The sequence below is a fragment of the Brassica napus genome, chromosome C6 (assembly GCF_020379485.1).
Source record: "Brassica napus cultivar Da-Ae chromosome C6, Da-Ae, whole genome shotgun sequence".
In the NCBI taxonomy this organism is placed as follows: Eukaryota; Viridiplantae; Streptophyta; class Magnoliopsida; order Brassicales; family Brassicaceae; genus Brassica; species Brassica napus.
The window spans coordinates 40,026,346-40,142,864 of NC_063449.1; the positions used below are offsets into that span (position 1 = coordinate 40,026,346).

Here is a 116,519-nt window from a genome sequence, read left to right on the forward strand (position 1 = left end):
AAAGTTTGACGAAATTATCACATTGTCAATCAGAACATATGTCGTTAGTAACTTATACATACATATATAATTTACTTCGATGTATTGTTCTATTGAAGGTGTGGTTCAACACGCATTTTCTGCTATAGTTAGCTGTTTTGAAAAACAAAAATTAGAAGAGATTAGCTGAGCTAAAGTTACAATGTTCATATATAGCTATTGTGTTTTGTTGGAACACATATCATTTTTAGCATAAAAAGTCGTTTTCAAATTATTTTATTATATATATATGTATCTTATTTATAAAGCTAAATATTGGAATCCCTAATATATAAAAACGATCAAAATACTAATCAAATCTTGCATTCTCTTGAAATATTTCTTATAGAACGAGAAAACATACACATTTCCTATATCTTTGATTTTTCTTTTGTCAAGTATATGAATTTATTCCAGAAAAAATGCCAAGGAGATACAAGAAACTTGAATCTAAATCTGCTAAAAAAACAAATTCCCATGTAAGGATCCCAAAAAGATAAAAAAAAATCTTACGATGCAACTAAGTTTAATCTAAACCAAGAGAATTAGAGTAAGGCTAAAAATTTAAGATCTAGATGGCAGCTATTAGTCTCCTTTAGACTAAGAAGGAGCAGATTTGCTGAACCTGCAGCACAAAAGAAACGAAGGGGTGGTGACCGGCACGGCGAAGAGATGCTGGCCACCGCAAAAGCAACCTAGATCTGGCTTAGAGAGAGAGAAGCAGATTTAAAATTGTGATGATACTGCGGCAGCATAGTATACTAGCTAATAAACTATATATAATTCTTAAAGCTAACTTGATTTTCAAATGGGTTGTGGTCAGATTTTATTATAGAGGTGAATAGCGTTTGCAGTTTCCCGATTAGATTCTAAACTACAATTAAAGTTGAAATGAATATCTGGGATGGTACATGTTCACAAAATTTTGAAGCAATAAGCGACTTAATAAAGATCGTTGTCAAAAAGTGACTTAAACAGATCACTTTAGAACATTGAACTTTCATTTGGTAACTACTGATATAAAGAGTCTTTTATATCTTTAGTCAAATAAGTTTAACCAAACAAGTCCTATAATAATTCATACTCGAAAATGTAGAACTTAACAATCCTCTTTTCCCTAAAACAAAAAAAAAGTTTAAACGCCACTAAAAACCAGTTAATATATACCTTCAAAATGCAAAAGCATATAAATCACTGCAAAAGATCCTTATCTAACCAAAAGAATAGATATTATTCCGTGGCGGAGCCAGCCGCAAAGTTTAACGGGGTCACTATAACTAAAACATGGGTCAAGTTAGTTTTGAGTAAATATTTTAGCCGGGTCAATACACTGGTTTTATAACATTTCACTAGTTATTTTATAGAAAATACATGTAACTTTTTTTGCAATGATATTTCATGGGGGTCAACTGACCCCCCTCCCTAAGCCTTGCCTCCGCCAGTGTCATATACATCAATAGACAAAAATATCAAAGCTAAGAAGATCTATCCTCCACATATTTGGCTGGCCAAATCATATACAAAGACACGCTTCCACAGTTCACACACACTAGTGATAGATAAGTTTCGTTTCAATTTGCAATGCAGCTTAATCAAACTTTACATGTGTGTGTAGGGATATAAACTTGTACAAGTGATCCTTCAATATTTATCATCATGCATGTGTTATTATGTGGGTCCTAATGGAAACTAGGGTTTGAGGAATCAAACCTAACATAGAGCTGCATGTGAAACGTTGTAATGTAAAGTGGTTAGTCTAACAAATTGTTGTGTGTAGTACCTAATCGAATTATGAGTGTATGACTGGATTGGGTTTGGTCAAATATATAAATCATTTTCTGGTTCATCTTCAAATTACTTTAAATTAAGGTTACAATACCACTTTAGCTAATAAACGTGAAGGTTGACAAACTGAATCTTAAAAAGGAAATCTTGATCAATCTCACATAAATCAAATAACATGTCTCCAGAACACAGATAACTAAAGATTTAATATATAATATATATACAAGAGGAACACACGATTATTTTGCCTTACATGTTTAAATTTGATGCTTACTGCTCCGAAAATAACAAGATTTATGGAAACCCTGCCAGATAAAAACAAGAAAAGGAATTATATCATGGAATGCGAAGACATGTGAATGATAATTTAGGCTAGATCAGAGACTTGAATCAAAACTTTACCCCTGGGGAAATTCGTCTTGGTGACTGCACAAAAGGGTTGATCAATAAAAGGGTTTTGATCATAATAAAAATCCAAGTTTTGAGGCAGAATATTATTGTAATTGCTGCTAGAACCCTGATCTTTCAACATAAACGTCCCATAATGCTGGTTGTAACTTTGATCCATATTGGTGGGAAGATTGACCTTGGCCTTGCTTAAGGTACATTCTTGACTATCAAACTCTTGGGTTGCTTCCTTGTAGAGTGAATGTGTCATGTCTTCTCCTTCATTGAAGATAGTAGACCTCTTGAGCGGGTCCATGGTTTCAGTTTGTGTGATCTCGGAGATGGTTTCTGGATGATCATAGGTCATTTCTCTTGTTATCTCCTTTGCCTTTCTTCTAGCTTTGGCTCTTGATCCCTTTGAGGATATGTTTCTCAATTCAATCTTCTTCTTTCTCTTCTGTGCCTTCTTGACCTCACATACCATTTCTTCTTCTAAAGAATCAGGGCTTGAACCATACACAAAGCTCTTATCTCCATCATCCTCTTCCTCTTCAACTTCACCTCCTATGTTTGCAAAATCTTCATCAGTGTTGACCTTTTTTTCTTGGACAAGCTCTTTGATGGCCCTTCTTGATTTCTTGAGTAGCCAGTCTAATGTTTTACTGGCTTTATCAAACCCCAACATATCCTGGAGATCGAAGAATTGGCGAGCAATACCAATAGAAAGCCTTACCCTCCTGTCTCTAAGACCTTGTCCCGTCTGAATCTTGCTATGCCTATCTTTCTTCACTACCTTCTTGATTTCTCTAGACACCTCAGGAATCTCGAACCCTTGCTGATTCACAGCACGGTTTGAGCTAAACGACATGTAGTTGATCAGAGACTCAGGCACTGCTGATACCATTTGGCCTGGAGATGGTGTTGGCTGATGATTATAGGGATTACGGATGATGTCTTGATGGCCAGCTAGTGGAGAAAGGTAAAGAGAAAAAGGGTACACTCCATTGTTACCATTATTGTAATCATTGTTGGAAGAAGACATCACCGAGCTTAAGCAGCTTCACAAATCTAAAACAAGAATCAAGAATCAATAATTTTAGTTTTCTTTCAGAAACAACTTTCACACCATCAAAAGAGAGAATCAGCTAAAAAGAGGAAAGAGAAAGAAAAAAAGATAGAGGGAGAGAGAGAGTAAGCGTACAATTCTCATACCGAGACAAGAAAATCTATAGAGATATTAATGGTGGATGTATAAGAGAGATGTGTAACAAGAAACTGGTTAACTGCAGAGTGACCAAGACATGAGTTTTTGTCCATTAACTGATCTGCTTGCAAAAGATGATTTGGGATCTGATTTAGATATATCGTTTCAATTACACTTTGATTTCTTTAGCCTAGGATTTAAATTTTATTTAGGGTTTCCGATTCCTGATCCTATACTGGTTAATGCGATTATATACTGGAAATTAACCTCAAACTCAACCAATTTTAGTATCATCTTAGAATCTATTTTTACTATGTATATATACACATACAAGTAGGTATTTTCGTATGTAGTCTTGGCAATGGCAATATCTGACATGGCCAATAAATTGAGAAGTGGTCCTGAAATATAAATTCAACAACAGAAAACGACCTGTGAAGGGATTTGTTTCCATTCGATGATAAGACCAGTCTTTTAAGACTCAGGATACAACGAAAGTTCTTGAATGTAAAGTATTTTGTATTGTTGTTCTCTTATAATCTGCTTTTCTTTCGACTTGTTTTGATATATAGATCTGCTATTCTTTTGTCCAGCGGTGCTCTTTATCTAATGGTTACTAATTCTACCTACTTGCTATGAAAATGAAAATGAAAATTCAATTGTTATTTTGGGTGATTTTTTATTTAATGAAGGAAAATAATTTTTTGTTTTGTGAAAGTTTTTGATCAGGAATATATGTATATATAACATAAACATTATCCTTTTTTCTAGGGTTTTGTCAAAAAGAAGCTTTAATGACCTGAGTTGGTTCCCCCGTACGATCCCATAAAGATTGTGAAAAGATTTGTCGTTTCAAAATTTTCATTTTGACGTCCCTAGCTATTAGTCAAGGGTTGTTCGTATATCAGTGGGCACCAACACAGTTACATACTTCCTATCTATTCCTGAAAGTAAGATTTTTTAAAATATACACGTTTATTTTGTTTATAATTTAATTTATTTTTTATTTTATTATACACTTTTCAATAATTTTCCACCAATGCAATTTAATCAATTCAAATATTCTCAATTAATGTTTTTCAAAAGTATAAAAAAGTACCTTAACAATATAGAAAATCTATTTTTGTGGAACAAGAAAAAAGTCTAAAACATTTTACTTTCAGGAACGGAAGTAGTATTTATCTGTAAAACCAAACAAAATATCATGTTTAAGCAAATTGTATCATTTTAAAAACAATTAGAAGGAGTTACATATTTATCATATTTGAACTAATCTATATACATAGATTTTATGGTTATTAATATTTGAGAACTTTCTTTAAAATTTTTAAAAAGACAATTTGAATTTTTAAAATTTAGAAATGTATCTTTTTAAGGGTTAGGAAGTTAGGTTTTAGGAGGAGTTTTGGATTTTAGTTTTTAAATGTAGGCTTTAGAATTTAGTTTTTGGATTTATATTTTAAATTTATTATTATTTTGGGTTTAGGGTTTTGTTTGATATTTTTAATTGCTAGAAACGTAGACTGTTTCCCTAGTACTATTTGAGTTTATGAAAGAAATACTTGTTAGGATAAGGAGAGATGAAACGATTTCATGCAAATTTTGGACACATTTTATGATATTCCAATTTAACATAGCTGAAATAATCATCAGCATAAAAAAAACATAGTCACACCAGATTTTCATCCGAGTAGGAACGTAATCTTTTGTTATTTAAAATTCAAATATTTACATTTTAAATGAGAAATAATGTAAGTGTCAGTTTCAAATTTAATATATAGGTGAAGAGGTTTAGATTTTTGATTGTAAATTTATATATAGAACCTCAAATCTTATTTTGGGATTTCAGATATACTCAACACTTGACTCACTTAAAAGTAATTTTCAATACAAGCTCCAGAGCAGTGCCGTCCCAATAGATTTGTGGCCTAAAGAATAATTATAAATAGTGGCATATGCTATTTAAAGATATTTTTATCAACATACTATATATTATATACAATATTTTATTTTTAAGAGAAACATATTTTTGTTTAGTCCTGCATAAAAAAATTGAATGAATAGTAGACTATTAATTGATATTGTACCTATAATGTTTAGTGTTTTTAACAAAAAATAAATCACATTTTAGTAGTTTCTTGAACCATTATTTTTTTTTTGTTAAAAAGTTTTAGAGAAAAATATTTTGAACCATTATATTCTAACATTAGTTTCTTTCCACATACACCTTCAATCACATTACATTCTTCTTTACTTTCTATAATTTCATATGCAATGATGGAGATTAGAAAACCCCCAATGATAACAAATGGTTATAAATAGCAAAGATAATAGAAACAAAAGAAATAACAAATTAGGTGTCCAAAACAAAAGATAAATACAATGTGAACATAAAATAAAAACAAAGACATTTAATAGTTTAAGAAAAATCACAATACAGATTAATATTTTAAACCATTCAGTTATATTAATATTTTGAAAATGTGGCCTCAAAAATTATAATTTTTTTTTGTGTGGCCTAAAGATCTTGCTTCATCAGCCAGCCTTATGGAAGGCACGTGCCTACTCCAGAGTTTGCTGGATATAATAATTTAAAACTAATTTATTGTTAGAAATATGAGAGAAGTGTTATTGTGAAAGTTGTGTCTTTCTCATTAGCTCTCACTATCAATATATAGTGGAGGTTTCAAGGGTTTACAACAAAAGAGAGAATCTACACATTTATTACATATTGACCACAAAGATATAGTCTTGGTCAAAGCTCATAAATGCTCCGGTTGAATGAGTCTTCATCTTGACTAGTCTTGGTCGGATGAGACGGACCGGAGACGGGTGTAGACGGACCGGATAGTCTGGTCGGATGTAAACCTCCTTGATGGTTAATGGCAATCCACATATCCATATCATGGATTTATAACACTCCCCCTTGGATGCCATAACCATATGGGGCTTGTAATGTGCTAACATTGCCTCATTAAAACCTCTCCCGGAAAACCCAAAACCCAATGTGGTAAAAAGGGAAACCAAGGACAGGAAAAAGAGTACAACACACATTACTCCCCCTGATTTGGACATCACTGAAGGTCCTTGAGTCTTCGCATGCCAATCTGCTGCGTAAGCTTCCTGAATGTGCTGGTGGGAAGTGACTTGGTGAAGAGGTCGGCTGAGTTCTCACTTGACCGGATTTGAGTGACGCTGACCTCCTTGGCTTTCTGCAACTCATGTGTGAAGAAGAACTTGGGTAGTACATGTTTGGTTCGGTCACCTTTGATATACCCATCTTTGAGTTGAGCAATGCAGGCTGCATTATCCTCATATATGATGGTCGGACCATTGTCCTCGACCATTCCACTATCTGATCGGATGTGTTGAGTCATAGACCTCAACCATACACACTCACGACTTGCCTCATGCATGGCTAAGATTTCTGAGTGATTAGATGATGTGGCTGCTATAGTTTGTTTCATGGAACGCCATGATATTGCAGTACCACCATGAGTGAACACATATCCGGTTTGGGACCGAGCATGGTGTGGATCAGATAAGTAGCCTGCATCAGCAAAGCCTACTAAACCATCTTTGGTTTCATTGGTATAAAATAGACCCAAATCCTTAGTTCCTTGAAGGTAACGTAGGATATGTTTAATTCCATTCCAGTGCCTCTGGGTCGGACATGAACTAAAACGGGCTAGGAGACTCACGGCAAAACATATATCTGGTCTAGTGTGGCTAGCCAAATACAGTAACGCTCCTATGGCACTGAGGTAAGGCACTTCTGGACCCAGGACATTCTCATTCTCGTCCTTAGGACGGAATGGGTCAGTGTCCACTCCAAGGGACCTCACGACCATTGGGCTGGTCAATGGGTGAGCCTGGTCCATGTTAAATCTCTTGAGTACTTTTTCAGTATATGCCTTTTGATGCACAAGGATTCCTCTTTTATGTACTCAAGTTGTAACCCCAAACAGACTTTAGTTTTACCTAGGTCTTTCATTTCAAACTCTTTCTTGAGATATTCAACTGTTTGGGCGATTTCCCCAGGGGTTCCAATGATGTTCAAATCATCAACATACACTGCTATGATAACAAATCCTTTGTTTGCAAACTTCTTTATAAAGATACATGGACTGATAGGGTCGTTCTTATAGCCAACTTTGGCAAGGTATTCGCTTAAGCGATTATACCACATTCGACCACTTTGCTTAAGTCCATATAAGGATTTGTTCAGCCTTATGCAGTGTTCTTCTCGAGAACCTTTATTAGCTTTGAGCTCAACACCCTCTGGTAATCTCATATATATTTCGTTATCCAGTGGACCATAAAGGTATGCGGTTACAACATCCATTAACCGCATATCCAAATTTTCTTTGATGGCCAGACTTATTAAAAATCGAAATGTAGTTGCATCCACCACAGGGGAGTATGTCTCCTCATAATCGATGCCTGGTATTTGTGAGAATCCTTGTGCAACAAGCCGTGCTTTGTATCTTACAATTTCACCATATTCATTTCTTTTCCTCACAAATACCCACTTATATCCCACTGGTTTAACATTATAAGGTGTCCGGATAATCGATCCAAAGACATTCCTTTTCTTAAATGATTCTAACTCCACGTTTATGGCTTCTTTCCATTTGAGCCAATCTGATCTTTGAGTGCACTCTAGTATAGACGTGGGTTCATGATCCTCATCTAAGTCCATAACATCAAGGGCTACTTGGTATGCAAATATATCATTGATGTCGACATCTTTCCGGTTCCATCTTGTCCCAGACATTAAATAATTAATTGAGATCTCATCATTAGCACCTTCAGTACCATGAGGCTCGGCGTCCCGAGTCTCATTGGTTGGTACCTTAGGCATGGCCATTTCGGCCTTGTCTGGACAATCTATGACCTCGGTTTCTTTTGCACCTTTCTTTAGTTTCCGAGGTCTTTTATCTTTGGAACCAATTGGTCTACCACGCTTAAGACGTGCTTTAGACTCTGTAGCCACTTAATTGTGTCCATCTTGGACATCAATACTTATTGGTGCATTACAAGCTGGTATATAGGACTTAGTCACTCTTTTCGGGTCAGCAAAGGAATCAGGCAATTGATTAGCTAGCTTTTGCATATGAATTATTTTCTGGACCTCTAAATCACATGATTGAGTCCGAGGATCTTGCCATGATAAGGATGTTTGATTCCATACAATTTTTTTTCCCAGCTTGTTATTTTCTCCCCCTAATGTTGGGTACTCTGATTCATCAAAATGACAATCAGCATATCTGGCCTTAAATAAATCTCCAGTAGTAGGCTCAAGATATTTAATAATGGTTGGAGAATCAAAACCAACATATATTCCCATCCTCCTTTGAGGTCCCATTTTTGTTCTCTGTGGTGATGCAATAGGGACGTACACAGAACATCCAAATGTTTTGATATGGGATACGTCTGGCTCATGACCCGAGAGTAATTAGGATGGAGAATATTTATGTTCACTGGATGGCCTTATGCGTATTAATTCAGCAGCATGTAATACCGCATGTCCCCAAGCTGATACTGGTAGCTTCGACCTCATGAGTAATGGTCGAGCAATCAACTGGATTCTTTTAATGAAGGATTCGGCCAATCCATTCTGTGTATGTACATGTGCCACGGAGTGTTCCACACTTACCCCCATGGACATACAGTAATCATTAAAAGCTTGGGAACTGAATTCACTTGCATTGTCAAGACGTATAGTCTTTAGTGGAAAATCTGGAAAATGGGCTCGCAGTCTTATGATCTGTGCCAATAGTCTTGCCAATGCTAAGTTTCTAGATGATAATAGACAAACATGCGACCATCTGGTCGATGCGTCAATGAGGACCATAAAATATCGAAATGTCCCACAAGGTGGGTGTATTGGTCCACATATATCACCATGTATTCTTTCCAGAAAGTTTAATGTTTCCTTACTCACCTTTCCAGGTGATGGCCTTATTATTAATTTTCCTTGTGAGCATGGAATACATGTAATGCTCATAGGGATAGTTATCCTATCTTTCAAGGAATGGCCAGTTGAGCTCGAGATTATTTTGCGCATCATGGATCTGCCAGGATGGCCAAGCCTTTCATGCCATTGTTTAAAGGCTTCTCTGAACTCATTAGGAATTGAAGTGTTAGCCTCACTCGATTTTTTATTGGCACAATAGAGGCCTATTGATATAGCAGGGATAGTCTCTAGGACTTTCTTATGGCCTTGGGCATTTTCATAAATCAAGAGGAATTCTTTCTTTCCCTCGCCCCTAGTTTCAACATGTAGATCATTCATGCGAATGTCTTTGAAACTTAACAGATTTCTCTTTGATTTAGGAGAATACAATGCATTAGAAATTTCTAAATGCGTGCCTTTAGGCATCACTAAGTGAGCCGGGCCATGGCCTTCAATAAGGCTGGCCGTGCCTGCTATAGTATTGATATTGGCATTCTTTAAAATGAGGTTAACAAAATATCTTTTGTCTTTTAATATAGTGTGACTTGATCCACTATCCACTACTAGCTGGTTCTTGTCTGCTTTCATTTCTGAAAATAGACAAGAGTCAACACCTTAGATATTACTTAAGGTTTAAAGTATGTTTTAATGGCTTTGTTTTATGTTCTTAATAATTTCGACTTTGTATAAGGCATATATGTAAAGCAAAAACTTTATTTCATAAATAGAATTGCCAAAGTCATAGAACATAAAGCCAAATCAAGAATTCAAAATGCAAAGACAAAAGCAATATGATGTCGAAATCTTCATATTCAGCCACTTGTAAGGAGGTCTGAAGTCTCAAAGTCCTCATGATCATCTTTGTCATGGGCTTGATCATCCTCATGGTCCAGATCATTCTCATTATCATAATGGACCAAATTTGCCTCAGAGTTCTTGCCTTTTATGCTCTCCTGGTAGAGCTTAACAAGGTGTTGGGGAGTTTTGCATTTATTAGCCCAATGATTGGTCATCCCACAATGATAGCAAGCAGATTTGGTCGAGCTCGAGCCATGGGTTTTGAAGTCGGACTTATACCCACGGTTAGCTTGATGACCTCGGCTGTAGCCTCGGCCTCGGCTGCGACCAAGATGGTCTCGTGGTTGAAATCCACGGCCACGTGATTGAAACCCACGGTTACGACCTTGTCATCTACCACGGCCTCTCATGCGACCACAGTATGACTCTCTTGGAGTCTCATCTTTTGGCTCTACGGCCGCATGTGCCTCAGGCAATGCTTTAGCACCAGGAGGCCTTAGCTCACTGTTCATCATGAGCAACTCATTGTTTTGCTCAGCTAGCAACAAACAAGAGATTAAGGCAGCATAAGTGGAGAAACCCTTCTCTCGGTACTGTTGCTGAAGCACAACATTGCTGGTGTGGAATGTGGAGAATGTTTTCTCCAACATATCAGCATCAGTAATAGTCTCACCACAAAGTTTCAACTTTGAGACTATTTTGAACAAAGCCGAGTTATACTCTTCCACAGACTTATAGTCTTGGATTCTCAGGTTTCTCCAATCATAAAGGGCTTTTGGCAATATCACAGTTTTCTGATGATTAAATCTGGTTTTCAACTCTGTCCAAAGTTCCAGAGGATTCTCAATTGTGAGATACTGGTCCTTGAGACCTTCAGCAAGGTGATGGCGAATGACAACAAGTGCCTTGTAATTATCCTTGTCTGATGGCTCAGTGCCTTCAGTGATAGTATCACCAAGGTTTCTGGACCTTAAGAGGATTTTGGTATCAAGCTCCCATTGGAGGTAATTATCTCCGGAGAGATTGAGGGAAGCATATTCAAGGTTGTTGATTTTCGACATCTGAATCAAATATCCATAAAGGAGTAAGGATTCATAATATAATTCCGGATTTGAATTTATATGCCAAGGAGATTGATGGTTTATTATGCATTTTATTTCCAGAAAATATTTTATATGCATTAAGATAAATTTTTTGTCAATCAATATGGATGGATTAAAATGCATCATGGACAAGACAAATAACTTTATAAATGGAAATCGATTTTGTCTAACTATATGCAAACAGTGTGAATCATTTAGTTGCAAACAGCATGAACCACTTCAGACGCACTAGTATCATCATTGCTAAAGCTATGCGAACATGTATGTTTGGTTTCAATTATGTGATACATATGTCCAGTTTTAACAATATGATAGTTGGATGCATGCAAAGGCCAGTTCATGGATGATTCAAGTTCGATCTAATGATTTACTAAATGATGCTATCAGGTATGCAAATGATCAGTACATAATTTAATCATAGAATCAAGTTCAAGGATGAAACTAGATCAAGTTTTATTTTAACTAGCAAACTATGTGATCAAAATTCAGTATGATATAAAATCAGTTCATGGTTGGTTTAATTAACAATATGATCAAATGATTTCAACCAGATTTTATTCTACCTTATGACATATCAAGACTATGGCTTATAAAACTTTAGAAATAATTTTCAGTCAAAGATATGCACTTAATAAAATCAAACAAGCATTTATAAAATCGATTATGCATTTATAAAAATCATAAAAGGTTTTTAAAACTTTGATAGTTACAAAATAAATATTAATAGTCAAGGATATGCAATGAATGATTTTAATTTCGATTTTATTGATGGGTTGACTGATTTTAGGAGATCTGGCCGAAAATGGCACAGCAAGGGATTGATGGAATTTTGTTTTGGCCAGATTATACACTTATGTTTATCACATCTGGTAAAATGGCCAAACAAAAGGATTGAATCAAAAGGTTTAAGCTTTCTCTAATAATTTTATGATTCATAAGTTTTTATAAACAAGATTCATGTAGATCTTTAGGTATTTTGATAAGTTTATAAGTTTTTAGAGAAACATAAAACCTTTAGAGAATTTAAAGTTTTATGGATTCAAGATACTTTTAGAATCAAGTTTCATATGGATCATATGGATCATAGAAACAAGATCAATATTTTAAATCCATAGATTGTTTATAAGTTATGGATTCATATAGATCCTAGATTTGTTTCAGATATAATGGTGTTCTTTAGATTTCAAGGTTTTGATTTGTTTACCTTTTTCACCACAAGAATCTGAGAGGACCACCGTGAGAGTTGGCCGGAATTTGAGAGAGAGAGGAGTTTTCCGGCGGAGAGAGAGAGCTGGCCTGGTGGAGAAGAGGCTGAGCGCCGGTGGAGCAAAGGCTGAGCACCGGAGGAGCTGGCCGGAAAGGGAATCGCCGGCAGAGAGAGATTTCTTAGGTGGAGAGCACAATCGTGCTGATAACGTGTTAGAAATATGAGAGAAGTGTTGTTGTGAAAGTTGTGTCTTTCTCATTAGCTCTCACTATCAATATATAGTGGAGGTTCCAAGGGTTTACAACAAAGGAGAGAATCTACACATTTATTACATATTGACCACAAAGATATAGTCTTGGTCAAAGCTCATAAATGCTCCGGTTGAATGAGTCTTCATCTTGACTAGTCTTGGTCGGATGAGACGGACCGGAGACGGGTGTAGACGGACCGGATAGTCTGGTCGGATGTAAACCTCCTTGATGGTTAATGGCAATCCACATATCCATATCATGGATTTATAACATTTATACTATTCTAACTTTAATCAAAAGAGTTGTAAGAATTATGTGATGTATGTTCAACTTTTCTACTGCTTGGCTTAAATTTATATTTTTATAAACGACAAATATGTTTTAATTTTCTGATATTATGTAACTTAAATGATTCATCTTTTTTTGAGGAAATTCAGTTAATATTTTTTAATTAACACATAATATATCTTAAATTCAAACGCTGTTCCATCTAATTAAGGGTCTTGATTGGCAGAGCTGATGATAAAACATTAGCAATATGCTATAGAAACAGTATGTTGCAGAAGTTGTTTGTTCTCATTAAACTATTTAATAAAATAATTGATAGAGCAGTAAGAACATGTTATTTAAAATTATTATTAAAATTAGTATGTAATATATAATATATTTATTTTAAATTATATATTTCTTTCTTTATTGAATATATTTCTAATATATATTAATATATAAAATTGAGAAAACTATATAATCAATTTATTTTATTTAATAATATCAAAATTATGTTTACATCCAAAAATAAATTTTATAAGTAATTTTGTTTTAAATAAAATAATATTTCACATTTAAAATATAATTTTAATATATATAATTAAGAAAAAATAAGTTTATATTTAATAATATCATAAAATTACGTTTATCTCCACAAAATAAAAATTTATATTTTTAGAATATTTTTACAATAATTTTACAATTATTTGTTTTTTTTTTAGTTTAAAAGAAATATTTCATATTTTTTAAAAAGTAATATATCACATTTAAAATATAATTTAATTTAAAATGTGAAATATATATATATATATTAAATATTTTAATTGTAAATTTATTTTAAATATATAAAATTTATTTTTTGGATATAAATATTTTTAAAATATTATTAAGTAAAATAAATTAATTTTAAATTTCTTCTTAATTTTATAAATTATGAATGAAAATGCTCTAGTAAAAGTTTCATATTGAAGCATTGAGCAAATAGCATTTAGAAAATACTAGCATTTAGTAAATTGTTTTTTAAATGCTTTTCTAACAAATAGTGATTGAATAATAAAGGACATGAAGCTTATTGTAATGATTTGCCAATCAAGAAGTAAGACATAACATACCAACTAACAATGAGGTTATATACTAACTTAAATTCAAAAACAGTATCATAATTTGTTTTATAAAAACTTCAAACTAGCTATTCATTAGAATTTTTTTTAAAAATTAATATATATACATATATAAAGATATACACATATATAATTAAAAAAATTAAACAAATAAACATATTATTATTATTAATCATATTATATTAATAATCATTATATTTTATCACAATAGTATGTTTTTATATTTTTATAATGTTAGAATATGTTTATATTGGTAATTTATTATTAAACCGCTGTAATATCTCATAATCAACCAATCACAAATATCCCGCGAACGCAACAATTTTCAAACGTTGTGTTAGTCATACAAAATGCTTAAAACGCTTGAAATCACAACCATTCGCATCCACAAACTCCCGCACTCGCAACCGCTGCGTTTGAACCATTCGGGCCCTCAGTTGAATACGACACCTGATTCACAAATTAAATATTAATTATATTTGGCAGACTTTTATGTAATATTTGATGATAAATGTAGCCCAAACACACATATACGTATATGAATATATATAAAAGAGTCATTTTTAATTTTGTGGATATTTTTATGAAAGTAACTGTTTTATCAAATAAGTCACTAATAAAACAACAACAGATTTTTCTATTATATGAGGCAATATAATTTTGTTTGTCAAATAGTAGAACTAGTCCTGCGATTTTGGATAGTTGGTTCGGTTCGGGTCGGATACTTCGGTTAGTCGGATAGTTCGGAATTGGATAATTTTGTCGAAAATAAAATTCGGTTCGGGTCGGTTCGGATTTCAGTTTTTTCGGTTATTGATTTTTGAACCGAAAATATCCGAATTTGATTTTAGAACCTGAAAACCGAAAAGTTATCGGATTTTTCGGTTATTTTCGGTTAGTCGGTTATTTCTGGGTTATCCCAATTTTCGATTTTCCCCTTAAACATGTACAATGACAAATATATAGCATAATAAACAGATAACATTTATCCTTTCTCAATCATCATAAACAAAAGATCATTCATCCTGAATCTACAACTCTTTGGAATGAACACATATCCAAAGAGGCATTGATTCACAGAAACATATAGTCCAAAAAAAAGATTGAGAATGTCCAAAATATTAAATGAGAGACCAAAAAGAGAGCACCATCATCTCCTCATTCTCGAACTTCAACATGTGTAAATTATAAGAATCAGAAAATTGTTAAAAAAAGGACACCAAATACATAAAAGACAGCAAAACAACAAAGTGGTAGAATGTAACCTCTAGTTGTTCGATTCCCCTCCTGAGGCTGGTAGTGGTAGAGTCTCTACATAATGAGAAAGAGTGAAAGACAGTCAGATGCCAAGTTTAAAACATGAGAAATATGCATGGAAGAGTAAAAATGCAGAAACAATTACCTAAAGCCTCATGGAATTCAAGTTCTTCAAACATTTGAGTCAAGCTTGCAAGCTTTTCTGCACTGATGGTATTCCGAAGCCATTGTTGTGTGCAGACCAGTGCTTCAATCATATATGGTGTGAGGCAACTACGGAAAGGATCCAAAATCCGACCACTAGTACTGAAAGCCGACTCAGAAGCAACCGAAGACACTTGAACCGCAAGAACATCCTTGGCTAGTTCTGATAATATTGGAAACTTGACAGATGCACGCCTCCACCATGATAGAACATTGAAGTCAAACCCCATACCATTTGAGGTTCTTGAGACAAGCCTTTCTATCAAATATATGTCAAGCTCACTACTAGCCTCTTCATTTGCGGCCTCAGAAACCATTTCAGAATATAAAGAATCCCTCCCTTCATACTCCTCCTCATCATCAGACATCTCAAACAATCCAACGGTGTCTCCATCTTCACTCATGTTTCCAGCACTATCACCTTGAGATGGTGGACCAATCTTCTGCGCATACTCCTCATACAACTGTTTGAGCAGTGCCCTAATTGAGGTTCTCAGATGCTCACTTTCCACACTGTCTTTGCCATAAAGCTTGTCGAAACAAATACCTACAAATTGCATCTTGTTTCTAGGATCGAAGACACTTCCAATAACCACCAGTGGATTCATGTTGATTAGGCCATCCCAATACTTCTCAAACTTGGTTCTCATCTCAGTTGCTTGAAGTCGTAGAAGGCCGTCTCTGCTGTTGCTCAAAGCAATCAAATTCCTCCCTATGATCACAATCTCATTGTAACAACTAGTGGAGGTCACTGTCTTTGATGCTGAAAATGCTAAAGTGCTTCCAAAAAATAATTTAAGGAACTTCACTAACCTATGCACTTCATCCCATCCCTGAGCAGTTGGAGGCCCAATCCTTTTATGCCCATTCTCTTCTGATTCCTTAAAATACTCATTGTACAACATATCTTCTGCCAATAGCTTTTCAAATGCTACTCTAAACTTCAAAGCAGCCGACAGCATTAGATAGGTAGAGTTCCAGCGTGTAATACAATCCAGAGACAAGCTTCCTCTACTAACCTTTCCAGTTAGAACCCTCAGCTGAAATGACTGAAGCCGTGAACCAGATGACCTGACATACTTGACAGCATTCCTAATAGCCACTACACTCTCTTTCACCTCAGCTAGACCATCCTTGAGTATCAAGTTCAGTATATGCGCACAACAATGCATATGCAGTAATGCACCATCCTTGATTAGAGCATTGGGTCCTAGTTGCCTACAAGCTTCAGTGAATAGACGCAATGCCTTGTCGTTCCCTTTTGCATTGTCCACTGTCACCGAGAACACCTTTTCAATACCCCAATCGGCTAGACACTCACTCAGATGCTCGGCAATGGTCTCTCCTTTGTGATCTGTCACAGGTTTAAAATTGATGATCCTCTTCTGCATATCCCAGTTTTTGTCTATCCAATGCGCTGTGACCACCATGTAGCTGTAAGATGTTGTAGGAGCTGTCCAAATGTCTGTGGTTAAGGAGACTCTCTTCTTCTCCGAGTTAAACAGCTCCTTCAAACTCGCTTTCTCTTTCATAAACATCCCAAAATATCTTCTGTAGCTGTTCTCCTGCAGTGAACCGTATACATGGGCAAGACATTGTGACAGAACCTCCTAAACCCCTATGATTCCACAAAAGCAAATGGCAGCTCATTCAACACAATCATCTCATTCACAGATCTTCTAAACAATCCAGCATCATACGTAACCGCAGTAATTACACCACTACTATCAGTTCCTAAACCCTGCTGCTTACCACTTTCCTCAAAAGCTTTGAATAACTTACAGCGGGAATTATGATTCTTCATTGCGCTAGTCCCACTCTTTTTGGTGTCACAGCCGATCTCTTGACCACAGTAGCGACAGTTGCAGAGGCTCAGGTTGTCTTCTTTTTGAATGAAATGTTGCCACACTTCTGCCCTGTGAGCTTGCCTTTTCTTTGGCATCGGAGGAAGGTCAGTACTTGATCTCTCTGTGGCCGATCTTTTCTTTCCAGTAGCTGGTGATGCGTGTGATTCCAAGCCATCTCCATTTTCATCATTCTCTTCAAAACCTGACATCTGAGAAAAAAAGCTCTTTTAATTTGAGTATCAAACTCTAATAAAAGAACTCATCATAAGACTGTAAAAGTTTAAAACTTTATAGCATTGGGATGGCCTATTCAACATGAATCCGCTGAGATGAGAACCTAAATCGTGTGCGTATTTAACTTGGTTCTCATCATAAAGTTTATACTTTAAACCCATCCATTTCTAGAGAAACTCTAAATCAGAATTTCACCTCCAATCTTAAACTAAAAATCGACATAGAACTTGATAAACAAGAGGAAGAACATACCTTATGGTCAAAATCAAACGAAGAAGATGATATTCCTAGGGTTTCAGAATCGACGAAGAAGATGGAGGCTCGGGTTTGAGAGAAAGAAAAAAGAGATTAGGTTAAGATAGTATGTTTAGCCGACAATTAGGTTAAAGATATATGTTAGGTTAATTTTCGGATAACCGATCGGAATTAGTGATCCGAACCGAACCGACGCAATAACCGAAGTTAATTTGAACATCTGCCGATCGGTTTCTCCGTCCTAACCAAACGGTAACCGAATTACACAATCCTCGGTTCGGTTCGGTTCGGACCATTCGGATCGGTTCGGAATCGCATGACTAAGTGGAACGATTGAAACTGTTATTATACTTTTGTTTGTTTAATTTTTTTATACAAAAATATTTATCATCGAAACTATTTAGAGTTTTGAGCGTTTACCTTATGTACAGATTTTTTTGTCCATGTAATTTAAAATAATAATCAGGCTAGTACAATTAACTTACAACTAAAAACTTCCTTAGGAGAATATGGAAAAAAGAAATAAAACAATGGAAGATGGGCTTTGTGGGTATAATGATGGGCTACTGAAATGCTTTTAATAAACAAAAAAATAACCCATAGAGGTTAATGCTTTAAATATATGGGACAAATTATTAAACGAATCTTTTGCAATCTAATTCAAAGTGAACAAATTATTTGGAAGATCCACTCGCACCGATTTTAGATCTCTTGATTACTTTTTAGAAAATATCCATGATCGTATATATGAGTGATCAACTGTTAGGATGAGTAATATAGTTAGGTTTGAGTAAACCTTCGTAGTCATCTCTTTGATTGGTTATTTCACGTTCTATCTACTAAATAAATAGGAAGAACGTAACAAGAGGCTACACTAGCATGTTCATCATTCTGTAAACCAGTGGCTACGAGTGATTGATATAACAGTCCGAGGTCTGGTAATAACGATAAGATATTTTGTAAGGCTGTAGCTGTAAGAACTTTTTGAAGATGTGAGTTTCAAGATAGATGTGATGAGTTCACATTGATAGTTAAAAGGAGAGATTGAAGATCGTATCGTTCACGAAATATTGCAGGGCATATTATAAGCGTGTTTCATGAAGGTGGAGATGTGAGTTTATGTATTGCGATGTCTATGGGTTATTTGATCTTGTAAAAAGGATATTATGTGACTGAAAACAAATAAACGTTTTACATTAAACATATATATATATATATATATATATATATATATATATATATCTATGTATCTTCTACAGTCATTTATTACAACATATACTCATTTAGTTAAAATAATTTTCGAAAGATCCGCCTACATGAAATTATGATCACAGACAACTCAACGCACATTTTGCTGTTATAGTTTTTAAATATATAAAACCTACATTGATAAGTGTCGGTTCAGTAGATCGGAACGCTTAAGGAATGTTTTATTGTTAACTGGAGGTGTTTAGACCAAAGTCCAACTAATTTTTCAGAAGAAAATATTGAAAGGAAAAGATTGACTATCAATCTAGGTACATGTTTTCTAATAAGATCTAAAACATATATCTAGGTCAAACAATATATTTATGGAAAAACTGAATAAAGAACTAACAAATTCCAGCCTTACCTCAAACCAAGTCTTACCACCAGATTATAACTAATTGATTAAGGAACGTTTTTTCAATAAAAAGTGTACGCCGACTTGTCAAATTGATCGCTATTCTTCAACTGCTCACACAAGTGATTAAAAGAATGAAAATATGATATTAGTAATATCATATTAGTTATGTATGCTGACTCTCTTATAACCGTCTTATCTTTAATCACCAAAACTCACAATCGCCAAAAGGTAATTACTAATCGGACTTCTTCATTTTTCAACCATGAGACCACAAAACGATCCTTAATGGTTCTTTGGGGTCTAAGACTAAAATGACACAAGGTGTGGGTCCTATTTATTGGAGATGATGTGGCGATCGGATCTGATGGTGTATGGGTCCTAAAACATTGGCCTTTGCCCGTGGGCAGACATAAAAGCTGTCATCACTATGAGTATGTATACTTTTACTCAGTCGCGGCACGTTCTCATTGGTAAGATTTGAATATCTTGTCAGTTCTTCTGAATATCAACCAAGTAATGCATTGTCTATTTCAATACATATCAATCAGTATATCTCCCAAACTCGGTAATAAGACACAGTGCAAAACAGTAGACACTGCGACTTTTTCTTTCTATTTTCCTTTACAAAATCATGTCTTGTTATTTTGATGAAATATCCTTTTCTCTCCAGCCACTGATAGATCTTGTTTTTATTTCTAAAACAATAAATGAAATTTTAAAAATTGTTAATGTAAATGTAAACAGTCGCATTTAATAATGTTGTTGAATTTAAGTCGGTAGGTTCAAACAAACACATGTGCTTGAATGTTCAAACTAGAGGCAAGGTATGAAAAGTTTGATATGATTGATACTGAATTTCATTTAATATTCGTAAATGTCAAATCACTTCTATTCACAATTTCTTAGACCGTCATTATTTATCAGGGTTTTTAGCTTCGGATAAGAGACGGTTCTTAACTTTTCTTAAATTTTGGGGTGATTGGTAGTTGTTTTAAGTGTTGTCCACAGCCTTATTTATTTCTACAGCACCAAATTTAGAGCAATCAAGCTTTCAATTTTTTTTTGAAACCACAGCTTTTGAAATAATCTACAGCTATACAAGTGTTCTGCAGAGCCAAATATCCAAAGCAAATTTTTAGTGTTTTCTATAAAATTCTACAGCAATAAAATTTAAAGCCAAAAAATAAAAATCGTCTCATAAATAAAAAATATAAAAATCGTCTCTTAGCTGAAAAATATAAAAAGTAAAAAAAATAAATAAAAAAATAAAAAAATATCAAATCATAAGTTAAGAATCTAGATTAATCACGCACTTTACGCCACCACCAGATTTTTTCTTCTTCTGAATATCCAATCACCGAAATAGTTTTTGCATATCACTTTTGAGTTTGATATCTGCGTGCGCATGTCTGATGGTACATGCTAAATGCTATATTTCTGTTTAAAGTGTTAAAATCATTTTCTGATGGAACTAAATCCAGTTTTAAGAGTAACTGACAAGTACAATTAAGCACAACAATAAAAATAGTAGTAATTGGCATCTTTGATTGTTAAATATCAAAACAATAAAGTTACAAAAAAAAAAAAATACCAAAACAATAATGAAGACTTGGCGGAGAGTCAGCGAGAAAAAAGATATTTCCCTAGAAAGTATTCTATAAGCGTCGACAAACTGGTGCTCATATTTTTCTCTCCTAACTTTATATCATAACACTAATATAAAAAGATGATCTAATTAATTATTCATTTCCATGCTAGCTAATTCAAGAAAAAGAAAAAAAAAACTATTATCTAAACTTATATTCGAGCAACACCTCGGAGATAACAGGATATATGTCATTAATGAATGCTTGAACTCCATCTCGTGAACTCATCTCGCATCGCTTATAGCCACAAAGATCCAACCCCTCTCTTCAATCATATATCAGTAGTACAATACAAATAGATATTGTGAGCACATATGCCGTCTAGTACTGATGTGTATATGTAGAGGAGCCGCAAATGTTTAGTCACTCCAACAAATGAGCATGACCACGCATCTTCTGATGATGTACAGCCGTCCCTTTTGCTCTCTCAAATATCCTCCAAGCTTCTTGCTGCATGGAATCTTCTTCTTGGTGTCTTTCATGATAACAAAATCTAACGAGAGAGAAACCCTTAGTCAAGAAAAAAACAAATAAAACTCTAACGAGAGTGTGTGAGAAAGCAGAGAGTACGTGTGAGTGACGGAGAGAAAGTGAGACCATAAAGATGTTGTGCAAAGAGAGCAAGACTTAACCTATATATACTCACATACACGTATACATCATACCCATTATAGATAATAAAAAGGAAAAAGAAACAACTAACAAGGGAACTGTATCCCATACTTTATCTCATCATACATGATGCATAATATATTCTTTTGTATATCAAGAAAAATGAGCCTGATATTTTTTTTATTTCGAAACTAAAAGAGTGTCTATTTCTCTCTCTCTTAGAGATAGTGCCATGTCAAATTTCTAAGAAGTAGTAAGATTTACAAAGGAATCTAAAGAAACCCCACGCGCATTGTGTTCTTTTCTCTTGTATGATACTGTGGAGTTTGGAAGCTGTCCTTGTCATCGTGTGTCGGATCAAGTATCATTGACATCTCTAACTTTTTTGCAAACCAATTAACCTAAGATCTGAATACTTTGGTTATTAAAATAACAACCGCTGATTCATTAGTAAGAGTTATTCCAAAGTTCAGAACTTTACACCAATTAATAGGGCTAACATCAGTAGACCTAATCCGCCCCAAAAGAAAAAAACTTTAACTTCATCACTAAACCTCCTAAACTTCGAATTTTAATTATTAAACTACCTAAACTATAATTCCACATATTCAATTAAAACTGTGAAATGTGATAAATTAATCGATATCAATCATCAGTTCTTTTCCACGTATGTTTCATATCTTTTACTTCTTTTACAAATATGTTTTGCATCTAGAATACTTACCATTATAATCTTTTGTCTATAATTTTTTTTCTAGCTAGTAAATACGTACCTCTTGAGCAATCAAAAAGCGGTAGAATCTTCAATAAGGATTTCCAATTGTCTTTGAAGTGAGAGTCACAATATATAACATGTTGTTGGCACACCGTAAGTTGCAGCTCTCGAAGAGATTAATCCTTTGGAAACCATTACTTTATCAACTAACAATCTTGTGACATTTTTATTAATTATAGAAATCGTTATAAATTAGCGGTTAAAGAGTGTTAAAGGACAACGATTAATTACAAGTAAAAAACAGTAGTAAAAATTGAATGCTAATACTCATAATTTTTCTCGCTTTTGTGAATGCTAACCATTAAAATGGTACAACGTACCCCTTAACATCAAACCCGATATTTTGTTTCAGCATCGGTAATTCTGATTATATATATTGATCAACTTATGATGTTGAATCACGAAGAATCCTAAATTTTGAGAAATAAAGTACGATTTCACTCATATATTTAATAAAAACGTCAAGAGATACAAATATTAAAACTATAATGTTATAACTCACATGGATATGATGGCCTGGGTTAAACGGTTAGCTTTTAACAAATGAAAAAGGAATGATATGCAAGATACTCTCTTAATACAGATACTGTAGTAAAAAATTGTTAAAGATACTATAGTAAAATCAATTACCCGTTTCGTGTATGAATGGGTAATAATAATTTGTAAATAAATTAGATACGGTGAACGTGATTAGCTAGTTGCACACGAAACCGGACGGGCCATGAAGATTGCCAAAGCTTTGTCAAGTTGATTATACTGTTGTTCTTAATTTAAAAGTTACATATTGTACTTTCTCTTGTCATTTTCAACTCATTGACCAGTTTGCCGTAGCAAATTTGAGAATGCTATAAGTTAATAATTGGGAAAATCGAATAAAAATTCTTTAGTGACACTCAATAACACTTCGAATCTCCAACGTCTTTCACTAACACTTTCAGTCCTCAACCTGAGATATGTATCACAAAAAATCTTCAACTTTATTTGTTCATCAAGTAAAAAAAGTGACCGAAACCATTCATTTACGAGTCAAAGTGTTGCGGTGTCAGTTTTTTTAATAAAAACTAACTAAAAATAAATACAATAAAAATAAAATAAAAATAAGAAAGCTGATTTTTTGAAAAAATGTAATTTAAAAAAAAACACATGTTCAAATAATTAATATTAATTTTTTTAAAAATAAAAGAATATTCAAACAATTTTATAAATTATCTAAAAATAAAGAAAATAAAAATTTTGAAGTGGCTGTAGTTATAAGTTTAGTTAAAAATTCAAATTCAAATTACTCGAAATTTTATAAGTTTAAAATTTATTAAGGTTTGATTTTTTTTTTGAGAATAATTTTACTTAATTTTTTTAGAAAGTCAAAATTTTTATTTTCTTAAATTTAGACAACTTATTAAAAATTTTGAATTTTTTTTAGTTTTAGAAAGTTTAAGATTAATTATTTGAACATGTAAAAAAATTTAAAAATTATTTCTAGTTATTTTTATTTAAAAACTAACAGCTTTCTCATGACTTTTGACGTTAAATGAATAACTTCGGTCACGTTCTTGACTTGATAAACAACTAAGTCAAGTTGAAGATTTTTTTTGTGATACAGATAGAAAATTGAAAGGTTAAAGTGGTAGTAAAAAATATAGGAAGTTTAAAATGCTAGTAAGTACCCATTTGAGGGTTTTTAATGCGATTTCCCGTTAATAATTTGAGAATGCTAGAGCCTACTCAACACATTACTATATTTTATTTGAACAAGACTTAGGTTCACCCCTAGGGTGAACTTTTAAATTCACCTCTCTTCTTATTACCAATCAAAATATCACCTATATTAATAATAAAATAGATTAATTTTATTTAAAAAAATCTGAAATAATTGAAAAAAAATAATAACGCCAATTTTAATGATACTAACGCCACAAACTAAACCCTAAACTTTAAATCTATACCCTAAACCCTAAATCCAAATCTTAAACCCTAAACCCAAACCCTATATCCTAAACCCAAATCCTAAACCCTAAACTCAAACCCTATATCCTAAACTCAAATCCTAAACCCAAATCCTAAACCCTAAACCCAAACCGTAAACCCTAAACCCAAACCCTATATCCTAAACTCAATTCATAGACTCTAAACTCAAACCATATATCCAAACCTAATCCCTACACCCTAAATTCAAATCGTAAACCCTGAACTCAAATCCTATATCCTAAAGGTTTGGGTTAATGTTGATGTTGTTTCTTTAGGGTTTAAGATTTGGGTTTAGAGTTTAGATTTGGGTTTAGGATCTAGGGTTTGAGTTTAAGGTCTAGGGTTTGGGTTTAGAGTGTACGGTTTGGGTTTATGGTGTAAGATTTGGGTTTAATATATAGGGTTTGGGTTTAGGGTTTAGAGTTTGAGTTTAGAATTTAGGGTTTAGGGTTTAGATTTAAGGTTTAGGGTTTAGAATTTAAGATTTAAGGTTTAATTAATGGCGTTAGCGTCATTAAAATGAGCTTCATTATTTTTTTTTCAATTATTTTAGATTTTTTTTTTGAAAAAATAATATATTTTATTATTAATTTATATAGCATTTTGATTGGTAATAAGAGAGAAGGTGAATTTAAGGGGTGAACCTCAGTTTTGTTCATTTTATTTCTAACCCATTATTTTAAAAACGCGTGGGCTTGGTTAGATTCCTTTGTAATCTTTGTTCAATAGCTAAAAACGAATTAAGTAGCAAATTTGTATGGTTTATAGCTATATATTATTAACTTTAACATTATAATATTTGTTTTTCGTTCTGCTGTGAATGACAAGATTAATCAGCATTATGTTTACGGTAATGGCCCTGTTTGTTTACCTATAGCGCGACTTGCGACCTGCGACATGCTGACATGCGATCGCAGGTCGCAGGCTATTGTTCGTTTTGCTGTCGCGTAACATGCGATCTGCGATTGGTCGCATATCGCAAGTCGCAGGTTGTTGTTCGTTTTGATATCGCGCGATTGATCGCACGACCAGTCGCGGATTCCCATCCAAATCTCCCGAAAAAACAGCGACTAAAAATAAAGAAAATTTTGATCGCGCGTCTGGTCGCAGGTCGTGCGACACGTAAACGAACATAGTTTTATTCGCAGGTTGCAAGTCGCAGGTCGCGCGACACATAAACGAACGTAATCTTAGTCATAGGTCGCAGGTCGCGCGACACGTAAACGAACATGGCCAAAGTTGTCGGAAAAAAATATTGTTCCTAATTTATTACTCGGCAATAAAGGAAAATAACAGTCTAAAATATCTGATCTATTAAATTAGGGTTATATTTTTATCTACCATTAACCAGTCATAGTAGGACCATTTAAAAATTTAGTTAATATGACATATTTGATTATTTACATTAATAATAACTCAACTATATATTTTATTTTTCTTTTAAAGTATAAGAAAATCTGTTGGGAAAGAATCTAACAAAATCTTACTTAAAATTTTAAATATTTGTATCAAATAACATATTAATTAATTTTATAATTAGTTATATAATATTGTTATAAATTAATGTTAACTAAAATTTTATTATAAAACAAGAAAATGGAAATTATATACGATTTCTTTTATAAATTCTTTAATTATATTATGTATTATATAAAAATAGAAGTGCTATATGAATTAAATATGATAAAATTTATTTTTAAGTTGTTTCTTTTAAATAAATTATCATTCATCGTTAAAATGGGTTAAAATTAAACTATATAATATTTTTATACAAAAATAAATTTACTAACATAGGTTAAAATTTTATATCTGCAGCTATATATTATCTTTTTATTTATTTTGAAAACTCTTAACAATATATTTTTTAAATGTTTATATACAAAAATATAATAGTATATGATAACTGTTAGTTCATATACTATTTAAAAATATGTTATTAGAAAACTATGAAATTTTAGTAATTCATTTAAAATATTAATAAAAAATTAAATTTTAATTATAATTTTTTTTCTAATTTTAACAAAATCTGTTGAAAAAATTAGAAAATATTATCAAAATTTAAAATATTTTTTTATAAAATAATGTATTAATATAGTAACAAAAACAAATTCAAAATTCATGTAATCTTCCAAACGTGGGAAGATTTACACAATAAATAATAACAAAATTCATGTAATTAATAATGCCGAATAAGAAATTAAAAAATAATATTATTGATTTACACAATATATAATAATAAAATGGAAATTATATATTTAAAATCTTTATAATAATATCAAATATATTTATAAAATGAAAAATGTGCGGGTTAAAATCTAGTTATAATCAAAATAACGTTTGATAAAAGAAATAATCGAAACAGTTCAAGAAAACATTCTTGAAATTATTTCTTTATAATATTTGAAAATAATGATTAGAGATGATTTTTTTTTACTAAATTTTTATCGGGGTCGTAAGTCGTAAACATGTTATGTGGGGACATAAATGCCCCACTGATATGACAAATACGAGACAATACCACTAAACTTATCGCATTACCTCGAACCCTCGGATCAAGAAATGAATCCGAAACTTTCTTGTATTTTTACTTGTTCATCTTTATCGTAGGGTCTATTGATTATTTATGGGATTAAATTAATCAAACTGGATAAAATATTTGTTTAATTATTAAGAAATAAAACGAGTGTTTTTTTCTAGAAACAAGAGGAGAGAAACACAAGTGTTGCACAGCGTCTAGTATAATAAAACATGTAATGTACGGATGAACACCGGTAGACATGTGATAATCCTGTGAAGAGCATGCTCTTTGCCTCTTCGAAGGTCGACAATGATGGACTTTACATGTCTTGTTAGATCATTTTTTATAATAATTATAAAGCTATATAAATAATGGAGTCGTAAGTCGTAACTAGTTGTTGGAAAGTAGTATAATTTATGCAATACATGTTCTTACTTCAATCAGTATACTACTTTTGTTAATGGCCGTATAGAAACATGTTTATTAATCGTTATGGCATGTATTTAAAATTCCTAGAAAAACAAACCCAAGGAGGGTTTTGAATTAAAATAAAACAAACCAGGTCGAATTTGTATCACATTAGGACATTTTGAAAACTCCGTATGGATCTGTAAAAAATTGGGGGAAGGCTGACTTGTTATCAGCGTGGGGATAGCTTCTTTTTATGAGAAGCGGGATAAGTCGAAGATTTAGGGAAGTAGATTATAAATACAATCTAAAGTATGTAGCTTCTATGAAAAGTTGGATCGACTTGAAGCTTCAGGGGAAGCTGAATGATTCAGTTGTGTAAAAATGCAAGTTACACGACTGGACAAACTTGTTATAAACTGATTTTAGAACTCAAACAAGAGAGAATGGCTAGACTTAAACGTAAAAGGCTCAACAAACTCAAACGATATCCCTAAGAAACAGGGATACTTATTCAACAAGAAACAAACGTAACTACCACGCAACTGAGTCCTTGATACTCTGAGACAGCGCAAGACTCGGTCTTTATTCTTCAAAACTGAGTAAACGGTCGAGCATTTGCACCTTTTATTCAAGTTTGTTATATTTCAAATTTGCGTTCATACAAATTTAGTTTTATAAATGATTCATAGTTGAATCTAATTTGTGTGTTTGTTCTCAAGAGAAAAAAATTGTGAACGATGAAATTTTTAGTTTTATAAATGATTACTAGATTTTGATCAACCCGCACTTAGGGTGGAGTCTTAAGGATCAAATGGGCTCAGGATTTTTCGGATTACGGGCGTGTCACAGGAGCCTCTCATCTTTGCACGCTGAGATGGAAGGCTTACTTTGGGCAGCCTCTTGTATGAGAGACAGAAAGATAACCTCGGTACGATTTGAGATAGACTGCTCGGACTTAGTGGAAATGACTACAAACCCGATGGATTGGCCAGCCTTCACGACAGAGATCGAGGCGTTCCAGAGGCTACAGGAGGACTTCGAGGATGTGAGTCTATCTCATATTCCTCGGAGTCGGAATGGCCGAGCAGGCGCGTTAGCAAAGGAGGCAAGGATCAAAGGCTATATTTTCTCCCATATAGATCAGACCCGGTTAGATGGAGATACTCCTCGGAGAATCGGCTCGTCTATTCTCCACTTGATCTAGTTTAGATGGATAGATGAAAAAAAAAAAAAAGATCAACCCACGCTTTTAATTTTTTTTTTATTATAAAAAAGTTTTATATGAATTAATGTTTTGAGATTGTTATACATTATTATTTCAGATTATATCTATACATTTTTATCAAACTTTTTCATACGATTGTACAGTTTGTTGGACCCGAAAAACTAAATCCGAAACCAACACGAAAATACATATGAAGTTCGGGTCTGAGTCATGGACAAAATACCTATTCAATATCTTTTTTAGACCGCGAATCTATGTTCCAGTTTGGATCCCTACCCGAGACTCGATCGGGTATCCAAAGTACCTCGAATGATTTGTGTATATTAGGTATGTTTGGTATTTCATATATGTTTTCGGCATTACAAATATTTTTAACTTTCTGGTTGGGGGTTTTCGGTTATAGTTTAGGGTTATGGGTAAAATTTCAATTTTAAAAAAAATATATTTTGGGTTGGTAAAATTTTGGGTGTTTTGGGTTCTCCGGATTAGGTTTACTGGTAAAATTTTGGATCTTTTGAGTATATGAATATTTATCAGGTATTTGTTTGGATTTCGAGTATTTTTGTGTTTCAAGTCTTTTTTGTGTTTTGGGTACTTCGTGTTTTTTTTTTGAATTCTAATATCCAAACTAATCCGAACATGTTATGTATTCAAAATTAAATTTATTTTACAGATATTTGAATTATGAGTTCGAACCAATCTTGAACAAGAAAAAACGGACCTAACTTAAACTATAGGTTTGAAAACATTTAGTTATGTCAAACGTTTAGGATCCCAAGAACCGAGACCCGCATATCCAAACATGAACCCTATGTTTCGAAACATTTTATCTTCTTTGATATAATGTAGAAATATTAAAGGATGTTGGTATAACTAAACTAACATATGAAACATCATATATATTTTAAATTAAATGTTTTAAAATTTAAGATATCTTGTACATTCGTGTGATTGACATAATGTGGGTTGCTAAAATGTAAAAGGATAACAATTGTCGTTATAATAATTGTTGGAAATCGTTGTTATTTATTAAAATGTAATAAGTTTTAAGTTGTTGCTATAATAAAAGGCATGTTATGATATTTAGTTTTATATTACAGGTTGGACTAATAAATGAAAGAGTCCAAACAATTTTCATAGATAGATTTTTTATGATTCATTATCTTTTAATAGTATTGACTAGATCGCGGTTGCGCGGGTGTTCGTTTTATTATATATATATAGAAATTTTGTTTTTATATTAGAGAAATTTTTACACTTTCTTGGTACCATTATTCATGTTTACCATCATTAAAGAGACATTTTCAAAATTATTTTCTATATGATAAATAATTATTTAAACAAATAAAAATTAAAAATAATTTTTTTATGTTTTCTAATTATACTTTTTCAAATTCAAACTTTTTTATAAACCCTTTTTGAATTTTTGGAATTTTTTTTTCAAAATTTCTTTTTGAAAATCGAAAACTATTTTCGAAACTAATTTAAAAAAATTAAATATTTTTTTTAAAGTATTTATTTATATATCCCTTATATACTAAAGCACAAGTCACTTGCCCACTAAAATTCTGACACATAGATAATGTTTTACCAAAAAGAAAAATGAAAAAAATCTTAACGTCAGTTTCATTTTTTGCAACTTCAAATATCTAAAGTCCTATATTTTCTCAAAGATCTCATCTAATCTCATCCCACGTTCAAATTAGTTTTCACCACTTCAAAAAGCTTTTTTCTTCCATAAATTTTGATCTACATTATATTTAATTAAAATTATATTGTGAAAACATAAGAGAAGAAATTGGCTTTGGCAAAAACATATTTTAGATTCTTAATCTCTAAATCTAGGGATAAACCAAACAAAAGGAATATGAATAGAGTACTCAAAACCCTATACTGATTTTTGTTGAATATTGAAAAGCTGGGAAACATTATCAAGAATAAGAAACGATAGAGAGAGAAATAAAGAAAAAAACTCAGTTATAGAAGATGAAAAAGTTACAAAAAATCACTATCAAATCGTCACTCTCTCAAATCATAACATGACTTCAAACTGTTTCATCTTCTATAACTGTTTTTTCTTTAATTTTTCATTTTCTCTATTTTCTGCTATTGCTACTTTTTCATATATTGCTCCATCATATTTCTCTGCAACAAATGAAATGAATTATGTGCAATACAATATATGAGGTATAGATTGTGAACCAAATCTGTTTGTTTTTAACCATTGACGCAAAAAAAATATAACACTAGCGCAAGTGAATTTTTCTGACGCAACACTAGACTAACTGGTGCAGTTGGTATGAGATAGTCAAAACTATGTCCACACAAGTACGAGTGAATTTTTCTGACGCAACACTAGACTAGATAATCCAAATCATTTTTAATGGATCAGATCCAACACAGTTTATCAGGAAGGAAATTTTGTTGAGGATCTCATCAGTTACATAAACTCAAGTTTCGTAAGATATGCGCAATATTAATTTTTGTGCCCGTACGTTAGTACGGGACATAACACTAGTTTATTATAATTCTAAATTTCACATTCCAAAAATTCACCGCACCGTTCAACTGTAAACTCTAATTCTAGATTAGTTAACCCTAAGGTTATAAACGTCTTTTACCATTCATTAAAAGTAAGGGTAAACGTGGTTAGTGTAGACATGAAAAATAATACTACAGTAAAACTTCTATAAATTAATAATGTTGAGACTTTAAAATTTTATTAATTTATAGAGATATTAATTTACAAAAGTTTCCCTATTTAAGTTTTTTCTATTTTAAATATTTTTATTTATAGATAAGATTTTATTTTACCATATGTACGTTATTTAAATTTTAGAAATTTTATTTTTATATTGTTTTATTATCTTATTTGGTGTATATTTTTATGTTTCATAGAATTATTACGTGGTTTTCGATATAATTTAACTAAATATTATCAAAATATATTGAAATGTTAAAAAAATGAAAATACTTTTCATTTTTTTTGTCAACAATAAAAGTATTTTCATTGTGAATATAAAACCAACAATATAATGTTTATCTTGTACTTAGATAAAATTATATATAGATAGATTAATAATTTATGGTTTTAATGGGACTATATATTTACATGGAAATTTTAAAAATATTATTATCTTATTATTTTATCGATTGACGTCATATTTTACCCCGACCCAAGTTGGGACCAGCAAAATTTATTAATTTATAGAGATTATTAATTTATCGAGTATTAATTTATAGAGGTTCTACTGTATGAATATGATATATTTCGGCAATTTCTCTTTATATTATTAGTAGTATACATTATAAACATTAACCATTATTTAAAATGAATATATATTATTTTCATTTTAAGAATGCTATAGTTTACATGTTTATCATCTTAAAACCAAATTTATAACATCATTTGTATTTGTAACTTTTTACTATATATTTATTCCCATAGATTTGTGTTTGAATATTAGATGATAAAAAAAATATTTGATTTAACAATGTAAATTATTTTGTATTTAACTCGTTATTGAATATTTTCATGTAAATAACCTCTTTCAGATTACGGGTAGTAAAAATAAATAATTATAAATTTGAGTAACATATTTGTATTTTAATGAAATGATTTCATATTCATATATATTAATATTTAAACACTTAGTATTAGTTATTTATAAATATGTAAAATAAACTATTGAATATTAAATAAATAATAGGGGTTTTTGCCAAAACTAACCCACAACTTGATTTTAACCCCAAACATATACCCAAACTTGAATCAAATGCAAAACTAACCTAAAAGCCTAGTGAAATTACAGCTCAGCCCCTTGTGACAAAACAAAAAAACAGAAGCCATTTTTACGAATATAGCCCTAGTAAATCGTCTGAGTCGTCTGAGATGTTGGAAGTCGTCTGGACGACTGAAGTGTAAGTCGTCTGGTACCGGTTTATTTTAAAAATAATTTATAAATCTTGTAAAAAAATATTTTGATGCGTGAAAAATAAAAATCAAGTAATTATAAACAGTTTTAAGTGATATAAATTAAGATATGATAAAATTGATTTGTTTTGAAGATAGATGAGTGGAAGTAGTGAATCATGAAATACTTTGGTTTAGGAGTTTGGCAAACATATGTTGTAGTATTGTCTGTATTGTTAGGGTTAGATTTTGGAAAACTAAAATGTTTTTTTCAAAAATTAGTTTTCACCTATATGTGTTTATTTATGTGTATAATAAACACTTTTCGAGTTTGATTTGATTTTATGAAGTCTTTAATTAGATAATTAAGTTTAGGGGTTATGTTTAGGGTGTGGATGACTTATATTTCAGTCGTCTGTTGAATAATTTACTCGGACGACGTATATTTCAGTCGTCCACATCGTACCGAACCTTTAATTTTACCAATGTACGTTTTAACCTAACCGTATCATTTTACTCGGAAGACTTACATTTCAGTCGTCTGGTGAAGAAATTAAAACAGACGACTTACATGTAAGTCGTCCAAATATTTCCGCCTAAAATTTTTTTAAAAAATTATTTTCCCGCTTAAATAATTTAAACCAGACGACTTACTTGTAAGTCGTCTAGAAAGTGTTCTATTTTAGTGTCCCGCTAAAAATATTTAATTTCCCGCTAAAAATATTAAACTCTTCTCGACGACTTACATGTAAGTCGTCTATTTTAATTTCTTCACCAGACGACTGAAATGTAAGTCGTCCAGGAAGTCGTCTGAGTCAAAAATATTTAACCTAATTGGATTTTTTGTCTCCCTATATAAAGAAAAATTTACATATTCTCTCTCCTCCTCTCAAATGGCTGCAACAAAAATGTAATGTTCATCATTCTAAAACTCTCCAACCTCTCTCTAATCTCTTTGACTTGAAAACACAAAACTTTATATGAATTTTTCAGTTTTGTCTCATGTATTTCTTAGTAATCTATCTCTTTCGCAGGTTTTTAATCAAATAGTACTCATCTTCCACTAATTTAAAGGTAAATCTATTAATTTTAGATATGTATTTTTGTTTGTTCTATAAATGTAGATTTATCTAATCTTCCACTCATTTTCTCTATTTTTAAGTCATTTGACGTTTTTGGATATGCAGGTTTTTCAGATCTGGATTTGATATGCAGGTTTTTCAGGTCTGGAAGACTTCATGGACGACTTACCTATTAGTCGTCTGGAAGTCGTCTGGAAGTCGTCTGGACTTCTTGGAAGTCTTCTGACAAAGTCGTCTCGACTTCCAGGAAGTCGTCTGAACTTCCAGGAAGTCGTCTGGACATCCACGAAGTCGTTTGGACTTCATGGAAGTCTTCTGACGAAGTCTCCCTTTCATAATAGATCTGAGCATTTTGGTAAGTTCTTATGTCTGATTTTTCTTCATTTGGTAACTTCTTGTTGTATAAAGTTCTTACTTTTTTCCCAAACTAAAACTCTCCAAACCCACTCTAATCTCTTTGACTTGAAAACACCAAACTTTATATGAATTTTCCAGTTTTGTCTCATGTCTTTCTTACTAATCTATATTTTTCAGGTTTTTAATTAGATGGTACTCATCTTCCACTAATTTAAAGGTAGATCTATTATTTTTAGATATGTATTTTTGTGTGTTCTGTAAAGGTAGATTTATATAATCTTTCACTCATTTTTTCTGTTTTTAAGCCATTTGAACGTTTTTGGATATGCAGGTTTTTCAGATCTGGATTTAATATGCAAGTTTTTCAAATCTGGAAGACTTCTGGGACGACTTACCTGTTAGTCGTCTGGAAGTCGTCTGGAAGTCGTCTGGACTTCTTGGAAGTCTTCTGACAAAGTCGTCTGGACTTCCTGTAAAGTCATCTGGACTTCCTGTAAAGTCGTCTGGACTTCCTGTAAAGTCGTCTGGAAGTCGTCTGAACTTCCTAAAAGTCTTCTGACAAAGTCGTCTGAACTTCCTGGAAGTCGTATGGACTTCTTAGAAGTCGTATGGACTTCTTAAAAGTCGTGTGGTCTTGTCTACTCAAGTGGAATCCAAGCTTGTCTTTGTAGAGGAATGATCTATAATAGTTTTGTTTGTGGTCTGTTTTGTGAATTGCATGTTTACTCTTTTAGTTGTGAACTTTTTGTAAAATCAATAATAATATTTTCCAAGATGTATTAAATGTGCTAACAATGTGTTTACACATTTACAAATCAATGAAATAATAGACTTGAGTAGTCTTTTTCTTATCTTTGGATCTCTCATATGCAATAATAAACTCCAATGGCCTTTTTCTCATTTTAATAAACAAGAATGTTGGTAGCTTTATATTGATACAACATTTTAAGAAGTATTTTAACCCTTCTTCCAACTCATAACAATAGTCATCATTATTGTCTATAACAATAATACTTAAGAGATAGAAACAAACAATAGTAACTAGTCAAAGCATATCATATTTTATTATAAGTTTGCGTTGAAAAACTTAGTCAAATTTAGTAAAACTAAGGGAGAGAACATATTTTGTAAATATGAGTTTTACATATCTTGAAGTTACTTATCACTCTTAAAAATACAAGTTATTCAAAAACTAACGTAGAAGACTTAAAAACTAGCGGAGAAAACGCGGACGACTTCAATCTAAGTTGTCCAGACGACTAAACTATACGTCGTCTGGTCAACGCAGAGGTTATTTTTGCAATTGACTTTGAAATCTGTTATTTCGGACGACTGAAAAATAAGTCGTCTACTATTGTTTGGCTAAAAAAAACTCCAAAAAAGCTAGACGACTTACATTTCAGTCGTCATAGTTTAGTTTTGCATTTGACTGGATTATTTCAGAAGTTTGACTTTTCTGGACGACTTACATTTCAGTCGTCTAGTGAAAATTAAAATAATAATATATTTTTTAAAGTAGACGACTTACAGTTAAGTCGTCATAGGTTAGTTTTGCAATTGAAAAAAAAAACTTCAAGATTTAATTATATACAGACGACTTATAATTCAGTCGTCCACAAGACGACTGAAATGTAAGTCGTCCAGGATTTACGAGGTTTGACCAGAATCTCGGAAAAAATCCTCGACGACTTACAAGTAAGTCGTCTCGTGGACGACTGAAGTATAAGTCGTCTGTGTATAATTAAATTTTGAAGTTTTTTTTTCAATTGCAAAACTAACCTATGACGACTTAACTGTAAGTCGTCTACTTTTTAAAAAAATATTATTATTTTAATATTCGCCAGACGACTGAAATGTAAGTCGTCTGGGGAAGTCAAACTTCTGAAATTATCCAGTCAAATGCAAAACTAACCTATGACGACTGAAATGTAAGTCGTCTAGGTTCTTTGGAAATTTTTTTGAAACAAAACAAAAACAGACGACTTAACTTTCAGTCGTCTCAGGTTACAGATTTCAAAGTCAATTGCAAAAATAACCTCTGCGTTGACCAGACGACTTCCAGGTAAGTTGTCTACAGCCAGACGACTTCCCAAGTAAGTCGTCTGACGAACAGATCTGGAAAAAAACTCGATGTCATACCTTAAATTGGTGAGATAAGTTCCTTAGCATACATAAGGCTTCTCCAAGCACACAGAATCACAAACGAAAGTAACCCACCCAGAATCGTTAGCTTCTATGACTCTATGAACCATAAAAAATTTAGAATCAAAATCTTGGGTTTTTTTAGCTCATTGTGGAGAGAAGGTGAGAGATATGTTGTGTTTAGTTCACAAGAATGGAAAAAGAGGAAGGGTAAATCGATTTTGGGAGCATTAAGAGCTTCAAATTGGTTGTTCATGGTGGTTGTGGTATTGATGACAACGGCAATCTTGTAATTACTTGAAGATGATGAGGGTGAGAGAGTAAAAATGTCATTTTCGAAAAACAAAAGAAAAAAAAAATTGATGGCATTTTCGTAAATTATATGAACTTGTGGGGTGAATAGGGCAAAACCAATTTTTTTTAAAAAAAAGAGGTTAGTTTTGTGTTTGACTTTAAGTTATAGGTCAATTCTGCAAAAAACCCTAAATAATATTGATATATGTTTTTAGTATGTTAGGTTTGAAAGTATATTATTAAAACATAAGTTTATATCATTTACCACCCGCAAACGCAAGTTTTGCGGTTGGTAGCGGTTGAAGGTATTTTGCAATAATCATAGAAAACATTACAAATTGCTATAAACCTCTAAAATTCAAAAGTTGGTTCCAGCTAACGTTTGCGGTTGCAGGATTATAAGTTTTTTTAAACACTTTCTAGGTATAAAAAATAAAATATTCAATCAAAATTTTAGATTGAAATAATATAAATTTTAAAATATAATTATTTTAATTTATATTATATTATAAAAAACTAAAAATATATTTTCTATATTTTATTAATATAATTTTAATATATGTTATAATAATATGATTTTAAATATTTTATAATTATATAAAAAAATATTATTAATTTATTATATAACCACGGCTCCATTTATTAGTGAACCAGTCATAAGTATCCCGCAAACGCACCAGTTTATAGTCGTACAAATCTCTTAATATTGTTTATAATCGTAACCATTCGTATCCGAAAACCCCCACAACCGAACAGAAGTCACCAGTCATGTCCTTGATTCAAACATCTATCTTATTAAAACTCAATTACAAATTATGTTTGTTTGGAAACATGTATAGCAATTTTTTAAAAAAGTTTGTTTGGAAACATAGATTGTATTTTTTTTTAAGTTTCTTTGGAAACATGGATTGCAGTTTTTTTTTAAATCGGTTTATTTGGAAACATAGATTGTAGTTTTAAAAAAATAGGTTTGTTTGAAAATATGGATACCAGTATATTAAGAGAAAAAAAGTAACGGACTTATATTTTTAAGAAAATTTGGAAGTCCATTATATTATGAGAAACTATATATCTGGTACCTAATCGGGTTCGGTTCAGGCCTGTTTGGGTTTCGGATTTCCGGGATCAAAGATTTCAGCCTCATTCTAATATTTCTAAATTTGAGTTCGGGTTCGCTTCGGATTTTTGCGGGTTCCGTTCGAGTTCGGATAATCTATTTAAATTATTTTTAAAATTTTAAAATTCATTATATATTTATATACTTTAAATTTTTCAAAAAACTATAAACAAAATAATATATTAAATATAAATTTGGATAACATATGTCAGAATACCTAAACTTAGCATATAAATTATTTTAGTTCAAATATTTGGATAGAGAATCAATAATTATTTTAAGTATTTTTGGTGTTTTAAGTATACATTTCCTTGAACTATAATTTTAGGTTTCTAATGCAATGAAATCACGTGATGAATATATAATATACGTACAAACGAATTTTTAAAAAATAAAAAGAAATCATAACGATATTTGCTTAGATTCAAAGATATTGTTTCGAAAGATATTGAGGATTTATTTCGAAAGATATGACTTATAATTAATTGACTTTTAAATGTAGGACATAAATTTTTTTAGGTAAATGAATATACCCGTATTTTGTGGCCAATAAATTACGATAATATATATATATATATATATCAATTTTACATATGATCTAATGTAGCAATTTGTCAATTGACAGAACAAATTACTGCACATCAGTGGTTAATGAATCGAGGCAGGTCATGGTGTAAATATGAACCTGACAATACATAGAAGAAACATGTCAAAGGCTAACAACCCAAGAAACTTTTTTTTACAACCCAAGAAACTTATGGATGCTGTAAATATTAATCGATGTTGTTTATGTTCATAGAAGTCTGTTTAACGCAGATGTGTGTAAAGCATGAAAATGACAAAGACATGAATTATGACACAAATCAAGTTTATAAAATAACAACTGACGTTGTGCAAATATGAAGTCTGTTCGTTTATTTTGTATTGACTAAAACATAATACACGATTTTTTGTGTATATGAATAAACACAATACATCTACTAACAATTGTTTATAATGTGGGGTTTAACGTAATAATAACATTAATGATACAATTAAATGTAACGAGACTCTAGTGATGGTCCATTTTTAAAAAAAATTCACACATAAATCAAGGTTGTGACTTATGTTTTAATATAATAGATAGATTTGAGAACATGAGTTAATCACTTGTTTATATACACAAGTTTTCAACGTAAGTAATAAAAGTGAACGATGAAATTTTTATCATAAAGACACAGTTGAATTTTATGTTACGAAACTCAGCATTGATTTTGTGGTTACAAAATTCAATTCAATGAGATATTTTTGTTACCCAATTAACAACAAAATTTCAGATAACTTTTTGGCTAAAAATTAATCTTTTAGACTGCAAACTTATTTGTTGTGAAGCCCAAAATTCAGATAAGGTCCGGATTTCTCATCTAAACTATTAAAAGTGAAATACAAATAATATTTAGCCCTAAGTTTTTCACAATATTTACCAACATATGCCACTGGTATTAAAACTTAGAGCTTTGATTATTTAATAAACCAAGTTTCACAAATAGTTAATTATTATACCGTAAATTTAATAAACCATTACTTAACCACATGCAACCACATTCCTATATATATATATAATAGTGTTTGCTTCTCTCTCATGCTACCACCTAAGATCGAGGTCAGAAATCATTTCTTGAGGAGGCGACACGTGTCCTATTCGGCCAAAACGCAACGTATCATTTATTCAGAGGCGTGAGGCAGAGAGGGTGGGGTCCTTCGCGGCGGAGATAAGGGATTCTTCGGCCCGCACTCGGATTTGGTTAGGGACTTTTGCTACGGCACGAGGAAGCTGTCGTTGCTTACGATCGAGCCGCTATTCGTCTCAAGGGTCACAACGTGCAGACGAATTTTCTGACTCTTCCTCCTCCTTCATCGAGGCCGGGAACGTCGGTTATCGATCTATAAACAGTTTACGGCTGTGATTCGGGGAACCGAAGCTTCTGTTCTCCGGCGTTTGTTCTTTGATTCAACGTCAAAGAGGAAACAGAGTATCGGACGAACCTGATAGGGAACCAATCGATCTGGTGGCTGAGGTAAACCAATGAATGTAAGTTTGTTTTCCAGAATCATAATCAATACATTAGATAGATACAGATATATGTCATATAAGAAGATCATAATTTATATCAATATTACTATAAATCATGTGATTCTAATTCGATACTAACTTACACAATTGATTTTAAGAAATTAAATCTAATAATTCAAAATCAAAACTACTCATTTAGTGGAAGCCCCCTTTGTCCAGTGGTTTGACTAAGGGTTCATTAATGCTTCTATACCAAGAGGTCTTAGGTTCAAATCCCAGAAAACGCAAATTATGCAGATTGTGGAGAAAATGGGTAACAATAGGTCTTCAGCATGGTGCATGGCGTATCATCGAACATGGATCTCATAGGACGGCTCGAAGTGATGCAGTCAGACGTGCATTCTCATATGATGGTAGAATTGTCGGCTGTAAAATCATCTATGTAATATTTCTAATCGTTGTAATAGCATAATTAATCAGACGTTAAAAAAAACTACTCATTTATTATTTTCCAAAAAAAAACTCATGATATCTATTCCTATATTTAAGCAAATACAATATCAATAAACTAACAAATAATCCTTTTTTTATTTCTAATCTCGCAAATCACGTTAAAATTATTATTAATCTCAAAATAATTACATTCCATAATATATTCCTATATTTAAGCAATCCTCTAACAATTCAATATCAATCAACAACCACAACATCCTTATTTGTTCCTATTCTTCCAGATCACGTAAGAAATCTACAATTTATAAACATTTATTCGATAAGCAACTAACAAACGGATCATTTAAGGAATAAAATCGTATAGTATATTCGCGATTTAATATTAAAATTCATGACTAACAAAATCTTAGCTATTGTTTCAACCCTTTCCTAACAAGCTATATATACCTCTTCCCCAATAGCTTAAACACCATACCATTCTACGAAAATTCACCAAAAATGTCGGCAATTACTACTTTTCATCCTCTCACAAAACTCAGCCTTTCAAGAATAACTGGTGAGTTCAAGTTAAGTGCTTACATTCCTGGAGGCAGAATACCCTTTTTGGAGATACCTTTGAGATGGTTTTAGCAGACCAATGGGTAAATCGATTTTCTAAACTTTTGTTTTGTTTTAACATGGTACTAAACTAATATTACCTCAGTTCTATTTTGGTAGGGAAAAAAATCCAGGCCTGTTGCAAAAGGACACACATGTACCATGTTCAAATCAGTAGATCTGTAGATTAGGAGAAACCTTCGCTTGCCATGATCTTCACAGTAATCAGTAGATCTATCTTCTGTAATACTTTTAGTGAAAAAACTAGAGGCGTTTAAGAATATATCGCCAGAACAACATACATGGCCGACGATTAGATCGGTGGAAGATACGGATGTGAAAGGGAAAGTAAAAAGACACCAAAAGCCAGTCGTTTTCTATTTTTTTTCCGGGAAAAAATATTATATGGGCATTGATTTGTGTTTCAGGTCTACTAATATTTGGGTTACAAATGATACTCATTTTAATATCATAACCAAAAGGACCCAATCAATTTATATAATTAGGCTTTGTTAATATAATTGCTATATATATATTTTTAATATATTTTGGAGTTACTTTTTCTATTGGTTTTATAGTTTCTATCGATTTTTTAACGCTATATAAACAAAAGAAATAATTTCCTTTTCCAATTTGTTAATATAAGTACTACAAAAAATTTATTTTTTTCTTTTTAACACTATATTTTTATTTTTAATTATATGTTTTCTTATTTAATAATACTAGTAAACCTAAACTACATGCTTTAATATTATACATTTTATGTTTAGTTTACCAAGCAAAAGAAAAAAAATACAATATAAAAAGAATAAAACCTCATAATTTATAAATGTACACTAAACCGAATAAACAAGATACACTAATGTCAGAACGCAATAACATATGAAACAATTAAATGAATGTTTTAAAAACTAGGAAAAACATATAATTACATCGAACATACGTCGGTCAAAAGCTAGTTTTCACTTGATATTTTAATATAAAACATTTTACACATGTGATATTTTAATCTTTAAAAACACTCATTTTAAAACTTCATTTTAATTAAAAAATGTCTGATTTTAACATGTAATTACGTTACTTTGTAGTGTTTATTTCATAATGTTCACGGTAAAATTACATCATGTCGAAGTTGCAGGACCGCAAAAATCATGATTGAAATTTTGGGTTCCAACAGAATTTCTGGTTATTCCGATAGACATCTCCATCCAAAAATTCATCAGAAAAATGTTTCATACCACTTTAAAAAGAACGAGTTCTAACAACTAGTTCAATCTGACGTCGGGATTTTTATATTCAAAAGTGATTTTGTTTTGGGGTCTAATTCTTGTCCAAATGCTTTCTTTTCCTGTTTTCCTTACGTTTAAACTGAGGTACATCAAAAAGTCTAGACACAACTATTAATCATCATAAACGCATAGATATAGGGGTTGGCAATAAAACGCGTAGATATAGGGTGGTGACGTGGTGTGGCCATGCCATTGTTTGTAACTGAGACGGAAGAAGTTAGGCTTAGGATCCAATTGGAGAATAACTGTAGTGCTGTTTTTTAATAGTAACAAAAACATACATGTATAATTTTTTGGTAAGTGTGGTGCAATACAGTTTTGTTTATCACCATTCGAAGCCTAAAATTATCAATCATCTCCGAGCCACCCCCATACACATTCCAGGCTATCATCTCCGAGCCACCGTAGCCCCTCCAGGTTTAGTAAATACGTAGAGCGGATTGCATAAACAAGACTAATCCACTTCCATAGTATTAATCACTTCACTATTTACCTAATCAAACTGACTGTTATTTTGACAAATTAATCTTGTACGAATAAATTAAGATTATAAGGAATAGCAAAACTAATATGTATTCATTCTGAAAGCGCTTTAAATTTTTCTTGTCAACATTTTCTATATAACCAAAGATGTTGACACAAAAATAACATACAAGATTGAGGTTTCCCCACTATAGTAAGAGTCTGAGGCATAGAACAAGCATATCATGCCCATATCATACAACAGAATTAAGCTGAACTGAACAAAAGAAGCCAAGATGACAAAAGAGAATATATGAGTTTAACTTTTCATAATACTGAAAGTTGAATGATGGCCAATTCTCGTTCTTTAATTGATTTCCACATTTGCATTCTTTTGTGCTAGCATCATTTTCATCCTACAAAATAGAAGCAAAAACTGATATTGTTTCATGCCCAAGATGATCATCTTTAACTTTACAAATCCGACTATTAACAAATAGCCTCTCCATGAGAATTAGCTTACCTATTGGCAGAGATATACTTTTCTATCTCTTGTTTCTGCTCAGGCTTGAAAGCTAACCATTTTTCATGTGGAGATAAATCATCAAAGGTTCCTCCTACATCTGTGCATGAATAAAAGAATGAGATTTGAAACACTTGCACAAAAACACAAACGAAGAGTTTCAGTAAGTTTCAAACCTTGAAGCAAAAACTTTGGTTCTTCTTCAAAGCACTTTAGTTTCCAGAGAGCAAGACCATCATCACTCAAAAGGATCGGGTCAGTTCTAACAGCATCACATCGTTGCCTCTCTGCAAAACAGGTTACATCAGTTTAAGCATGAAACACGACATTTGTAAGACCGTTGATGATAAATAGTTTTAAGGGCATTTAGATTTACTTCTAGATGTTGCCTTCAGCATCTCTCCATAAGCTTCTTTAGCTTCAGCTTTTATTTGAGCCAAAACTTTGTGGTGCTCTTCCATGGACAATGGAGCTCCTTTTTTTTCCATATGGGCTTTGACAAGATCACCTTGGATCTTCTGCCTCAGTTGTTTCTCCTACAAAGAAAAAAAAACAAAGTTTAGCATAATTAGTTTTGATTAAAATCATCTTGCAGATTATAGAAAATACCTTTTCCTTTGCAGCTGCAGCCTTTTCTTTTGCTTCTCTTTCCTTTGTGTCAGACTCCTTACTTTCGTTCTCAATGAAATTCCTCATTTTCCTATAATTTTTTTCACACAAGTGTATTAAGTCATAAGGGAGCATTAGTTACAAGTAAAGTGAATGTGAATACATACAATGTGCTAAGTGATTCATCACATAAGAAGTTGAGAAGCTTGAGCCTTGCTGATGCATCCATCTTTTTGTACTCAGAGACACCTGATTTGAAGGTTTCAGGTGGGAAAACGTCACTCAGAACTCCTGACTGCAATAGGCACTCTCCAAGAGAGCTGAACCAAGTGCTGTCAGTTGCACTTAGAGACAAAGACCTGTAAGAATCATTTAAACGCATCAGAAACAAGAACAGTCATATATATACATTGTCTGAGGGCAAAAGTAATAACACTCATACATATCTCTATCATGTGATATTAATTCCATCAACTGGATCATCATCGGTATAACAGAGCAATATTGTTGCCTCCTTGTGTTACGCCCACTTCCAAAAACCGCAGCAACAATAGACTTAGCATGCCCTTGCTTCAAATCGAGAGCCTGTCAGAAAAGTCCAAAATAAAACACAGATTAAGAGAGTAAGCAACACAAGGAATGATTACATATGATAAGTTAATTAACCAATAGTCCAATACCTTTCCAAAGGCTGAACAAAACTCAAGAAATTGCAACACATTTCCAGTTTCTTCAGTGGGTATGTCAATGCCTGAGACGTTAGTCAAGCTTATACCATTAGGAAGTTTAGCCTCAATCTGAATTTCCTCCTCTTTCATTTTGTTAGTGGTTTTGGCTTTCTTGATCTTGCCCGCCACTTTGTTGTTCTCCTTGGCAACAGCTGATTCATAACATTAAAACTGTTAGCCTTAGTCACGACGTATTTAGGCAGCTTCAAAGCAAAACAGACGCATATGTACCTTCAACCGAAGCAGCCTCCTACAGAAACAATACAATAACAAATAAGCATGATACAAAAATGAAGCTTAGATCGCAAAAGCCTTATATATAAAGAAATGAATACCGGTTTTGCCTTTGGAAAGCCATTTTTTGTCTTATTCAAAGCTTTCTTGAGCTTGCCTGTAACTTTGTTGTTCTCCTTGGCAACATCTGATTCGTAACATGAAAACAATTAGTCTTAGTATCTCCACATTAGGACAACTTTAAAGCAAACAGACACCACTTATACCTTCAATGGAAGCATCCTCCTGCAGAAACAATATACTCAAATAAGCATATAGTATATAAAAAATGAAGCTTAGATCACAAAAACCTTGGATACAAGATAGAGAAATGAATACCGATTTTGCCTTTGGAACCCCAGTTTTGGTCTTATTCAAGACTTTCTTGATCTTGCTTGTTGCTTTGTTGTTCTCCTTGGCAACAGCATCTGATTCAAAATATAAACTATTAGTCTCGGTATTAGGACAACTTCAAAGCAAACAGACGCCACTTGTACCTTCAACAAAAGCATCCTCCTGCAGAAACAATATAATCAAATAAGCATAATATAAAAATATTAAGCTTCATCTCAAATAAACTTTGAAGATAAGATAGAGAACTGAATACCAGCTTGGCCTTTGGAAAGCCGGTTTTGATTTTGTTCAAGGCTTTCTTGATCTTCCCCGCTGCTTTGTTGCTATCCTTGGCAACAACATCTGATTCATAACATAAAAACCGTTAGTCTTAGTCTCTCCTTCGTAAGACATTTTCAAAGCAAACAAATATAATCAGTCAGTGCTGCAACTTCTACCTCCATTGGAAACATTCTCCTGCATAAACAATACAACCAAATAAGCATAATAGTAAATTAAATCAAATGAAGCTTATATCACCAAAAAAAAAAAGAAAAAGAAACTTAAATTAGAGAGATGAATACCAGCTTTGGCTTTTTCTTCTGATAAGAAAAGGTATCATGACCCTCAACCTCTAGAAGCTCAGAGACTGATGACAGCCCACTTGCTTTAGCCTTGTGTGTTAATATCCCTGTTGGGCTTTGGCCTCGTTTCTTCCTACAAGATCATCATCATCAACAACACAAAGACTCTCTCTCTCTCTCTTAATAAGATCTGAAAATGTTACCTGCAGCAACTGCAGTTGCAGATGCCTCTGCACTTAGGACAACGCCAATCAATTAAGGCACCCACCTCCTCTGCCTTCTCCCCATACCTATTGAGTAAGCACTTATGACAATAGCTAATGGGACATTGCTTCTCCTTCTTCATGGCCTTGCAGGAAGCAACAAAGTCCATCGTCTTCTGTCGACACTGCAAAGAGAAACAAAACCAAATTCAATCCCCACACGTTCGATGATAATCGAAACAATTTGGGAATCTGGGGAGCTCAAATCAAAATGACTAACTGATCTAAGTTGAATCAATCAGAGAGTAAGAGCTGTTGTTCTTACCTGGTGACAGCATCTGCCGTTGCTAGAGTCGTAGATTTTTCCACCGATGACTCGAACGCCAGGATCCGATTTGCGCTTCGAGGCTTTCACGTCATCCAAAGCCATAGCAATAAGAAGTTAAACCCTAGAAATGTAATTCGAAAGAGAGAGAGAGAGAGAGAGAGAGAGAGAGAGAGAGAGAGAGAGAGAGAGAGAGAGACTTTTCAATTGGGTTAGTGGAGTACTCTCCAGATTCAGCAATTTAGGAGAAGGGATAACAGATTGGGGGGGGGAGGGAAAACGAAATTAGATTTCGAAATTTTGAGAGAGAGAGAGAGAGAGAGGGAAACCAAAATGTTGAGGAGGGAGAGTGAGTATTGGCGCTTGTATTTTCTTTTTTTTTTAACATTTGCAGGTTCCAATGTTTTTGGGGGTGGTGCGACTGTCCTTAATGAGATATTGCATCTTCCATTAGAGTTAATCAATTGGATCGGAAGTTGGTTTAGCTTGTAGAGGTGAAAACAAGATGCACGCTATGTCCAGCCACTTTAACCGAAAATTGAAACTGAAATCGAATGAGTATCCGAATATTAAAAATACAATTTACTAGCTAAAATTCACAAATATCCGAGGATTCTTATTTTGTTTACATCCAAAACACACAGAAACTGAAACAAGAATCTAACGAGTAACTGAGTATTCAAAATATGATTTACTAGCTAAAATATCTAATTACATTTTATTTTGAAATAAACAATTACCTAAAATAAAATATATAAAAAATATTTATATCCGTAAATATTTAATATATTCAAAAACTGAAATACAGGGAGAATCCACTTAATAATTTTTCTTGTCTGAAATACTTTATACTTTGTGTTGTGTCTTTACACCATGTTACAGATTTCTTACAAGTTTTCTTCATAATTTGTATAACTCCGGTTTTTCTAGTATTCAAAATTCAAATGACTCCGGTTTTTCTAGTATTCAAAATTCAAATCTTACGATATAAAAACATTGACCAATAGAGTTTCAATGAAGCAGGAAACATGCACAAACTAATTGGAGTCCAACTCGATCAAGACACGACACAAAACATAACCACCAAGTACTTTTTGTCAACCATCTATACAGTGTGCAAATACTCTTTTTTTTCTTTTGCCAAAGGTTTGGATACATATCTTTTGGTTCTTATTGATCATTCATATATCATCTTATTTCAGCGGTAATATGGTATAAGTAGATCTGAAAAACAAGACGCAACATGGGGCATCCTGTAGAATAACTACACTAGACTGAAAAAAATCATTCACTTCACTTTGAACAAACTAAACACTCCCACTCAAAGATAGATATATGAAACCCCGACTGATGTAAGACAAACAACGCATCCTCCGGTTTCCTTCATAGCTATGAAACTAGCCATTCTGGTGGTCTCCTTTCTCCTCTCACTCCAGCTCTTTCAGAAAGTCAACATTGTCCACAAACACCTGCAAAGCCCAAAAGGTTAAGCAACTCAAACACATTTAGTCAGAGCTATTTCCATGAAAATGATGAACCTCTCTCTCTCTCTCTCTCTCAGAACCAGAATCTTACCGACTTCCAGCCATCAGGATCCAAACAGGCGGTGATCTTTGTGCTTATACCTGGTAAGGGACCAGGTTCCCTCGTGATTTTCCCACCAAAGAGTTTTACAGCCTCTGCGGTTTTGTACACGTCATCCGTCCCTATCGCAATCTGACAATATTTTTTTTACAAGTTAGAAACTATAGCTACCTCTCTCTCTCTATATCGAAATTTACTCTTTACCTGAGCATAAGCATTTCCTTTATCATATTCAGTGACACCATAGTTATATGTCAGCTCTAGGACTGCAGTTTTGTCTTCTGGACCATATCCCATCATAGCTATTGTGTACTGCAAACAAACACTTATGGTAAGCGATTTATAGACATAAACCAAACCAAACGAACCAACAATAGTAGCAGGATTTGCAGGTAAAATTTGAACAGTAAAGACCATACGTATAGAAAGTGAAAGTTACAGTGACACAGGTAAGAATTAGATTCATGAGCCATGGCATGTTTACCTTGTACTCTGGGTTGTCTCTTGTGCGCAGAAGTTCCATTCCAAAAGCCTATAAAGAATGGAAGAAGCACCTATTATCAGAAGATAACAATGCATTCTGATAAAAGAAAGAAAGAAAGAAACAGAGATAATATATCAGATAAAACACATTGTTCAGTTCAGGCTAGCAAGCTCTCCTATCGCACAAGGATTTCATAGGACTCAACCTTCTCATAGAATTTGATGGACCTGTCAAGATCACCAACACGGAGCATAACTTGGCAAAGAGGTTCTGGTGTAGGACCTCTCTCCAAGAGTTCAAATTTGTAACCATCAGGATCTTCAATGAATGCGATAACAGTTTTACCACCTTTGACAGCACCAGGCTCCCTTGTTACTTTGCCCCCTTTCGCTTTTATAAGTTCTACCGTTTTCGCCACCTTTTTGGAAAGAAAAAAAAAAGAAAGTTCAATTCTTAGAAAAAGACACACAAAACAAGAAGGCAAAACACATTAAAACAAGAAGGCTCACATCGTCGACAGCAATACCAAAGTGACCAAAACCTGCTCCAATGTCATACTTGTCAACTCCATAATCTGGAAATAAAACAACACTTAACACATAAGCCAACCATAAAGCTAAACAAAGTACATCACTTTGGAGCTTGACACACTTACTATAAGTGAGCTCAATGACAAAATGTGAATCTTCGGGACCATAACCAAGAAAAGCATTTGTATACTTCTCTTCTGGTATATCACGCTTGCGTAGAAGCTTCATTCCAAGACATTCCGTATAGAACCTGCACCAATTAGATCGCTTCAGCTAATCTTAAATCTCTTTGGCATTAACAGAGAAAACCCGCTTATAAAAACGTACTTTATGGTCCGGTCTAAATCGCCAACACGGTAAACGACGTGAAGCATTCTCCTGTTATCATCTTTGACCCACTTGAGAAGATCCTCTTCAGTAGCGGCCGTGCTTGCGTTTCCAGATTCAGCTACTCCTAAGCAGCTTACGCTTCTTCTCAAAGTCAAAAGCTTTGACTGAGTAACATCTGTGGAAACACAAAACAAATCAATTGAAACTCCATCAAGACCATAGATGACAAATCAATTGAAACAAATGATTGATTTCAAAATTATTATCTCTAAAGGTGGAGGAGGAGGAGGATTACGGGAGAAAGAGAGGGTGGAGCGAGAGAGATTCCTGGAGACGACGGGGAAGCGAGGAGATGCAGAGACGCAGCCTAGCAAGGAAGGTCGGATGGTGGAGGCCATTGAGATTATCCTCATCCTCACAGTCTCCTCTCGAGTCTGTCTGTGATTGTGAACCAAGCAAGCGGTAGTAGTTACCTTTCCTCCCTCGAGTGAAGCCAACGGTGAAGATAAAAGCTCTATTTTTTATTTTTATTTTCTGTCGATTTATAAAAATAGAATAAAATGGACCAGGTTTATCGAACTTTAGCATTAGTACTTTTCTTTTTGATTTTTGTTAGCACATAATTAAATTATATTTTATCAGAATGTATAATTGAACGATTCTCATGAATCAAGATATCTGGAATCAAAATTCTAATTAATCAGATTATGACACGCATAATCAGGGCCAGCCCTGCCCATAAAGCTAAGGCTTAGGGCACCACAAATAATAGATAAGTTGTGAGTGCTGAAATTATAAACGTTGCTTCTAGTCTAGTGGTTGTAGAGTTCTCCCTATGCCCTTCACCTCACAGGTTCGATCTGTAACATTTCTAAACTTCTATACTCTTTTATTTATAGTGAGAACATTTTCCTTCTCTGAAGATAACTACAAAAGATTTCTTGATTTCTTTATTCAATGACATGAAATATTTGGTTACATGTTCCACGGACCCATATGTTATTAGATAAATAATTTAATCAACACAACTTAATTATATCTTTTATTTTTTTTAAACAATTATTCTTCTCTGTTTTTTTTTCTGTTTTGTTAATTATTAGACTAGATTTGTAATTAAAAAAAAACATAAAAGATAATATTAACTTAAAATATCAGTTGCTCATGTTTCACTCTTTCATTGTGATTGAATTTGAAATATCTCAATGGGAATCTCAAATAGGTCTTTTCTTTATTTTTTATTTTTTGCAAGTGTTTGTAATTTTGTTAGAAACTTTTGAATTTTTTTAAAAAAATCTTAACATCATAGGGTTTTATTATTATGTGAAAACAATAAAATTTGTGAAGTTGATGTTAGCATACTTTATTAAGTCTTTTTGCAAAATTGACCTACAACTTAAAGTCAAACACAAAACTAACCTTTTTTTTTTTTTGAAAATAGGTTTTGCCCTATTCACCTCACAAGTTCATATAATTTACGAAAATGCCATCAATTTTTTTTTTTTTCGAAAATGACATCTTTACTCTCTCACCCTCATCATCTTCAAGTAATTACAAGATTGCCATTGTCATCAATACCACAACCACCATGAACAACCAATTTGAAGCTCTTAAAGCTCCCAAAATCGATTTACCCTTCTTCTTTTTCCATTCTTGTGAACTAAACACAACATATCTTTCACTTTCTCTCCACAATGAGCTAAAAAAACCCAAGATTTTGATTCTAAAATTTTTATGGTTCATAGAGTCATAGAAGCTAACGATTCTAGGTGGGTGACTTTCGTTTGTGATTTTGTGTGCTTGGAGAAGCCTTATGTATGCTAAGGAACTTATCTCACCAATTTAAGGTATGACATCGAGTTTTTTTCCAGATCTGTTCGTCTGACGACTTACTTGGGAAGTCGTCTGGCTGTAGACGACTTACCTGGAAGTCGTCTGGTCAACGCAAAGGTTATTTTTGCAATTGACTTTGAAATCTGTAACCTGAGACGACTGAAAGTTAAGTCGTCTACTATTGTTTGGTTTCAAAAAAATTTCCAAAGAACCTAGACGACTTACATTTCAGTCGTCATAGGTTAGTTTTGCATTTGACTGGATTATTTCAGAAGTTTGACTTTTCTGGACGACTTACATTTCAGTCGTCTAGTGAAAATTAAAATAATAATATTTTTTTAAAAGTAGACGACTTATAGTTAAGTCGTCATAGGTTAGTTTTGCAATTGAAAAAAAAAATTCAAGATTTAATTATATACAGACGACTTATAATTCAGTCGTCCACGAGACGACTGAAATGTAAGTCGTCCAGGATTTACGAGGTTTGACCAGAATCTCGGAAAAACATCCTCGACGACTTACAAGTAAGTCGTCTGGTGGACGACTGAATTATAAGTCGTCTGGTGGACGACTGAATTATAAGTCGTCTGTGTATAATTAAATCTTGAAGTTTTTTTTTTCAATTGCAAAACTAACCTATGACTACTTAATTGTAAGTCGTTTACTTAAAAAAAAAATATTATTTTAATTTTCGACAGACGACTGAAATGTAAGTCGTCTGGGGAAGTCAAACTTCTGTAATTATCCAGTCAAATGCAAAACTAACCTATGACGACTGAAATGTAAGTCGTCTAGCTTTTTTGGAGTTTTTTTTTAACCAAACAATAGTAGACGACTTATTTTTCCGTCGTCCGAAATAACAGATTTCAAAGTCAATTGCAAAAATAACATCTGCGTTGACTAGACGACGTATAGTTTAGTCGTCTGGACAACTTAGATTGAAGTCGTCCGCGTCTTCTCCACTAGTTTTTAAGTCTTCTACGTTAGTTTTTGAATAACTTGTATTTTTAAGAGTGATAAGTAACTTCAAGATATGTAAAACTCATATTTACAAAATATGTTCTCTCCCTTAGTTTTACTAAATTTGACTAAGTTTTTCAACGCAAACTTATAAAAAAATATGATATGCTTTGACTAGTTACTATTGTTTGTTTCCATCTCTTAAGTATTATTGTTATAGACAATAATGATGACTATTGTTATGAGTTGGAAGAAGGGTTAAATGCTTCTTAAAATGTTGTATCAATATGAAGCTACCAACAATCTTGTTTATTAAGATGAGAAAAGGCCATTGGAGTTTATTATTGCATATGAGAGATCCAAAGATAAGAAAAAGGCTACTGAAGTCTATTATTTCATTGATTTGTAAATGTGTAAACACATTGTTAGCACATTTAATACATCTTGGAAAACATTATTACTGATTTTACAAAAAATTCACAACTAAAAGAGTAGACATGCAATTCACAAAATAGACCACAAACAAAACTATTATAGATCATTCCTCTACAAAGACAAGCTTGGATTCCACTTGAGTAGACAAGACCAGACGACTTTTAAGAAGTCCAGACGACTTCTAAGAAGTCCAGACGACTTCCAGGAAGTTCAGACGACTTCCAGACGACTTTACAGGAAGTCCAGACGACTTTCAGACGACTTTCAGACGACTTCCAGATGACTTCCAGACGACTAACAAGTAAGTCGTCCCAGAAGTCTTCCAGATCTGAAAAACCTGCATATTAAATCCAGATCTGAAAACCCCGCATATTCAAAAACGTTCAAATGACTTAAAAACAGAAAAAATGAGTAGAAGATTAGATAAATCTACCTTTACAGAACACACAAAAATACATATCTAAAAATAATAGATCTACCATTAAATTAGTGGAAGATGAGTACTATCTAATTAAAAACCTGCAAAAAGATAGATTAGTAAGAAAGACATGAGACAAAACTGAAAATTCCTATAAAGTTTGGTGTTTTCAAGTCAAACAGATTAGAGTGGGTTTGGAGAGTTTTAGTTTGAGAAAAAAAAGTAAGAACTTTATACAACAAGAAGTTACCAAATGAAGAAAAATCAGACATAAGAACTTAGCAAAACGCTCAGAAAAATCCAGACGACTTCCTGGAAGTCCAGACGACTTCCTGGAAGTCCAGACGACTTTGTCAGAAGATTTCCAAGAAGTCCAGACGACTTCCAGATGACTTCCAGACGACTAACAAGTAAGTCGTCTCAGAAGTCTTCCAGATCTGAAAAACCTGCATATCAAATCCAGATCTGAAAAACCTGCATATCCAAAAACGTTCAAATGACTTAAAAATAGAGAAAATGAGTGGAAGATTAGATAAATCTACATTTATAGAACACACAAAAATACATATCTAAAATTAATAGATCTACCTTTAAATTAGTGTAAGATGAGTACTATTTGATTAAAAACCTGCAAAAGAGATAGATTAGTAAGAAATACATGAGACAAAACTGAAAAATTCATATAAAGTTTGGTGTTTTCAAGTCAAAGAGATTAGAGAGAGGTTGGAGAGTTTTAAAATGATGAACATTACATTTTTGTTGCAGCCATTTGAGAGGAGGAGAGAGAATGTGTAAATTTTTCTTTATATAGGGAGACAAAAAATCCAATTACGTTAAATATTTTTGACTCAGACGACTTCCTAGACGACTTACATTTCAGTCATCTGTTGAAGAAATTAAAACAGACGACTTACATGTAAGTCGTCCAGAAGAGTTTAATATTTTTATTGGGAAATTAAATATTTTTAGCGGGAAACTAAAATAGAAGACTTTCCAGACGACTTACAAGTAAGTCGTCTGGTTTAAATTATTTAAGCGGGAAAATAATTTTTTAAAAAAAAAATTAGGCGGGAATATTTGGACGACTTACATGTAAGGCGTCTGTTTTAATTTCTTCACCAGACGACTGAAATGTAAGTCGTCCGAGTAAAATGATCCGGTTAGGTTAAAACGTACATTGGTAAAATTAAAGGTTCGGTACGATGTGGACGACTGAAATATACGTCGTCCGGGTAAATTATTCAACAGACGATTGAAATATAAGTCGTCCACACCCTAAACATAACCCCTAAACTTAATTATCTAATTAAACACTTCATAAAACCAAATCAAACTTGAAAAGTGTTTACTATACACAGAAATAAACACATATAGGTGAAAACTAATTTTTGAAAAAAACATTTTAGTTTTCCAAAATCTAACCCTAACAATACATACAATACTACAACATATGTTTGCCAAACTCCTAAACCAAAGTATTTCATGATTCACTACTTCCACTCATCTATCTTCAAAACAAATCAATTTTATCGTATCTTAATTTATATCACTTAAAAGTGTTTATAATTACTTGATTTTTATTTTTCACGCATCAAAATATTTTTTTACAAGATTTATAAATTATTTTTAAAATAAACTGGTACCAGACGACTTACACTTCAGTCGTCCAGATGACTTCCAACATCTCAGACGACTCATACGATTTACTGGGGCTATATTCGTAAAAATGGCTTCTGTTTTTTTGTTTGGTCACAAGGGGTTGAGCTGTAATTTCACTAGGCTTTTAGGTTAGTTTTGCATTTGATTCAAGTTTGGGTATAGGTTTGGGATTAAAATCAAGTTGTGGGTTAGTTTTGGCAAAAACCCCACTTTATTATATGTTTTATTTATCTATAAATTATATTTTTGTTCTTTTTGAATTTGTAAAAAATGCTGCTAAAATAATATTTAAAATTAACCAAATAATAAAAAACAGACTTGAAATTTTTTATTCAAAAATAAGGAAAAAACAGACAATATAAATTAAAAATAATGTTTTAATGTTTTAATGTTTTTTTTTTTGAAAATATCTCTAATTTTAACACTATCTAGCATTATTTTAATCATATACATAAAAGTATAATAAATCTAGTTATAATAAAGGGGCAACATTTTTTTGGTCCGCTTTAGGCGGCCGACAAGTCCGGACCGGCACTGCGCATAATATATTAAATTTGTAAGATTTTGAATGTGAGACTGAGATGTGTTAAAAAGATGATAATCTCATTTCAATTTCAGTTCTTCAAAAATACAATTAAAAATAATACGAAAAAACTAAATAAATGAATAATATTTTTTATTATTATATAATTATAAATCTGTGTACATAATTTCATATTTTAAAATGAACCAAAAACTAATTATGCGTTTCTAAAACGCAAATCAAAATTTAATTTTATTATTATATAGTGAGCTCTTAAAACTCTTTCATATGTATAGGGATTGATTGGCAAGTGATTTAGAAGTGTTTTAGGATCTTTCTACAACCCAAATTATTTTTAAAATATAATTATTTACTAATTATGCTTTGTAAAGATTTTTTAAAGTTACAAATTGTTTTTCTTTTTTGTTTATTTTTAACTGTGAAAAATAATAAATCTAGAACATTTATTTTTTACTTTAGAAAATTTATATATGAGTCACTAAATCTTTTCAAACCTACAATTACAATCCTACAGCAAAATTATTTACGAACACAACAAAAAAATCTATAATTTTATTTCTATAGCATAAAAATATAAAGGTACAACTACTTCCAATCATCCCCATACTTGTTGGATCAAATAAATGGTAATCAAAAGTTGGGTAATAAAACTCATACAACTAACACTTTGAGAAATGACTTAAAATAATATCACTTTTCATAAATACATTCGATCAAAAACAACTTAACATTTCATTAAAAAAATAGTATAAAATTTGAGGTAAAGTTAGAGTTACCATACTACTTTCTACAACCATATTCATGGCAACGTTTTTCTCATTTCTCTTATATAAATCAGAAAAACGTACAGTAATTATAACGTATCAAAAATTTATTATTCACAACAAGCAAAAAGATGGTTTTATTTTACATAAATTATGGGTGAGGGGTTCGTATCAAAAATATGGTCATTATTATTATCCTTGTAAGAAACCTAAAATTAGACGATTTGGATCCATTCTCCAACGCTCGGCACACCATTGTAAACAACAAAGAGAAGATAATAGCCAGGAGGAGCAACCTTTCCACTCGGAGGAGCAATGGCATGGATCTGATGAAGGTCGCGAACCTCTTTCTTGATATCAAAGATACCCAAAATGAGCAACCTCATGTTCATCGACACAGCATGTGTAGTAAACGGTGGTGCCAACATTGTAACCTTAACATTCTCCTTCGTCACATCTTTTTGGTTGAGGTGGATCCTTATGTTAAACCTCTCTCCGTACCTGATCTGTTTCGGTGTAGCGGTGTTCACAATAGTTGGTCTCAAATTAGCGAGAGCCGGGTCGAGGTAAGGCGGCGAGTATTTCTGGAGGCGGACCTCGGTTGGGAACATAACATCGTACTTGTAACCGTCGTTAGTGTTGCTTCCACCTACAAGAACTTTACCGTCGGGGAGAGCGAGTGCGATGGAGTGGTACACGCGCGCGATGGGGGAAGGAGCGAGCTCTTTGAAACGTTGGCCTAACGGTTTGTCTGGCGCGTACATGATCGGGGAGAAAAGTGGATCTCTGCCGTTACCCCATCCCGAGGTTCCACGTCTCACGCCGTTAATGATTATGACTTCACCGTTGGGAAGGAGGACAGCATCACTCATGACACGCGGCATTGGCATCGCCTCTGTGACCCATACAGGGTTCTTACTGTTGAGGCTGATCCTCTGGCAGTCTTTCAAGGCCGGTTCGTAGATCTTCTTGGTTTCAGCACGGTAGAATGCGTCTTGTCTGGCGCCACCGCAGATGAGGACATCAGCAGGGATGACGGCAGGGTTCTGGACGTCGAGGCGGATGGGGAGAAGTGCTGAGGAGGCGGAGCCAGGGTAGTTACGGGCACCGCCAGGGAGCTGAGGGAACTCTCTGATGACTCTATTTGTTTTCGGGTTAAGAAGGATGGAACGGTTGTTGGCGAACATGAAGAGGTTACCATCGGTGTTGAGCCAAACAAATGGGTACAGATTGTTTTCTGCTGGATCATCTGTTTCTCTAAGAAGCTGCGAGTCATAGAGTTTCTTGTTGTCGACCCCTTCTTGATAGATATACTCGTAGTTGAGAGCGTCTCGGCCTCCAACAACGATGAAACTGCCATCAGGGAGAGTGGCTTGTGTTGAGTACCATCTCCTTGCAGCTAATGCGGTTGGGTACTCCACCCAACCGCAGTTTTCGCAGGTCGAAAGGTATCTCGCCGTGTTTCCTCCTCCTTGGAACCCTCCTGTGCTTACCAATGTCCCATTTATGGTTAAGCCTCCTGAGGAACACCATGTGTCCGTCGAAAGCTGCCAATATTATTTCCATCAACTCCATCAAATCTTAAAATGTTTAATTATATTCAAATATGTATTTTAAGCATGTGGACAAGATTTGCAATAAATTACCAAACACTTTGGTGTATTTAGCCACCAAATATAACTTATAAAAAAAATTTAACATGTAATTTAGAGTCTATATTTCAAATATTCATACTGTTTGGCAGAACAATAGTAATGAGTAGTTTAATTTTTACCGCGAGAGGCCTGATGTTTCCGGTTTCGATATCGATGAGAACGGAGTGAGCCCAACAATCAATGGCATTTGTCTTTGTGTCATAAACATGGCAAGGTACACCAGGAGGGAGCTTGATCTTTGAAATTCTCCAAATGGTTGCATCATAAAACTGGACTTTGTTGATCTTTGGCATAAGAATGGCGTGCATAGCGGATACGCCAGAGTTCTTCAGGAATAACTCCCATTTTCCGGGCCAATTCATTTCAGGACCTTTGGGGGTGGGGTCGGTGTCGACACCATCAGCCCTAAGGTCTGGTGGTTTTAGCTCGGCGGCTTCGCGTCTGTTCCCAGTATCAGATGAACCAGCATCGGCAGGGCAGTTTTCTACCTCCGAAAAGGATGGCTGAGAATAGACTGCCAAGAAAACAATGACAGATAGTTTCCATAAGAGTCTTCTTGAGGCTCTCATTTTCTTTACTTTTTTACTTTAAAAAAAAATATTTTGGCTTAAACAATGAGAAACGATGTCTCAGGTTTTATTGGTTATGATTGCTTTTCGGAGAACAAGCTCATGTCTTTGGGAATTTATAAGCTTATTTTTGTTTGTTTTTGTCTCTTTTTTCTGAATGAGTGGTTAGCAAATTATTCCTCAGACTCACTGTCTATTTTTTGTACGGGTGTTATGTAAAATTAAAAATTATTGGCTTTATATTCGGCTATGTTTATGCATGTTAATTAGGTCTTTTGTATGGTTGGTCCTTTTTCTCTATCAGTTTATTATGTTCCGCTAGGTTTTTTCTCTTTTTTATATTTATATTTTGGAAAAATTGTTTTTAGAGCAAAAAAATGATATCTATGTCATTTTATACTGATCTCTATTTTGTGCCATTTTTTTCCTATAACACCCTTTAATATATTTGAAAATAAATTTAATAAATAGTTTTACAAACAAAAAAAAGTTGGAAAAATAGTAACTTTTGATAAAATACATATATGAACTTAGTGGTATTTTTTTAGTTATAAAAAGTTGAAATCATAAATTTCAGATTATGTTCTAAATAAAGTATAAATGACATTCTACAAAGTTGAAAATGAAATTTATTTTTTTCATTGAATCTACAATGTTTAGAATACATGATCTACGTAAATAGGAGTATTCTAAAAATATTTAGAATACACAGTATGCGCTTAACCTACCGTTCTAAAATCTTTAGAAATCAAAATCTACACATTAATATAAATCTAAAACACGTAGAAACCGACTTCTACAGATTTACTATAAATCTAAAACATGTAGAAATCAAAATCTACACATTACTATAATTCTAAAAAACTGTAGAAACCGATTTCTACAGATTAGATGTATTCTACGATAAAAAATCAGTTCCTAAAAATATGAAAACAAAATATTTGGGAATATTCACTTTTATATTTTGAAAAAAAAAATCGATTTAAAAAAACAAAACGAAAAAAGAACTAAAAAAAATGAAAAAAAAACCTTGGTAACCTTCTTCGCCGTCTTCTATATTCCATTGATTGTTCACAAAATTTCCACAACGATCCCTCAGAATTATAGCCCATTCTTCCGATTCTCTCTGCTTCTTCTTTATTTAAATGTTCGCAAAGGTTGCTGATGCACGTATACGACAACCTAAAATATTGAAACTTGGTCTTTTATCTCTAACACTGATAAGATAATTTATGTATTAACACAATTTGATTTTAACGTTACAAAGCTATTGGCTAAATTATGAAAGTCTATCTAGTTTTAGGTTGAATGTCAAAGAATATGAATTTTTGCATCAGGAAAATTAACTAATTAAGGTGATTAATTATCAGTTAGATTTTTGAAATAATTAAATCCCAATTTTGTTTTGAAGTAAAAAACTATGTTTAAAACTACCGTTTATATAAACGAATTCAATATTTTGTTTCTAAAGCACATGCATGCTATGCTGCATGTAATTTTTCAGTTTTGACAAGAAAATACAATTTCAGAGTTTTACCTAAAAAACATTTTTTAACAAGAAAATAAAATTCTGTAAGTTTGGTGAAAAATTAAATTTACGGGTTTAACAAAAAATATAATTTGCAGTTTTGGCAAAATGTGCGATTTTACATTCTAAAAAAAAAATATTTGTTTTATAAAATAATTGTAAAATGCATGTACGTTTTCTCATCTATAACGTACATTCAAATTGTCCATATAGATAATTGTATTATTAGTACTTTCTAATTTTGGTGGAACCATCTTCATCTAAAAGGTCCATTTTGGTTTAGCCAAATAAATTTGAACTTTGCAAATGTTAAAAAAATCATCTTAATAGTTCATCTGAATGTTTTCCATTTTTACACTAAACGAACTTTAGTTCTCATTTGTATCTAGATAGGATATCTGGATAAACTAACGAACAGCCCCCTATCAGCTGAGCTTTTTCTCTTTTATTTTTAAAAGTTCACTTAGGTTTTACTTATGCACATATACTTTAACAACCTAACGCTAATATTGATTTTAATTGAGAACCTTCTGAATGTTTCTTTCTGCATTCCTAATCTCATATTGAAACTTGGTCTCTTATCTGTAACATTGTAAGTTAAGATGGTTCATGTATTACGCAATTTGATTTTAACAGTGCAAAAGTTATAGGCCAAATTTCAAAAGTTATTTAATTTTAGGTTGAATGTCAAAGTATTATTAAGTTTTTTTGTCTAAATAATTAATTTAGGTGATTATTTCTGGTTATTTTTTACAAATGAAATAATAGTTTATATTTAGAAGTAAAAAATGATTAGAAGTATATTTGAGTATGTGATTTGACGAAAAATAACATTCACAATTTTGATAAAAATCAAATTTTATTAGCTTTTTTCGAAAAAAATAAATCTGCAATTTTACAGAAAATATAATTTTATGATTATAACAGAAATATAATTTGGGCAAATCTCCAAAATAGCACATTTCTAAGTTTATATCACAAAAATAGCACTCAAAAACTAAAATGACCAAAATAGCACATTTCTAAGTTTATCCTTTGAAAATTTTAATTTTTTTATTTTTCAAAATTTGAAATCTTATCCCCAAAACCTCATTTCTCAACTCTAAACCCTAAACCCTAAACTTTAAACCCTAAACCTTAAACCCCAAACCATAAACCTTAAACCCTAAACTCTAAACCCTAAACTCTAAACCCTAAACCCTAAACCCTAAAATCTAAACCCTAAACCCTAAACCCTAAATCCTAAACCTCACCTTTTAACTCTAAACCCTAAACCCTAAACCCTAAATCCTAAACCTCACCCTTTAACTCTAAACCTTAAGTTTGTGACTTTTGATAAAACATTAAGTGTTATTTTTGTGACTTTTGACCTTGAATGCTAGTTTAGGAACATCAACTTGATTTAGTGCTATTTTTGTCTTTTTTCTCATATAATTTTACAGTTTTAACAGATTTCACGGTTTTGATGAGAATGTAAAATTTATTTTTGTAAGATAATTGTAAAGTTTCATTGCAGTCATGTATGTTTGCTCATCTAACATTTTTTTTTTTTGGGTCAAAGCTCATCTAACATTTACATTCAAATAGGTCATCAAGATAGGGTATTTTAACAAACGCTACCGGAAAGCAGAATCGTATTTTATTTTTTAGAGCATATTTTGATCTACAACCTCAAACAGTGGACAATACAGAGTGAAGGAATAGGTAAGGGAAACGGATACACACATTCATGGTTTGGCTAGCAGAGAAATCTCAATCTCTTGAAGTGTTTTTCCTTTGGTCTCGATCACGTTCCTCTTCACGAACATCACCGCCATTAAACAGAACGTTGAGAACATCGAGTATAGTAGCCGAGGACCAAGCTGCTCAAGCAACTTCAGAAATAGTAAACCCACGAAGAAATTTATGACCTGCACACATTGTTAAGCAACGTTATGAACACAATCCATGAGATACTTAAAAACGACAAGTTTGTTATTATTATTACCCAATGCACAGACAAGCAGAGAGCCAAAGCTTTTGCTCTGATTCGGCTTGGGAAGATTTCAGGCAGGAGTAAACCTGGCACTGGACCAGCTCCTAGGGCGAATGTTAGCACAAACCTGTAAAAAAAAACGACAATATAGTTTTTTATTTAAAACAACAAAAATGATTAAAAACAAATTTCTGATTTTTAAAGAGACTTACACAAGAGTGCCACCGACTGATAAACACAGAGCCGAAAAATGCGGCAAGTATGAACTTGTAGCACCAACTTGAAGTGCCATTGCTAATGCCTATACACATCAAGATAGACCACATTAGCACTGATAATAGGAACAAAAGAAAAAAGGGTAACAACACAAAAAAATGTGCCAACACACCATGCCAATGAAACTCCAAAGGAGAAGAAGCTTTCTTCCTACTTTATCCATCAACACCATTGCGATTAGAGACCCTGATAATCACAACATTGTTACAAATTTACATTCCGAGATCCATATAACTGAGAAGTCGATTGAAAAGAAAAAAGAAAGTGGAGGAGAAGGTAAGTGTTACCCAAGAGGTTTGAGATTCCGACAAATATGTTGGCCATGTCTGATGGTACTCCGGCACTTTTGAAAACGGTAGAAGAGAAATAAAAAACAGCATTTATACCAGATAGCTGTTGCAAAGCAAACAGGGTTGATCCAATAAAAACAACTGCAAAAGGAACGAGTGAATAACAAAGTACTATACACCAGGTAACAAATATATATAATAGACGAGAATAGATTACATGTTTGCATTTACATTTTTTCGGGAAAATGGAAATAAAAATTATATACCTCTTGAATGCCGACCATATAAGAGCTCGGTGAGAGTCACAAAATCTGGCTCGTCCGTTTTGTCTAGTTCTAGTTTATGTAATTCTGCCATAGCTGTTTTCACATGAGACCCTCCGAGTAGCCTCTCAAACTCAGCTTCTGCTTCAGCTATCCTCCCTTGCTGCATAAGATGAGGAGACTTTCATAGATAATGATCACAAAAAGAAAAGAAAGAGGGGCAGTAGTGTAGGAACTCTGTAATTTACAGGCTCAAAAACGATAACATCGGTGTGAATGTGATGCATTTTCATTGTAAGTTGTGAAATGTAAAGCAGACCTTAAATAGCCACTGGGGAGACTCGGCACAGAAGAACATCCCTAAAGCAAGTGCCGCAGCAGGAATGGTTGATAACCAGAAACAGACACGCCACCTATGTACCATAACGATATATAACATGTTACAATACAATTAAGAGAGGCGTACCAAAAGTTGATTCTACAAAACAGTTTATGATGAAGTTTCTTACCAACCAGTTATGTTATGGACAGGAATCCCTATAAACAGAGCTGCCATCAGTCCCAGACATGTAGCTATCTGTATGAAGCTTCCATAAGTCCCCCTAACAAAAGCTGGTGATACCTACTCAAAATTTGAAAAAAATCTTCATAAGCGGCTTGAAACTTGTAGCAGAGTAAGATCCACACACTACGTTGATATATACCTCTGTGACATAGAGTGCTGCCACAGGTGGGCCAAGACCCATGCCAGTTCCAACCAAGAATCTCCCCAAAAGCATGACAGCTAAGCTATTACTAACTCCACTGAGAGATAAAGACATTATAGCATAAGCAACAAAGTCAACATTTGCTCAAGGATCATAAAGGGATTACAAAAATTACCTAACGAAAGCACCTAAGATCATAGGCAAGGCAGAAAGCTGAAAGGCTCTCCGCCGTCCGAGTCCATCAGCAGCTCCACCGCTGAATAAAGATCCGATGAACGCGCCACCAAGACATACACTAACCACCAAGCCTTCACATAACAAGTAAAGCAACATGTTATGACTAACTAAGGGTCCGAATGGTAAATATATATGTATATGTAGAAATTTTTGTTATTATTAACTGCGATGCGGTTTGATCGGTCACCATTCGAAGCCTAAGTAACTAAATGCGATGAAAGTAAATAATTAATACCTTCAGCTAATGTATTTCCAGTGAAGCCAAGATCAGAAGAAATGCTTTCAAGCGGTTCATTAACAACTCTGTAACAGAAAATTTTGAATAAAATTAACACAATTCTCATTAATAGTAAAATTTTTAAATAAAGATTGGAATGATGATCGAACCCTAAGTGGTAGCCGAAGAGGAAAGAAGAAAGCGTAGCGACAAGGACGTGTGGGAGAGAGCAGATCCATGGAGGATTCGTGGTTTCCGTTTCCTTGCTCACGTCGTCACCATCCAGTAAGAGACGTGAGTTATCTTCGACGTCGCCCATTGGAGAATAATCTCTCGATGGCGTTCTCTTGTACATCGAAGACGATTGCGAACCCCACATGCGGCAGATCGCTTTGATTTTTCACACTGTGTATTGATTCAGATTCGAACGAAATTAGAAATCGAAAGCTAAAGATCAATCAAAAGTTTCCAAAACTCGGATAATCAGCGAGAATCATTACGCGAATACGAAGAATCAGAGCACGACGACGAGCAGAATGATGAAAAACTCACAGATACTATTAAGATGAGAAAGCAGAGGTCACGAGATGTCTCTCAATAAAGAAGAAGGAGGAGAAGCTTCAAGAGGAAGAAGAAGAGAGGCAACGGTGAGCCGTGATCGCTAACGTGCGCATTTCCCAACTAGACGACAAAACGTCAAATGAGAATCATGTGCTTTTCTCTCTTTTTGCTTTCTACCATTCTACTCAACATCAATTTGCGTCCATTAATTAAACGCACGTGTCACACCCTCATACAATTTGTTGCTAGTCGCTAGATTTTTCTTTTTTGTCGGTGACCTCATCTTTTGTTAATTACTAACAGTTCGTAATTGTTTTCTTATAATGATTTTAGCATGTGTAACAAGGTGGGGAAGTATTATCAAGCCCGGCTCATATAATTGTTTTTCACAAAATGTTAGTTATACTATTATCAATTTAAAAATTAAGATCCTAAAACTTTCCGTTATTAATAGATTTAGGACTCAAATTGTTATGTGAAAATGAAATAAAAAGAAGGGACATGGTGTAAATGCGAATGGTGACCAAGAAATGACGAGGAACAATGCATTCTCTAACGTTCCTAAAAAAAATCACCATTTATAAGGAACAATTTTTTCTTTTCGTTCTCTTTCGTTTCTTTTTCTGTAGAGAAATAAAGAACAAAATCATTCCTTCTAAAATTTGAGAAGGAACATCTGTTCTTCTTCATTCCTGATATTTTATTTCTCTACATTCATTTCCTATTCATTCCCCTTGTTTTCAGAATGGTCATCAGTCAGACCTAAGATAACTCTATTTTTCCTTCTATAATTTAACTCTATTATAGTGTTAACTTTTGCTTCTTCGGTCGAGCGTTCTCCGAACATCGAGAAATCTATCACGTGGAAAAGTGACATTGCTCTATAATTTACTCTATAATTTTACTCTATTATATAGTAATGCAATTGGAATAAAAGTTACGCTATAATAGAAAAAATAGAGTCTCATTGAGATGCCCTAAGCACATGTTAGAAACCATGCTGAAAATTATATCTAGTAAATTTGAATAAATTATTAAAAAAAATCTGTTAAATTTTAGTGTTAATTAATCATGTATTTCATTTATATATAACTATATATATATATATATATATATATCTCATGAGATCTCTCCAAATTATATTTAAAAAGTTTCTAACAAAATTAGTTTGTAATTCAATTTATCAACTTTTTAATACTTGAAAGAAAAAAGTGTGGAGGAGCAAAACAAAGTAAATACATACTTGTTATGTAAATAAGTTAGCCACCATAAAGACTAAATAGATCATTTACAGACGCTAGCCACTACTACTAACAAGTAAGAACAACATCATTCTGCCTTGTTTTCTTCTTCATTGCAACTCTACCGAACTATCACTCTTGAAACTTCATAAATCTACTTACTACACACTACTACAACCTCTAAAGTGCAAACAAACTGTCATCTTCCATATCAGCCAAGTCAAACAAATCTTCATCCTCATCACCACCTTCTCCTTATGTCTCTGTCTTCCCAAGCTCAGCCTGCTTACAAGAATAAAATATTCATTCCAATACTTGGTGCCATTATATTTAGTCTCATTGATCTGAAATGGGACTAACTTGGTGCATTATATCGTATAGGTTCATATCACACTATCCTACACTCACCTTTGTCTGACAGTATCTCTTGAGCACGCGGTGGTATTGCTGGCGAGCCTCTGGAGAGTTAGCCATGGACAGAACACGTGAGAAAGCCTCGTTCACTGCAGCATCTACTTTCTGCTTACGAAACACCTTGAGAATATCTTCCTCTTCACTGTCTTCTACGTCTTGCCTGAACCCTCTTAGCCCAGCTCCTTTTCTCCTCCACCTCAGTACAACCTTATCTAATATCCCTACCGCCCAGCATATAACCTTGTAATGCTTCCTTATTTGGTAACCTCGAACATGAGCCTGCACACAAATAACAAGATAATAAAAAGCTGCAAGGAGAACACTAAAGGCTAATGGTAAGCAATAGGCCTGCGGATTTTGTCGGAACCGAACAAGCCGAACCGAACCAAAATTTTCGGTTTTCGTTTGGTTATGATTTGGAGTCTGTTTTAGTTCGGTAGGGTTTTGAAAAATAATTCGGTTTTTGGTTCGATCTGGTTTTCATTTTTCAAAAAAGAAAAAAAAAATAACAACCAAATTAACCGAACTAACCAAAAACAACTGAAAATATCTGATTTCTTAAGAAAATTATACCAAATTCTAACCAAAACCAAAAAAAAAAATCGGTTATTTTGGGAAATAAAATAAAAAACCCAAGTGAAAACCGAAAAAAACTGAACCAAAAATACCGGAAACGAAATAACCGAATAAACCAAAACCGCAGACCTAGGAAGCAACATCTTCATCTCATGAGAGCTGTTAAAGCAACATCTTCATCTAATGAGAGCTGTTAAATTACCTGTATCTTCACAACTTTCTGGCGAAGCAAAAGAAACTCTTTTCTGCGTTTATAGCGACGGTAATTCTTCTGAATAGATAAAGCTGCCGAATGGTAGCTCTTTACATTTCCAAACGCTTGCTTAGACATGGCCGAGACCCCTTTGATATCTGCATAGATCCCATACTCTTGAAAGTAAGAAGCCATAGCTGCTTCTCTCTGCTGTCGCTTCCTAAACGAATGTGCACGAAATGCTGCTTGGATTCTCGCAACTGCTTGAGCTGCGTTTCTCACTGCAGCCAGCGTGTCTTTCAGTGAATGTGGGCTTCGTTCTGAGATGGAATTCAAAGTCATCTCTGCTTGTAAGTGCGCAGTGTCTTTAGAACTTTCGGTTTCTTCGAGTGTGAGCGAGGAGAGATGGTTTGTTAACGCCACCTCTGATAAGTAACCTGCAAGACCCTTGTGGCCATTAGAGGCAGCTATTGAAGCTGCAGTTTTACCGGCTGGGTCTTGGGCAGTGGGATCAGTCACTGCTCCAGCTGATGCCCCTGATGCTATAAGTGCAGCCACCAGTTTTTCACTGCCACAACAAACGAAACAGTATCACTTATTGTCTAAAAAATGGTTGAAAACACAGTGTTGGTCTTAAGGCCTATTTACCCAGAACCAAAAAAAAAAATGAACTGAACCTAAAAATGAGTTTCGGTTTGGGTTGGATCCTATCAATTATCCAAGCAGATCTTATATTTCTAGAACCGAAAAAAACGAAACTGAACCGGAACCTAAAACCTAAAACCGAGTGGTTTCTGAATTTCTATAATATAGTTTATATACTTATAAATCTTAACTATATTTAGTTTTACAATAATCAAATAATTTAAAAACATTTTTATAAACTGAAATACCAAAAAAAAAATGAACTACCATAATACTTTTTTATCTAAAATATTTAAAATTGTTCAAATTATTCAAATTTGTATCAGTATGCCCAAAAAAATCTAATATTTTTTCTGAAAACTCCAAAATTTTCTGACCTTTTAACTTAAATTAGCCGAAAAACTGGAACCGAATGAGATCCGAAATTCCCATGGATATCAGCCGGTTCTCTTTTTACTAGAACCGAACCAAAAACCGAAATAACCGAACTGAAACCGAATCAAATTCTCTAAATACCCGAACGTATCTAAACCTCTAAAGCTGAATGCCCAAGGCTAGTTAGTTGTCTAGGCTGCTCACCTCCCGAAACGTGCAGCCCAATGAAGAGCACTCCATCCATTAATATCACGAAAATCCACACTGACTCCACGAGCAAGAATTGGATGTAGCGCCCACTCGAAGCCAAGGCCTGCAACCATATGAATAATGCCTTGTTCTTGCTTTGACAGAGAACAACAAGATGTTTGATCTTCATCTTGGCGGGGTCTTGAAGACAGCCACACATCCAGCTTGTCTTTAAGCAGTTCTTGTAGAAGCCAATCAACTGTACTTGATGATGTTGCAGTGCCATCTAGGATCGTTTCTAAGATATGGCTCCATGGCTCTAGGTTACTTTTACTGTCCGATACAAGTGTTTGCACAAGCCTTACAAGTAACAAAAGCTCATCTCGACTGCTCCAAGGGCAAGACGTGTCATCAGGCTTCTCACGATACTCAAACTCCTTTATTTGGCTACACGAGAGTCCATCTCCAGAAGTGATGCATAGATTCACTTTGCCAGGGCCACATGGAGGGGCTTGGCACCGTAGAACGCCTTCCTTAATGATCTCGAAAGGAACTTCAGTACTCCCAAACATGCAAGACCATGTTGTATCACAGAGAAATGATCCAATGATTATCACCTGCTTTGTCAAAATGAAAAATCCAATTACACACCAACCATTTGTTCTAATCAGATAAGAATCTATTAAGGATGTAGTAAGAGATTAGACCTTTGTAGTTTCATTAGCGTAACCCCACTCTGGTGATATGTCCTGGATAGTAAACTTTTGCTTATATGCAACTGTCTGATTCATTACTTGCTCGAAAGGCAACTCCATTCTACTGTTGTTGGCATTATTTGCTAGAGCTCCCAGCTCAGAATAACAAGTAGGAAGTTCAAAAGAAGAAGCAAGTTCTTGAGGCAACAACAATGTAGCTGATTTTCAAGATAAGTATCAGAACAAATCCATGTCAAACAAGGTATGAAGCCTAACAGATGAAATACCTTGGTCAGCCTGGTTGCTGTAACTCAAGTTAGAATCTTCCTGCATTCCAGTTAGCAATCCTTTAGCTGAACTTGGTGTGCTTCCCTGCTTTCAACAAAAACAGTTTAGTTTGAAAAATCTTACTCCTAAGATTCATAATTAACAGATAAAAGATAGTCTTGATCCCACATTTCATTTAATTAAATGAGAGGATTTACCTCAGAGTTAAGAGCTATAGAAGCCTCACATGCCTCCAGCACATCTTTCCAGGATTCAGCCTTTTGATCACCACTCCCTCCACTACCACCTGTATGAAGAATGATGAAGAAGTAAGAAAAAAAAAACTGATATCGAAAATCAATGATGTATAAGTTTGGCTTGCCTGAATCATTCTTTACGAGCATGAGATTGTTGGAATGATATTCAGCTCCAATATACCCTCCGTAACATCTCCCCAGCCTGTTATTCTCTGCTCTCTGATGTCCAGCTGCTGGTTGAGCATTGATCTCCTCCGTACACTCTAAAGATAGGAGACTATTCAAACTATGGAGTGGTGAACCTACAGTACTCACATTATATTGGGCTCCTCCAACATACCCTCCGTAGCATCTCCCTAGTTTGCTGCTACTCTCTGGTCGCTGATGCACAGTCGCTAGTGGTGGAACAAGGTGATCAACATCCGTACTAAAGTCTAGAAACTGGAGACCATCCAAACTTTCGTTATGAACAACATTATTATCATCACCAAGACTAAGTTGTTCCTCAAGCCTCTTTAAAGCCTCCCTGGTCTCAAACTCATAAGAACTTCCACTGCCTTTCGGGGTGGTCTCAACTCCGTTACTCTTAAAGACAACGTCAGAGTTAACACCCGGCGAAGTAGACGAATGGTGCTGATGTATGTCGGTAGAATCACCAATGAGGTGACTGTAGCTTGCATTCTGAGTCCCAATGGAGACTGGACTTGAAAAGAGATCCGAAGGATTCGGTGAAAACTGCACAACGGTTCCACTAGAGTGTTTTCCCTGAAAAGTTCAAGCAAACCCACAACGTCATACAAAAGAAACCGAAAGGTTCAGAGCTTGTAGTAATATAACAAAGAAAGTCACCTCTTTTCCATCACTCACATCCCTGTAATGAACAAGGGCAATATGTTCGTATTCCCTGACATATAAAGAGTAATAAACTTATACGTTAGTATACATATCATTTTTGGTATACACATCAAAAGAGAGAAGAAGGTACATAAACTCACGGGTCTAGGATCCAGTAGATACGCCTCTGGAAAGAAGGTTCATGCTCTCCATGTGCATAGTAACATTGCAAAGCCTCCACGTTACCCACCTGTTCCATAAAACAAACATCAAAAGAGTCATTAGCAACCTTAAAGAACATATCTACATCATCTATTGTTAACCATAATCAAATTAAATCTAAGTTGCCACGAACATAGCAACAAAGTGAAGTAACTATCTCACCTTAAGACGTTCGTGAGCTTCGGCAATAGCCCTACCATCCTTCTTTCTCTTCCATTGATGACCATCTTTACGGAAGAACTTAAGAACCCTTTTATTGTAAAGCAACACCGATCCACCTGAGAAAAGCCTTGCAATCAACACCAACATCGTTCTGTCTCAAACCAGTAAAATAAAGAGAGCAAAAGTCAAAGCTTACTTGTAGGCTTATGAGGTGGCTTATCTGTTAGCCGATATCGTTCATGATTCAGCAAAATGAAGTGCACCTCGGGAGGTTTCAACCAACGAGTATGCGCTTCTTGGTACAGAGTACTAACATCGTATTCTAAACCAAAAAAAAAAAAGATTTAGCCTTTTTTTAAGTCAACGGAGGAAAACGAAAGGTTCAGCCTTTAGTAATCTGAGAAACTCACCGGACTGCATAGCCAGCTGACTTTGAGATTTTCCAGAAGAATTGTAGTTGAGAAATCAATCAATCACATGAGGGTCAAGTCAGTTTGGTCTTCGTTGTTCCTTTGGCTGTAAGAATTTGACTAACGGACTGACCAATATTCTGCTTTGGGACACAGTTTCCGACAGATAGCCACGAAGATGGATGTAATGATGCCAGGTAAGGTGATCCTCTGTGGCGCGTTCCATTGTTATCGAAGCGACACTATTTGTAGGATAAAATAATAGTCGGTACCCTCGTGTCCTATACTGGGAGTTAATTAATTTAATTAATTGTCGTTGTCGCAGCTAAAAAGAGCTATCAAGTAAATTACGGAAACAGTCCCCAGCCTCGTTTTTGACTTTAATATTGTAAACTTTGAAGCTCTGTTCTAAAAATCGGCCGCATAGCCGTCTAAGCGCTACGCGTCACTCTTCTGTCCTGATTTATGCCAAATTGGTTTAAAAAATCGGATATCCGATTTTTTCCGTCTAGACCGCCTAGCCGCCTAGGCGGCCGTCTAATCTTTTTTTTTTTTTTTTTTTTTTTTTTTTAAATAATATTTTTATTTGTTTATTTGATCTAAAATTTTATAAATATCATTTATATTCATAATTTTGATGAAAATTACACTATATTAAGTTTATATATTCTATTTGTGTGTTTTATACAATCTTAAACATGAAAATGTATTAATGTTATACACAATTAAAGATTAACATGTTTTATAACATAGTAAATCATCTAAAAAATCCGCCCGCATAATTTCTGATTAATCCCTGATTTTCTCTTTAGACGCTAGGTCCAATCCGACCGCCCGATTAGCGCCTAGTGCGTTTCCGAACGGGGCTTGGAAGTAGCAGTGTAGCACGACGATACAAAAACAAATCAACTTGAGGATACAGTTGTCATTACCTTTAACTATCTTCTTTCTCGTTAATAATTGACCACCCCGACGTTCTCATTGCCAAATGCCAAGCTACGGAAGAAAACAAGCGTCTATTAAGAAGGAAAAAATAAACAAAGAGTTTAGAGACTTTTGCAAGTTTAGTGTACTACTATCATAGTGGGTTTGTAATTTACTTTTTGTAGGAGCGTGGGTGTTCTTGTTCTTTGTTCATGTAAGCTGCTCTGCTCCGGAGTGGGTTTTAGTTGCATTGTGTCCACGCCAGCATTTTTGAATGATTTTTTTTTCACATGGAAAAGAAAAACAAAGAGTGTCACCTTATATATTTGACTACACAATGTTTCCCTAAACATCTATCATATATATATATATATATATGAAAATAATTACTGCATGATTGAAGTTAGGAACTTGACTTACTCCATTTTTGATATTTGTATCCCAGCTAAAAAGAACATTTTAGATGTGCTCTAGTCAAGTCAATCATATACTCTATCCGTTTCTAAATAAATGTCAATTTGACATTTTTCACACAGATTAAAAAAGTGAATGAAATATAATTAAGTTTCTGTTAGACTAATAGCATTTGAGATAAATTTATAAGATCAATGCACTTTGGAATTAATTTTAGCTGAAAAATTAATAAATTTTGCATTGAAATTTTAAAGTGACAATTTTTATGTAACAAAAAAAATGCTAAAATGACACTTAATATAAAATAAAGGGAGTAGTTTTGATAATATATGTGGTTTTATCATATATCGCGACTTTCTTTTATGTGTGCCAAAACTAAAAAAAGGTTTATGTATGACATGTTTTATTAGGAGTTGAATTTTCTCTAATAGTTTACCAGATTCTTGAAATGAAAGCCTCAGATGCAATTTTAACACAAACCATCATTGGATAAAGGATATCTAAAAACATATTGCTCCAACATTTGCATTCACCCTCACGTGCACTGTCTTGAATTATTGATTTAGACTGAACAGCTAGCACGTAAACACAATCACTCCCACTCATTAGTTAATATTATAAACCGTGTCCTATTATACGTACCCACCATAAATGTTTATTCTTTTTTCATCTTCTTTAGCTATTATTTGTAAGCATACAATGAAAGCCACGGCATGCAGCATCTCCAATGTACGCCTCTATATTTTTCTCTAAAATAAAAATCTCTATTATAGAGCTAAAAATGCTCTAATGTATGTCTCTATAATAGAGTTCTTCTATTTTAGAAGAAAATATAGAGGAATATTACTTTTTGCCTCTATATTTAGAGGTAAAAATATCATATCTCTATATTTTCCCCTATAAATAGAGGAACTCTATTATATAGGCATACATTAGAGCATTTTCACCTCTATAATAGAGTTTTTCTATTTTAGGAAAAAATATAGAGATAGAAATAAGGGTGGGTTGGAGATGGTCTTACGAGGAATGAAAACGAAAGAAGAATAGTAAGGAACAGACATCATCGAAACCTTGGTTAAACGTACCATTGTCCTTACAGTTTTCATTAACTACATTGCATGCGAGCATGTCGGTGATCATTGTATGAAATACTACGGACTATTTAAAATTCCCAAAAACCTAACTCTGCGCCTAATTGCATACCACTCTGGATCAGTAAGTAAATGTGCTCCTCGATGTCACGGATTCATTATTTACTACATTAAACCACACAAGGATTAAACTGGAGCAGCTAGCGTCTTGGATTTCAAAATCTTTTGACTCTCCTCCAAGTATTGGTTGGGGTGGTTGATACCAGCATGGCAGCATCACACGATATTCCTACCAATACCTCATGTTTTACTACATCTGGTAAAGTCCCAAAATTTAGCCAATCCCTGATGATCTATCTAGGAGTATCCATCGTCTAAGAAATTGTTCCGAAAACAAAGTAGACACAACACTATAGTTGCTTTTAAGCCGTCCATATTGCGGTCATGACCAAAGAGGATTCTGTTTCGCCCTACACTACTCTGTCGACATTTGGGGTTTGTGCTAAATGTAAATTTTGATCGAGAATCTGATCTTCTTCCGCGAGGCATGTAATTACCATATCCTCGTCATTTTTTTTTAGAGTCATTTTGAGTAATTTCTCTTTTTTTTATCTTGTTTGTCCTAACCGAAAAGGCACATAAATGGTCTTGTAGGTTTTATAGGATTACTAATAGATTTTGGATTAGGTTCAAGTGTTGATAAAGGAGTACTCTTGTTCATCACCATTCTCGGTTGGTCAATCTTCATTTTATGGTTTGACAGCCCGCAACATTGGCACGTTGCACAAGTTTTTTTGGTTGCTGCAGCCATTCCATACGTTAGTTTGCTAGCCAGTTGCATGTGCTATAATGTTCCAGCACGAATTTATCGTTTTTGGAGCAAATGGGTTGTTCAGCACGGCTATGGCCGGAGTGATTGCCGACATGGTGATAGCACTGGTTGTTGTGGTTAGATTTAGAAATTAGTGAATACTTACAAGCAATTTCTAAATCCTAGTTAAGATTTCTAAAATCATTTTAAGATTCAAACGACTAACACCAACACGGCTAAGTCGATGACTATTTTTCTATATAATTGTCCAGTTTTGTGATAGATACAACATATCTACATAAATGTTTTTTTCCAAACATTTTGTATTATGCTTTCCATCTTAAAGAAATCAATCACTTTTACTAGACTACCAGTTACTTAATTTCTACCTACAAAACCCACACATTAGCTCCTACTTTCTCTACCCTAATATATAACCAATCAATGTATAACCAAAAGTACCAACTAAGATCTCAGGATGTAAACAGAATAGACCTGGTCCTGGATTCTATAGCAAAGATCCATAACGACAACAAAGTAGATAAAAACAAACAAGTTATGCATTAATAGTACAACACAGCTGACCCAAAGAGAGGTAACAGAGACAAATGCATAGAAGCAACCTGACGACCACTGCAACATGGACGACCTGACGCAACATTTGACTGACATTACCGACACCCGCTGGATCAGACACCCTTCTCAACCCCCAAACATGTCTACACGACTCACTGGAACATACCACAAAAATTTTAAAACACACACCGTTCAGAGACCTTTAGACATCCTTCCTCTCTAAATTGGGTATCCAAAATATATAACATAGTCAGAGATCTAAGAAAGATTGCATAAATTTTCATAAACGAATAAGACAAGAAATCTAGACAGGCTGTTACATATGCAAGTTTTTGAGGCAAACAGTTTATTAACATGTAAATGTGACCGCACAAATACATCGCATGACACACCTGATCGTTATCTTGTGGTGCATTGGAAGGAGATTCGTTCGACTGGTCCCCTGGTTTATCAGCTCCACAGTTTTGCCTGTTGCATTTGCTCCTGAACGGATAGTTTATGTTCCCACAGCTGTCACACTTCCAGCTCCCTTCCGGTGCCTTTTGATCTGATCAACAACAAATGTCAATACGCCAATCTCAAAGATGTATTACACAAGCCGCAAAGAGAGACTTACTGGAGGTTTTGTCTGAGCTTCCACACTGCTGCAATTATAAGATTTAAAGGTCAGTGATTACGAAAACAATCCCAAAATTTATCCAAATAACCCATCTACATGATTAAGTAATCTGTTTGTTTGATACTTAACTAGTCAAGCCTTGGATTTAAAAGTGATAAAGTCAAAAAAAGGAGCTGCACAAACCTGGGGCACAGGCCTTGGAGTGTTGCACTTTCTCATGTTACACATAGTTCTAAACGAGAAGTTTACATTACCACAGTTCGGACATGCCCAATCATTCTCACGAGATGAATCTGTAAATGAACACAATCAAGTTTGACTATCACAGTAAAATATATAGAAGTGGGAAAAAGCATACCCAGAGACTAGCAAATACCTCTCTTTTGTGATTTTTCATCTGCAAAGTACCCTCCTGGTCTTGGCATCTACAAAGAACACACACATTGTTAAAAGTTCCATACCTGAGATTTTGCATGTCATCAGAACCATTCATCTAAATTTTATATACATACCATAGCGGCGGCAGCAGCAGGACTCATAGCCATCCCAAAGCCATACCTGTCCATAGGTGGTGGAGGTATTCCATACATACCACTCCCCATCATAGACCGACCATGGTACGGCGAAGGTGGGCCAGACATATGGAACGGTCTGTAATGAGGCCCAGCAGGAGGAAATCGGCTATTATAGTTAAAATGATAAGGCGAGCCCCCAGAGAAGGGAACGTCGTAAGGAGGCATAAACGACCCGTTAAAGAGAGAGGATCCATATGGAGAGCCGCCCATAAGTACTGGAGAGGGAGCTCCGGATCCTAAATATCTCCCGGGTGATGAGAAGCTTTGCTGTGGTTGCATAGGTCTGGGAGCAGACTTCTGTGAACAGATACACAAACATATAAACCATCAAAAAAAAAAGGTATGTAAATAATTTATAGAGAAAACCAAAGTAGATAATCTAAAAAGTCATTATCTAGTAGTCTACTTACTCCATTGTGATCAGCAGGTCTAGACTGAGTGCAATTACGCATATTGCAAGTAGTCCTGAATGAAAAATTGACATTGCCACAGCTAGGACAGGTCCAATCATCTTCTCTGCGTCCCCCTATCCACCATCAAAACAGAATAATTAAAAAAAATAAAAACTAGAATGTACACTTTGAGGACACAACCGTATAGTTTAAATGTCCGTACCGTCAGTTCTAGCACGCTTAGCAGCTGACGAGTTTCTGTTGTCTACCTACAAAAAAACATCAGTCAAATTCACCTAATCAGACTAAGATCAATTGAAATTGAAATTGAAATTGAAATGGTTCTCCCTATTGATAGAAATACTATTTTCAATGAATCAAGCAGAAGAAAAAAGCTATGTCTCGACTCAGAGTTAGATCTGAGATACTCTTTGCCAGCAGTGTAAGAAGGAGGGAAGTGTACCTGAGACATAGATGCGGAATGGTCTGCGAGACAAGCGGAGAAGGAGGCTGAGACGGTGGCGACTTTTTACCCTAAAAGATTAAACTTGGTCCGGTCGGGAGGAGATTAAAAAAAACGAGGTGAAAGTAAGCACAAGATTGGTTTTATAGAGTAATGGGACAAGTACTTCGAAACATATACCAGACAAACAAAAACTAAAATTTTTTAGGTTATGGATCAATATGATTAGACCGGATTTAATCTGGTATGATTGAGTTTTTATTATAGAACAAAAATTTAAAGCCTTGATTGTTTCTAATTTTTGGAATAATTTCTGGTTTTTGTAATCCAATCAAACCTTTTGAGAAATTAAACCTAGTTTTCAAATTGTTGTCTATCTGTAAACAACATATCTAACTCTGTCTACTTATTGCTTAAAAATAATTTTACATTCATTTCCTTTTTACAAATATCAGAAAACACGTAAGTCACTTTTTGTAAAAATTACAAATGCTATTTCTAATCCTACGGTAGTTTTTGTCTACTAATCAAAACACATCTTTAACTGCTAATAATAATGAGTTTTAGATTCTTGAGCATAATTTATCTCTCTCGCACGTGAACAGCGGTCAACAGCTTCATCTTCTGGATCTGAGGTTTTTTTCGGCCGGCGATCTTCGTTGAGTTGTGAAAATATTACTATGAGCTCTCCTTAGTAGTAATAGTATTTCCTGCAAGTAAATAAGTCTCGGCCGTGGTGGTTGGTGACGAATCTCCTCTGACGGTTATGGCGTTTGGATATGTTTTCAGTGCTTTCATCCGGTCTCTCTTAAAGATCCATTTGGGCTCACTTGTGTTACTATATGGATGGTCTGATGTAAGTATCAACTCTCTTTGTTGCGCGAACTTTGAGGATCCTCCATCCTTGCGTTTTGGCTTTTTGAATAGAAGTCTATTCCAGGTCATCTACCCATTTCTCTGAAGTTTCTTCGACATGTTTCTATTTTCGTTTGGAGATCGATGTGCTTTACACCTTGGAATGCAATCATCAAGGTTACTCCCACACTTATGTCCTGTTTTTTGGCATTGGTTTAGAATTCTTTGTCAATCGTTTATTAGTTATTTTGTAGTTTTTTTTATGGTTTCAGAAAGATTTTGATCTTTGCTGGTTTATGGCTCTGGAAGAAAAATGTTTTTTTCCGGCTTATGTACATCCGACTGCATTTCACCAGTTATTAATATAATCTTCAGATGAAAAAAAAATTAAGCATATATGCACAAGTCATTCTACATCTATGCTAATCACAAGGCATCTTAATTGTACTAAAACTATTATAATATTAAAATGATATTTTACCTAATAATAAAATGATGTTCACAAATTTTCTGCTTTAATACAGTAAAATACAAAATAATTAATTTAAACAAATTTAAACTTATCAATAAAATAAAATTAATTATTTAAAGTTAGCATTACACACAATTATGTATATATTGTTGTTGATTGTAAACTACAAAATAACTCATCAAATAATTATGTTTTCATTAGTAATATTTTGGGTTATTAGTTTAAAAACAAAAACAAAAATCTAAAATTACTACTCATTTTAAAAAAAAAAACTAAAATCCACAGAAAAATTAAAAAAATTAAAATATTATATAAACTGTTAAAATATTTTATACTATAATATACCATTAAAATAGAATAATATATAATATTTACAATATATTATTTATGAATTCATATTGATAGCTTGAGAAGAACATAAAAGAAATATAAAAATCTATAGCTTTGGTTAGAGAAATCTATACAAATCAACTCATTTCATTAGCATTTATTTTATCATGAATAAAAGTATTTAATATAAAATAACACGAGCTGACAAAAAGAAAAAATATATATATAAAATAACACGTAGAAATGATAAAATAGCCTTCATTAAACAATTTAAAACTAAAATATCTTTAATAAATAATATATTCAAATAAAAAAATTAAAAATGTTTACTACGAATAAATTAAATCTTGTTGCTTCAAATTTTGTATCTTATGTTCTTCTCAAGCTATTAATATGAATTCATAAATAACATATTGTATCTAAAATCATAAATTCTAAACATTAGATTCTAACCCCTGAATCTACATTCTACCCTAACAATATAAATCGCAATCCCTAACCTTTAAACCGTATGGTATATGTGTCTTTATACCTTTTGATATTTTTAGAAGAAAAATTTAATTTAATGCTATTATAAAGTATTCCCTATATTATTTTAAAATCATATTCAAAAGGGTCAAATACCTTTTTCCTAGCCCATTCATTAATATCATTAATCATGTAATCCATTCATAAAAGAAGTACTAAAAATACCATTTCATACATATACAGCTCTAAATAATTTTTTTTTGCATTAGAGTTTTATTTTCATTATAAATTTGTCATAAACACTATCTTATAGAGTATTTTATTCATAATGTCAACTATGATAAATAGTTTCTTACAAATACTCTTTTAAAAGTATTTTAATTAAAAATTAACTAAACCAATTAACAAAGTTATTTCAGGATATTCTCAATTAAATATGTAATACTAGGGCCGGGCCGCCCTACGGACGGGTTGAAAATTAACAAATAATTTAAGTAGTTAAAGTAAATATTTAATAGAAATTGTTATAATTTAAACATATACATATTAGTTAAATTTTGTACATGTTATTGTATTTGAAGATTAAATAAACTATGTTATCTGAAAAATTAGTTATGATTTTTAAAATAAATATTACTTGTTATTTTTAAAAATATGATTTTCATTTTTCATCCTAAAAGGTTTAACATGATTTTCTTTTGTTAAGTAATCTATGTTCTAATTATATATTAAGAATTGGATGTGACATTATATCATTTTTGTGATTTTCTGGAGTTGGATAACCATAAAAAAAATTTGTGAGATTTTTTTTTTCTCATTTTTGTTAGTAGAAAAGAAAAAAAATTGTAAACTAATTCACATATATATATATATATATATATTTTTTTTTTTTTAATTTTATATACTTTAGTGGATAATCTTATGTTTTTACTAAATTTAGTTTTTACAGTAGATTATTGTTAAAATTTTGTTTGAGTTAAAATGTATAATTAATTATAAAATTATTAATGTAATATTAAATATTTAATTAGCATATTTGACACATATAATAAAATATACATGTTTGATATAACTTTTTATATTTATTACATTTGAAAATCTAGTAAACCATGTTTTTTTATAAATGATTATGATTTTTGAAATAAATTTTACTGATTAGTTGACAAAAATGTTACATTAAATTTAATTTCTTAAAAACTCATTGTTTTGATTATAAATTTACTAAATTTTCCGATAGATTATTGTTGAAATTTTATTTGACTTAAAATGTATAATTAATTATAGTATTATTTATGTATTTTATTAATATATTTTACACAAATAATAAGATTAATATTCATGTGTTGATTGAATATTTTTGTATTCATTATATTTGAAAATCAAGTAAACTGTTAACTGAACAAAAGATTTTGATTTTCAAAATAAATGTAAATGATTCATTTTCATCATAAAAAAAATTAATTTCTGAAAATCACTGTTTCAATCATAAGTTAATTTGTGGAGTACTTCTCCATCATTTTGTTAAATTTTATGGAAAAGTGCCTAATTTTTGTTTGCTTGATCGTTGGGTGATGGTACAATGAGAAAAATAAAAATGTACATTACTTTTGTTCTTATTGTTTTTTTTGTGGAAATTTTATTTTGTTCTCTAATTTCATAAATTGTGAATTAATTATGTGTTTTAATTAAGTGATTTTTTTGAAAATTCACTGATGTTATTAATTTATTTAGTTGACATTGTGCAATTAATTATAAAATTGATAGATTATATTGTATTAAAAATTTGGTCTAGATAAGGAAAACATGCTATTTTCCACGAATAGTTATCATATAAGTTAAAAGATCCGCCTACTGTTAGATTTCTCCAAAGTGAAACTAATGAATTTATTTCTTCCCCAATTAAAAATTACAAAATCATTTCTCCATGATTTATTAGTTAAAATTTAATAATCCATAGACTATGTTTTTAGTCGGTTTACTATCTACCAAATAATATTCAATCACCTTAAGCAAACCAAAGTCTAATTTCAACCACCTGATTTCTTCGGCTTACGTTGAAGAAGAAGATAATAAGAACAGGGGAGATAATGACTGTCTATGAAAATAATTTCAGCCATCATGTTTTGTTGAAAATAATTATCATTTAGTTGCTTTTGTCAATATGAAGCATAAAATATAAAAAATAGAAGAGTTATCAGTCCAGTCACACTATTATGATTCTCAACGCAATTGGAAAAGATAAACAAATAAAAAAATTGTTGAAAGGTAGATACTTAAAAATCAGAAAACTACAGAGAGAATGTATTCTTGCTAAGTTTCTTGTTTGTAGGCTGATTCAGAGCTACAACGTTCAGTAACATGACCACGGCGGACTCCACGGCAAATCCCCAGCAAATATTATACTCTCACCATGTTTAAAGTTTCATGCTTCCCAGAATCTAAGCAGCTTCCTCGAGATTAATTGTCCTTGAGAAAGTAAGTTGAGTGTAAATCACTGACACTTTAGAAGCCTTATAATGCTGAAATCCTCCCATAGAGACTCACCAGTCATTGTGTTATAAGAAACAGAAGAAGAAATATGAATTACCAAGACTATGCACACTTTGTCGTATTCTAACATAACTAAATTCGAAATAGCATAGCAAAGTATATCTTTCAATCTGTCTAACATAACCCATACAAAATCTTCCCATAGACATTCACCAGTCATTTTTTTTGTTGCATATGCTGTTTCCAGTACAAAAGAGAGCATACCTGATCATCAGAAAGACATGTTCGCCTCGGGCTTCCAGCTCGTCGATTCCATTCCTTCACCGTATTTGTCTAAGCTCCATACGGATCTCAACCTAAATCATAGAATCTGAAGGAAGTGGTTTAAATTCAATAAACACAACTATTGTAGCAACTCCGCCTACTAAGGCAATATAAATTGAGATCTAAAGATGATACTAACTGTTCTTGTGGAAGTTTTCTACTAATGTTGAAATCTAAAGATGATATTTACAGGAAGTAACTTACAATGGTGTTAAAATCATGAAGAAGAACTGTATTAAGATGAAAAAAAAGAAAAGAAAGAATCTAGCTTGGTTTTACCGAGATTAGTACATGATGAATGAACGTATTCAAAGCATTGGCATAAGAGATATAAATAGGATCCTGGTTGGTCCGCGCAGATAATCCTCCTGCGAGAGTTTATCTGCTAACAATGATTGTGAGCAAATACCTGATGAATTTTACGGATGCAAACTAATCTATACATACCTGTAGATTCACCGACTGGAAGGTAGGGAGACGTATTGATTGTGAAATCGCGGAATGAATGGGGTAGATGGAGTTAATTGTAACTTTAATGATAATAAATGTATGCAGCCGAGTTACGTAACGGTGTGCGTTCTCAAATGAGGATGGGAAGAGTTGCAAGCGAATCGATGCAGAAGACGGACACCACCAAAGAAGGAGCTCCATTGTCGGATTGAAGCAACAGCGGCAACCCTAACTATTCTGTAAAAGAGAAGAAGACGAAGACAATAGCTCACTGGGCTTCCACACAAAATCTATATTACAGTCCAAAAAACTTCAAATATACACCTAAGACAAAAGCCCATCTGATTACAGAGTTAATTAACGAAGTGTTGCGTTTCAAGCTGGACACGTGTCAGCGCAGGAGACTTCGACTTTATAACCTGGCGCTGACGTAGCGCAACAGGAGGGAGTCAAACATTTTTTATATATATAGATAGATTACTTTGACATCTTAAAAGTTTTTTTTTGTCAACTTGTCGTCTTAAATGTTAAAATACCATTTTCTTGGGCTTTATAGCTCAGTGTCATCGTTCGATGAAATAGTTGGATTACCATTTACCACTTGGGCTGTAATCATGTTATGGCCTGAATTTTTGGTTGTGTGTTAAGTCTTACGTTTGTGGATACGTTTAATTACAATTTTTAGTCTTCGTTCTTTGTTTGTCCCCATCGCCTTCTCTATTTTATGTAATCTTGCGTCACCGTAAGCATAGTTATCTAGAAAGAAAATCATTGTGAGTTTTTTTTTAGCTCTTAGCTTAAAATTTGATCGTGAATCATTTCTATTTCCTATCTATTTTACTGTTGCCAAAATATTATCGATAGATTAATATTTGTGTATTGGTTCTCTCACAATCGCATGATCCTTCTTGGGTCTTTGAAGTTACTTCTTTCCCACATTCGTATGGGATTAATCTATAGATGCCTATTAGTGTCTGTTTCTTTGAGTTTATGTTGCTATCAGATTCGATGTATTTTTTGGGTTTATGTTGTTGGTGTTGGAACTCGTTTTTGACAAAATGGTTTTGGACCATTTATTGATAAGTTTTGGGACGAAGACGTTCGTCAGAATAATCAAATGTTTGACACTATGAAATAGTGTAATCATATGTCAAAAAACGAAATTCGTTTTAATGAGAAATGAAAGTCTAATGTGGATTATTTGTAAAATATATCACATTAGAAATATGAGGTTTAATTCCTCTTTTATTTAAAGTGGAGAAAATACATTAAAGTTTAAGATTTTGATTGTATAAGAAAAGATATTTGGACCATACATAAATTTCATGTTTTGAAATTTAGTAAATGGGTCAATAGAATAAAAGAATTTATCTTTTATATTGAAATGGTCAACATGAGTTATGGAATGAATGCAAAGTTAATTTTGTATTTGTAACATCTCCATGAATGCACGTCCATGTTGTAATGAGAAAATAATTCTCAATCTCCACATTGAATACCATACGTTTTGGTCGGAGGCAAACGTAGGGTTTGGTCAGTGGACTATATAATAGTCACTGCTCTTTTCATTCGAAAACACACACACATCCAAGACGAACAAAACCACTTTCTCCTATTTTTTTTTGTGTCCGAGAGTATAACATAGAAATAGGTTCGACAGGCTTTGGTTCACAAGTGCTGTGAGACTGAAGATATAGGCAGTTGTATCATGGGATTCTTAAACGTATCAAACCGGTACACTACGGGCGTTTAAAGGATTAAGGAAAGAGATCTAATATCGATTATGCTTCAACCTAGTTCTTTTTCAACTACGGTATTATATTGTTGTATTTTTTATTCATGTTATTTGTAAAAAAATTTTTGCTTTACATATCAAATTTGCCTATCTAGTAAATTTGGTGTCTACGGATCAGAATTGTAAGAGTACTTTGGTTTGGTTGAATTACAAGCGTTAACAAAAATTCGGTAATTATCCAACAGATCATATGAGAGTGTTGCATTTTTTGATTCAAGACTCGGATTGGAGTGAGACTTGCAAACGCTAGATGTCGAAATATGCTTGCCTTGAGGATTTATGACTTATGCTTTTGTCTTTGTACTTTAGTATCATCTCTTAAACTTTTTTCAATTTGCATCTCTTTTTTTTAACTAGCTTCCTACAATCGTACTCTTATCTCATAAAAACAATTAAAATAGTTTGCATGCAATATAGACGTAAATTATAATAGTTTAGTCAATTCCAAATAAAATAAGTAGATGCAGATAGATATGTCCGCAATAAATTCGACAAAAGCAATCAAAATATTATATAAAAGAACAATGAACCGGGACTTAATATTTCCTAAGGCAGGTTGCGTATATGTATATAGATTGGCAATTTCTGTCGTTATCACTAAGAGTTAAGAAAAACTATTGACTAAAGATGAATAGGCTTCAATCATAACCAACCTTTTGTTGTTGGAATTACATCTCATATTATCGAAATAATACATATGCTCAGACATCACAGTTTTGTAATAATATATTATTTTGAGAGTAGAACAATGTGATGTTAAGTTGAACAATGTGATGTTAAGAACTCGTTACAATTCAATGACTTCAAAATAAAAGTATATAAACGTAAAATTTATACAAAATATGCAAAAGCGCATTTACAAAAACAAAATGTATGCAAAATGTATTATATATGATAAATGGATAAGTGGTCATTGGTTATTTATATTAACATCTTGATATGTTTGTATTGCATTTGTTACTAAATCTAAAATTAGATTAGTTAACATAAAAAAATTAGAGTTAATATACCAGTAGATTGATTTGCAAAAAACGGATGGACACATCGTAAATATTTTATTTTGACTGACAATTGTAGGAATTGTATGCGTTTCTTCATAATAAAATGGATCATGTTCATAAAATATCATGTAAATCTACTCGGTAACTTCTTGCAATTTTCACTTGTTCACACTATTGATTTAAATTACTCACGAATATATATTACTTGTTTACGATTCAGCCACTTCATATTTTACCAGTTTGGGAGGGTTATATAGTAAAGAAACCCAAAACAATATTACGAATCAAGACATTTGTAATTAGTATATTAATTTTAGCATGCAACTGGTTACCGACTACTCAGCATGCCATTTACTTTTTCACAAAGAGACAAATGGATAGATTAACCAATTGAATACACGAATTGTCTCTATCATAAGAACAATATATACTCAAATATAATATATATTTAGTAGAAAATGAAATCACCAGTCTTCGATTATCTAGATCGAAATTAGATACCGACCATCTTCCTTTCTTTTTGTCAAAAGTAGAATTATTAAAATTTGAACAAAAATAGAATTTTTTAATGAAATTTAGGGCAACAATTACTTGTAAACCTAACTGTTCTAACGCCTCGCTTTCAAACTCAAATCATAAGGCCAAAGATTAAAAGGCGGCGGCTGCATATGTCATTTACATATGCAATCTGCTCTGATTTCTGATGACTACGAATGGATAATATATTATATATTTCGGATCAACGTAACAAGATTAGTGAGTAGATTAAAGTTAGATGAAAGGGCACTCTCAACCTCAACTTGATTAATCCCTTCTCTCATGCGTGGGATTTGTATTCTAAATAACTAAATTATTTTCAAAATCCAAAGACTGCTAATTAATGTTAGCTAATCTTGATACGTCTAGTAAGCTTTTAAGTGAGTAAACAAGAACGAAATTGTAAAAGTCAGATTAGACATCTCATCAACGTATATTATGCGTCGATTGTGTCTGAAAACAACTAAATATCTCGATAGATAATAAGATACAAAATCACTATGACACGTAAAAGCTGAGTTACGAATCACGGATAGAGAAACATGTTGAACTAGCATACTATTTGATCAAAAAAAAAACTAGCATACTCTTACATAAAAGTGCAAACAACAGTAGATAAAAAGAAAAAGCTCACGTCTCGAGTGTCTGTTCCAACAAAATAGCCAAGTATCAATCGAATGTCTCGTGAAATATCAGCCTGAGTAATGATGTCCATAAAGGTATATCGAAAATATCAATTTACCACCCTGAGAATACGTACAGATGAGTTTCAAAAGATCTTTCTTCAGTTTACTGTTCCTGCATCAAATTTTCATTAATTATCTTTAAGAAAAAGAATTTCAAAATACCTTAAAAATGATCTTACTGCATTATGAATTTTGGTTATTCGGATTATTATCACTATTATAAGTTATAACTAAGTTATCCGGACACACTTAATATAAATAATATTCTCTAGATATTGAAAAGAAAGGGAAACTGTGAAGGCTCTCCACATATGCTTAGTGTAGTTTTAGCTGACATTACAAAGATATGATTAATAAATAAATTTTGTCGTAGGTTCATATGACGCGAATGTATATATGTATAAGAATACTTTTCAAGTGGTTGATGAGTTTAGGTTAAAAGAAATAATTTATTTATAACGGAAACGAGTGACGACGGTCTGCGCCACATTCGAACTTGATTATTAGGGATATATATTAATTTAGAGTATTTATTAAATTTTGTAAGGTTTTACTTTTAGTAAGTGAGTACAATTTGGCGGAGTGTGCATAGAAGTTACCACCATCTAGAACATGTTACATCAAGCTCTTTAAAAGGCAAAGCAGTTCATAACCAGTGAAAATTTCGTGAATATATATAAATTAGCAGACCTACTTCCATGAATAAACATTCCTAACGAGTAACGGAGTGTCCTCAAATTATTATGAAAACTTTACAGACTTGAGGACTCTGACCGCCCAGAATAAGTTATGGATTTTTCTTAACATTGGCATAACTTTCAATACTGGATAGGGAGCACCTTAGCATCAGCAAAAACATTATTTGATACACATAATTTAAAATGAATTATCCTTCGTCTTTTTGTAACTTAAATCCTTCGTTTTTTGGAAAAGTAAAAAATTAGAGGATTACTTAGACGGAGGTTAAGTTTATTCACTTATCATGCACGTAAAGGTTGTCCAAGAAGTAGCAGGCATTAAGCAATGTTTAAGAGTCTTCTATGAAGCTTTGGTTTTATGATCACGTTCTTGTGAAAACCCTAATTTTAACTTTACTTAATGCCTGCGGTTGACGTACGTCTTCAATTTCTCAGCCTCTCGTCGATCATGTGACCATGTTTCCTCTCAATGTTATTATCCCAAGCTTTCCTTAACTACTACTTTTGTCTTCTCTCTTGCGTAAAAAAGTAAAAGATAACACATAACAGTGACATTTCAAAATTGATAAATATGTATCCATTTAGACTTGTAATGGACCTACTGTTTTGGAGGTATAAATCAAATTAGAAAATTTTATTTCACTTGATAACACTAATTAATTTCCAAATTTATTCATTTGCTTTACAATGTTGACCACAATCCACAAATGATTATCAACGGACCCATATGTTTGAGCTTGTAGTTCGGTTCTGATTTTCCCTTCGTTTGCGTTATCCAGATAATAATTGACTGGAAAACTCAAATAAAATTCCATTTTTTAAAAAAATCAGAAAATTTGTACCCATTAAACAAAAGCCTGTACATTTTTCTTTCAACTTTAACCTCATCCACTCAAGACCTCTGCAATTTCGGGTTTTGCTGAAAGGGCTAATAAGTACATAAATTTGACTTTGACCCAAAAGAAACTTCTGCACATTTGTACAAAAAGAGGAAAAGAGAACAGTATTATTAGCAAGTAGCCAGTTTATTTAAAGTTGGATTTCAATGGAGTTTTAATTTGTTTATTTATTAATTTAGAAAGTACAAATAAGGGTAAATACATAAAATATATATTGAAAAGAGAGTAAAGAGAAATGATGAACAGAGAATGTTAGGATGGCTTAAATGTTACTCAAACATAAATTGAAGGAAGCACGCCTTCTCTCTTCACCTATCTCACATTTTGTACCACTCTTCTCTCTTTTATGTTTCAGCTGGGATATATCCATGGGACCAACACTTTCTTTATTATTCAAATTAATAACCATTTGATGACACCAGACCATACAAGCTGGTTCCGGATTGTAGTCATTATTTCATTTATATTTAAATGACGTTTTGCACCTTAATATAATTGTCAATTTATATTATTAGAGAGATGGCCACAACGTTAAGTTATGTATTTGGTTTCCTTCCTCTTAACCCCATTAATGATTATGGTTCGTTACGCTAAATTTTCACATATCCCCACGTTTTCCCTCATTCATGTTTAGATCAAATTAGGGTTGGCTTGAATTCCCCATTTCTACGTTATGCCAGGAATTATTCATACGTGTTTCTGTGTTTGACAATCCGTAATTCTTAAAAATAGTTACCCATAAACAAGTATATAAAGTTCTACTTCTCTTTTGACCTTCTGAAAAAATATATCTTTCCTCAAGTTACTGCGGGAGAAAAATTTAAACAAAAAATATAGGGAAATTGCACTCCCTACACTACACTTCTATCCTAATTAGCCTCATACCCTAAATCCTATAATCTTCTACCTTATTCCATAGACACAAATCAGTGAAATCATAGGTATTCTCTTTTTTTTTGGGTTTTCAACCGATTGCTTCAAAAATATATCGTACATCAATTATATACCGCGGTGCATGTGCATGTTAATGTTAAGTGAAGTATACCATTGTATATAAGTACTCCGTACTTAATTTGCTTTTGTTTTTTATAATCATGTAATTCCGGAAGCCTGTTAAATCCAAAATAACAATTGATTACATTTTGAACAAAAGTACAAATGATATGATAATATTTGGAGTGATAATAATATTTATAGCAGATCATGAAACTATTAACAACACTCCTCTAATGGTTAAAACCCATGAGTTAAACCAACCGCCCTTAAGAGCATATCCAATGTACACCTCTATATTTTTCTCTAAAATAGAGATCTTTATAATAGAAGTGAAAATGCTCCAATGTATATTTCTATAATAGAGTTTTTCTATTTTAGAGAAAAATATAGAGGAAAATTACTTTTTGTCTCTATATTTAGAGGTGAAAATAACATATCTCTATATTTTTTCCTATAAATAGAGGAACTCTATTATAGAGACATACATTTGAGCATTTTCACCTCTATAATAGAGTTTCACTATTTTAGGAGAAAATATAGAGATAGAAATAGAGGTGGGTTGGAGATGGTCTAAATTAATGCAAAGTATTTAGTTTGTATCATTTCACAAAAGAAAAGTATAAATCAGCTGAACTTTGCAATTTGGCAAATTCAAGAATCACGCTTCTGATATTCCTTCTGCGCAAAGATATTTCAATTTACTTAATCAGTATATACCCAAAAAGTAATATAAAAAGAAGCTAATGCATGCGCGATATCGATTCTTTGGATTTGTACCTAATATTAAGTTATTAACTAATGCACACGGTACATCTATACACACACTGACACACATATATATTTTATTAAATACGGTGCATAGATTTGCACGTAGGTTACTGCATGTGTTGGATACTTCATCTTCCAGGAACAAATGTCTCACTATTGCCTTTCTGAAAAACAAAACTTACTTGTATATATAAAATACATTAACCCTTAGCTTACTTGATTGAACTACAACAGGTCAATAAGGATACTTATTTCATAAAGATATGTGGTACCACCAACTCCTTCTGTTTTAATCAAATCCTATCTTCCTCTCTACCGTATGCAAACTAATGGATTAGGTGCAAGTAATAAACATAATCAATTGACAATAACCAAGTGATTTACAGTAAGAACACGAGAGCCAAGATTACAATAATGTTGATGGCGATTATCGGTTTGGTGTCTCCTAGTCGGCATTCACAAGTCGGTATGCATGGCTTGGCCGTGAAGAAGACCAATTTGTGCATTGATGTTCCCATACCATATTCCAAAACCATACTTATATCTAGTAACATTTTTTGACTTTCGGTAAAATGATATATGTTTGCTAAAACTTACTAGTTAGTTTCTACGTATTCTTTATATTTTTAATAAATATAAACATAATTTTCATTTATTTGTTGTGTTAATGACTAATCTGATTGTATTTTAGAGCAGTATCTTTTTTTTATGGTCGATGAATATTAAAGGCACGAAAATATTGCAAACAAAAGTTAATAATAGACTAATCACAAAATAAATGAAAACTAAAATGTACAGCCAAGGGAGCCTATGGAAATTAATAATGAAACAAGTCACGTGATGTGACAAAAAGAGGACCAAAGGTCTGCCGTTCGGGTCCATTTCTGAAGCAGCAAATCACGTGACAATGGAGATGTTTGCATTACGATTTCACATTGTATTGCCTTATCAACCATTATTTCGTTGCGCACAATAGTTGTTTGCATCAAAGACATCGAAGTTGTTATCGTTCTCCGATATATAGTTAGGATATATATTTGTCATTAGTTATTAACATAGTGTGTATATTAACTGAAGCTAATGCTTAGGCAATAACCTATAAACCTTACACTGTTACATAACATAACAACATTATGCATTACACTAATGTTTTTACCAAAACGTATGAATATATATATATGAGTAACAAAGAGAGATATGTTAGGCTGAAGCCAATACATCTCTAACGACGTCGAAGCTGCAAACTCTTCTGGAAAGCAGCTATAAAAGGGATGATTGTTAAGTGTTGTAGCTTTATATTTTTTGCTGTAGAATTTAATCCGTAGATTTATTTGTTGTATCTTTCCTTGCTGTAGATTTCAAAAGCACTAATTTTTTGCTCTGGAAATAAAGCTCTCTACAGCCATATTTTGATTTTGCATAGATTTTTTTGCTGTGAGTTTTTTAAAGAAAGCAAAGCTCGATTGGTTGACATATATAGTTGTATACTAAATTTTGGCTGTCCAGAGCATCTACAGCTTCAACCAATCATCTCCAACATCTAGCTAAAAACATTCCCATTAATATCTTAGTTTTTTTTAACGCTGATTTATTATGATATTACAATTATGATATGAGAAAGATTACATAGACGATATTTCTTGTAATCCGCAAAAAAATGCTTACTCTGGGATTCGAACCCCAGACTTGGGTGTAGAAGTCTTTAACCTTTAACCAGTAGACTACAATGCTTCCACCTAAATATCTTAGTTTTAAAGATGATTTCTTTTTATGGTTAATGAAGTTTTAGAAGGTATAATATTTCAATTTTACATCCATTGCCGCCCGCGGTTAAGCCACATAAACGGCATGATTATGACACACACATTATGTGAAATCATTTTCCATTACATATATTTACTATTTGTTATAATTTCTCCTTTATATACGTATAGGGAACAATATAGAGATATGTTATTTCCACCTCTAAATATAGAGACAAAAAGTAAATTTCCTCTATATTTTCCTCTAAAATAGAGAAACTCTATTATAGAGGCATACATCGGAGCATTTTGACCTCTATAATAGAGATCTCTATTTTAAAGGAAAATATAGAGGTGTACATTGGAGATGCTCTTAGGGTCATTAGTATATTTGCACGGGCATTATATACATCCTATTATCGTAAACGATTTACAGCATTTTTATTACGTATCGTAATCCTTTGTATTAATCATAATCAATTACGATGATAATTTTCCATTAAAAACTAAAAATTACATAAAATAATATTGATAAATAAATTGTTGCATAATTATATAAATCTGCTATATTACTGTTTTATATTAATCAAATTTAAAGATGCTTATTTCATTTGATTTGTAATAGTTTCATTAATAAGGTATATTTAAAATATCTACGAGAAATGACTAAAAATAAACAAAAATATTTAGTTAGTTATTTGTGTGATATATAGTTGTATGAATTGAAATGTAAATCCAATAAATATTTAAAAGGTAACTAGTCAAACCTCAAATTTAAATTGTACTATTTAAATTCTAAAAAAATTAGTATCTTTTGAAATCTAAAAATCTTGTTACAAATTTAGGGGAGTGTAAAATTTTAGATGATTTTAGGTGAACTGAAAATGTATTGTGGTTTTTGTTAAACCATTTTAGAATCTTATATAAAACTATGTAGATTGGATTTTTCTAATTTTAACTAAAAACCTCTACCAAAATATTTTAAGATGACTAGAAACTAATAGAAATCACAACTTAAAATATTTTAATAGCTAATAGATTTCAAATTAGCTTATCAAACAACAAATTTAATGATACTTGATTAAAAAGTTCATGATTGAATAATAGTAAATTTTTATTTTAATACAAACCGTTTTAAATCTCATCAATTGATTAGTACAGCCCCTTTAAATTGTTTGGAGACACTTTAACCGACTATCTTTACGCTTGGCAATGTCAGAAAAGCTTGATTATCTTGTAGCTAACAATGGAATATTACAAAATAGGAAATAGAATATTACGAGGCCAGCTTTGACAGACTTCGGATGCGTCAAGAAACAACATATATCTCTCTCTCCCCTCATTCTAATTAGCCTAGGCTTTAGCAAATCCCATTTTTAAGCTATTTTGTTTCTGCTAAACTAAGCTATTACTATTTTTGACAAACCAGATATATAATACTTAACTAACATTTCATATATCGTAAACCTGTCCCGTTACCAATAAGGAAGCTCATTAATTAAAATCTCATCATTTTACGCCAAGTATGAGGATATAGATTGGCGACGTTCTAAGTTAATTGAATTGCACATTTTCGCGGGGATAACTTTGAAACTAAAATATTTATTGTTTAGAGATGAGTCTTATGCTATCGCGTGAGGTTGCTTTACTTGTTTTCTTCCCAAAAGTTGTTATGATTTCTGCATTAAAAATATATTTTCAGAGAATTGTTGGTTATAACTCTTACGTACGCTTTACCTTTTGCATGCATGGCCTATATCTCAGAAAGGTACAATATAGTATTTAATTAGGGTTTGTTCCTAACAACACGATCCATCTTCTTTTTCGTATATATACGGTGTATATACGGTCAGAGACAAACATTTCGTGCGTACAAATAAATCTGGTTATACGAAGGACACGTACTTGCCTTTTACGTATTTTAGACACACGTGTGCGCCTTTGTTACTCGCCTGCTCCACTAACTCCTTTCACATTCGATCGCTTGAAGGATCGTATTTTCTTTACAAAAGAGGGTTGTGACCATATCCATTTCCTCCTTTTCCTAACAAGTAACAAGAGACAACATACACATTGTCCACGTATGATCCGATCTCCCAACGCCGTTATTCCACGTGTTTACTAATTAAAATTGAATTACGGTTTAAACGTGGAATAAAAAGTAGGGAAATTATGTGTATTATGATATAGTCAAATATATTGGAAATATTCCATATCTTGTTATGGAAGTTATCTTGTTTCCTTATTCTTATCTCTTAGGTTTAACCTAATCTCCAATGTAATATATATTTGGCCAAGAGCCATTCAATAAACGCAATTCTTCTCTCTACTTTGGCATGATATCAGAGCCAGAATAGATCCAAATTTTTTCTTCTCCCTCAAGTCTCTAAACACAAACAATCTCTGCTTCGTAAAGTATGGTGGAATATGACGATTCCTCCTCCAAAACCCCTTTATGTGGGAAAACGAGCGAGAGCTCAGGAAACGTCCCTATCACAACTTCACCATATTACTTACATCCATCTAATCATCCTCATCATGTCCTAACACCAATTCTTTTGAACGGCGATAACTACGAACGGTGGGCAAAGGTAGCTCGCAATAATCTCCGGGCTAAACAAAAGCTTGGCTTCATCGACGGAACTCTACAAACCATCTAATACCTCCACAGAAAAGCTTTATGGTAAGCATATGAACGTTGATTTTCTTCTTGATTCGGGAGCATCACATCATATGACAGGAGATGTAGATTTGTTAACGGATCTCTGTAAAATACCTCACAGAATTATTGTTTTGCCAAACGGCAAACACATGTATGCAACTAAACAAGGATCTCTTCATCTTGGTGGCGATAGAATTCTCACTCACGTTCTTTTTGTACCCGATCCCTTATGCACACTGATCTCACTGGCATGACTATTGCGAGAATTGTCTTGTTTTGCTATCTTTACTGACAAATTATGCGTAATACATGACCTTTCATCGAAGATGCCGATTGGAGCAGGTGAGGAAGAGAACGGGGTTTATCACTTTCGCGGAATAGTTCCAGCTCGAGCCTACAAGACTACTTCAACAAACTACGCAGCCGTGTGGCATCAACGCATGGGACACCCGGGAAAGAACGCATTGTCTTCAGTTTTATCTACTTTAAAGGATTTTGATAATAGTACTTGCGAGTTTAAAGATTTCTGTGATGTCTGCATTAGAGCAAAACATTCTCGTGATTCATTTACAGATAGTTATAATAAAGCTACACAATGTTTTTCTCTAATTCATTGCGATGTCTGGGGTCCATACCGTACAAAATCATCATCTGGTGCTCACTAACTTCTTACAATAGTAGACGATCATTCCCGGGCAGTATGGACTCATCTTCTACTCGCAAAGAGTGAAGTTGCCACGATCCTTAAAAATTTATGCGCCATGACAGAATGGCATTTCGAAAAGAAAGTTCATACAGTTAGGAGTGACAATGGCACATAATTCATGTGTCTACGTAAGTACTTTGCTGAACAAGGGATTCTCCATCAGGCCTCCTGTGTTGGAACTCCACAGGAAAATGGACGAGCTGAAAGAAATCATAGACATATCCTTAATATGGCAAGATCTCTTCTCTTTCAAGTACACTTACCGATCAAATTTTGGGTTGAATGTATCCTAACAGCAGCATATCTAATCAACCGTACACCTACTCCACTTCTTGACGGCAAGTCTCCGTATGAAATACTCCATAGTTCTCCTCCAGCATACTCTCATCTAAGGGTCCTTGGAAGTCTATGTTTTGCTAAGAAACAGACTGCAAAAACATATAAGTTCGAAGCTCGCAGTAGACGGTGTATATTTATTGGTTATCCTCTTGGTCAGAAAGGTTGGCGGGTCTTTAACCTCGAGACAAATGGATTTTTCATATCTAGAGATGTAATTTTCCATGAGACGTCGTTTCCGTTTGCTACAAGTAAACCATCTTTACCTACGCCGATCATTCAACCTCCTCCTGCTTCTCAACAGTTTGAAGAAATTATTGATACTTCATCCCCTGTCCAGATCAATAACGATAGGGGGAGTGATTTGCCTACTACAGAGAAAGCTCCTGTTGAGACTTTAGCAGAGTCTGCCTCTCCAGTTCTCTCATCTTCCTCTCCTATAGATGAGAATTCTCAAATAGAAAAAGATCCTCCGAATGAGAATTCACTAGAACCACTGCCTGAAACCTCTTCAGATGAGTTACTTGGTCGAGGCCAACGTACAAAGGTTCCATCTACACGTCTCAAGCCGTATGTCACGTACCCTGCTCGCTGTGATATAAACCTTGTTCTCTACTCCATCGACTCAACATCGACATCTTCTGGTATGGGCTTATATCCCATTGCCAACTACGTCTCTATTGATGGTTTCTCACCTAAACATACATCATTTTTGGCTGCAATAACTCTCGGTGATGAACCCATTCATTTCCATGATGCTATGAAACTCAAAGTTTGGCGAGATTCGATGGGAACAAAATATATAGCGCTCGAAGACAACAATACATGGTCTTTCCAAAAACTTCTGCCAGGCAAGAAAGCGCTTGCATGTAAATGGGTATATCGCATAAAATATAATGCTGATGGAACTATCAACCGACATAAATCACAGTTAGTAGTCATGGGAAATCATCAAGAAGGAGTGGACTATGATGAAACCTTTGCACCAGTGGTTAAGATGAACACCATTAGAATTCTTCTTAAAGTTGCAGCTGCCAAGAACTGGGAACTTCATCAAATGGACGTTCACAATGCATTTTTACATGGTGATCTTGAAGAATAAATCTATATGAAGCCTCCACCGGGTTACGCACCCTCGGATCCGTCCCTAGTTTGTCGCTTACATAAATCTTTGTATGGGCTCCGCCAGGCACCTCGCTGTTGGTTCTCCAAGCTCTCCAATGCACTCCTCGAGTATGGTTTTGTTCAGTGCCGTAAAGACTACTCTCTTTTCTCTCGGGTTCGTGATGACAAAGCCCTTCATATCTTTGTCTATGTAGACGACTTGGTAATCATTGGCAATGATCATGATATAATTACTCAGTTCAAGGACTATCTTCACACTTGCTTCCGCATGAAAGATCTAGGATTTTTAAAATACTTCTTGGGTCTTGAAGTAGCTCGCGGACCAGATGGTATTTTTCTCTCCCAACGAAAATATTGTAGAAAAGGAATCAGTCGAAATAAGTAGCTTGTGCTTGGCTCTACGAAACCCCTTTTTGAAGGGAACCGCGCTGCGTAGCGCAGCGCATCTGTTTCGGGACAGAGGCGACGATGGCGAAGAAAGCCACCCAACCCAACAGGTCAAGGTCGGGCCTGCCTGCTTGACCAACGGGAGAAGCCAACTCCGTTCCTCCAGCTTCGCTGAAGAAGCTAGGTTCCCTAGACCCACCCCCTTACTGTCTGTCTAGTCCCCTTGCCAGGTACTCCAGTCTCATCTTGACATTATCACTGAATGTGGTCTCACTGGTTTTCGTCTATACGTAACACCAATAGAACAGAATCATAACCTTCCGCATGATAAAAGTCCATTTTATTTGCATCCCACGAGGTATAGGCGTCTTGTGGGGAGACTGGTTTATCTCGGCCTTACTCGTCCTGAACTAAGCTATTGCATCAACATTCTCGCTCAGTTCATGCAAGCGCCTCGTCAAGCACATTGGGAGGCTGCAGTGCGTGTTGTTCTCTATCTCAAGGGCTGTCCAGGACAAGGCATCTTACTCTCGTCAACCTCTGACCTCCGCGTAACAGCATATTGTGATTCTGACTGGGGTGCTTGTCCAAGAACTCGACGCTCCCTAAGCAGCTATGTCGTCCTTCTAGGAGACTATCCAGTGTCGTGGAAAACAAAAAAAACAAGATCGTGTCTCTTTTTCCTCTGCAGAAGCTGAATATAGATCCATGACAGCTGCAGTTCAAGAACTTCTCTGGATAAAGGAGCTACTTGAATCGATTGGCATCAGTCATCACACCTCTATGAAACTTATTTGTGATGGCAAATCAGCTCTACATATTGCAGCAAATCCCGTGTTTCATGAACGTACGAAGCATATCGAAAAGGATTGTGTTTTTATTCGCGATGAGATAAAAAGAGGAACCATTGCTACATCACATGTAAGGACAACTGAGCAGCTTGCCGATTTACTCACCAAAGCACTTAGAAGACAGTAGTTTACATATCTACTTGGCAAGTTAGGCGTTTGTGACCTCCACGCTCCAACTTGAGGGGGAATATTATGATATAGTCACATATATTGGAAATATTCAATATCTTATTATGGAAGTTATCTTGTTTCCTTATTCATATCTCTTAGGTTTAACCTAATCTCCAATGTAATATATATTCGGCCAAGAGCCATTCAATAAACGCAACTCTTCTCTCTACTTTGGCAAACAAAAACCCATAATTCATTATATAACCAAAATCACACCTTATTTCCTCTTCTATCTTCCTATCTCTCTATCTTCTTTCTACAAAACTAATTTACCTTTTTTTTGGTTATATCACAAATTAGCCCTAAAAAGTATCTGAATCTTTTTAAATATTTTCGAATGTATGGTCATTTTGTGAATATACCTTTATAGTTGTAATTTGACACTGCTGTCTATGTTTTAGTCAACGAAAAATCATGTGATTATATCTGGGTGAATTTGGTGAATATTCATATTGGACCCTAATATTAAGCTTATAGCCATTTTACAGTGGAAAGCCCTCGATGGGACTGGTTATGTCCAATATTGCCAGGAATAACCCTACAAGCGCGTGTGCTTAGAAAAAGAGGAGTGAAGTTAAAAATACATGTGCTCAATTGGTTTTAAACTAACCTTTTCTATTATGTATAGGACTGTCACATCGATATTCTAACCCATAACTTAAATAATTTAAGCTTTTTTTATTTTCCGTCAATTAGGTTTATGTGGCTTCTATTAATTCCATCATTTCATGCTATATTAATGTCTTATGCTCTAATCTGTTTTATCCTAAAAATAGACAAGTAAAGCTAGACATAAAAGTAGTAAAAGCACAACCGGACAAATTTTTTATGCTAAACGCATATACTATACTATACTATAGTCTCAATAGTATGGTCACAGATTCAAACGAACAAATGACAACCACATGCATGCAGACCATGTGCACGTAAGAACGAAAACTTGGTGGCCTAAGGTAACAAAACATGTATACCCGCATGTTGGATTATGAAAAAGCGCGGAGGCAATACTATACTATAGTCTATGTAGTTTAGTCAAGTTGTGACACACACAAAGTCACAACAATTGGTAACTGTGTATTCATAAGGGACCCGAAAATGTACAATATACCCATGCACGGGAACGAGACTATCCTATATTCAATTTAGTAAGTCAACATTTTGGTAACAACCATAAACCTCCAAGTTTGCTTTGTTTTCACGTTCTTATGTGAGGTTGAATAAGGTTCCAATTATATAAATAAGCGGTGACCCAAACAAAACTATACTATGATATATGGTATAGTTTAGGTAAGGAAGTCAAATCCTCAATACATGCGTTCAGACAAGTTGCAGTGGCCTTAATGTTATGACATGGATTGAGGCTATGTAGACACAAATAAGAGAAGAGAATTATTAAAGGTAAGCAAGAAAAAGATGACCATGCATTCTCTACTAGTCGCAAGATAGAATATGTTAAAGATGACATGATCACACATTCAGTACATAAGCCTAACATGCTATGTAATGAAATGGAAAGTAATTATACAAACACATCTAGATGATTTAAGTCACAAATAAAGAAAACATAAGAGAAAAAAATATGATAGGTTTTTTGCGGGAACCCAAAAGACACCATGAGAATAGAAAGTGAAAACGAGTATAAGACACATGCAGAGGAAGACCATTCTTCGACGAGTTACTTCAAAACCGTGGAGACAATGATAGTTGTGGCTACGAAAAAACCCTGCTCAGGAAATGGCAATAAATTGTCGGAGCAATTTCTCTCTCTCAGCAGCCTTGAGAATTTCGATTTGAAGCCTTGAAAGCCCTAGGGGTATCAACGGAAGGATTATAGCCTTCGTGAACATAATTTCTCTCACGTAGGAATTCATTGTTCACTGCTTTGAGCTGTGTAATTTTGTCTTGTTGGTTGTGCACGATGTCGCTAGTCTCCATAAAGCTGGCCTTCTGCCGAAAATATTGTGTTTCTTGGTCCGCCCATGCAATGAAAATAAACAATGTGAAGGCCTAAATAAAGCGGTAGTAAGTTAAAAAAAAAAAACCAAAATGCATAGGGAGACCTATTCAGAAGAACATAAACAACAAATATAAACAGGTGGAATACTATACTATTTAATTGTATAGTACAAAAACATGTGGACTATACAACATAGCACCCTATACTATTTACGTTGCCCATATAGTATAGTCATATTTTCTAAATTTTTCGGCTGGTACATTTGGCATCATCCCTACGGCAACAATGGTACTTACGTTTCCACACCCCAACCAAATTCAGAAACATGTGTAAGCCAACAGACCAAACAAGACAACAGACCAACCAACACACATATGTCCACAATTCTCGATTTTCTTATGAAATCTAAAACTCATATCTGTACCGAAACTCAAACAGTTGTCAGAAGTTACCTTTCTCCTCCGCATATGTTCAACCCTTGCGCCCAGATCTTCAAAATAATCAACGGTTCCACTTTAAATCCCTAATATCCAGATCAGATTTTCTTCGAACACTTATGTTTTTTGCTCTTATGGTGTTAAAGCACATACCTTGATGTCTTCTCTTTCCGCTCTGCAATCGATCTGGCTCCGTCAATTACCCTCGCTATGTAACCCTAAATTTAAATAGCCGACTTCGAAAGTTCTTCACCATTGGATGTCGATAAATTGAATTTTTATCTACCCCAACTTAGACAACTTTTTTGCTCTCCAAATCTTGAAACTTTGTCAGTTTTTTGTTGTTCGAAGGGAAAATAAACTGTTCAGGGAAAATATAAAGTGAAGAGAACATGGACCCTACTCTATTTCACGCGCATGATGGGGTGTTTTGGATATTTTGCATAACAATATATAATATATTGTACCCTAATAGATGCTATGGTTAGAATGTTAATTTTTGTGTTGCCTATAGTCATGTGGCCAAATTTCTCATTATATCCTATAAATTGTTATAAATCATGGAATGAATTGCCATTAACCAGACCCGGTCCAAGACCGGCCCAATACCTAGAAGATGGAGAGATGGCCGAAGCCTAGAGAGAGGAGAGAGAGAGCCGACTTTAGGAAAGAGAAAGACGGCCACAAAGCTTGGAGAAAAGGAAACCCTTTCCTTTTCCTAGCAGATGTAATCTTTCCATTATTATGTATTAGTAGTTTTCGTAATCCTAGTAAGTTTAGGATTTTGGATACTTTCCATTTATCTTCATCTTGTAATCCTTTTATAAAGGAACCCCCTTGATCATTAATAAAACACAGAAATATTCAGTCTCTAAACTCTCTATTTACAACACGTTATCAGCACGATAGACTCCAACCCTGAGACAAAACCTAACCTAAAATCCGTCACACATAAACCCTAAATCAGGCGTAACTTAAAATCGATCTATCTCTCAAACCCCGAGGAACCAGACGACGACCCACATATCAAATTGAAGCTCTTAACGAGACGAATCTATCAGCACTAACCATTCATCGATTCGATCTCAGACGCGCCCACACTCGCAGAAACAATACGCGGCGCCGTCTTGATCTTTTGGAACCCTAATCTGAACCAACAAGATTTTCTAGCCAAATTCAAATCCTGTGAAAGATAGGTTTATCATACCTTAGTTGTTTGATGATATCTTGTTCAGATTATGGTGTTCATGTAATCTAATACTCCTTGTTTTTATTTCATGAGCTGAGAGGAGTTGGTGCAAAGATCTAATCCCGAAGAACCCTAACTTGTTCTTGCTTCCGTTCCGGCTTGCAAACACCCGATCAGCTAAAGCCCTTAAGCGTTCCTGATCCTAGACATTCGCATTTTCATGTTCACAACAGAGCCAGCCCACGTTCAAATCACAGCCAGCTCGCAATTCAGATCAGCCGCTTGCAAAGGCAGCAGCTCGCGAACTAGATAAGAAGAAGATCCGTCCCGATCGCGTCTGACTACCTCAGCACACATCCGTGACCAGACGCAAGATCGTTCCAAACAGCTTGTGTCCCGTCCCAGCTTGCGACCCGATAAGGAGCCAGCTCGCGTCCGTGTGCAACTAGAGGTTCATCTGACTTTGGTGGTCCGGTTCAACCCTACAAAATAAAGGTAATTCGAAATCTGAAAACAAGAATCGAATTTGGTTGTTTTGTAAAGATTGAAACCTTAAAAGATAATCTCTAAAACTAAAAGCCGTAGGTTAAATAGATCAATCCCCTATGAGTAAATCAAAGCTCTATAAGTTCAATCTAAACCTAAAAACGAGATTGATCCATTGATCAATTAAAATCAGAACCTTAAAGGTTTTTGAATCTTAAATCAAATCCCCTTGATCAAAGATCAAAGTTTTCGAAATCCCCTAAACCCTAATTTTGGAAAATCGGTTTTTAATTTTGATTTGAAACTTGAGTGTTTGATTGATCGCCTAGAGCTATGATTAGGATTGTTTTTAAAACTTGAATCTGAATCTTGTTTAAACTAAAAACCCTAATCTCGAATTCCTAAAGGCCTTGAAACCTTAAATCTCTCATTACTTAAAGCTTGAAAGATTGATTTAAAGAATTTACATATTGAATGGGAGTTAGGTTGCTAGATTATTTAATTCTAAAACATAATAGATATGCAACTAAGAAATAGGATTGAATGCATCTAGATCCCGTCTTGTATATGGCCGTATGGCCTAATACATTGTTCATACTTGCGGCCTTGTGGCCTTGATTGATTAAAAGCCGTGTGGCTTAGTGCATATCAAAGTGACCGTGTGGCCTAGTATCCGGATGGTTATATAAATCGGATTGCATCATGATCCGATCCTTAAGATCGTTGTATCTTATAATGGCCGTGAGGTATAAGCATCACAATGCAAAGCCGTATGGCCTAAGCATTATAGAGAGACTTATGAAATCATGTGCACTGATTATTTAAATTGGTTGCAAGAATTCTAAATCAATGAATTGATTGATAATATGATTTCAGATGCCGAGATTTGAACCCATGGATTATGCCATTATAAATCTCTCTGGAGATAATTATCTAGAATTGGAAATGAACACTTCAAATTGCCCTGAAGTCTAAAGGACTCGGGAAATGTATCATTGAAAGAAATGATGAAATTGAAAGGGAAAAGTTAAGAGCCATAATGAGCCATCATCTCACTGAGGAACTGAGAAATCAGTATTTACATATCAAGAATCCTCGTGACCTTTGGACAGAATTAAAGTCCAGATACACTATGATATTATTACCAAAGGTCAAACATGAATGGATGAGTCTCAGATTCCAAGACTTTGAGACAGTGGCCGAGTTTCACTTTGTCTTGTCCAGGGTTGTGTACCAACTGAGATTATGTGGAGAAGAGGTAATAGATAATGATTGTCTATTCAAGACATACTCCACATTCCATCCAGAAGATTTGTTGTCAAAACATATCTACATAGAAAGAGGTTCTACCACTTACAATGACTTGATCTCTTCCCTAACGGTGATTGAGAATAACAAGGTACTAAAGAGGAGCAGTGAGATGAGATATCCTGATACAAATAAGACTGATATGGATCAGGATGAATCCAAGGGAGCCGTGTCCAATATAACTCAAGGAGTGGCCGACATGTCTATTGACTAAGAGGGATCTCGACATTTTATTTTAAATTCCTTGATTTGTGTTTTGCTTTAACCTAATTGTCATTCACGATTTTGTGTATACAATGGAATTGGTTTTGAATTCATTATCTTGCCTGATCTTACTTGAATATATGAATGATTCTATTTTTGCCTAAAGGGCATAATATCAAGTAAATAAATCATGAATGGGTATAGTAAGCATAGTAAAGAAACTATGGCTAAGGCATTGCCTTAAAAGGCATTGCCTTAAAAGGCATTGCCTTAAAAGGCATTGCCTTAAAAGGCATTGCCTTAAAAGGCATTATACACACCCAAAAGAACATGTGACCCATTGAAGTTATAATGTATGGTTTCCAAGTAGAAACAATGGGTAAGGAAGGAAACAAGTTCCTTTAGATTTTAAGAAGAAAAACGCCTAAGACCTTAAAAGAAAGTGGTCGAGACTATACTTATGATCTCTACTGATCAAAACTATGCTACAGATCAGTATGATAAAGAGGCAAGAGATGTGGTAACCATATTGAGATAACACCACGAAATTTTACACTATATGGCATGATAGGATTAGTCATCCTAAAATCTAAACGTGATGCAAAGATTGAAAAGGCACAGAGTTATCCCGTAAAAGATCTCACGTTGTGAAACATGTACACAAAGGGAAACTCATTAGGCTTAATTGTCCCAGCACCACGACCTTATAGTATGGTCATGAGGGGGAGATAGGATAAACCCATGATCAATACTACCAGTTCGTGTATGGTCTACGACCATGTTATATGGCTCGGTCATTACTCGGCCATAAAAGACCATTCCTCGGCCGTAGAGGCCATGATACAAACGGCCAAACCGAAGAGGCCATTACTCGGCCGAAGAGACCATGTTATGGTCGGCTGCAAAGACCATCACCTATAAACGGCTTGGCCACAACTTGGCCATGACTTGGTTATATAGTGCAGGCTTGGCCGCATATAAGCCATTACCTATAAAAGGTTCGGCCATGTAAACCATTATCTATAAGACTAAGATTCTAAGGTCTATAAGCTTGGAGACATTATATTTTACATGTATAGAATGATAATATGATCATATGCATCAGGCCATATAAGTGAGCATAGATATTTCCATCTCAGATTGAATACGGGTCATAAAACCAGACATACACCATCTTAAGAGATTTTGAATAAACCACCACATACATACATGTGCCGTCTAAGATGGAACCTAAGAAGAGGATTGAGAATATATAAGAATAAGATCTTCTCCACGAAATCAAAAGGACCGAGAGCCAAAACATGGGTGATCAAATAGTGGCCAGGTACGGATTGCATGAAACAAATGAATCCGAATATTAAAGGAGAAAGATTATAAGTTGGATAAAGAATGTTAAAAGTACTAATGGTTTTAACCATCATTGTCATGGTAAAGATCCTCGGACTAGAGATTATGATTTAAGACGTCCAAAGAAAGATTATATAAAGCTAGCTAATTGAGAAGCTAATCGAAATGCCAGACACTGACCCGAGAAATGACTAACCAGCTTATCACCAAATGAATGTCCTAGAAGAGACATAATCAAGTTGCTATAGAGTCTATACAAGATAGACCAAGTGTTCCATAAGATAAAGAAATCTCGGATAGAAAAGAATGGTGCATAGAATACAGATCCGAGATTATAAGAGAAACCATACCAGACATTGAGAAAAGGCTGCGCAGCTACACATCTAAGGTACCAAACCATGTCTTGGGACGCCAAGCTACTAGGTAATAGAGGTCCTGGATAATAAGATCTCAAATCTATAGATCATGTCTGGAACATAATGGAACCACATGAAAGTGTCGACACACACACACATTTGTATAAAGAAACATAAAGTTATAGCACTTGAACATAAAGAGATAAGCGAGGATCATGAACCCACGAAAGTGTACTCATACAATCATAAAAGATCATAGAGATTAGAAAAGATAAAAGGTGGAGGTTCAAAGTATCTAAAAGAGAGATGGGCGTATTGGCCATATACAAATACAGAAACACCATCTGATAAACCAGTGAAATAGATGGATCTTGTGAGAAGTAAAGAAACCGTGAGAGATGTACATGATGTAAGAGTATTCATGTTTTCCTAACTAGCAGCATTCAATTATAGCTTGTTACACAAGGTACTCACAGAGATCAAAGGAACATATTATAAGGAGATGAACTCCTATGTGGTGGATGCTGCAACAGATTTTTGAAATTGACAATGGTCTGGTCATAAGAATGAAATTAGATACAAATGATGTAGTAAGCAGCATATGGATCACTGGATAAGATGAAAGAACAGCTTCGTTCCTAAGCTAATTCATGGACTGAAACATAAAGCATCTGCATATAGTATGTAAAAGAAATTGATCACGCATGATCATTGATTTTGGAGTTGTATAAAAAACAATCCAATACAGTCCATATATTTGAAATTCCTTGTGATTATACTAAACCTAAAAGAGGTTAGTAGGCATAGAATAAATCTATATGGGTGTCCGACCAAAAGCGTCCGGCCCCGGCCATTCAAAACTAAAGATGTCCGACTCTGTCCGTCTAAGGGCGTCCGACTCTTCAGCAAAGAACGTCTGGCTCTTCGAGTAGACGCGTCCGGCTTTTAAGACTAAAAGGCGTCTAGCCCTTCTTCTTGATCATGGGCTAGTAGAGACAAAGGATCAACCAGATACAAATGTATTGTAGTCCATAAGCTTGTGAAAGCCGAGATTCATGACCTAATAATATATACTTAGCGTGTGATATGATCCACAGCAACTAAGGTCATGAGACGCCATCATTAAGATAAGAATGCAAAATGAATACGACATTACCTAAGGCAAAGAAATCGATGTCCACATCCATGAGACTGTTCGGCCGCAGAGCCATAATAAGAGATTATAAACTCACAGCAATGATCATTGATCTTGAACACTCATGAGACAAGTAGTGGACTTGTATAGAAGAGGTCTATGATCCAGACATGGATCGGCCAGATCGAGACATAGGTTCATGATAACCATGTCTAGTACACTGTCCATAAGTACTTGGTTTATCCGACCATAGTAAAGAGTTAAGAGTAGACGATCACGTCTAGACTATGGACACATGCAAACACGATTTGCAAAGACCCAATAGTGATCCCCGAGAACAATGTGGTTCACATTGTTTAGCACACATGCTTTACCGGGACACTCAATGTCAAAAGGACATGAGAAACGACCTAAGAAGTCGAAGTGGTCTAATTACGGTTCAATAATGAAACTGGCCGATTACTCCCATCCTGTACATACAGGAAATATCACGCACCAAGATGCGTAGAATGTAGAACCTACACTGAGGTTCACATCAGGGGGAGTAGTGCGTGTTGTACTTTTTTTCCTTCATCATGGTTTTGTCCCACTGGGTTTTCCTGATAAGGTTTTAATGAGGCAACATGAAGCGTACTACAAATCCTGTATGGTTATGGCATCCAAGGGGGAGTGTTATAAATCATAGAGTGGATTGCCATTAACCAGACCCGGTCCAAGACCGGCCCAATACCTAGAAGATGGAGAGATGGCCGAAGCCTAGAGAAAGGAGAGAGATAGCCGACTTTAGGAGAGAGAAAGGCGGCTACAAAGCTTGGAGAAAAGGAAACCCTTTCATTTTCCTAGTAGATGTAATCTTTCCATTATTATGTATTAGTAGTTTTCGTAATCCTAGTGAGTTTAGGTTTTTTGATACTTTCCATTTATCTTCATGTTGTAATCCTTATATAAAGAAACTTCTTTAATCATTAATAAAACACAGAAATATTCAGTCTCTAAACTCTCTATTTACAACATAAATGGTATTTTCTTCCCACTTCATAAAAGTAAAAGGGAATCCAAAGTTCAGAGACATATGTATAATAAAAGAAGAGACGTGGCAAAAGGAGGAGAGAGACGTGCACCACAGGGAGGGAACAACAAAATCTGTCTACAAACTTCCCAGCAAAAAGTGGGGCCCGCCTCCTAACAGCTTTCCCTCTTTAGCTGATTCGTTCTTCGTTCAGTAGAGTGAACGACTGGAATTCTCAGGGTCCTACCTTCAATTTTATTTAGCAAATTGAGTACCTAGCAAATTTGGTATTTTTGAGTTTATAATTATTAAAACATAGTAATGGATATCAAAGATGATGTACAACAAAGTTGCAACCGAAATGAAAACTTGAAAATCTATACGTTCTGTAAGGAAAGACATAAAATATTATACGTTTTGGTTATATAGTATGATAAATAGAGACATTTGTAAATTCGTATATGTATTTGATAAATTATCTTTCTTAGAAAAAAATCAAATTGGATTGGATTAGTAAAAACTAGTTTACTTCATTGTATCGTATAATTTATCTTTTACAAAAAAAAGATATGAGTAGCTAGCTTGAAGTTGTTAGAATCACGTGGTGGTCTCACCAACAATCAAAGCGACGTAACCGTGAGAATTAGGTGACAGAGCGAAGCAGCGGCATGTGATACGGCGGCGAGAGTGGTTATGGAGCATGGGACGCCTTTACTCTATATGGGCCAATGCCACGTGTTGGCCCTCTCTTCTTTTTACATGACCTATCTTACCGGACTATCGCATAAATTATTTTCAAAGTGGCATTCACTAACATTTTAAACCTTCAACCTTATATCTTTATCACAAAAACACTCAATTTGGCTTACTTAATAATCAAGTTAAAAAGGTGACCGGAACTATTGATTTGTAGGTATAAAATGCTGATGTGTCACAAAATTTTTAAAATAAATAAAATATAAAAAATTAGAAATTAAATAAAAAATTAGAAAAATAAATATTTCTTACAAAAATTCGATTTTAAAAAATGTTATTTAAAACAAAAAATATACAACTAATTTTTATGACTGTCTGAAATTAAAAAAAATTGTTTAAGAAAATCAAGTAAATGTGTTGAACTTATAATACTCAAAAAGAAAAATTCAAATCTTGAGAAATTTTATTTTTTTAAAAACAATTCAAGTAATGACAAATTTTTAATTTATAATAAATTATTACTTGAATTTTTATAAAATTTTAAATAATTTAAGGTTTGAATTTTTCTTTTTGATTACTATAAGTTTACAAATTTTACTTGAATTGTTTTAACATTTTCAATTTTTTTAAAAAAAATACTGAATTTTTAAAACAATTCAAATAAAATTGTTTTTAAAATTCAATTTTTTAATTTTAGACAATTTCTAAAAAAAATAACTTATGATAATGCTTAAAATAAAAATTCAAACCTTAGGAAATTTTAATTTTCAAAAAAAGTCAAGTAATAACAAGTTTTATATTTATAATAAACTATTACTTGAATTTTATATAAAAAAGAAATTTCATTAGGTTTTGAATTTTTTCGTTTTAAGTATTATAAGTTTAACAATTATACTTAATTTGATTTTGAAAAGTGATTTGTTAGACAATTTATAAGAATTATTTGATTTATTTTGTTTATTTTTCTTTAAAAATATTACGATTTTTTAAGAATTAGTTATTTTCTGATTTTCTTTTAGTAAATTTTTTTATTTGTTTTGTTAGAAACTGACACATCGTCAGTTTTTACATGTAAATGAACAATTTCTCTCACTTTTTGACTTGATGAACAAGTAAGCAAAATTGAGCGTTTTTGAAAGGTGTTGGAGAAGGTTTGTGAAAGGTGTCTATTTCACCACTGCTATCGCTAGGGATGTTAATATGGGCTCAACCTAACAGGGTTAGCCCTAACCCTGCAAACCCATTTGCAACCCTAGCCCTCATTTTTTAAACAGGGTTTAAATAGGGTTGGCCCTAATAGGACCAGAGTTTAAATTCTAACCCTTTTATTTTGATTCACACAACTATTATACAATATTTAATACTGTTTTTCATCAAAAACAACTTAAAGTCGAGTTTTCTCGCCAAAAACTGAACAACGAAATTTTCCGTCGAAACCGCAAAATCGAGTTTTCAACTAAAACAACAAAATCGAGTTTTCCTTCCAAAAACGCAAAATCGAGTTTTTCCTCAAAACTTCGAAATCGAGTTTTCCCGCCAAAAATTTAATAATGTTTTATTTTGATTTTTATTTTGATTCACACAACTATTATACAATATTTAATAATGTTTTTCATCAAAAAAAACTTAAAGTCGAGTTTTCTCGCCAAAAACTGAACAACGAAATTTTCCGTCGAAACCGCAAAATCGAGTTTTCAACTAAAACAACAAAATCGAGTTTTCCTTCCAAAAACGCAAAATCGAGTTTTTCCTCAAAACTTCGAAATCGAGTTTTCCCGCCAAAAAATCAAAATCGAGTTTTTCGCCAAAACCTCAAAATTGAATTTTCCCGTGAAAACGTAAAATTAAGTTTTTCTGGAAAACCCGTAAAACTCAATTTCACGGTTTTGGCGGGAAAACTCGATTTGCCGGTTTTGTAGGGAAAACTCGATATTGCGGTTTTAGTTTTGGCGGAAAAACTCGATTTTGCGGTTTCGGCGGAAAAACTTGATTTTGCAGTTTTGGCGGGAAAACCCGATTTGCCGGTTTCGGCGGAAAACTCGTTTTTGCTGTTTCGGCGGGAAAACGCGATTTTGTAGTTTTCGGCGGGAAAACTCGATTTGCCGGTGTCGGCGGAAAAACGAGTTTTGGCGGGAAAACTCAATTTTGCGGTTTTGGCGGGAAAACTCGATTTTGCGGTTTTGGCGGAAAAACTAGATTTTACGGTTTCGGCAGAAAACTTGATTTTGCTGTTTTGGCGGGAAAACGCGATTTTACAGTTTTGGCGGGAAAACTCGATTTGCCGGTTTTGACAGGAAAACTCGATTTTGCGGTTTTTGCGGTTTTTGCGGGAAAACTCTATTTTGCGGTTTTGGCGGAAAAACTTGATTTTGTGGTTTTGGTGGAAAAACTCAAATTAGGTTTTGGCGGAAAAAAAACACAATTTTTTTTTGACGGAAAAACTTTATTCTTAGTTGTGGAGCAAAAACTCGATTTTGCGATTTTGGGAGGAAAACTTTTGATTTTGATGCTCAACAAATTGGAGGAAAGAATCATATCATATCTTAATTTTTCTAGTTTTATCTTTAAAATTTAAGAACAAAAATAAATGAAATATTTTTTTCAATTAAATGAGCTAACCCTGATACCAGTCCTAACCTTGATTATATAATAGGGTTAAAATAGGGTTGGGTTAAAATGGGGCTGGACTTATAATAAATAAAAGAGGGCTGAGCCCTAACCCTGTAGTTAACATCCCTAGCTATCGCCAAGCTAATTCTTGTGCTGACACATTACTAAGTTTCCCTTATTTGTAATAATCTATGAGGGGTGTATCATATATATCCATCCTTCTTACTAAACTATGTAATTGTTGACAATGATTAATAAAACCAAGATTAGCCGGAAAAAAAGCTGAGTGTTTTTTGTGATAAAAATATCAGATTGAAGGTTTAAAATACTAGTAAAAAAATTTGAAGTTTAAATTGTCAGTGGGTGCCAATTTAAGGATTTTATGATATTTTCCCCCTATCTTAAGGTCATCATCTAATTTGAAGAATTGCATCCATCAAAATCGTACCGTTTTGTAAAAGATGTCAGCTGAAACAACTCCTAATAAATTGTGATGTAGCATATCATTAGGCCTATAAACTAGATACAAAGCCATGCACTTTGTGCATGAGACCACGCATGTTGAAACAGAAAACGTAGGTTGCGTGTGGGTTAAGGCAACATACAGATTAGCTAATTTGGTAACCACTAATTTAAGTATCTTGCTATTTTAAGGTCGCTAGATTTTGTTTCTTTAGCTTTAAGGTAACTAAATTAATAACAACCCTAACTCAATATATATTTAAGTACTATGATAATTGTGAACAAAATATAAAATACAAAAGTTTAAAAAACATATTTGAGGGTTACCATTAGAATAGTCCATCGTCAAACCTTTATTTTGAGGATTCTAAAAAAAAAAACAACCCTAACTCAATACATATATTTTTCTCTTAATAAGTTCATCATAAGCTCCGGAAATTAAAATTACGCACCAGTGCATGCATACATGACTTTTAGTTAGAATTATAAAAAAAAAATCGAGGAAATCTTTTATTTTTGTTAGAATCCTCAAAATAAAGTTTTAACGATGGATTATTCTAATGGTAACCCTCAAATATGTTTTTTACATTTTGTATTTTATATTTAGTTCACAATTATCATAGTACTTAAATATAAGCATTACACTTTAAAATTTTATAATATATACACACTCTAAAAATATACCTGATTATTAATATCATTACATGAATTTTAATTTGTGTAATATCATGTATTTTTGTAATCTTTATTTTCATGTAATATCTTTATTGGTGTTATTGTAATCAATCATTTGTGTTATATTAGTCGATGTATTATTATTGCAATTAAGTGGTGGTAGTCTAGTGACCATTGTTTGGGGTTTGATGTATGTCCACATCGGTTTTCGGTTCGATTTCCCCTGAAAACTAAATTATCACCACTTTGCCAGTTTGGACTTCGGTCCAAGTGATTTACATGGTGAACCATAACAGATGATCGGTTCACCTCCTGACATTAATAGGAAGGTATTCCAAACTCGGGTCAGACGGTGTGGTATGCTTTCGGACTAGTCCACTCTGTAGCACTAAGTGCGTTCCTCCTGGGGCCGACCTGATCAGTCGATAGGGTTTATCAAAAAAAAAATGTATTATTATTGTTGTGTGAAATAAATATTCTTATTTTAAATGATATTATTGTACATCAATAATTCTAATTTTAGTTTAAATATATTTACATAGGTTATTTAATAATAATATGTATAATATGAATATGTAAATGAAATATAATTATAAAGATTAAAGTTGTAAAAGTAAAAATTAGTACATTTATATGTAAATAGTGCTCTGAGGGTACAATAGTTTTTTTTTTTTTTTTTGCTAAAAGTGAGGGTACAATAGTTTGTTGGAGAGGAAAGATGTTGAAGACTTGAAGGCATGTCACCAAGTTTCCATGCATTCATTCGTGAGAAAAAATGTTTCCATACATTCCTTTTTCTCCATATATATACTTGTCATTTGAATGACATATATATATAGATTTTCGGTTACAAGGGGTTTTATTTCATTTTGTTCATTTATATAAATTATACATGATAACATCTCATTGCGACTAAAGGAGAAAATTGAAGAGAAGTATTATTATTGAAATATGCGCTTCCTCTTTCCTTCAAGAGAAGTAACTAACAAGTAACAACTAAAGCTTTTGGATATGTGTAGATGGACGAAAAAAGTATGTGTAGATTTTGATAGAGGAGAAATCTAGTAGCGAGGTCTGAAGATCAACTGGTAGTCTAATAGGTACATAAATTTATATTATTTGAGACGTATCCTATTTGTGCACAAACTAATGTCAAATCTTGTCTGCTTTCATGATTATTAGACATTCTACAAGGTATATGAATCATCGAACTTTTCTTGTAATAAACTTATAATCTGCTAAATAAGCACAAACTGTTGTTTCTAAAATTGTAAACGATGATAAAACAATTAAAGTAAGTTAGAAAAAGGTAAACAAAAACCGTAGGAGACGATGATAAAACAATTAAAATAAGTTAGAAAAAGGTAAAGAAAAACCGTAGGAGACGATGACATTAAAAGTAGCAGCACGCTATTGCTAATCTTTACCCTTTTTTATCGGTTGTCAAATAATTAATATGCGCATGGATAAAATAATTAACAAGACAAAATCGTAGTGTTCCAATTAATTTGGTCTTTCTGAAAATTTTCAATATGGTGATCATCAGAAACAATTACTCTATTATAAATTTGGTAGAATATATAGTAAATATTAAAACATATTCTACTGAAGATTTAAAAAAAATGAAGTCAACTTTTAGATTTTTATTTTATTTTTAAATTTAAAAATATTTCACATATATTAGATTAGTTAGTTTAGTTTAGTGATAAACTTATAAGTCATGTTATAATTAACAATTCACTACGTCTATTCATATGTTCATTTAAGTTAATATTAGTTATCAAGTGGTGGTAGCCTAGTGGTAATTTTTTGGTGCTTGGTGTGTATCCACATCAGTTCTGAGTTCGATTTTCCCTGAAAACTAAATTATCACTATTTGGCCAGTTTAGGCTTGGACTTCGGCCCAAGTGGTTTATATGGTGGGCCATAACAGATGATTGGTCCACCCTCTGACATTAGTCGGAAAGTATTCCAAACTCGGGTTAGGCAATGTGGTACGTTTTCGGACTAATCCACTCTATAGCAGTAAGTGCGTTCCTCCCGGTGCCGACCGGATCAGCCGATAGGGTTTATAAAAAAAAAGTTAATATTAATTTAGTGATAAACATATAAGACATGTTATAAATATATATTTTCGAGAAATATAAATAACAACGGGAAAAGTAACGTCGTGACGGAGAAACTGCAAAAGGAAAAAAGAAAAGATAAAAAAGAAGTAAGTAACCGTTGTAAAAATTCATTCATTGGCTGATTCTTTACGTCTGACCTCTCTCCGCTCGTCTATTCATACGTTCTGCTTCTGCTTCTACCCCAAATCCCCACTCGCTCTTCCCCTCACGCGAATTCCACCCTCTCCTACCTGAGAACTTTGTTACACGCGCTGAGTTTCGCGAGTAAAGAAGCATTTTCCACGGTGGAAATAATAAATCGGGGTTATTTTATTTTTGTTTTTTCCGGAGTTAGTTTCTCTAATTTTTTTTGTTCATTTTAATCCTCATCCCCTAAACCCTTTCACGAAAACGGATTATAAATTTAAAGATCCATTCTTGCTTCTCTCCGCAAGTTTCTTCTTTTTCTGTTTCTCCATCGACAATAAATATTCGTGCGAGAGGGATTTTCAACCTACAGAAAAAAGGCAGAAAGCTGGGTCAACGACGTTTTGACCGGGTAATACAACAAAAGTACAAGGGTAAAATCGTCATTTAAAACACTCGCATACGTATGTACCGCATGGAGAAGAGAGATACAACTCAACCACTCTGTATATTTATAAGCCTCAAGAGATAAACGCAAATGAGATAGAGAGAGATAAGGGGATCAGAAGCGTTAGATAGATAGATAGAGAGAGATTTGTAATCCTTCAGACACACACAGAAAGAAGATTATGTTGCCCGTAAGAAAAACCAAAAGAGCTTTTTACTCCGCCGATGCTGGAGACGGCGTTTTTACGCCGGGAAAGAAACGACGAAGATGTCTTTCTTCTCCTGCGTCGGTATCTAAAGCCGGACCAGATTTGTTAGATACAATCCCAGACGATCTTGTTGTTTCTATCCTTCGTAGGCTTGCCTCTACATCTCGATGTCCTGCTGATTTCATCAACGTTTTAATGACGTAAGCTTTCCGGTTAATATATTTTCATTTTTCGGACAAAGCTCTGTTTTGTCTTAATGATAACTGGTTTTGCGTAACAGATGTAAGAGATTAAAGAGTTTAGCTACGAGTCCTCTTGTTCTGTCGAGATTGTCTCGGAAAGCGATTGCCGTAAAGGCTCAGAATTGGTCGGAAGACGCTCACCGGTTTCTCAAACGCTGCGTCGACGCCGGAAGCCTCGAAGCTTGCTACACTCTCGGCATGGTTAGTTTGAAAATTAGATCTTTTTAATTTTACTTAAAAGTTAAAACGTTTTTTATTTGTTGGTTTAACGTTTTGTCTTGTTTTCTACTTTTGGTACAGATTCGGTTTTACTGTCTGCAAAACAGAGGAAACGGCGCGTCCCTTATGGCTAAAGCCGCGATTAGCTCCTACGCGCCGGCTTTATACTCTTTGGCCGTGATTCAGTTCAACGGAAGCGGCGGCTCCAAGAACGACAAAGATCTTCGAGCCGGCGTGGCTTTGTGCGCGCGTGCGGCTTTCTTGGGACACGTCGACGCGCTGCGTGAGCTCGGTCACTGTCTCCAAGACGGTTACGGTGTTCCGCAGAACGTCTCCGAAGGTCGGAGATTCCTCGTTCAAGCCAACGCTCGTGAGCTCGCCGCCGTCTTATCCTCCGGGAACGAAGCTTGCTCGTGGCTCACTTTGTCGCAGCCTCAAGCTCCTAACCAAATCCGTGGTTGTCCGTTGCTGAGTGATTTCGGATGTAATGTCCCGGCGCCGGAGATACACCCGGCGAATCGGTTTTTAGCGGATTGGTTCGCCGTGCGCGGCGGAGATGCTCCCGGAGATGGATTGAGGTTGTGTTCTCACGGCGGATGTGGACGGCCGGAGACGAGGAAACATGAGTTTAGGAGGTGTTCTGTCTGTGGCGTTGTGAATTACTGTTCACGCGCTTGTCAAGCTCTCGATTGGAAACTCCGGCATAAGATTGATTGTGCTCCGGTGGAACAAGATGCAGCCGGTGGTGACGGAGAAGGTAACGTTCAGGTTGAGGGAAACGGTAACGGTGATAACGTATTGGTGCCCATGAGTTAACGGTGAACAAGTAACGGCTGCTTTAATTAGACGCGAGAAGATGAGAGGTAAACGAAGCTTTGTTTTAGTTTCGTTTTTTGTTTGATTAGTGGAAAGATTAGGATTAAAATATTACCAACGGTTAGATGTGGCGTTAAAGAGTAAATTGTTGTATTCTAATCGATTGTAAAGATGAGTATCAATGAACGGCTAGAATGCTTTTTCCTAATTTTTTTTGTTAAGAGTTTTAATTTATTTAGTTAATACTTTTCTTCGTTTCCAAAATTGAGTGAAAATATCTCTCGTTGAATCGTTGAACATATGAAAGATATTTCCTTACCTATGCAGATAACACAATAAATAAAAGAACAGTCTACTAAAATACGATATGAATGCTAGATCATTTCATTAACATGCAAACATGAACACAGAGCGAAGATTTGGAAAGATAATAAGGTCTAACACCAATTGTGATATTTGAAAAATCATGATCAGCATCAGCAGCCTCCTATTTTGGCATGCATTTCTTACGGTTATAGCTATTATATATTTACTACATAATCTGGCATGTCTTAGGCTGACCCATTTGGAATCCAGTTGTTAGGTTAGACTTCGGTTTATCAGGTACCAAATAAACCCGGTCATCAATCGGTTAGTCTGGACCGGGGCATAAGACACTTGTAGCAATGCAAACTCTATACACCACATATCCCCCGATTACGCTTAGATTTTTACTCTCATTTTATTTGTGAAAACCATATTTTTATATTCTGTCTTCATTAGAAAATATGTAAACTCTTTTTATTCATTGATCACTGTTCTCCGGCATAGAAGAAACAGCGTTTTTCAGACTTTTGATCGAATCTCATGTTCTTGTTATACTGAACGTTGCATCGTTTCATAAGGCATAGTATCGAATTTTCTCATCATGTTTATTATTTTGCATGAGATTTGTCACCTAGTGTTCAAACCTGATTTATACTGTTTTCCGCAATGTCTGAGAGTTTTTTTTTGCAGTCAATATATATATTATATTAGGATAGAGCAAAGTTTTCAGGAAATTGTAGAATGTAATTTTACATTGTGGCGTCCCACAAAAATTGTTTCACATCAAAGGCAAATAATAACTTATTAGCAATACCGATAGATTCTGGCGATTGGTACTTAATGTGGCGATAGTAAATAAGCACACATGCATCTGTCCCACTCAAATTTGAGCAATGTGACATGACGGAACGGACGATATATAGCAAACTCTGAAAGCAAAAATAGAAACAAAAATAGAATAATTCAAAAGTAAACATGTATAACTGAGAAAAACTATAGTGAATATAGGTATGAGAGTTGAAAGTATACCCCCATATGTTCATCGTAAAGAAGGGTATACTTCCTTCCATATAATGGATATGCTTTCCAAGACCGTTGTTTCTCGGATTGTTGTTTTATATAGTAATGATTCGTTACCAATATCTATTAAAACTGTCTTCAAATCTAAAACAATTATGGGTCAAAAGAAGTTTCATTATAGGATCCTAATGATTTGTTTGGAAGTATCACAATGATACTGTTTGTATATTGC

The 116,519-nt window shown here is 33.8% G+C and overlaps 9 protein-coding genes and 2 long non-coding RNA genes across 20 annotated transcripts; 2 read left to right on the forward strand and 9 right to left on the reverse strand.

The window, feature by feature from the left end:
• Positions 1–1,915: 1,915 nt before the first annotated feature.
• Positions 1,916–3,679, reverse strand: LOC106405266 (transcription factor TCP1). The gene is made up of 2 exons (XM_013845840.3): positions 2,206–3,679; positions 1,916–2,108 (listed from the first exon to the last, which is right to left on the reverse strand). The coding sequence occupies exons 1-2, from the start codon at positions 3,230–3,232 to the stop codon at positions 2,098–2,100; spliced, it is 1,038 nt and encodes a 345-aa protein (XP_013701294.2). The 5' UTR covers positions 3,233–3,679; the 3' UTR covers positions 1,916–2,097.
• Positions 3,680–21,022: 17,343 nt separating this feature from the next.
• Positions 21,023–21,992, reverse strand: LOC106405044. Its single transcript, XM_048761793.1, has 2 exons — positions 21,720–21,992; positions 21,023–21,642 (listed from the first exon to the last, which is right to left on the reverse strand). The coding sequence occupies exons 1-2, from the start codon at positions 21,868–21,870 to the stop codon at positions 21,509–21,511; spliced, it is 285 nt and encodes a 94-aa protein (XP_048617750.1). The 5' UTR covers positions 21,871–21,992; the 3' UTR covers positions 21,023–21,508.
• Positions 21,993–40,537: 18,545 nt separating this feature from the next.
• Positions 40,538–41,225, forward strand: LOC125589002. The gene is made up of 2 exons (XR_007325204.1): positions 40,538–40,707; positions 40,770–41,225. It is a non-coding gene; the product is annotated as an uncharacterized LOC125589002 (long non-coding RNA).
• A 1,284-nt stretch (positions 41,226–42,509) lies between these two features.
• Positions 42,510–46,386, reverse strand: LOC106402763. Of its 3 annotated transcripts, none has more exons than XM_013843552.3 (18): positions 45,993–46,386; positions 45,668–45,852; positions 45,465–45,597; positions 45,339–45,357; positions 45,155–45,243; positions 45,045–45,063; positions 44,887–44,975; positions 44,775–44,793; positions 44,610–44,695; positions 44,506–44,524; positions 44,227–44,426; positions 43,989–44,131; positions 43,714–43,905; positions 43,547–43,637; positions 43,314–43,473; positions 43,114–43,224; positions 42,938–43,037; positions 42,510–42,830 (listed from the first exon to the last, which is right to left on the reverse strand). In XM_013843552.3, the coding sequence occupies exons 1-18, from the start codon at positions 46,095–46,097 to the stop codon at positions 42,782–42,784; spliced, it is 1,809 nt and encodes a 602-aa protein (XP_013699006.2). In that variant the 5' UTR covers positions 46,098–46,386; the 3' UTR covers positions 42,510–42,781. The 3 variants fall into 3 exon arrangements, with proteins under 3 accessions (XP_013699006.2, XP_048617035.1, XP_048617036.1); XM_048761078.1 differs by having other exon boundaries at positions 42,510–42,850; XM_048761079.1 differs by lacking the exons at positions 45,045–45,063; positions 45,155–45,243 and having other exon boundaries at positions 45,993–46,361.
• Positions 46,387–47,100: 714 nt separating this feature from the next.
• On the reverse strand, positions 47,101–49,485 carry LOC106406212 (probable lactoylglutathione lyase, chloroplastic). Its single transcript, XM_013846832.3, has 9 exons — positions 49,216–49,485; positions 48,918–49,095; positions 48,716–48,840; positions 48,570–48,634; positions 48,266–48,478; positions 48,061–48,108; positions 47,781–47,888; positions 47,568–47,708; positions 47,101–47,461 (listed from the first exon to the last, which is right to left on the reverse strand). Exons 1-9 carry the CDS (start codon positions 49,331–49,333, stop codon positions 47,420–47,422), a joined length of 1,038 nt encoding a protein of 345 aa, XP_013702286.1. The 5' UTR covers positions 49,334–49,485; the 3' UTR covers positions 47,101–47,419.
• A 6,131-nt stretch (positions 49,486–55,616) lies between these two features.
• On the reverse strand, positions 55,617–57,852 carry LOC106405048 (aldehyde oxidase GLOX1-like). Its single transcript, XM_013845666.3, has 2 exons — positions 57,305–57,852; positions 55,617–57,077 (listed from the first exon to the last, which is right to left on the reverse strand). The coding sequence occupies exons 1-2, from the start codon at positions 57,752–57,754 to the stop codon at positions 55,746–55,748; spliced, it is 1,782 nt and encodes a 593-aa protein (XP_013701120.2). The 5' UTR covers positions 57,755–57,852; the 3' UTR covers positions 55,617–55,745.
• A 3,052-nt stretch (positions 57,853–60,904) lies between these two features.
• LOC106406727 (probable plastidic glucose transporter 2) lies at positions 60,905–64,006 on the reverse strand. 2 transcript variants are annotated; one of them, XM_048760917.1, is made up of 13 exons: positions 63,800–64,006; positions 63,418–63,652; positions 63,266–63,333; positions 62,969–63,101; positions 62,791–62,890; positions 62,596–62,708; positions 62,406–62,499; positions 62,090–62,249; positions 61,821–61,964; positions 61,646–61,719; positions 61,470–61,558; positions 61,270–61,384; positions 60,905–61,192 (listed from the first exon to the last, which is right to left on the reverse strand). In XM_048760917.1, exons 2-13 carry the CDS (start codon positions 63,624–63,626, stop codon positions 61,010–61,012), a joined length of 1,482 nt encoding a protein of 493 aa, XP_048616874.1. In that variant the 5' UTR covers positions 63,627–63,652; positions 63,800–64,006; the 3' UTR covers positions 60,905–61,009. The 2 variants fall into 2 exon arrangements, with proteins under 2 accessions (XP_048616874.1, XP_048616873.1); XM_048760916.1 differs by having other exon boundaries at positions 63,748–63,958.
• A 1,021-nt stretch (positions 64,007–65,027) lies between these two features.
• On the reverse strand, positions 65,028–70,546 carry LOC106402387 (calmodulin-binding transcription activator 4-like). 2 transcript variants are annotated; one of them, XM_048760914.1, is made up of 13 exons: positions 70,289–70,546; positions 70,075–70,200; positions 69,879–69,994; positions 69,656–69,744; positions 69,510–69,564; positions 68,786–69,425; positions 68,622–68,710; positions 68,424–68,511; positions 68,149–68,354; positions 67,457–68,058; positions 66,242–66,800; positions 65,458–65,742; positions 65,028–65,331 (listed from the first exon to the last, which is right to left on the reverse strand). In XM_048760914.1, exons 1-13 carry the CDS (start codon positions 70,296–70,298, stop codon positions 65,305–65,307), a joined length of 2,892 nt encoding a protein of 963 aa, XP_048616871.1. In that variant the 5' UTR covers positions 70,299–70,546; the 3' UTR covers positions 65,028–65,304. The 2 variants fall into 2 exon arrangements, with proteins under 2 accessions (XP_048616871.1, XP_048616872.1); XM_048760915.1 differs by having other exon boundaries at positions 68,424–68,508; positions 70,289–70,545.
• A 3,463-nt stretch (positions 70,547–74,009) lies between these two features.
• On the reverse strand, positions 74,010–76,375 carry LOC106402956 (ranBP2-type zinc finger protein At1g67325). 5 transcript variants are annotated; one of them, XM_048761174.1, is made up of 9 exons: positions 76,154–76,374; positions 75,914–75,959; positions 75,709–75,824; positions 75,236–75,595; positions 75,100–75,148; positions 74,907–75,016; positions 74,721–74,745; positions 74,497–74,651; positions 74,010–74,259 (listed from the first exon to the last, which is right to left on the reverse strand). In XM_048761174.1, the coding sequence occupies exons 1-9, from the start codon at positions 76,160–76,162 to the stop codon at positions 74,257–74,259; spliced, it is 873 nt and encodes a 290-aa protein (XP_048617131.1). In that variant the 5' UTR covers positions 76,163–76,374; the 3' UTR covers positions 74,010–74,256. The 5 variants fall into 5 exon arrangements, with proteins under 5 accessions (XP_048617131.1, XP_013699232.2, XP_013699231.2 ...); XM_013843778.3 differs by having other exon boundaries at positions 74,721–74,748; XM_013843777.3 differs by having other exon boundaries at positions 74,721–74,754.
• A 4,029-nt stretch (positions 76,376–80,404) lies between these two features.
• On the reverse strand, positions 80,405–81,930 carry LOC125589244. 2 transcript variants are annotated; one of them, XR_007325419.1, is made up of 4 exons: positions 81,540–81,912; positions 81,372–81,474; positions 81,033–81,138; positions 80,405–80,744 (listed from the first exon to the last, which is right to left on the reverse strand). It is a non-coding gene; the product is annotated as an uncharacterized LOC125589244 (long non-coding RNA). The 2 variants fall into 2 exon arrangements; XR_007325418.1 differs by having other exon boundaries at positions 81,033–81,474; positions 81,540–81,930.
• Positions 81,931–113,389: 31,459 nt separating this feature from the next.
• On the forward strand, positions 113,390–115,169 carry LOC106402544 (F-box protein At1g67340-like). Its single transcript, XM_013843309.3, has 3 exons — positions 113,390–113,884; positions 113,965–114,127; positions 114,227–115,169. The coding sequence occupies exons 1-3, from the start codon at positions 113,658–113,660 to the stop codon at positions 114,959–114,961; spliced, it is 1,125 nt and encodes a 374-aa protein (XP_013698763.2). The 5' UTR covers positions 113,390–113,657; the 3' UTR covers positions 114,962–115,169.
• Positions 115,170–116,519: the final 1,350 nt, after the last annotated feature.

Bases quoted from the DNA above. Each gene is read 5' to 3' on its own strand.
- LOC106402544 (XM_013843309.3), top strand. From the start codon at position 113,658: ATGTTGCCCGTAAGAAAAACCAAAAGAGCTTTTTACTCCGCCGATGCT. The intron at 113,885-113,964 runs GTAAGCTTTCCG...TTTGCGTAACAG, and splicing joins TTCATCAACGTTTTAATGAC to ATGTAAGAGATTAAAGAGTT. The intron at 114,128-114,226 runs GTTAGTTTGAAA...CTTTTGGTACAG, and splicing joins CTTGCTACACTCTCGGCATG to ATTCGGTTTTACTGTCTGCA.
- LOC106405266 (XM_013845840.3), bottom strand. From the start codon at position 3,232: ATGTCTTCTTCCAACAATGATTACAATAATGGTAACAATGGAGTGTAC.
- LOC106402956 (XM_048761172.1), bottom strand. The intron at 75,825-75,913 runs GTACGGACATTT...GATGGTGGATAG, and splicing joins TAAGCGTGCTAGAACTGACG to GGGGACGCAGAGAAGATGAT. The intron at 75,149-75,235 runs GTATGTATATAA...TGTTCTTTGTAG, and splicing joins CTGCTGCTGCCGCCGCTATG to ATGCCAAGACCAGGAGGGTA.
- LOC106405044 (XM_048761793.1), bottom strand. From the start codon at position 21,870: ATGGGATACAGTTCCCTTGTTAGTTGTTTCTTTTTCCTTTTTATTATC. The intron at 21,643-21,719 runs GTACTCTCTGCT...CTCTCTCGTTAG, and splicing joins TTTCTCTCCGTCACTCACAC to ATTTTGTTATCATGAAAGAC.
- LOC106402387 (XM_048760914.1), bottom strand. The intron at 68,711-68,785 runs GCAAGCCAAACT...TTCTTCATACAG, and splicing joins GCTCGTAAAGAATGATTCAG to GTGGTAGTGGAGGGAGTGGT. The intron at 65,332-65,457 runs GTGAGTGTAGGA...TCTTGTAAGCAG, and splicing joins AGAGATACTGTCAGACAAAG to GCTGAGCTTGGGAAGACAGA.
- LOC106402763 (XM_013843552.3), bottom strand. From the start codon at position 46,097: ATGGCTTTGGATGACGTGAAAGCCTCGAAGCGCAAATCGGATCCTGGC. The intron at 45,598-45,667 runs GTAACATTTTCA...ATGATCTTGTAG, and splicing joins TGCAACTGCAGTTGCTGCAG to GAAGAAACGAGGCCAAAGCC. The intron at 42,831-42,937 runs GTAAGCTAATTC...TCTATTTTGTAG, and splicing joins AAGTATATCTCTGCCAATAG to GATGAAAATGATGCTAGCAC.
- LOC106405048 (XM_013845666.3), bottom strand. From the start codon at position 57,754: ATGAGAGCCTCAAGAAGACTCTTATGGAAACTATCTGTCATTGTTTTC. The intron at 57,078-57,304 runs GTAAAAATTAAA...TAATATTGGCAG, and splicing joins GAAACATCAGGCCTCTCGCG to CTTTCGACGGACACATGGTG.
- LOC106406212 (XM_013846832.3), bottom strand. From the start codon at position 49,333: ATGAGGATAATCTCAATGGCCTCCACCATCCGACCTTCCTTGCTAGGC. The intron at 48,479-48,569 runs GTGAGCCTTCTT...CTTTCCAAAAAG, and splicing joins TTGGTATTGCTGTCGACGAT to GTGGCGAAAACGGTAGAACT. The intron at 47,462-47,567 runs GTAAGATTCTGG...TGGGCTTTGCAG, and splicing joins ATCCTGATGGCTGGAAGTCG to GTGTTTGTGGACAATGTTGA.
- LOC106406727 (XM_048760917.1), bottom strand. From the start codon at position 63,626: ATGTGGGGTTCGCAATCGTCTTCGATGTACAAGAGAACGCCATCGAGA. The intron at 63,102-63,265 runs GTATTAATTATT...TGTTATGTGAAG, and splicing joins TGGAAATACATTAGCTGAAG to GCTTGGTGGTTAGTGTATGT. The intron at 61,385-61,469 runs GTAAGTCTCTTT...TTTTTTTTACAG, and splicing joins TCAGTCGGTGGCACTCTTGT to GTTTGTGCTAACATTCGCCC.